The sequence below is a fragment of the Mchenga conophoros genome, linkage group LG1 (assembly GCF_057382185.1).
Source record: "Mchenga conophoros isolate Kocher_MC1m ecotype Shallow Benthic linkage group LG1, M_conophoros_male_GT1.1, whole genome shotgun sequence".
Lineage (NCBI taxonomy): Eukaryota > Metazoa > Chordata > Actinopteri > Cichliformes > Cichlidae > Mchenga > Mchenga conophoros.
The window spans coordinates 27,678,567-27,792,089 of NC_140526.1; the positions used below are offsets into that span (position 1 = coordinate 27,678,567).

Sequence of the window (113,523 nt, forward strand, 5' to 3'; positions counted from 1 at the left end):
CTTATTAGTTTAGGAGAATGGGCTCGAACAATAGTGTTGTGCAATACTCCAAATTTTGGTATCAGTCCGATATTGGCTGGATCTGGAAATTACGCCCCTGGATGAAACAAAGCATCGATCCTATCACGCCAGTATGGTCCAATACAAATACCAGCGTTGGTATTGATACCATCCATATTTGCATATTAATCAAACAATTCAACAAGCTGGAACTAGGATTGCTCCTTAGAACTTTCCCCAGTGAAAGCACTTTGTTTTTGCTTTGTCACTGTGGACCACTCTGTGTGGACCAAGAAACATACATTTCCATCATTTCTGAGATGAATCTGAAAGGATGTTAAAAACTTGTATGATATGGAGATCTGAAATATTGTTCATTTTTTCTTGACCCTGCCTTGTCTCAGACGTGAAATGGAGATGGAAACATAATTGATGCAAAAACACTTAATTACAAGCAGAAGAAATCATGAGTTAAGTCAGCAGCATTAAATATTAAAGGCTAAAGTGCTCATCAGTCATAACTGCTGAATGATCCCTAGTTGAAACTTTTTTTTACAGCGGTATTAGTGCTTTAACAGCATTTTAACATTACTGATTGATTTGTATGGATGTCATAAACAATGGTGTACTGTCTTTAATCATTTATTTATTAATTCATTTCTATTTTTTTCTATGTGCGTCTTAATTTGTAAAGTAACTGTAAACAGATTTTAAGCAGTCTGCTTTAGTGAAGTAAATCTCATTATAAGTAGAGAGAAGTCGTTACATCAGTCTGAGCACTAAAACATTAAAAACAGGACTGAATTGTCGGCCACACGGGGGTGTTGTTCGGCTCTGCCTGGATACTTTTGACGTTACAAAGTCGCACCAGGTTTGATTTAATTAGTGCCATAAATACTCTTGTGTTCTTCTCAGGCCGCACAATTGTAGCTGGCTCAGAGGTGGCAGAAAAAAAGGGGGTGGATGCAGGTGGATGCTCCAACAACCACCTAAAAACAACCTTTCAGTCAGACCACTCCCTCCGGGTCACGGTAAAGTCACTTAACAGTCTGCGTCGACAGCAGACGCCATCGCTCCTGTTGTGCGAAAAGCAAGCTTGAAACTAAAGGTGAGGTGGGAATGTTTTGGGAATTTAGCTGACGCAACCTGGCGTTTAAAACGTAAAAAGAGGGAAGAAGAAGAAGAAGAAGGAGCAGAAAAGAAGAAGCGAGTGACTGTCGTGAAGTGGGGGTTATGGGGGAGCTAAGCAGCTAGCTTCGAAGCTAACAGGGCTGTCTGCTGAGTCGTCGGAAAACAGCAGCTGAACTGCTCGGTAACCGAGTCTGAACGACTGCTAGCGAGATAAACAAGATTTGTAAATAGCCAGCGACAGCTAACCTGCTAATGTAAACACGGAAAGTGACATCCCTTTTAACCCGGGTGTTGGTTAAACTGCTAACGTCGTTTGTCGTGCAAGTGCAGCGGAATGTAATAAGTTGGTGAAGACAATTAGCGACGCGGAGTTCCGAGCATCCAGCGTAAATGGAAATACGCGGCAAGCGCAGGTTAACGGAAATTCATGAAAGTTTGAATGCTACCTATCGCACAGCTAAAGCTAAACGGCTGTCAGACGGCTAACTATTAGATGGATTAAGGGTTTTGGTGGCGAGGAGGGCGTTCCTTGATAAATTCAACAAAGCAAGACGTCAAGCAGTCGGGGTTAGTCATGGCTCATCTCGAAAACACAGGCCGCTGCCGAGTCTGTGCAGCCACACGATTGTTTAAATTCTTTGGTAGGGTTGTGGTGACTAATGAGGTTTTGTCGACGGGTGTTGGGGTTTCAGGTCCTCATTATGCTAGTTCCCCATTTGTCCAAAAACGTAACCTGCAGATAAGTTAGCCATAAATAAAGCGAGGGCCTTGCTTATGCAAACGTATTAAAGACAGATTGGGGGGAAATCCAGCTAAACTGCATTGCCTTTTAATAGGATGCACCTTCACGCTTTTTTTTGTCGTTGTTGTGCAAAATTTGCAGAAAGTTCCAATGTTTCTGCTTTTAGGCTTCATATTTATTTTGGACTGTTTTGGGGATTTCAGTGGGAGTTTTACTAATTAATCTGTTTAACAGGTTTCAGTGCTGTGTTTTGGTTTCAATGTTTTTGTCTTCTGGCCTGATTTACTGCCCTTCATTTCGGACCTGACAGGCTGCTGGCTGGCTGTACTATCTGTGACCACAGGTGCTGTAGCTAATCTCAGTGTCAATACCAGGAAGTAACTCATACTGTACAAGTTTATGCCATGAAGGCTCGACTCTGTTTTTAGGTCGGCTGGTACATCTAGAGTTCAGCTGGTGCTGAAAGTTGCGTTAAAAAAATGTAAGAGTAATACAGTTTATTTGGCTGTGCTCACTGTGCTGCTGTTGTAATGGTGTTTAATAATAAATGAGTGTCTTATAAGTGTTGCAGAGCATCTTGTTTGCTTAGAGGCTCAGCTCACAGAGCTGAATTGGCTCCTTGGTAGTATCATGTTCCTGTAACAGAGTTCACAGTCCTTAAGATAGGCACTGTGTCTTTGATACCAAGACCAGGAAGTGGCTGGGTGGTAAGTTTTTAGTGTTTACAGACACACTGTCACATGTGCTCCATCAACAAATCAGAGGTCTTGCAACACCACCCGGCACAGCATGGTTGCTTAACAGATTGAAGTTGCAGGCCCTTTAAAAGTTTGTGCTGAGAGGTGTGGACTTCATGTCCTGTCTTGTGTTTAGGTGGAATAATAGGCACTTGTGAAAGGAAGTTAACATTGAAAAGACATCTGTGGTATTACAGCAACAATATCTCTCTCTTCCCCCCCGTCAGCTTTATTTTCAAGGCAATCCACAATGGACTCGAGGTCTCGCAGGCTTCCGTTTTGTCTGTCCAGCTCAAGGTCGTCCTACATATCCAGTCCTGCGCATTCAACAGTCCCATCCTCATCGCTGGGCTCCAGTAGACTATACAGCAGGGAAACGGTGCTGAATAATGACCGCTTCCCAAGGGCGTCATCGTCTTACAAGGCAGATGTCGACAAACAGGTAGGTAGGCTGATGGCACAGCAAAAAATGGCTAATGCAGGGAATCGTACACTTTATTTTACGCCATGCACACCCCCTTCCAGACCTTTTGCTTACAATATGTACAGCCAAGTGCTAAGTTAAAGAAAGAACCTGAATTCTTGATTGCTAAGTGAGGGGTGATTACGTTATCGGTTGTATTTTGCTCTCATGGTTTGGTGCACTTAGGGAGTCAGCAGCTTTTACCCTATGAAGTACTTCTCTCTCTCTGTGTGTGTGTGTGTGTGTGTTATTATTTTATTTCTTTGAATACAGCAGTTAAATGTCACCATTTTATCCCAATTGGGTGAAATTTCAGCGGGAAAGCTGCTGGTTTAAAATTGGATACAACGATCGGTTACAACAGCAGCTGCTCCTAAAATCTGCCTCCCTACTCTCTCCTCTACTACCTGGGGCTCTAGTGAGCTGCCTTTCTAGCGTATTCCATGGCATTCAAGTCAGCTCTTTTTCTCACAGGTTCCCTTTAGTGCATGATCCAAACTATGTTTAACAGTAGTGCAACAGGAGACACTCTGGAGGTCTTTTTATAGGGTAGCCTAGATTCCTTGACACATGATGTGCGTATTTCAGTCCCAATGCTCGTCAAAGACCATCTCAAAAGAGAGTGTTACTATTGGCTCTGGCTGTGTCTAGTTTTTGTTGTTTTTTTTTTTTCTTTTTTCAAGGGACTCTTGGTGCTTTCACCCTACAAACTACCTTGTGTATGTTAATGTTATTGCTCATGAAGCGAGATAAGCAATCATTTCAGTTAACATTCACTTAAATCTGCACAAGTTCTTCTTCCAACCTAAGACACATGAACATGTTTTGTTAGCCTAAAGAAAGATTGTTAAATTTTTTTTAAAAAGGGTGTTAAAGCGGACATGAATACATTCTCATTTTCTTTTTTTGGCCTGTCACTTCAAACTACTTGAGTCATTGTCCTTCCTGTATGAGATATCTAAAGGCAGGCTGTTGACATGTAGGTCTGCTCACGTTTGTCTTCCTTTTCAGTTTAGCACTAAGTTTCTTATGTCTGATTTAGACTTCTACAGGAAATTGCATCATAACTTGCGATGTAACCAGAAACCTCTTTTAACCTTATGCCACAACCTTCCACATAGGGCTGTTCGATATAATGATATGTATCGGATGACAATATAAAAACATCTATCGTTTCATTTCACACTATCGTTTGTTTTGTGGTGTCACAAAATAAACTGTTTACGGCAATATTTTTTCACAGTTTTGATGGTCACTGTAGTGGCTATAATTTCTTAAAGATCTCTCTTTCTCTTATATTTAATATGACCACACTACAGATGGACAAGCGCCTGTTTTTAGCAACAACGATGGTAAAACCATTGCGTGTCCGCTTGTTTATTTTCCACATAAACCTTATGTGGAAAATTACATCTGGACGTCCAGATGAACAGAATCAACTTTTGGAGATTTACTTACCTGGATGATTGAGCATGCATCAAGACTCCCTTTCACAATAAAGCTCAAGATCCTGTTGAGACTCTTCAAAATAAACGGAATCACGTGAAAGAGTATGCAGAGTATTTACGGATGAGAAGCAAAAAAGAGCCGTCAGGTGCTAAAAAATAAACCTTAGACAAAAACGGTAGAACAGGCTTATCCCCGCAGCACGCCGTGTAATAAATACTCACAAAGAAAATGGCGGCCGTTACAACTTAAGTCTAAAAATTTATAGTATCATGTATCGGTTAAAACATTCGACTAAACGTAGGGTCAACACTGCCAACACAGCTAAATGGGATGGAAGGTTGTGGTGTAGAGTTAGAAGGGGTTTATGGTTTTGACATAGATTTCCCACCAATATCTAAATCAGGGATTAACCTTTAGATAAAACACATATGTATACACATGTGTATATATGTTTGTGCTGCTAGAGCACAAGTTGCGAACCACTCATCAAAACAATGCGCAGACAATGGTCTAACTAATGCTAAAGTTATTTACCTTGTCTCCTTTCAAAGAGTTCTCGTCTCCTGAGCTCGACAAGAGACTACAGTAACTCTGACAGTCGCTCCAGTAGCTGGAAGTTGCCCTCTCTGACATCGTCCAGCAGATCGCATGATTGCCAGTGGGCCGATTCCTCTCTCAGCAGCAGGAGCAAACTGGTACTGATGATGTTCTGTGCCATTTTCTAACAGCAGGCACAAAAAAGCAGCCTGGTTAAATGTATTTTCTGAAAGACTGCAAGGTAGAGGACTGGTGAATGCTATTGAAGTATTTTATTCTCTGATGTTTGCCTTCATTATTTCCAGACTGACTCTGAGGCGAGGTTTGGGATGCGCTCGGGTATGTTGAATGCCGTTGACGATGGTGACTCTAAAAGGGCCAAACTGTCAAGCACCAACAGAGGAATTTACTCAAGAATGGCCAGCAGTTCAGTTACAGGATCCACCTACTCCAGTAATGGGCTTAGCAGTGGCAGAGGTACGTTATAGCAGTTCACGGTGCTGTTTCCTCATTACCAGCTGAAAGTAATACAAAGGCTATGAAGTAAAAAAAGAACCTAGCATCATGATGGCGAATAGGAAAAACAAATGTGAAATGAAAGAAACGTTGCATTCAGGGAGAATTGATTAAATTCTACTTCCCATCAGCATTAATTTGATTTGGAACATTTGTATACCCTCTTTCTTAAAATGTATAGGAGAAAAACCAAATGACTCTCTTGATTCTTCGTGGAGCTCATGCCGATTACTCTCACGGTCATCATCGTCATCATCCTCTTCATCTTCCAATCCTTTATTGTCCAGAAGAGACCAAGAGACAAAGAATGAGCCCAGTCTCTCAGGTTTGGGAGAAAGAAGAGTTAGGACGCCTGGATTAGTTTCCTCATTATGTAGGCTTCGTTTTTCTTTCTTTTCTTTTTTTTGGATAATTTGAACACATAATACCCTGTTGACTTGGCGCCAGTCTTACACACACTACTCTTTTCTTTACCCTTGTTTCAGATCACACAGACCGGGTGACCTCCACATATGCACAGGGAGCTCGTCCTAAAGAAACTTCCTACTCTCCCTCATCGTCTTCTTCTACTCGAGAAAGCTCCCACTTGAATCACCACTTCTCCTCTTCTCACGGGACTTCTCCTCAGGTGCATAACTTCAGGAACAGAAGCGCAACCCGTTTTTCGAATGGCTCATCAACCCTCAACTCATCTCAGGAACAAACGGAAAGGCCCGAATCCTCCTCTCATACCACCACCTCTTATTCCTCCAACGCCCCCTGGTATGCCACTCCCGTGCCCAGACCAGAGCCTACGCTGCCGAGGCCGATCCCTGAAGGCGCTGAACCGGAGAGCCGTCGCTCTACACGCCGCCTTTTGTCCCGTCTCTTTTCACGACGCTCCAGCCAGGACTCTTCAAGCGGATCTTCCAGTGTTCGTTCAGTTGATGACGACAGCCCGTCAACTGGTGGGGAGTCCGTGGACAGCGATGAAGGAACCAGGATGTCTAGTGTGGACCCTGATACTGGAAGGTCAATCATGGGTAGCCTCAGGAAAAACAGAGCAGATCTCAGCTCTATCCAGGAAAGCAATTGCAGTGACTATCACAGTGGCCTGCCTCGACCACGAATGGCGTCGTGGAGAGAGCCTGGTGTCAGCAATGGAGGCGGCAGCGGCTCCTCCTGGCTTTCTTCCTCCTTCCGAGGCCGCTGTCCTCCTCTCCTCTCTCGCCTCAGAAGGCATGCCAGGGATGAAAGCACGCAGTCGACCGTGGCCTCAGAAGAAGGTTACAGACGGCCTCAGCGTTTACTGAGAAGGTGGGATGATCTTGAGCTTAAAACCTCACAGGATGATGGAGACGATGATAATGAAGAGGATGAAGAAGAGAATGAAGACGAGGAAGGAGCAGTTGGTTTAGAGGCCTTTGGTGCTGGGCGTACTTATACAATCGAGAATGAAACATTACCTGAACTCGAAGATGCCTCAGTTGAAATTTCACCACGCCGTAGAGTCAGGGTGTATGAAAACATTTCAGTTTCTGTCGGTCCTCTGGGTGGGGCTGAGAGCCAGTCTGACGACCAGAAAGAGAAGAACATTTCCAGTAGGGATCAAGAGAAGCTGCGCAAGATCAAAGAAAGGTAATGGCTTTTGATCTGTCTGCGCATGACTGATCTCACTTATTTTGTAGTGATCAGTGTCAGATCTTTAACACAGCTCTATTTTCTCAAGGTGTTTATCAGCAGCTCTGTGCTAATTAATTCACTATGTAAAACAGAAAAAATTAAGTTATACATTGTATCGAGTAGATCTGAACGCCCTATTTCCTGTTTAGACTGTTGCTGGAGGATTCTGACGAGGAAGAAGGTGATCTGTGCCGAATCTGCCAGATGGGGGAGGAATCTTCATCAAACCCTCTGATTCAGCCGTGCCGCTGTACGGGCAGTCTGCAATATGTCCACCAGGAATGCATCAAGAGGTGGCTTCTCTCCAAAATTGGCTCAGGTAATCACAGGCTTCTCATATGGGTGCAGCTTTTATGAATAAATCTGTGAAGGTTCTCAGTCATCCAGGTCATCGTAGTCAAAGGAGCTTGCAAAGAAAAGCGTCTGGACTTCTTTAAGTTGCTTGAAGACGTTTCACCTCTCATCCGAGAAGCTTCTTCAGTTCTAAGGTCAAATGGTGGAGAGTCCCAGATATAAACCTAGTGGGAGTTTCCCCCCACAGAGGGACAAAGGACCCCCTGATGATCCTCTAATCGCCTGAGCCAAGGTGTGAAACTGGGTGTGGGTCCCGATCAGCCAGAGTTTCGGGTGTGTTCATTGTGAAACCTGGCCCCACCTTATCATGCGAATTCCTGAGGTCAGATGGCCCAGGATGTGAGTGGGCGTTAAGGCGTCTGGGAAGGGATCTCAAAACTGGATTATAGATGGCAGAGAGTTGGTGTCGTAAACCCCCGCCTCTGTTCAAAGATGGTCGCTCACAGTGGACATAAATGGCTTCTTTCACTCCTCTTTCAAACCATCTGTCCTCTCTGTCCAAAATGTGAACATTGGCATCCTCGAAAGAGTGACCTTTATCCTTAAGATGCAGATGGACTGCTGAGTCTTGTCCTGTGGAGGTGGCTCTTCTGTGTTGTGCCATGCGCCTGTGAAGTGGCTGTTTGGTCTCACCAATGTAGAGGTCTGAGCATTCCTCGCTGCACTGTACAGCATACACCACATTGTTAAGTTTGTGTTTTGGCGTTTTGTCTTTCGGGTGAACCAGTTTTTGTCTGAGCGTGTTGCTGGGTCTGAAATGCACCGGGATGTCATGCTTGGAGAAAACTCTCCTGAGTTTCTCTGATACACCGGCTATCATCCCTATGTAGCCGAAACTCTGGCTGATTGGGACCCACACCCAGTTTCACACCTTGGCTCAGGCGATTAGAGGATCATCAGGGGGTCCTTTTATCCCTCTGTGGGGGGGTTTCTCTCACTAGGTTTATATCTGGGACTCTCCACCATTTGACCTTAGAACTGAAGAAGCTTCTCGGATGAGAGGTGAAACGTCTTCAAGCAACTTAAAGAAGTCCAGACGCTTTTCTTTGCAAGCTCCTTTGACTTTTATGAATAAAGTGTCTCATAATTACTACTTTCTGTCTTTTCTTTTGTTTTTTCCTTCCTGCTCAGGTGCAAACCTCGAAGGCATCACAACGTGTGAACTCTGTAAGGAGAAGCTGCGTTTGAACATCGATAACTTTGACATTCAGGAGCTGTACAGGACGCATGTGCAAGTGAGTTATTTCACCTCACTTGGAGGAAAAAAATCAGAATTTCCAAACCCAAAAGCTCTAATTAAAATGAATAAAGAAGCAGTTTTCATTTACTGTGACTGTTTTAATTAATTATGCAAATGTATTAATAACATAATCAAGGGGTTCTCTGCCCTTTTTAATTTGAGTGGATTTAAAACATGTCATTGTACCGAGTTTAAAAAAACAAACAAAAAACCCACAAAGCACAATGAGTGCTGGTGTAATTGAAGTGATTCCTCTGTTATGTTTGCTGCAGTTGGATCTGAACAAAGTTGAACTATGTTGGATTAAACACAGACAAGCAGCATTGAAGCTGCTCTTGGGTTTACCTATTTCAGTATGCTGGGAAAACGCCCTTACAAGTGTTTTTCATGCTCTGCAGTCTGAATATGACGAGTTCATCAGTAGCGGTCTCTACCTAGTGGTCCTGCTACATTTCTGTGAGCAAAGGTTCTCAGATGTCCTCGGAGCGGTCGATACAGCTGGGGTGAGAAACCGAACAAATTCACCTGTGGTGTTTATTAGCTTGAACGCTGAAAGACTCATTTATTGTCCAATTATGTTAGAGCACAGCTATAAGAAAATGCTTATGAACCTGTGAGGATTTCTGCTGTGATTTTAATCAAAGAAAACATGCTGCTGTCATCTGAGTCAGTCACAGACAAACACAAATTCATCCAGACTAATCTCACACAATGATTTTTTTAAAGCATCTGGTCCCTGATTCACAGAAGCAGTCCCAAAACAAGACTCTGCCTTCACTGTGCTTCAGTTAGGATGAGCATTTGTTGTGATGGGCCAAACGTAGTGATGCCGAGTTTAACATTTATTCCATCTGTGCGTATAACGGCTTTGGCTAGACTATGGGAGAAGCTAATTAGATGTTACTATGAACTTAAAAAAAAAAGAAGACACATAAATGTGTCTTAAGTCTTTTCCACATTTTGATAATGAATGTAATATTTGATGTGATCTTTTACATGATACCCACTCCTCAGTTATCTTTTGATGGCCATCCAGATAACCAATGAAAGTTCACAGGGTTCACAAATGTTTTCTTGAATTTGAGCAGCACATTGAGTTTGCCCATTCGCTGTGCGCAGTTGAGCAAAAACACTTGCACAATTTCAAAAATGTTGAAGCGATGAATTGTGGCTGACTTGAAATCTTGAAAAGAGACGCATCTTCCCTTTCTCACCTAGTTATTCAACCTGGTGAGAATTCTTCATGAACACATGGACAATCTTGAAAGTATGTTGCTCTTCCCTTTTGTCGCAAACAAGCTTTTGTCTGATTGTTTTTGTCTAAAGCTACCAGCTTTGTGTTGACAAATGCATGAGGGATCTTTTGTGGCTACATAATTTGACTTGATGTCTGTGGATTGCAGTTCCCCATGGAGAAAGTGACGAGGAGGTGCGAGACAACAGACCGTCCATCGAGTTTTCGGACCTGGATGACGATCTCGAAGAGGAGTACTAAATATGTGGGAAAGAATAAAAGTAGGTCAGACGATCTGCAGTTACAGGGCTTCTCATTCCAGGGGGCTCACCAGGTTTCACACAGGCTTTGACATCTGAAATGCAACAGCGGCTACAGATACCAAGTGCACAGAACATGTCTCGACTTTTCTGCAGATATGCAAACTTGGAATGAATTAGTACAAAATATTTAGGTTAATACCACTATATTTGTTTCCCTGAGAGTGCACTTTAATTCAGTTATAATTCAATTAAAATGCAAGTTTTTTTCTTTTCTCTTTTTTCAAATTGTTATACCACAAGTGCTTTAATGTTGAGATGAAAAAGCAGAAATAGAATGGGACTGTGGTAACAAGTGATATGTACTTGGTGTGATGGCGAGTGCGAGCTTTTGGGGGAAAAAATAACAATAATAATAAAAAATATTCTTTTGTGTTTTTCTCTGATTATTTTTGTTTCCCAGTTAGGAATATGTTAAAAATAGAGAAGGGGGGGGGGGCGTACAAGGCAAGGACAGTTTGTCAATGGTGTATCATAATTTCTTTGTGTATCATAATTTCTTTGTGTATGTACACATCTCGTTTAATGCTTCTAATTTTGGGAATAAAGAATAATTGCACACTTCCTTACTTTCAGTCCTCTTTACTATCAAGCATGAGAAACTTTTTTTTTTTTTTTTGGTAGCTGTGTTGCAGGTGAAGTGCAGGGACGTTGGATCCTGGCAGACTTCTAGATGAGGGTCACTTACAGCAAAGCTTCTCTGTTATCACAGCTAGTGGTAAATTGCAGCATACAACTGCACACACTGCTCGTATGGGATCACCCTTAAATGAGTGTTTTCATATCTGCCATGTTTGGGAATTTAGTGACAAATGGCAGCATGCTTTGACTTTCCAAGTGTTTTATTTTAAAAAGATCTTTTGGCCATAATTCATAACTACATGTTTAAAGCTCACTGTGACATGAGGTTCTGGCCCAACCGTTTACTTTTCTGCCTGTTTCTCATCACTATAAATTAAGAACAAAAGAGAAGACTGACCCTTAAAAAAAAAAAAAAAATCACATTTATTTATTGAATTGGATACTGAATTGGAGATATCAAAATCAGCCACACCTTGGCATTGTTGATTCTTTAGATCTTGAGGGGTGATTCAAGACTTTTCCACAGTGCTGTATTTGAAATTATTTAAATGATTTGTGGTGATGTAGGGATTTTTATCCCATACTGTTCCAGACTAATCAAGAACTGTTGGCGGAGATGACACAAGCTATAGCATTTAAAAAGATCTCTCAGATGATTGGGAAGACCGGATAATTATTTTAGAAAAGGGCACAAATCTACGTCTTTATTTGGAGGACATGTCACAAGGTATGGAGAGATCTTTGTTTTGTAGCAATGGCCATGTTTATGTTTAGTCTGCCTGATGAATGCATGAGCGATGACTGGAAGGACAGTGTATGGTTTCATGTGTTGTCTTCTTGTGATGATACGTCCCTTCCTCTGTATTTTGTGTGTTTGAAGTATAAATAAACTAATGGTAGTGGCCACAATGGTAACTGAAAAATAAAAGCCATTGAAAGCGGTGCATTTTATTGGAAGCATACCTGATTTGAGCTGATAAGTTTGAGCAGCAATGACATGAAAGTAAACAGAGCAAAAAAACCATTTGGTCTGCAGTTTGATATAAAGAGAGGTTAACAAGCCACACGGAAGCAGTTCTTCTGGCTTTTAACATTCAAAATGAGTCAGAGCATCTTTGGTTCATTCTCAGTAATAAACACATCACTTATTTACAGAGCATTTACAAGAAACAGCAGTGCAATCTCGATTGCAAACATAAAAAAAAAAAAAAACTCTTTCCAAAACTCACTGTGCTTGAATTTGGGAGCCGCTTCTCCACAAGGTATTAAAGTGCGTTCTTGGTCAGTAGTCAAGTATATAGTATAGTCAGAGCTATATTAAATATAATTAAATTAAATGAGTCTTAAGATAGGAGAGTATCCTTCAAAGCTTATCAGTAGGATTAAGATTTTTTTTTCAAATTCCTTTTTGCCCTTACACTAATAAAACCATTGTTAGACATGAATACATGTTTATAACAATCTGTTAAGTTTTGTTAAAATTAAACTAGATCATGTTTGACTGCGTTTTAAAGTTAAAAACAAAACACTAAAAAATGTTATTTTAAAGTGCAGTCAAACTAAAATACACATGTATTTTCTTAGGCCACAGTGTTAATTTGTCAAACCAATCAGCTTTCAATACAGCTGAGTTGCAGTTGGCATAAAACAAACCCCCCCCCCCCAAAAAAAGATTCAAGATCCACAGCCTTTAGTTTCCCTGTTTTGCTTGAAGACAAAAGTACAGGGGACGTGGCAGTGTTATCTGAAATACAATCCATCTAGATACAAAAACGCTTGAAAGAAAACAGGTTGTTACTGTATTTTCAGATGACCCGTGCTTTTAAAAATCATATTCATATACTGACACCCCCTCCCCTCCCACACACACACGTAAATCAAACAGTAGATTATTGGTTAAAAGCACTTTTGTGAATGTTTGAAGTCACTCATGCATCAGTGCAATTTTAGCTGTTAAGGCTGCAGGTTGCATATGTTTGTAAAGCATCTGAAAATCCCATTTTTATAATTGAAATAAAAAATTTAAAAAAGACCAAGAAGAATAAGCCCACCCATTAAAATTAAGTATACAGTGCTGCTCTTATTAAACACAATGTGAACCCAAATTAAGAAACTGATTGGGAGATATTCACAAATCTCAAACAATATTTACAACTTCACACGGAAAAAAATTGGCTTGAGAAAGATAAATAAATAATTTAAAAAAGAGGAGGGGGGAGATTACATTAAAAAAAAATCACTTGTGGCAGACATATCAATACTTCCTGAGGCTGAAAACTTGAAGCAGGCTCAGTCTGCATCAATTATACTGGTGGTGTCCATATCGTCTAAGGTCCTCTCGTAGCGGACGGTAGAAGGGAAGTGGGCTCGTTTTTTCTTGTAGATGACAAAGCCGAGGGCTAAAATGAGAGCGATGAGCGCCACGATGAAGAAGCCCAGTGCCACCGGGGAGCCTGCAGACTCTGAGGAACAAACGTTAGCACATCATCAGCCCAAGTCCAAGAGGCAGCGTGTTAGACACAAACTAAGTTCAAAAAATGTTTCAACTAAAACCTCCTGTTATTACAGGTTTTTTAGTGTGAATTAATTTTACAGCAAAATAAAATGAAGAAAAAGTGAAAAAGTCGCCGTACTTTCTGTGTTTATCATGCAAATAACAGAGGAATGCTCTCATCCTTCAGTCAGCAGCAAAACAAATTCCCACAAAGTGTTAGGGTTTGTCTCGACACCTGTTGTGATACTCACTTGCTTTCGTTTTGCAAACAACACGACTGTAGCTACTCTCGCAGGGGACCAGATTCCAGTTTCCACCATTGCCTGCCACCATGACGGCACACTGGGACCCAGACTTCTTCCCGGTTCCGGCTGTAGATGACCAGTTAGAGAAATCCAGATGGGAGCCATCCTGCGAGGATACAGGCTTACCTAAGAGGACAAACAAAAATGAAAAAAAGAATGAATTAATGTCATATTACTGTCCAGCTTTTATTTTTAAATTGCGATTCTTACCTTGAGTATCAAGATCTATGCCGAGCCACACTTGATTGGTGATGAGAGGGTGCTCAGTGATGTAGTTGGCCAGAAAATCATTTTCGTCTTTGGTTTCGATGGTTAGTAGATGAGAATCTGTCAGTAAAGAGAAGCCGCAGTTCACACAAAAAATTCAAATTTTATTTTGTATAAAAATATCAGAGAAGATAGACATGAATATTCTACCAGACAGACCCCAGGAGGACAATTTTGATTAGACTTTTGTTTTTGTTGTTGCAGTATTGATCATTAATTTAAATGTAATGCTGCCAAGGCTCACCCTGAATGGGGCATACTTTGTGTTTTAAACAGCTGTTTGTGATGTGTGTACATGTGCTTTGTTATGATTCTATATTATGTATGAACTTATGTATATTTTATTATAATGCACCGTCAAAGGCAAGTCTATATATATATATATATATATATATATATATATGCACTGGCAAAGATCTGGGATCCAACCCCCCCCCCCCCGCCTCAGGCAGGGTGCACAAAATAGGGGTATATGAAGACTCGCCTGCTCCCCTGTCTCGTAGAGCTGGGCGATAGAACGATAACGATATGTATCGCGATATAACTTTGACTCGATAGAGAAATTAAGCTATCGCGATAGACCTCGCCGCTCTTGTCCTCAAGAAAAAAAAAAAAAAAAAAAAAAAAAAAAAAAGGTCAGCCAATCCAAATTAAGTAGCGCAGAGCCGAACCAATCACAGCCGCAGCATCACGTCGCGTGACTTGTTACGTACAGCACAAGTGCCAAGCCGCACGTGTGTTTGTTTGGGAAGCAGCCAGCGGGTAATGGAGCCAGCGCGTAATGGAGGAAATGAGTGTGCCGACTAGAAAAATCAACCGAGCGTGACCGAAGAGAAAACAGATGATGGTTCCAACGCCGGAGAGATTGTCAAACGGAAGAGCCATAGAAGTTCCGTAGTGTGAAGGTATTTCGGCTATTTCAAGTCTGACAAAAAACAGAGTAGCGCGCACTGTAAATACTTGTGTCAAGCCAGCCTCCAATTCGAGACTTGCAGTCAAGCCAGCCTCCAGTTTGTTTTACGTTCCCTGTGTATTCAAAGTATTACGGGAATGGATGTGGAAACCGGATTTCAAAATAAAAGCCAACTTCGAGTGAATTAACAGATATGTTAAGAACATAATAACATATAATTTAGGCTTTTTTTTTTTTTTACAAACTCTAATGTTAGATCTATATGACACAGCCTTGTACCCTAATTGTGCCCTGTCACTATCAAGGCCATCTTATTTTGGATTTCAAAGTAAAAGCCCTGTGAATCTTCATTTTTGAACTACTCTTTCAATGACTTAATAATGCTCTTAAAAGCAAAAGTCGTATTTCCAAATACTATTTGAACTTTATATCAACACTTTCCAACCACAGTCTTTTTACAGTGATACCATATCAATATCAAGTCAGTCTGATTTTGCCTTTCATAGTAATGGCCCTTTGAAATTGTCCATAATTGACCTAACTTTCAGTGATTTCAAAATGCTCTAAAATGGAAATTTCCTGTTTCCACAGGGTAATTCCACTTTAGATCAACAGTATACAGCCCCACAGTGATACCATATCAATGTCAAGTCATTCTGATTTTGCCTTCCAAAGTAAAAGCCTTTTCAAATTGTCCACAATTGACCTAACTTTCAGTGATTTCAAAATGCTCTAAAATGGAAATTTCCTGTTTCCACAGGGTAATTCCACCTTAGATCAACAGTATACAGCCCCACAGTGATACCATATCAATATCAAGTCATTCTGATTATGCCTTCCAAAATAAATGCCCTTTCAAATTGAGCATATACGGCCTACTTTTTTGACAATTTCAAAATGTTCTTAAACAGAATTTTGCTGTTTCCACAGGATAATTTCACTTTAGTTCAACAGTATACAACCTCACGATGTTACCATATCAATATCAAGTCATTCTGATTTTGCTTTCAAAAATAAAAGCATTTTCAAACTGCCCATATCTGACTTGATCCTGGAACAATTTCAAAATGCTCTAAAATGGAAAATTCCTGTTTCCACAGGGTAATTCCACCTTAGATCAACAGTATACAGCCCCACAGTGATACCATATCAATATCAAGTCATTCTGATTATGCCTTCCAAAATAAATGCCCTTTCAAATTGAGCATATACGGCCTACTTTTTTGACGATTTCAAAATGTTCTTAAACAGAATTTTGCTGTTTCCACAGGATAATTTCACTTTAGGTCAACAGTATACAACCTCACGATGTTACCATATCAATTTCAAGTAATTCTGATTATGCCTTCCAAAATAATGGCCTGTTGAAAATGCCCATAATTTACCTAACTTTCAGTGATTTCAGAATGCTCTAAAAAGGAAGATTTCAGTTTCCACAGGGTAATTCCACTTTAGATCAACAGTATACAACCTCACGATGTTACCATGTCAATTTCAAGTCAGTCTGATTTTGCTTTTCAAAATAAAAGCTTTTTCAATTTGCCCATATATGACTTACTCTTGGAGCGAATTCAAAATGCTCTAAGATGGAAAATTGCTGTTTCCACAGCATAATTCCACTTTAGATCAATAGTATCCAACCCCACAGTGATACCATATCAATATCAAATCAGTCTGATGTTGCCTTCCAAAATAAAAGACTTTTCAAATTGCCGATATACGACCTACTCTTTTAAAGAATTCAGAACGCTCTAAAAATGAAACTTGCTCTTTCCACAGGAAAGATGTCATGGTTGGTTTGCAAGCTGTTTTGTAATTTCTTTATTTAGAATGACATCTTTCCACAGACTTAAAATATAAACGTACTATCAATTACAACCTAGTGGCAATTTCAGCTTCCTTTTACATCATCTTTATGATTCAATTCTGTCATAATCAATTGAGTCTGATTTTGCTTTTCAAAATGAAAACCCAATATGTGTTGAAACAGCAATTTTCATTTTTAAAACATTCTGAAATAATTGAAAGAGTATATCACATATGGACAAATTCGACGGGCCATTAATTTGAAAGGCGAAATCAGACCAACATGAAATTTACATGGTTTTACTGTCGGGTTGGATACTGTTGATCTAAAGTGGAATTATCCTGTGGAAACAGCATCTTTCAATTTAAGAGCATTTTGAAATCGTTAAACGAGTAGGTCGTCTACGGGCAATTTGAAAATACTTTTATTTTGGAAGGCAAAATCAGAGTGACTTGATCTTAACATCGTATCTCTGTGGGGTTGTATACTGTTGATTTAAAGTGAAATTATTCTGTGGAAACAGAAAATTTCCTTTTTAGAGCATTCCGAAATCACTGAAAGTTAGGTAAGTTATTGGCATTTTCAACAGGCCATTATTTTGGAAGGCAAAATCAGAATGACTTGAAATTGAAGTAGTACCATGGTGTGGATGTACACTTTTGATCTAACATGGATTCATCCTGTGGAAAGAGCAAGTTTCATTTTTAGAGCGTTCTGAATTCTTTAAAAGAGTAGGTCGTATATCGGCAATTTGAAAAGTCTTTTATTTTGGAAGGCAACATCAGAATGACTTGACATTGATATGGTATCACTGTGGGGCTGTATACTGTTGATCTAAAGTGGAATTACCCTGTGGAAACAGGAAATTTCCATTTTAGAGCATTTTGAAATCACTGAAAGTTAGGTCAATTATGGACAATTTGAAAAGGCTTTTATTTTTGAGAGCAAAATCAGAATGACTTGATATTGATATGGTATCACTGTGGGGCTGTATACTGTTGATCTAAAGTGGAATTACCCTGTGGAAACAGGAATGTGCCATTTTAGAGCATTTTGAAATTGTTCCAGGAGCAACTCCGATATGGGCAGTTTGAAAATGCTTTTATTTTTTAAAGCAATATCAGAATGTTTTGATATTGATATGGTAACATCGTGAGGTTGTATACTGTTGATCTGGAGTGGAATTACCCTGTGGAAACAGGAAATTTCCATTTTAAAACATTTTGAAATCACTGAAAGTTAGGTCAATTATGGACAATTTAAAAAGGCTTTTATTTTGGAAGGCATAATCAGAATGACTTGATATTGATATGGTATCACTGTGGGGCTGTATACTGTTGATCTAAGGTGGAATTACCCTGTGGAAACAAGAATTTTTCATTTTAGAGCATTTTGAATCGTTAGAAGATTAAGTCAATTATGGACAATTTCAAAGGGCCATTACTATGAAAGGCAAAATCAGACTGACTTGATATTGATATGGTATCACTGTAAAAAGACTGTGGTTGGAAAGTGTTGATATAAAGTTCAAATAGTATTTGGAAATACGACTTTTGCTTTTAAGAGCATTATTAAGTCATTGAAAGAGTAGTTCAAAAATGAAGATTCACAGGGCTTTTACTTTGAAATCCAAAATAAGATGGCCTTGATAGTGACAGGGCACAATTAGGGTACAAGGCTGTGTCATATAGATCTAACATTAGAGTTTGTAAAAAAAAAAAAAGCCTAAATTATATGTTATTATGTTCTTAACATATCTGTTAATTCACTCGAAGTTGGCTTTTATTTTGAAATCCGGTTTCCACATCCATTCCCGTAATACTTTGAATACACAGGGAACGTAAAACAAACTGGAGGCTGGCTTGACACCAGTCTGTAAATTGTGCCGAAAGCAAGTCTGGAAATACAATAAACTGGTGCATGCGTCACACTGTGCGCCACGTTATTGTTTCGGTGAAATGAATTTCTACAATACTGTTACTGTTAATTCTACTCTCTGCAGTGTTTAAATGCTTACATATATGCTTACATATGGGCGTGTACCCCACTGCTTTATAAGTGTCCACAACATGTATTTTGGTCAGAAGACATATGTTGATGTTTTCTCTGGGCTGTTAATAAACTCAACGTTTGACTGCACTTTTTCTGGGGCCTCCGTGGTTTGTGACACTGCTCTACAATGATCGATTTCGCGACATCATCTACAGTTCCCCCCCAAAATCCTCAATGTCTAAAGCTTCTTTTCCACTAATACCTTCTCAGCTCAGCTCGACTTTTTGGGTTTCTTTACACAGAAAACAACAACTCACCCATCTCCCGGCAGAGAGCCTTGGCCTGTTCCATGCTGTAGAGTCTGTAGTTGTAGAAGCTCATGTCAAAGGCGTAACAGTGATCCTCGTGCTGAACCCACTTGGACTTACCATCGACCTGAGGGCAATGATTCGTTTCTGGGCCATCTTGTAGTTTGGCTCCTGATTACAAAAACGGAGAATAGAGGATAGACAATGGTTAATGACTAACCAAAATGAACTAAATCACAGGTAGATATCCTGCTTTTACAATGTACAGTTTCACCCAAAGCCAAAAAAGATTCAAAGCTGAGTGTTTTCACTACTGTAAACCATTCAGTACTGTTGGATTATAGACAAGCTCTGTTTCATACTTAACCAAAGAAGTACCATTTTTTTCTATGAAAGTTAGTGTCTCACTTTGGCTAGAAGAGGTAATATTGGTGGTGTAACAGATGGCGCCATCGATCATAGCATTGCAGCTGGTCCTTTTCCAGTCTCCAGCAGGGTTTATATAAACACAGTTGGTTTTCGGTGTGTCTTGGGAGTCAGAGATGGTGGGATGGTAGTCAAATTTTGTTCCATCAGACCATTCATAGGCTGAGCCACTGACCTGCACACAGAAACAAAGCATTGTGGATGTCAGGATGTTATTAAGAGGTAAAAACAAATGGGTGAAGTGCAAACGAGATGAGTTTGGATCTACTATGATGAAGTGAATATTTTTGCTCAGTTTCTGGCTGCCAAAAGTTCTTACAGCATAGTTTGACAGGCCAATCCAGAGTGGGAAGCCATCCATCTTGGAAATGAGCCTCAGGTGTGCATTGTGCTCCACGTCATGGATGCTTGCCAGGTGGCCTCCAAGCTTATCACATTCGACTACAGCCTGAGACCAATTCAACTTTTGGGTAACAACCCTGTATGTTAAGTTACCATACTGCTGAAAATCCTTGGCTGACTGGTTGTATTCTTTCTTGGGTTCTTAGGGGAGAAGGATTAAACACATAAAGTGTTATTTTTAGCATCATGAATTTTTAGTCATGAGAACAGAAACAGGCAAATACTATTAAAATGTAGATGTTTACTATACCATAATCCAGCTTGCAGCTCACAATTGTCCTCTGCTTGAACACGGGGTGTAGCTCTTTCTTTGTGACGAGAATCCATGTGCCATCAGTCGTGAGACCGGCTAAGAATGGGTTTTCTAAATTAGGTCGGCCTTTCGCCCAGTTGGAATATTGCACATTTGTGCCATCATACCACCTTGTCTGGTTATCTATGGCAAAAGATAATCACTATTAGCTCTGGCACATACACAAACACAATAGGACCTACTGTCAGTGTCTGTATAGTATGTAAAACACGGGGCAAGGTAACATTAGCCTGCTGCTATCACAGGATCGGATTTTTACAATTGTTACTGATTGATAAAGAATGGTGATGTAACTGCAAAATGACCTAGAGACTCAGTAACCTTGCCGTTATATTGGAATTTAACCACAATACAACCGCTGATTCTGGTGCCCTATTGTAAAGAGTCACATTATAAATAAATCGCTCTCACTGGGGCGGACTGACTCGGATTGATTGCAGCATGTTGCTAATCTATTTGTGTGTATAAATTAGATGGCAGTTATTAAAAACCTTCACCAATATGTCTGAGAAAGAATCCAGTCGGACCAAGTTGGGCCACGATTATTTGGACACATTGCTTCTTCCTGGGCGACCTGCATAATCAACTTGCGATCAAAAATGATCTCTCAGAGAGAGTGTGGCAAGCTCAATGTGTGGGCAACCAGCTCATTGCTGCATCTGCTTGTAATCAGTCACCAAATGCAAAAAACATTTCAATCCAATGATTGGGCCACCTCCAATTTTTTCTAGTCACAAAGATGTTCCTGTTTTTTTCTTTGCCCTGGTGTGACTGACCCATTTGTCTTAGAGGAGAAAAAGAAGGGTCAATTCCCAAGAGCTTTGGTAACAAGACAACCAAAAATAAAACATCTACTAAACACAGGTACTCATACCCACCATTGTTATCCTTGAACAGTCCCAGCCATACAAACTGGACCAATGACTCAAAGGGCAGCAGCTGGCTCTTTATAAACTCGTTCTCTTGTGTATTTCGGATAGTCAGGATGTCTGCATCTGCATCTGAAACATATACACACACCATCATTAGTAACTTTAGCCATGCTGAAGAATGCCGTGTGACTAATATTATCAAATTCTTACGAAGATTTTTGCAGGTATTCTCAATACGTCCTTGGTTATAAGACTCCCATCTGGAGCCAACCAGCTGAAATGAGTAGCAGTTATTCTTCCAGGGGATCCAGTTTGGACCATTTTTTTTATGGGGGCACTTCACTAAAACATCCTTATGTGTGGGGATTTTGTGCTCTGTAAAAAAACCAAAGACAAAAAACAAATGGCGTAACGATGCCTTACAAGAAAAATAGATAAAAGCTTTGATACCACGAGATTAAAAAGCAAAGGATGATAAAGGATAATTATCGTTTCTAGAGAAATTAGGAAGAAACTGCTTTGCAGCCAAAGAAATCAGGAACAAATTATTTTTATATTAATGTCTAGAAGCTACACTATATCGCTCAAGTGTTCGCTCATCTGCCTTCACATGCATATGAATTTGAGTGACATCCCATCCTTAATCCATAGTGTTTAATATACTGTCAGCCCACACTTTGCAGCTATAACAGCTTCAGGTCTTGTGGGCTTTCCAGAACATTTTATGGGAATTTGTGACCATTATTTCCTGAGTGCATTTGTGAGTTCAGATACTGATGTTGTACAACAAGGCCTGGCTCACAGTCTCCACTCTAATTCATCCCAAAGGTGTCCTGTCACATTTAAGTTGGGATTCTGTGCATTTCAGTCAAGTTCTTCCACACCAAACTCGCTAATCTATGTTTTTTTGGACCTTGCACTGATGTGCAGCCATTACTATATCCTCACTTACTGCTTGGTTTGTGGCAGACAGCGCCTCCTAGACTGTCCAGACACTCAGTGGCTTTCCAGAAGCCATCGGTGTCCAGGTAAACGCATTGGCCACTAGTGACATCAGAAGACCAGCGACTGAACACAGTGTGACTTTGGTCAGTCCAGTGGTAGTGGTTCCCGTCCTGAGTGCAAAAGAGACGGGAAATCATTTTAAGGACTGTACAAGTGATGAGTTCAAACAGAAATCCCTTTTGGTCCACTTACGTCTTCGCTAAAGAGTCCAATCCACATGGGTGTTTTTGCACGGCTCACGTGCACGTTGAGGACGGATTGCATGTAGGTATCAGCCACGCTTGCCAGGTCCATGTCGTTTTTTTTGCACTCCTCTAAAGCCTCAAACCAGGTGAGATTTTTGACGAGCAGCAGCACGGTGTGGTTATTGACAACGAAAGGCTTCATGGGGACCTGTGGCTCCTCTAGCTTATCTGAAATGAGAAATAATACATGTCTTTTATCATCTCATGACAGGGCTGCAAGAGACCTGATTCTCTGTGCCTTTGTGACACAGAAATGTATCTGCTTTGCACTTTGTCTTTTAATGGAGAGATTGCTGTAGAGATACGAGAGGAAATTATAGGCGAGAGCGATGGGAAACGACATGCAAGGAAGGTCCACGCTTTTTTTTTTTTTTTTTGGCTCCATGGATGTCTCAGTTAATAACATTAACCCCTACACTACTATTCTAAAAAGAGCCCTACTGCAGTTTTTGCTGCTCATTTATCAGGATTTATCACATCAGGTACATCAAAGTTCACGAGTTAAGCACTCATAAAATTAAATCTCAGGATAAACATGCATGTTTTGGATGAGATTTGGATAATAAAGTGACAGGAGTAGAGATTCACCTGCATAGTGTTGGCAAACAGCCACATTTAGCATCTTTGTGCAGCTGGTGTAGTCCCAGGTACCCAGCATGTCAGACTTGCCGTTATGGAGCATGAACACGCACAAATCCAAACTCTCCAGATCCCATGGCTATCAAGAGACACAAAGCAAATAATTCATCTGAAGTTTGCATTAAAATAATTACCGTAATTGTCGGGCTATAAGCCGCTACTTTTTGCACAAGCTTTGAACCCTGCGGCTTTTAGTCAGCTGCGGCTTTTCTATGGATTGTCCAGGATTTTTGTGATATCGTAAGATGATTTGTTTTGTTTGTTCCGCTGTTGTACGGCACTACGTTGCCTGGTGGAAGGGCATGTGATCAGACACACAGTATCGGGGTTCAAGAGTGGTATGTTGGTCACATGTCCGTCCGCCAGGCAACGTAGTGCCGTACGAAGTAGTGCGAAAAACAAACTTCAAAGTAGCGCTACGCGTTCAGTGGGAGGTGTGGATGATGAGCGGCGATAAACTTGCGAAAAGCAAGTTATACCCAACTCCACCCGTGGATTCTGACAGCGTGGAAAAGTGTGAAAACATCCACGATCACCAACGGATTTCGAAGGGCTGCACTGCTGCATGATGGAGAGGAGGACACCGCCACGGCCCTTCTGAGGGTGTTCGACTCCGACACTGACAACGAGGATTTCTTTGGTTTTGAAAGTGACAACGAAGGAGGGAAGCTGAGAGTGGATGACTAAGCCATCCTGAGCCTGTTTGTATCCGACACTGGAGAAGAGGACTTTGGTGGTTTTAGTGCGCAGGAAGAAGAGAAAGATGGTGGTGAATGACTGACTTTTCTTCTTGTTAAAGCCGTGTCACTGCACCTGAGCCTAAAAGGTAGTCCGAATCTATTTTTCTGGTGTGCTGTAGGTTATTGTTATGTACCACATTTGTTACTCATTTGCAAATATGCAAATATGTACCCATAACTTGTTTTTCAAAATATTAATAAAAGGTGTGTGTCTCCAAACAGCCATCTCTTTCCTGACAATTCCCTTTGTGCACATTCTCTTACATATAAGTCAACATTGAAACACCTGCGGCTTTTAGTCAGGTGCGGCTAATGTATGTACAAAACAGGATTTTCCCCTGATTTTAGCTTGTGCGGCTAATATTCGGGCGCGCTTTGTAGTCCGGAAAATAAGGTAGTTGGAGATTTGGGTGTATTACGATAATGCAGTCATGGTTCATAACTGTACAAATACAGGCGTCTGTCAAATATGTGGCGCGCCTAAAAGAGATATCAGCTGAAGCAATTTACTTACATGAAAAGCCACGACCTTGTGCATGCCCAGAAGCAGAGGGTTAAAATTTATGTAGTTCACTGTAGAACTGTCAATCCATGAAGCTTCACTGTTCTGGATTTTCATACCAATCCATGTTTTGTCCATGTCTTTTGTGTCCATCAGGAGGGTGTTGATGAAATCTGAAACACACATTTGTTACACATATGAATTGTATAATATTTTGCACCGAGGAGTTTCACATTTACACTCTTGGGGACTTCTGTCACGCTTTTCATAAACTACAAAACTCTGTCAAACAAATATATTTCAGCTCGTCATGAGAAGCATGTTAACGTTCTCACCTTGCTCAATCTGATCGGAGATGGTGACCAAGGTTCCCTTTACTGTCTGGCATTCCTCGTTGGCACCCTTGAAGTTAAAAGGTTTTGAATTCTTCATCAGCGTGTAGCACTGCAAAAAGACACCAGCATCATAATCACTACAGCAGAAAATGCCATTAGTGCAACTCAGGCACGGGGTTACTAATCTATAAATAAAATACGCGACTGATGGCAAAAAAGCCACATTATCAGAAATAATTTTACAACCAATGTTCTATCACTCAAGCATTAAACGAAGCATTAACATTAAAACATATAATTAAAATCCTCTCTATGAAACTGCAGTAGTAAATTTGATTTGACTTTCTTCTATCAACTATCATTGCTTCCTGATTTTTAATCACTTAGGACTTGTAAAAAATGACAAGAATGTAATATGTATGTAATAAATGTGTCAGACTTTATTTCTGAAGGGGATAGATTCCTTCCCACAGGGCAGTCCTCCAGGCTGAGGCTCCAGGGGTTTTTTCTCCACTAATGTCGTGTTCACTCTTTCACACACAAACGGTAACCTCCGTGAGCACTGATCAGAGTCTGCAAGTTTAAATAGGACAGTAAAAGTGTTAGAAGTAGTGACTGTAAGGGTACCCCACAGCTCTGTGTAAGGAGAGAATAAGCAAGAAGTCACTCGTGCACTATGTATGAAACGGGTTTTCACTGTTTTTAATTGGGAAAAAAAAAAGTCAATGATTTCATTGCACTAAAAGCAATGTGATTTTTTTTTTTTAACACAATAGTTATTTAACTTTTAGCAGGTAAATATTTGATATGACTGCTCTTTGCTCCTCAGCACAATATGAGCGTAGAGGTTCTCACAACAAATTTAAAACCTTAATCATTCTCAGCCTTACACAAACTCTCTGGTGTTTACTCACCGGGAAAGACACTTTCAGGAGTGATGTAGGTGCAGTTACCCAGGGGAAATAAATGGTTATGGAAAATAGAGTTGTACCTAAACCAAACAGAATTTCAATGAAGCTCAGTATCACATTTTACCACATCTATACAAGTTCAAAAAGGTGTGTGTGAGACTGGCTTACGTCATAGGGAATATGCGTCCAGGCTGGCTCATATCAATCCACCAGCTTTGCTTGTTGGAATCCGATATCTGTTTAAAACATGCAGGTTTAAGTGTCACACAATTGAAATTGGTGGTATCAACGTCTGAGGTGACTTATATTCCTTACTGTGTTTAGTAAGTATGTATCTAAGAAGTATGATGTTGACACATATCTTTTATTAGAAGCAAGTATCACAGTTGTTACAGGTTAATAGGACTTATGCCCCCTTTTTCTCTAAATAAATAAAAAAAGTGTTGAAACTCCTGTTTAATTGTGAGTAGCTAACCGTATATTGTGCTCCATAAATGAGTCATTTTCTTTTTTGCCGTTTTAGCGCTGGAAGATTTGTCATTCATATTGTTATCCATTTACAGCTTTTCACAACCTGAATATAGTGGGAAGAATTCCTCTTGTGATCAGACTTCTTCATTGTTAGCTGCCCATTTATTATTAGTTAGATTTTTATAAATGATGATTATGAAAAATCTTAACAAAGCAAGAAACAAAAACAGAGGTTTCAAGGTTGTATTTCAGCAAATGTGATCCTTCTTTAGTTCTCTGCATAGACAATTTATGTGCAGTTGAAGCCTACTCAAGCTTGACTGGATGAAATAACTAGAATCAGGAAACTTCCAGCACTAATTTTTTCCCTGCCTGACAAAACTTGCTGATTCATACCGATATCTGCTTAAAATGAAGAAGAACTAAGTACCACCTTACTGTCTCTATAGCATTTAAGAGTGTAAGTAGCAACCAGGTGCTGGCAGAACATGGAAATACAGTTTAAGACTGCAAAGCTGCATCTGAACAAACCACAAGACATCTGGGGGAAATGACCTTTGGAGAGAAGAGCCAGAATTCACATCTGGTCAAAAACAACCACAGCACCATAAACACACCAACTGTCAAGCACGGTGGTGGAGGGCTGAATTACTTGGGCCCCTTTCTGTCAGTGAGTTGACCATGAACTCTTCTGTATACCAAAGTATTCTAGAGTTAAATGTGACTCCGCGTCTCTAACAGCCTTGTTCAGTTGGCCCAAAACGGGTCAAACAATTGGACAATGCTTCAAAGCAGAGCAGCAAATCCACAACAGAAAAGAATCAAAGTGTTGCAACGGCCCAGTCAAAGTCAGGACCTCATCCTCAACATCAATGTTAATGCGGGACCTCAAGGAGCAAAAGGAAATGAGAATGCTGCTCTTGTTATGCTTGTCTCAAATAAACAGTCCAATATTTCAAAATAAAATCAAAACTTCAATCAAACATTTCTGATGATGTTGTTTGCCACTTGTAATAGTGTGCCACTTACTGTATATATTGCATTTTGGATTTTAATAGCAGCATCGGTGCTAGTTGGAGCCGCCAGTGTGCCGTTCTCTGAATCGCAAAAGAGCCTCGCCTCCTGAAAACTGAGCGGTGGCTTATTAACAAACCAAAACTCTGCTCCATCCACAAAGATGGACGAGTCATGATGCCCATCTGAAAAACAACACAAACAACTCTAACGTTACAACACAAAAGAAGAAAAAGTTGAATAAAAAAAAAAAGTCAGACTAATGATAAATGGCCTGCATTTATATAGCGCTTTACTCAGTCCCTAAGGACCCCAAAGCGCTTTACACTACATTCAGTCATTCACCCACTGGTGACGGCAAGCTACGTTGTAGCCACAGCTGCCCTGGGGCGCACTGACAGAGGCGAGGCTGCCGGACACTGGCGCCACCGGGCCCTCTGACCTCCACCAGTAGGCAAATACGGGGTTAGTATCTTGCCCAAGGATATTTGGGATGCAGCCAGGAGGCAGCCTGGGATCGAACCACCGACCTTCTGGTTTGTGGCTGACCTGCTCTGCCACCTGAGCTACAGCCAATGATAGACGCAATCACACTGAACAAATGATGATGAGGGCATTACCGGGATTGTACCACTCTGGCGTTTTCGGTGTCACTCCTGTTGAGACATCAAACAAAGAATTCAAGTAGATTTAGTCCATCAGGTTTTTAAATTATACGGAGACATCACTGCTGTACAAATGACTCTTTCACTTTGTGGACCTTCAAATTCCTGTTAATTAGCTTAATGAGTGTTTTGAGCTCTTCCCAAACCAGTACCAGCCTTTATTTGGTGCACACACAGACTATACGTCATTGGTCACAGATATAAGCTCACCTCGGGGTATTTGGCAGACCCATTCCAGCTGCGCGTCACAATGAAAGGGTCTGGGGTAGAAAGGTATGGGAGGCAAGTCGTGCAGCAGATAGTAAAACACGTGTTTCAAGCTGTTCGTCATTGTCTGAGGACACAGATGGGTTTTGCACAAACATCACCAATAATGAACAAAAATCGGCAACACAATTCTGACATCACAGATCATGTTCACTGTCTGTTTGAGAAGAAAAAAAAAACATGCAGGAGCTGTTTGTGTCTGACAACATGAAACAACTTTTAATGCTGAGCTTTTGTAAGAGAAAGGATAGAGACTACAGATTCTGAAAAGCACACGACTGTGTAAGCCAAATGTTTCCATCTTTATTAAAAGTCTCAGTTTAGCGACCCACCTTGAATGCAGTGCAGTCCCGATCGTACGCATCGTCCTCGTAGAAATTTCTGTATGAAATATCTAGAGATACCTATTAAAGACACAAACATGATATGAAACACTCCACCAGATTTTACAAAAATTGGGGTACGTGTGTTTAGAGCTGGGATGCTCACGGGCCGGCCGTCACTCCACTGCCACGAGCGATCTGCGGGGTTTCTCCTGTTCAGGCCGATCCAGAAGTACCGATTATTACTGCAAGAAGAGGAGGACACTGTGTTACTCAACCAGCCTTCTTTCAAGTAGGAAGATAATAATTAGAATTAAACATTAAGACAGTTTGATGTTTCACGTAAGCTTTTATTTCTCCCCCCTCGCTGACTCAACTGCAACGTGCGAAATGTGAGACCGGAGATGGTATGTGTTTATTTCAATGCTCGAGCCGAGTGCGCTCAATGTTTATGTGAGCAAAGAGACAAGTTTGAACTCTTAGGTATGCTCCCACGAAGACGAAGCAGCATGTTTACAAGTCGTCTCCTCGTTAAAGCGACTAGATGTGCCGGTCTGATAAAGAAAAGGCTGCCGGTACACACCCCACCACCTCCCGTACACACTCTTTGTTTGAAGTGTGTATAAAGGTTAAAGCCATAACGAATATTGATTTGTTCATACAGGAAAGTTCCAAAGACTCCTGCCAACAATCACACTATCAGACATGAGTTTGACACATTGTACATGTTAGAAAAACAGAAAACTATAGAAGGACAGATTCTTCAGCATGACCAAGCCATTAACAATATAACTGTTATAAATACTACACCACTTTAGCATTAGTGTTTCTATTAATAGAACTTGAGCTACTACGGTTCGAGCCGTTTTCGTTGTTGTGTCGTTGGGCAAGACACTTCACCCGTTGCCTACTGGTGGTGGTCAGTGGGCCAGGTGGCGCCAGTGTCCGGCAGCCTCGCCTCTGTCAGTGCGCCCCAGGGCAGCTGTGGCTACAATGTAGCTTTCCATCACCAGTGTGTGAATGGGTGGATGACTGGTTGTGTAAAGGGGTCCTTACGGACTAGAAAAGCGCTATACAAATACAGGCCATTTACCATATGGTTAACTAGCCAGTTAATTCAAATTTATATAGCGCTAATATAGGCTCACACATTTTATAATGTAGGTAGGGTAAAGACCCTACAGTGTTTGGGCAAAACCCCAGCAATGTGAATGCTGAAGTCTCTGCCTTCCATTCTACCGTTAACTCAAGGAGCCGCAAGGGAGCCAGCAGTCTGAGAACTAAGTGCTCTATTGGGATAATCCAGTATTATGAGCTCTTTAGGAAAAGATGGGGCCTGATTATACAGATTTGCCTTTTTCCTGCAACTGGTCATACATTTTCTATGAATACAGAACAGAACTGCTTTTGAGAAGAGCCACGCTGACAGCTGTCTCTTTAATAATGACTTTACACTTGGAAATTTTCACTAACTAAGATGAGATTTACAGACAATCCGCTATTACTGGTGAGCCAGCTCTCACCGGGCTTTATCCTGCTGGTTTCAGCAGCCAGTTTTATTTATAGAGCACCAATTCACAAAAACAGTCAGCTGAAATCCTACAAAAGATCCTACAATAACACAGAGAAAATGGCAAGAATTACCGGTAGATGACAGTCTATGAGCAAGCACTTGGTGACAATGGGAAGAAACAACTCCCTTTTAACAGGAAGAAACCTCTAGTAGAACATGATTCAGGGAGATTCATGTGAGAGCTGTCAATCAGCAATCTTAACAGACACAACCCCAGAGATATCCAGAGCGAGGAATGATGCTCATTTTTCACAATTTTGAAACCTCATTTGCTCTTTTTTTTTAATAATTCAATTTGGGCAATTTTTTTTCTTTAATGTGACAAAAACAAATACATTTCTTTCTGCTGGTATACAAACAATAGTTTAGATAGTATTGTGTTCCTGTGCTTGACTTGTGACTTCCATAAATGATGTGACACTTCTTGTGACAGTGATGCATGACAGTAGTCCTTTGTTACTTATAACAGGAAACACAACTTGTGTTGATTGTGTGCCTACCTGATAGTCTCTCTCATAATGAAGTGTAGGGCTCTCATTTCATCCAAGTTTGTGAAACTGGGAAGATTGGCTCCTAGAGCCTGACAGAACCTCATGGCCTCCTCCCAGGAGCGCTTCCTGCTCAACCTTTCTTCATGAAACACCTGCCAAGGTGAAAGAAGAATTTAAGACAGCTTAGATGGTGTAGATTGTGAAAAAACTCAGTTTAGCTATAACCAAACTACATATTACTTCCTTTCAGGAGAAATGATCTTGAAGCCTTGTAAAAAGACTTCAAAATGTAAAATCAGTGCAGTGCTTTTGCCACTCCTACTTACAACCATTTTCACTTTTGCTAAAAACCAAAACCAAAACAAAAGAGCCATCTCTTATTGGTGCTGTTTAAAGAGACACACACATACACACACCTTGTAGCAGTATTTGATGTTTGGCCTGGACACCCAGCCATTAGGACACGATGCATTAAGGTTTGGTTCTGGTTCTGGGGCAGGAGGTGTAATGAGGTCTTTTCTACAGATGGTGCCGGCCCTGAAGAGAGTGCAGTTCTTCACCTCCCACTTACCCAAAGGCTTTGCAGTGGAAATTGCAACACACCCTCCTTGCCGATCTATAAAGAAAATGAAGCAAAATGAAATTCAATCTTTAAAAGTGACATTTATTACGTAGATTGTGTCTGTTACGATAACCAGTTCATTGATGTTATGACATATTGTGGTGGAGCAGTCGATTAAGTTACTTGGGTCTTCATTTGTTAAACATCTATTATAACATATATGATTATATATATAACATATATTCTCACACAAACATATAAGATACTGATAGAAGTAAAAGAAAGTTCAGCTCTGCATCTTTTCGTGTAACCAATACCACCCAATAGGGATTTATATCATTTATCTTTACAGTCACCAAAATCAAGCCAGAAGCCACAAGACCCCTGGAACAATCTGCTGTGTACAGACAAGTCCAAAGTAAAGATATCTGTCTATGATCCAAAGCACCATGTTTGGTGAAAACCAAACATAGCACATCAACAGAATGCCAACTGTGGCAAGCACGGTGGTGGAGGGGTCATGACTTGGGCTTGTTTTGCAGTCACAGGACCTGAGTAGCTAGCAATCATTGAGTCAATCGTGAACGCCTCTGCATATCAAAGTATCTAGAGTCAAATATGAGGACATCTGTCCAACAGCTAAAGCTTGTCCCAAAATAATATAATGCAGCAGGACAACAATCCAAAGCACAGAGGCAAATCTGCAACGAAATGACTGAAAAAGAAATGTTGCAATGCCCTGGTAAAATCCACACCTCAACCTGATTGAAATGCTGGGTGGGACCTTCAGACTGCTGTGTATAAACAAATGCCTGAAGCGACGCTGTCAAGAAGAATGGGCCAAAATTCCTCCTCACCAACATGGCAGACTGGTAAAGTCAAATAATAATTACTTCAAAGTGACTGCTGCTAAAAGTGGTTTGATTTTTATACCACTTCTGCATCTTGGCTTTGTTTTTGCTAAATAAATAATGGAAAAATGTAAACATCTTGGCTTGTATTTACCTCTTTTTTACCTCTTTTTAAGGAATGCTAAGAACTAGATCATTTTTTATTATGTTGACTGCATGTTAGCGAGTATTCTGAGGTGCACAGACATTTCTCTGAATAGCGTATACGGAACATATAAAAAGGGGGATGGCCATATTTACACTAGGTATGGATTTTGATTATAAAGGCCAGATTCATCAAACTTTAGGCTCACACGTCATAGCCTTCTCATTTCATGGCAGGCTCTTTGTTAATGACCAAGCTACAGGGGTATAATATATGAGTGTGTCTGGTAAATTTCACATTTCTAAAAACCTAAATGGTCGAGAAAAAAAATAAAAAAATCAGTAAATCTGAGCCTCCACAGTATAAAGAAACTACTATTAGAGGTTCACAATTAAATACAATGTGTTGTAACACTATAGTCTGCTATAACATTTTATATACAGATACTTTAGCCATTAGCCCCAAGTCTTTGTACCTGGTTCAAACACGCCCCAGTTGGTGTATGTTGCCACATCCGTCGACCCCTCTGCCCTCACCCACTTGTACTCTCTGGTGCTGTTGATGTCCTGCAACCCTATCCAAAAATACTGAGTTTCCTTGCCTGCCGTCTCTTGCAGCAGACTATTAATAAAGGCCTGCTCAAACCTGGAAAGAACAGTCAAATGTGAGTGAGTTTCTTTAACTGCAAAACCACAGAAATGTAATATAGGTCATCTTTTGGACTGATAACAAAAACCCTTTTGATTACCTGTTTCTTATGGTGACGTAGCAACGGTCCTTGAAGGACACTTGCGTCATGTTCACTTTATAACAGGAGTTTCCATGTCTCTTCCAACCCTGGTCAGTTAAAAACAGTCATATTTTGCAAGCTAGAACTACGTCTCTTTCACGATTCAAGTTATGACATGCATGCTGTTTTTTGCAACAGGATTTCTTGTCAACAGTCGCATGAGTGTTTTTCCCCCCACCATCAAGGATTACAGTTTTGTTTTCAGTTTACAAATCTATTTGCTTCTATCCGCAACAGCTGCCAATAGAGCTCGACATCTGCTTCTCAACTCCTTTATGACTCCATAGTGCCATAAAAATCATCTGACCCTTACAGTAAGCTCTCGTTATAACACCACCAAACATATGCATGGGTTCTACATCCTTCTAACATATGAAATTTAATTGCTGGTGTGGAGGCGTAGAAGTATCTCACCACACATTTAGTAGGAAATGTAAAATACTGCTGTTTGCGAGAATACTCACATCTTTCGAGCTACATCCGACCTGTGCTGCTGATTCATTGACCTCTCCTTTCCTCTGGCACATGAAGGCCAGCATCTGTGTGCAATCCTCAATCCGCCAACTATGAAACTGTGGAAAAACAGACAGCGTGCGTTTCTGTAAGACCTCAAACAGGACAAATGTAATGCTCTTGGCAGTACATACACAAATGTGCACACAAGGCTTGAGTACAGTGGATGTGTGTTACACCAACACACACAGACCTCTCCAGTGTACGAGACACAGCTGGTATCCGAAGTGGGCTGGACCGGTTGTGATGGAGCCCAGTAAGTGAAGGTGATGGGTGCTCCGTCCGTCCAGTTGAAAACGGTGGGGTTTGTGCCAACACCAACCAGACCGATCCACACATCTAAAGTCTTGCCATCTGATGAGCAGTAACACACACAAACATTTTCAATTTCAGGCTTTCTTTAAATTTGACTCGAACAGTGAAAGCATAGGCCTGGAAATCATTCTCATCAAAAATAAGGCAGTAGGGTGTAAATCACGATACTTCAGTACTAACTGTATGGCTCTATTATAAAATAAAAAAATGCATGTTGTACATAAATAGAGAAAATGAGAACATGTTAGGAAGACTCATTAATATATGAATTATAAAATTATTTATAACACAAGAGAAACTTGGACAGTTTTACCTCCGTGGAAATTAGTGCTGATCATCTCTTTGCTGTCAATAGTGTGGAAACTGGCTAACACTCCATTCTCAGCTTTACACTGTTCCTGGGCAGCGTTGAAGTTCTTTGGCTGCTCCATCAACTTGTAACAAAGTCCGTTCCACGGCACCCAGTCATCCTTACACAACGTTTCTTTATAGACAAAAGAATCTGTAGAGAGAAGTCAAGTCACACAGAGGCCTTGAGGGGATTTGGGCGTTTTAGATCAAGGCTATTTAACTTAGAGGGCTTCATATTTTGTACAACATCCACAGTGCTGTATTATCCTTAAACCATTACTTTGAAAGAAAAAAAGGAAAATATTTTGTGAGAAAAAAGTGACAGAAGAGGCTCAACCTTATTATATTATTGTATTATGTTAAGGAAGAATGTATATTCCCCAATCTGTTGGTGAATGGATGCTTGAGGTTGCTGCCAGCTGCTTAGTGAAATGCACTAAAAATGTTATGATTGCTTTGGTTGCTAGCAGATTACTGTGTTCACCCATTATTTGCATAAAAGACACCAACGTGTCTGCAAACACTCGCTGACTACTGGCTGGGCAGATGGTCATAAAGCTTCTGGGCTGAAAATGTTTACGAAGAGGGTGCTGCACCAACAACAGATCGTGATTGCCTTAGTTGCCAACAGTTGGAAGATGCCAAGTTGTCTTCAGATGCTTGCCATTAACTCTACAACACTTCCCCACTGCAACCAGCACATTTCAAAAGGTTCAGCTTTGACTTTGAAGACAAATGTTGTCCATTTCCAGTTTGCATTATACTTTTCGATGTCTGAGAAGTATTTAAAAGACTGTTTGCAGTCTGATAAGACTTCCAGACAAACGATCAGCAACCGTGGCAATCTGCTAGCAGTCAAAGCAATCACGAAAAGATCTTTGGTGCAGCGCTGTATACCTGCTGCAACCCCTGGTCAGTTGGGAAATATACATCTTTCTTTTGTATGTGGTAGTTGCCAGATAGTTGCCCTCTGTTATTGAGACCTTAGCAAGCTGACAAACTAAACTAAGAATACTTGTTAGCATTGTTATTGTAAACCTATTAGCAGGCTAACATTAGAATTCATCTCAAAAGCATTACTGCGTATCAGCACAGCTTAGCAGGGCCATTAGGATTAGCACATTATTTTTACATTCATTTGACAGAACAGTGAAGATTTAGACAGGAAAGCGATGAAAGAAAGCGGGGGAAGAAACGCAACAAAGAGCCCCAAACCAAACCCAGACTGCCGCAACAAGCCCTGCGGTATATGTGGTGAACCAAATCGGCGCTCAAATCTTTTTCTTTCTTTTTTTTTTGTAAGTATGACTCAATAGAAGTGTAACTGCTGAGCGTCAGCAGCCAGCTCACCTGTTGTTGTTGTCTCACTGGCATTGACTCTCTTCTTGCAGACGTATGGCAGCCGCCTGTTACACGCCATCGTTTCATAGTTGGTCTTGGAGTTCAGGACTCCACAGTCTGACAGAATGATGATGGAGGTGGAGGGCATTCCTGTTACATATATAACCACACAAATATCAATAAAAATAAACAGTCACTGCGAGAAGGACAAGAGATGTGGGTATCATTCAAAGTTTAGCATATCAACTGTGCTTTACATAGAAGTTCAGAGTTCTCTGATCCAGCACAATCTTGCTGATGAGAGCAATCACAAAGAGTTTATATCAATGGAAAACTAAATGACTGCAATATACTTCATGCTACATTCATGCTTGCTCTCGTTAAGAAGAAATACACATTACAAAAGCTAGCAGGCATTACTCAGTACTGTAAATGGGTCATTCAACAACATTAGCAGTCCCAGTGTCACAGTGTGTGGCACAGTGGGTTTCTTCACAACACTAGTTTCATTGTTTCTCTGACCGACACCAACGCTCCCTTTCATAGACGAGCAGAAACACAGCGTTGATGCAAGATTTGGTGTGGTGAGAGGACCAGGTGTTTGTGGCAAGTGAAACTGTGTTATTCTGGTTTTGTGGAAACAAAGCCTACAAACGAGGCTGCAAAATGAGAACATGTGCAGCACAGTTCTCAGAGAGAATGAGTAGTAAGTAACAGGTGAAAAATACATTCATATTCACTGTTACCTTGTTCCCAGCGTAACATGGAGAGAGGAGAGCCATCTGACCACTGCCATCCTTGAGAAGTATCTAATTGGTGAAGGCCGATCCACATCCTCTCCGGCATTCTGCCAAGGCCGTCCAACACTGCACAATGCAACACCACAGCACACAGGACAAGTAAATGTAATGAAGGAAATTGTAAGTCTAATGCAGTTTCAATCATCAAGTTGGAACTTTGAGCCTCCACAGCTGTTTCATTTACTCTTTAGATGCAATCTCAATTCCAAAAAGATGGCCTGAAGATCACATGCATCCAGTTGCAGGCTGATGATAATAAAGTAAGATTTTGTGAGATTTGCAAACCATTAAATTCAGTTTCTTTAATGTACATTTTACACAGTGCTCCAACTCTTTTGGAAATGGGGTTGTATAGGCGAACATTTTACAGTTCACCCTTTTGTAATCATCCACTGAAAATCCCAAAGAATGACGATTAAGAAGCAAAGGACATAAATAAAACAAATTGAGGAAATGAAAAATATGTGGCTTCTATGACATCATACTTGGAAAATTCAGAAATAAAAAAGTAAGAACAAAAATCCCAGGACTTATTTAGACTGAAAGTTTGCAGTCGTTCACAGATTCTTTTCCTTTCTGTACGTCTCTACTTGTCACACAAGGAACACTAAATAGGAGAAGCAGACTAATAAACTAATAAAAGACAAAGCGATAGAAGGAAGGAGAAAGAAACTTTAAATAAAGTCATTTAGAAATCACCACAGTACAGAAAATATTCACATTACGACAGGATTGTTTTAGAAGGATTAGTTCTGACTGACTAAAGGTAGGAAAAGTGTGTTTCTGTGTGTGTGTTTTTTATTTCCAGGTTGTGTGACTAATAGTTCAAGACCTTGAGAAGCACAGGCCTGCTCATACAGTGACGATCTGAATCATTTTTCTCATTACTTATTTATACTTCTTTTAAAATCAAAATCTCGAGCATTGCTCATGTCACCATTATTGCAATTTTTTGTTGTAAATGAGACATTTCTGTCACAAAGACAATCTGAATGTACTTATTTTTTTAAACCTTTGTGTTTTTTTAATTGTATTATGGAAGTAGCCGCAGTAATAGAAGTACTAGTAGTAAGTCAGTCTTACAGATTGTAGAATTGAGCTCATCGGGCCCAGAGAAACTAAGCAGATCTGCTCCCTGACTGCGACACGAATCCAGAGCTTCGTGCCAGGTCACCGCACCGTTGGTGACAAACTCATAGCATGAATCGCCGTCTGGACCAGTAAAAAGAGTCTGGCAGCCCTCCTCTGCAAAGTCAAAGACACAACAACAGTATCAGTATCAACAGTTTGTGTTTCATGTAGCTTCGGATATTCAATATTAACAAATAAAAGTGGATTTAAGCTTGGACACATTTATGTGCAACGAGAATGTTTAAGTCATTAATATCATGAACGTGAACTGTTATATTAATATAACAATATACAAAAAGATTATTAGGGTAACTTTTTTAAATAGGGTAAATATTTTGATGTTGATATAAGAATATATTCTTTATATATAACATGAGTCTAAAGTTATACCGCTACATGTGCTGCAGACAGTGCTAACTATTAATGGAGCTGACCCCGCCCTGTTGGTTAAACTGTGCAACGACATCATTTGGAAATGACCACACAAATTTTTTTTCTGCTTTAAATGCTCTCAAAAATAAATATGTTAGTGGCTTGGTGAATAAAGAAACAGTTAAAAAACATTAAACCATTAAAACTACAAGTAAATAAAAATACAACGTGCCAGGTTTCAGACAGCGTCCCATCTTCTTGTCTTGGTCATAGTCTGAGGAGGTGGCACACCAGGACATTCCAGGGAATTCTGCATCGGGGAGGCATCCATGATACCAGCTGTTATTGTACTTGAAGGGGAACTCACAGGGGCTGCCGGCAGAGTTCCCATCCATGGTATGGATGACTGCACCGAGAGAAGAAGTGAACAAAGTCAAAGATCTATTTCAAGCCTGTGGTAGTCGTTTCATTTCGACGACTCGTAAATCATCTCGCAGCAGCGACGGATGAGATGAAATTTGACGCCCTCCTGCAAACACCAAAGCACCTTCTTCGTACCGTAATACACACAATCAAACGTGAGCTTCCAATATAGACAGCTCATCCTACTCCTTAGATCAATTCCTGTATACTGATAAATAAATGAATGTGAAGAAGGGGAGGTTAGGCTTGTTTATAAGCCAACGTCTCCCTTCCTTCCTGCACCCCCAACAAGTCTGTGGAGAAACTGAAATCAAAGACGATGCAAAAATTGTGCTTTGTTTATTGCTTCAGTGACAGAAAGTGACAGAAAAGAAACAAAGTCCCAAGAAAGGAGTTTTGATTCAGTTAAATGCGAAAAGTAGCATGTAAGTGCATCTTCAGCTCAGTCTGCATCATCATTGTGATTGAATTTAATATTCATGCTCTCTGCACTCAAACTAATTTTCCTGTATTGCCACAAAAAGGATCTGAACACATAATACAGTTTTTCTCAAATGTTAAAACACAAAAGCCAATCCTGTAACCCAAATGACCAGTAGTCTAAACACATTTACTAAATGTAGCCACCATATTCCAGTACCATAAACACATGTCACATGAAGACACAATTCACAAAACACAACCCTCTGTACTCATAAATCTAAACACATTTTTCCTTGCTAAAACACATGTTGCAAAACAACTCTGCTCATATCCTCAAATGAAAGCCCATGTGATGCAAAATGCTTGCCACAGTCACCAATCTTTGAACACAGGGAACACACCTGGCGTCATTCACTACACACAATGACTCAAAATTGAAGACACTTGTTGCTAATGCTGTACCCACATGTAAAAGCAAGTTCAGAGTGCACAGTATGCTGAAGATTCCAAACAAACACAATGGATGAAGGCAGAGTCAGGGGAAGAGGAATTTGATGCAGAGGAGGGAGATAAGATAAGATAAGATAACCTTTATTAGTCCCACACGTGGGAAATTTGTTTTGAGAAGAGCTGGCCCTGGAAGAAGAGGAGCAGGCCAATGAGGAAGAGGAGTTCAAATGAGAGGAGGAAGAGGAGCGACCAACGAGGAAGAGGAGAAGGCCAACATGGGAGAGGAGAAGGTCCAGGAGGGAGAGCAAGACAACCTCGCACCATCATTACGGACGAGATGCGAGCAACAGCTCAGCGACATGATGCCGCACAGTGATTGTGGTGTGTGTGTGGTGTGAATAACGTAAATAAAAAAACTTCACACCCTGTTCATGTTTTCAAGATTACTGTTGTGTGCAATAGATTCTGTTTTTGCATTGAGTTGTGTTACAGTAGTGTACGTACATGCAGGATTTCCTATAGATTTATACTACTCATATGAAACTCACAAATCTAAATGCCTAATCCTCTGCAGAGATCTACGACGATCCGTTACTGTATAGTTTCTAAAAATATGCATTGGCAGTTATGGAACAAAGAACCTTCTCACAAATTGAGCATTGTGTTTTCAATTGTTTTGCTGTAGTGTGTAATGCTGTGTATAGTGTTTACAGTTTTGACAGCTTCGAGCTGCTCTCTTGGTGTGGGAGTTTGAGTTTTGCAGTGGGAAGGTGTGGTTGTGTTTATGTAGCTTTAGAGAAGGGTGTTGTGTTTGGACATTGGGGGACCTGGTGGTAACGTTTGTGAAATGTGTTTTAGCATTTGAGAAAAACCGTAATGGGCCATTTGAAGAAGAACTTCTCTCTAAATGTTACTGCAGACATGAAAAATGACAATAAACAAGATGCTCTTCTGTTTCAAATACGTGGATCAGACGTGGCAGTCGATCAGGTCTGGTTGGTATTGCATCATGTACTTCTAGAGCACCTCCTAAGCTTCAGTGTCCTTAATCAAGAGCTTAAACTGTTTTAATAACACACAGTTATTTAAAATGTTATGGCCAAACATTCGGTCACTACCTGAATATTTCTTTAACCTTGCAGTGTTCGGTGGAATGTGTATCAAAACAGGAATGAACGCAGAAAAGAAAGTAAAAGTCTGCGTTACGGAGCCTTTGCACCTTGCAGACATGCTGCAGACGATTGCACGACCACAACGACAAACAAAAGAAACGGAACAGGCAGACTCTACGTTTTCAGAGCAAGTTTAACACCTGGAATTTGACACCCTGTGTTGTTGCCCAGCGCAAAGAAGCAATAACTGAGAGGCCTGACAACAATTAAGCTGACAGGGCGTGTTTAAAAGGGAGCAGAATTTATATGGTCAGGTGACACAAGAGCCAGAGGTGTAATGTGTTACAAGCCTGGACTGTCTTCACATTTAGTTCAAGAAGTGAACACAACAGAAGCACAAGCTGACTTTAACTAATTTCTTGACAAATTAGTTCCTGAAGCACTATTCAGAAAAAAGAAAGAAAGAAAAGAAAACAGCCAGTCCATGTAAGCAATTCTGTCTCTTAGATAAGAGAAAGGAATCCACACTTACCGCGGTATGGCCTCTGGCAGATGTTGTCTTGGGATTCTCCTCTTACCCAAGTGTCATTAGTTTCCCGACTGAGCGCTACTTTGCCGTTGTTGACCGCCAGGCCCATCTGATAAACAGTATAAACAACTCCATCCAAACAGCTCCACCATAGCAGGATGTTGGAGCCACAGTCGAACATAGTCAACATCTTGGAATTGACGTCCAGCGCCATGCAGAGCGATGTTCCCACATGGAAGAGCCGTTGACCTGAACCCCACTTCCACTGTTGGGACTTGCTGTTTGAGTTGCAGGTGGCGAGGCTCAGGTTTGCTGAACCCCATGCACTCAGGCATTTCCCTGTGCTCTGGTGCTGAATGGTGAAAGCATCCTCATCTGTGATGACAGGACAGAAAACACAAGTTTAAAGGGGACTTATTACGCTTAGCTTTGCACTTTTAATCCCCAGACGGTGCTAGAGTAGCTTGGCATGAGCCACAGTTCAAAAATAATCATCATTTATCTTCCTCTGAGTTCATTCCACTTCTCAAGCAATCCATTTCAACGCCCCCTCAACTCCCTTTAAGGCAGCCTTGCTCTGATTGGCTGCCCCTCATCGCTACTGTGTTCCCACACTGTCACCAGTTCTCAGACATAATTAAAGTGAAGATGTTTGCAGCTCTTTATCCTCATTTTTGAACTTAATTCTAGAGTAGCTTTGCATGACTCAGCACAAAATAAAACCTGAAGCCTCTCTAAGCCAACTTTATTCTGATTGGCTGACACTTGTAAAAAAAAAAAAGGTCCGGAAAGCACCTTTAACGAGTTGGATTCCATTCCTTGCATGGAAGTTAACTTATATGTTCACTGTGTCTCACTAAATTTTAACAGCTGTGACAAAAACTTTATTATTTATTCATTTATTTAATCGGGACGTCCCTCGAGATTAACATCTCTTTTTCAAAGGAGACCAAGCCTTTGAACCAGTCTGAAGCGTGACACTTTAGCTCACAGGTTTTAATTGCACACAGGCAGACCTCACCGTTTCAAACTTTGACCTTGTTTCCATGATTAATGTGGGCACGCACCACTTAGAGATCTGAGACTGACACATAAAAAAATGCTATTTAAAAAAATATATATATGCAGTGTAAATGCATACCAATACAGCTCTATTAGAGTGAAACTACTCGTTTAAATGAATACATAATAAATATATATACACAAATATCCCCGCACCGAGAATTATTCATTTGACTTCATAAAAGAGTTTCATATTTATGCTGAGAGAGGGGAACTATAAAAGAGGACAGTAGGCGGGGACAAGGTGATCTGGGTAAATGTTTACAGGCTGAAGCTAAAGAACAACTGAGCAGGAATACTATCAGAGTACAGTTTCGACTTGGTGTCACGGCAGTAATATGCCGATATTTTGGCTCTACGGAGCTGCTCGGGAGGGAGGGAAGGATGAGTTAGCGATTTCTTTGACCTGTCAGACATAACACTGGGGGGCAAGAAAACAACAAAAAACAAAACGAGCAAACAAAGTAAAAATAATAATAATAAACAAGCATTCATCTAGATAAGCAAACGCCGAGTTTGTATCTCAATCCAAAATCTTGTCAGTTAAAAGTGTTTCGCATCCTAAAAATTAGGTTCGCGCTTTTATGGGAGAAGTTTTTGCTCATTTGCGCCAAGTGAGGAATGAAGACGCGACTTTAATGAGAGTGTGGCAAGTGAACAGAAATGAAAGCAAAGTGTCGGATCTACTCACCTAAACCTGCAGCTGGTGAACCAGTTCCCCAGTGAACAGCTGCCTCCAACAATATCAACAAACAAAGACAAAGAGGCGCTCTGGATAGACTCGGCATGGTCACGACCGAGTCTTTCTGTTATAATCATAAAGCCTCCTCTGAGCGTGGCGCACTTAGTTTAGGCCGGTTGATAACTGAGCTCCAAAGCGAAAGTGATCGCCGACGCCACCCAGTTCTCCCAGTTGAAAGTCTTGTCATCCACTGAGTCCAAGTCAATTTAGCAACAAACTTCCGCTTAACGAATAAAACAACAGCAACGAGAAACCTTTCAGAGGGAGCGTTATGAAATAAACAGCTGCTACGCACGATGGATCAGACTAGCAGACACTACAGGCGCATGCAGAAGGACTCTAATAGAAGTCAAAATTATATATTAAATCTATATGTAAAACCACATCCACATAAAATAAAATATTACAGCTCAGGCCCGTGTTTATGCAATAATTATGCAATTTACATAAATATAAAAAGGGGTATTTCCAACATGGTAAGAAATGAAACCAACTCCATTATAAAGCGAAACCCCAAGTCAAATTTGAATTTTATTTTATTTTTTTTTACCAAAATCAGTATTATCAGATACAATTAAAAAAATATTAGAACACATTTACATTTAAAAACATATCAAATTACGAGTTTAAAAATGATATTAGGCTATCCCATTTGAGAAACTTTAAATAAAAAATAAAAATAGGACAAAGGAGTAAAACATGTTCCAGAATTATGTTAGAAATTTAAATACTTAGCCAAAAATCGGATATTTTTAAATTACGGTGTTGTAAAAAAAAAAAAAAAAACCTAAAGAAAAAAGTTGACGTAGTCAACCGTTAAATTTTAATTTGGAAGGTGGTGACGTTCTTCTTCCGGTTTCGCCCTCAAGTACCGTGAACTTTCTGGTTATTTTCTGGCGTCTTCCTTTCACATACCCTGCCCAGAAAGGTATTTCGCACCCACTCGGTTGTTTCCCTGAATAATCGGGCTTTCGGGTGTTTTTTCATCTACTATGAAAGTCCCGTGACAGCTAACAGCTGATCACCTGTCCTTTCATTTCTGTTTATTCTCTATTATTTCACCAGCTTCGTTACCGATAATTACTGCACACACACCGAGACGTTTGTGCGTTTTACAGAGATCAACAAAACACCGGGTGATTATTAAATTATTACTTAAAGGGCACCATGTCAGGAAAAAAGTTTGCCCTCAGGACAGTGAAGAAATTTATCAAGAAATTGTTTCAGGGTGAGATCATAAAACATAACAGATAACATTCAAGGGAAACCGATAGGCACGAATGGTTTCCTTTGATAATAAAAAAGGACAATGACCTTTATGGCCCTACATCATTACTATATCAATAACATTATTCCCCAGGCAGTCTGTAAGGACTCTGATCTCTGTCCCTCACGTCAATCTAAGTTTTTAGATTTCTTTCTGGTAAAAATAGTAATGCCCAAAAGACAAAACATAGTTAAATACGAGATGCACAACCTCACTGTGGTTTCTGCTGGCATCTTTTAAGTTGGCCGTCTAAGAGGAAGTGTGGGTTTAAGGTGATGAAGCAAAGAAAATAACACCAGGCAAATTGAAAGTACAGTAAGTAATAATGAAACTAACAGAAACCATTCAACCAAATTCGATTTATTAAAACACAAATAAAACTGTGCAAAACATATATCCCTCTGTGTTCTTTTCGTCAGCAGCCAGAACCAAGCAAATCCATTCAGTCCCAGTACTTATTTGGTCATGACCAACATACAGCACGTACACATGAGAGAATAAAAAATGACAAAATAAGTAATACTGACAAAATACTGTACCATGCATACAGACCCATCAACAGAAGTCTGAATGAACAAAGCATCATTGTAAAGAATATTTTATCATGAATCGTACTCATGCTTGACAATGAAAGTGACTTTTTGCCCTGAAAAGAAGCCCAAGAGCATGTCTTAAATTATTCTCCTTAACACTGTTTACAAATCATAACAGAATAAATCCCGGATGACATCAAACGGAACCTCTTCAAACAAGTCCAAAGCTCTTTAGCGTCCCTTCTTGGTCTGTGTGATCTCTTAGTCCGTGGCCTTCAAGTGTCTTTGCAAGTGTTTGGTGACCTAAATGGTGCGAGTAAATGAAAACTAGAGACGCGCTCGAAACTGCTTGCCGTCATCATCTCACCACTGTCCTGAGGAGTCAGCATCACAGTTTTACAGTGCAGCGCGGCATCCGTAGCTGACGGTGACAAGGTGACGGAGCACGGGAGGACAGCAGAGGCTTCGAGGAAGAAACAAGTCAACGCGTGCTACTCTCCCGAGGGAGGCTCCAGGTCTGCGATGAGAACGTTTCCATCTGACTCCGTAGCCTGCGAGTCCGTTTGCCTGAAATAAGCGCTGCCGAGCGTGGGGAGCCGCTGGAAACGTCCGGAGCTCCTCTTGTACAGAAACCACATTACCCCTGCCAGCAGGATAAAGATTAGCAACGCTGCCAGCACAGCAGCGGGGATGACACCGTGATGCAAACCTGAAACGCACAACAGCAGCTCTTATGTAGTCGTGCTCTAAATTTAATGTGTGAACCTCTTATTAAATAGCATGCAAAGGGCTTAAACACTGCAGCAGGAATCGCGGTCAGCATGTTTAGCCACATATTTGAGCTTCCAGCTGAACGCGGCCCTGCAACATGAAACAGCGTCCTCACACATATCAAACCTACGGAAAAACATTCAATGTTTTTAAGTTATTTAGCTTGAAATGCACTTTACCATTCAGCGGTTTCACTTCCACCTCAGTATTTCCATCTGGAAAAGAAATGCACAACCGTTTTGAACTCATCAGGTGAGAATATGCAGCAAAGATCAATAAATAGGAAAAGTTTATGCTTTCAAATGTTATGTTACGGTGCAGCAACAATTATCAAAAGAATCAATATGAACATTTGATTTATTTTAGGTCTCAATAATGATTTCTAACCATTTCTATAGAGCTAAATATATAAAACAAACAGACAAACAAAGAAACCTGTGAATCCACCACAATGAACCAGTAAATACAAGTCAGGAGGGATTTAAGCTTTTATGTTGTTTAGTCCATGGTATGACCTCAACATCCAAATGCTGCTGCAGAAATTGAGAGTCATCAGACCAAGCAACATTTTTCCTATTTTCTAACGTCTAATTTTGGTGAACCTGCGCAAACTGTAGCCTGACAGGGGTGGCACCTGGTGTGGTCTTCTGCTGCTGTAACCCTTTGTTGTGTATTCAGAGATGTGCTTGTAACCTGTGGTTATTTGACTTACTGTTGCCTTTTTATAAGTTTGAACAAGTCTGACTACCCTTCTCTGACCTCTGACATCGACAGAGTTTTTCAGTAAGCAAGAGTCTGTTAGTCTCATAAGAAAGGACTTGGGCCCACTATCAGCTAATGTACATCCCCATGTAAAAGATCTTGGTTTCATTTTCGATTCTACCCTCAAGCTGGACAAACAAATAAACTCAGTTGTTTGTGGCATTTTTTTCCAACTCAGGAGCATTTCTAAACTCAAAAATATCATCTAAAGATCTGGAAACCGTTATCCATGCCTTCATATCATCACGTCTTGACTACTGTAACTCTCTCTATTTAGGCATCTGTCACTCAAGCCTGTTCCGCCTGTGTATATGTATACATGTATTTTATGTTCACGTATGTGTGCTTGTGTGTGTATGTGTACACTTTTGTATATGCATGTGCATATGTACACATACATGTATATTTCTACAAACAAGTATATATAAGAGTCTGCCTGTGTGTGTATATATGGATGTGTTACAATGTTTTTTATCTTATCTATTTTTATTTGATTATATTGTCTCTCTGTTCACTTTCACTTTGGCCGACACTTGATGTCCTTTAAATGTGCTATATAAATAAAGCTGACATGACTTGACAAACCATTTTTGCAGAAACCTGCTGCTTGCTATTTGCTCTTTTTAGGGTCATACTCGCTAAAGCCCAGATCCCAGTAGTTAGTCAGCAGTTTCTGAATTACTCAGATTACTCCATCACCATCACCATCAACCATGACACGTTTGAAGTCACTTAAGTCATCTTTCTTCCTCATTCTGATTCTCAGTTTTGAACTTCAGCACGTCTACTTTCCTATATGTATCAAGTTGCTGCCATGTGACTTTCTAATAAGATATTTAAATTCATATATTAATGAATTAAGTGGGCAGTGAGTGTAATGCTCACAGTTTCTACACATGCCTCCTGTGGTAGTGTTCTTTAGGAGCCACAAATTTAGTTTCCAGGCTGTTTATCTGTTTAGAATGAGCACAACCTTCTGCATAGGGTTATAGCACTTTTAACTATCCTGCCTTCCCTGTTTTGAAGTTTGACTTGTCCACGTTGAGAGCATTAAAATGAGCTGCAAACACAGATGAGCATGGATGGATGGATTTCCAAGAGAAAGCAAAATACTTCACCAAATAGTTGCTTGCTTGATTTGTGTTCAGAAGGAGCTGTTTGGCTGCTCTACTGTTTTCACCCAAAACACTGAAAACTGGCTGTCAGTTGGAAAGCCAAAACACTGAGCTGAAAGACGTAGAAATAATATTTAGAGTTTGATTCAAATCTTCCTCCAGCAGAGTGAACAAGGAGTTTACTTTTATGTCTTGTATCTAATCTTCTCTGTACTCCACTTTTGTTATAATGTCAGTTCTTTTATTTTCTTTGTGACTTAGGTGCAGATTTTGGGAGCCTCTGATTCACGTTACCTGAGATGATTTTGCAGATGAAGCCAAGCCGCTCTGTGCACGGTGTAAAGTGCCAAGTACCATCAACTACCCTAGTAGTGACACAGGAATCCTCAGTCAGCAGCTTGGGGTTTGGACCTTTGTGGGGCCAGTTGGTGTACTCCATTGGTGAACCATCTACCCAGGCCATAGAGTCAGCTAAAAGCAGATTCCTCACTTTAATGACACGACATTGTGTTTATCTGATGGTACAGAAAAGCGACTGACTCTTACTGTCAACATTGAAGTGCATCCCCAACCATAAGGTCTGGGGAAGGAGCCTCGATGACCAGAGCTGCTCCATGATGAAACGGTTCTCTGTCTCATCCTCAATGGTCAGGACATCGGAGGTGTTGACTAGTGGGTGACAAAAACAGAAACATGACACACTCACGATAATTAGTGTTGCAAAGGAATGCGAATATGACGAAAATATTTATTTGCTTTCTTACTAAAAGGCAGACGTTTGAATTTAACCTTCATTTTTCAATGCAATATATGAGCAGATACGCTGAGAATGCTAGCCTGACTTAAAAGAGATAGAAGATAGGAAGCAGGGTGAAACAACAACTTGGCTCTGTCCTGTTATAACTGTGAAGTTGGCAGGCGAGAAGAGACGTCTTAAGGAAAAAATCAAAGAAAATATCAGACAAATAACCCGCCGCAAAAAACAAAACAAAACACAGCTTAACTTTACACTTTACTTTTTATTGCTGTGGGTGGATGTTATCTTTGCAGAGAGACAGGCTCGTTGTTTCATCCTGCTTCTGAACTTCTTGCCAAGTTCAGCTAAGCTTCATTAATCTAGGTGCTGCATGTGGTCCTACAGTGCTGTGAAAAAGTATCTCCCCCTTTTCTGATTTCGAGATTTTTTGTCAAACTCGGATGTTTCAGATAAACAAGCACATTTTAATATTAGAGAAAGATAACCCGAGTAAACACAAAATGCAGTTTTAAAATGATGGCTTCAGTTATTAAGGGAAAAAAGCTCTTCAGATCTATTTGTCCCTATTTGAAAAAGTAGTTCCTCTCCTTGGTGAATCATGAATGAACTGGGATTAACCACACTTAATTTCACTAGCCACACCCAGGCCTGATTATTGGCAGACCTGTTGAATCAAGAAATCACTTAAATAGAACTTGTCTGACAAAGTAAAGCAGGTTAAAGAAACTCAAAAAGCAACACGTCATGTCACAGTCTGAAAAAACAGCTGAGAAATAAGATAATTTACAGCTATCGGTCTGGAAACATTAACAGATAGCAGCTGCGTTGGTAGTGACTGTAAGTCATATCCGACGAATAGCTTACCTTTATTCCTGCAGTGCTCTCTTGACTTCTCAAAACTACGTTTCTCCGCCACGGACTCAAAGCTGTAACAACCATGTCCAAATTTCACCCATGTGGAGGGACACGCCATCACATTCGCGGTTAACGGTTTATTGCCTGCGAGGGACAGCAGGAGAAGGCAGGAAATGGGTATTTTCACACATTCCGCTGTGAACTACAGAAACCAAAAGCTGAATAGATGCAATGTCGGGTGCACGGATTTTCACTGAAGTAGCACCGACTTGGCTTGGAGGGACTTTGGGGAACATGGCACAGGGCTCCTGGCAGCAGTGTTTCACAGTCAGCTCGCCGCCAGCCTCCATTCACGTCCATGTACACGCACTCGCCGGTCTCAAAGTCGTCATCGTCGTCGGCTGCGTCCCAGTGCGTGTACACTGTGTCGCTGCCATCCGACCACTGATAATTGATGCCGCTCTGTAAGGAAGCACAGTCACAAAGTGTCAGTCATGACTTAACTTTAAATAAGAAGCAACCAAAATGTTCCTGCAATCAGTGCTGACGCTCGCGTGGATAAACTGTCATTAGCGCTGGCTTTCTACCAGTGTGTCAGGTGTATTTCTTCAGCCCAACACACATTTTATTCTATATTTTACTGCATAAAACCATCTGTTGTGTTATATATTTAAAAATAAAAAAACTTTATTTAAGGAGATATATGTTTCTGAGGAAGCATCTAGCTACCGGTCAATGTATTACTGACTAAAATTTGCTAATTGAATTTAATTCAATTTCTTTATACAACACCAAATCACAACAACAGGCGCTTGAAGGCGCTTTATACTGTAAGGCAGACCCTACAATAAAAATGAGTAGCTGGCTTATCTTTAACATGAGTAATAAAATACATATAATAGAGGAAATCGGCTCCTCACACACACTGTGTTCATTTGTCTCGACGCTCACGATATTTTACAGTGGCTAGGAAGACTGACGGGAAAACACGTGCCCACGAGATCTCTACATGGGCAACACGCCAACAGAAGTCTCACTAAGGAATAAGACAGTGATATTAACTAGAGTGACGTCCTCTAGTAAACGATAATCAAATGCTTTTGCTTCAACTCCGCTAAATCCCACACACCCAGAAACGTCTAAATATCACTTCCCTTTGTCAGCAGAAGTCCACAGCCTCACCTATCAGGAGTCACAAATCAGATCCCATGACACTGAAACAGGTCCCTTTAATCTGATTGTTCAGACTGTTAGAAAGTAGGAAGTTGGCACACAATGCTATCTCAACTGTGTGACAGCAGTACACTATATATACACCAAGGAGGATATATTTTTTTGGTTGTGTTTACATGTGTGAGGCTCATTCTGGTTGTAAACATAACGGTTTGAAAAGTTTTTAATGCATTCTGCTAAAAGGTATGTAGTGTGGGTTCATGTTAAGAAGCTATTAAAGGTTGGCTTCCATCCACCGAAGTCTTCAAGGCCAACTTAATGATTTATTTAAAACTCACAAAAAGCCTTATAAGTGTGTTGTGTGTAACATATAGAAAGTAGTGCATAAAGATTTAAAATGTCATGTCACACTTGACCTCTGACCTCTCTTTGAGATCAACAGATCAACAGCTTTATGGAGCTATTTAAGACTGTTTCTTACTGCCAATGTTTGTACCGACAACATAGAGGCATACAGAGAATAATGTATGGGGATTCTAAGTATCACGTTTTAGTTTTCCTTCAAATATCATGTCATATTTGATGTCTGATATCACTTTTGCATTTCATGTCTGCCTTTCTTTCAAGCAGATCCCAAGATGCTTTATTTTTTCTGGACTACAAAGATCTTAAAGTACATTTAAAAGGAGCAAGGAAAACAAGGTGAATATATATATGTACAAAAACAAATACTGTTTACTTAAAAGCAAATACTGTCCACTGAGTGAGCTGCCTTGGGAAAGGTTTGCACTCTGAGTGCTTCGTCTGGTGTAATGTCTTCGGTTTATTGCTTATTATTCTGTTAGTGTGCAGCAATAAGGATGTGCTGTCGTTTTGTGTCATCATATGTGGTTGTGCTTTGAGGTTAATACTGATTGTTTCGTTCAGTATTTCATTCTCACTGTTGCTTTCACAACTTGCAACATTTTCATCTGCATGCTTAATGATCTGTAACCTTTTAGTCTTGTCCAAAGAAGTGGACTTTTCTGCAAAAAAACAAAGTGTGCAAGGACAAAGTGAGCTTTGCTGGAAAAGATAATAACATTTAAAAAAAAACCCCACCAAAAAACAACAAATGTAAGTTAATTGAAGTTAAATCTTTGAAGTTTTCCTTCTTAATAACAATTAAATTGAATGCGTTAAATCTGAAGACAGGAGCTTGGTAGAAATGCTTTTTAACAAAAAATGTACTGCATAACTCTGAACTCTTCACACTGAGGTTTTGCAGACACGTGACCACTAACCATGTGGCGCTAACTTGATGTGTGATGTGTGTAGGATCACGTGAAGATGGCCCCAGTCATACAGGCCTAGAGACTGCTGTGTGACAATCTAGTTGCTAGGGAAAAATGTGTATTCCCCAAACAGCTGACAAAAACCTCCTGGTGATTGTGATTTAGCCTTTAGGCTAACCAGGCACACATAACCAAGAAAGCCGTTTAGGTATCGGAAGCAGTCTGTGTATGTCCAAAAAGAATTTGTTTAAAGATACACACAGTAATATCTCACACAAACACACTACAGAGGTACAGTGGGGCAAAAAAGTATTTAGTCAGCCACCGATTGTGCAAGTTCCCCCACTTAAAATGATGACAGAGGTCAGTAATTTGCACCAGAGGTACACTTCAACTGTGAGAGACAGAATGTGAAAAAAAAATCCATGAATCCACATGGTAGGATTTGTAAAGAATTTATTCGTAAATTAGGGTGGAAAATAAGTATTTGGTCACCTCAAACAATGAAAATCTCTGGCTCTCACAGACCTGTAACGTCTTCTGTAAGAAGCTTTTCTGTCCCCCACTCGTTACCTGTATGAATGGCACCTGTTTGAACTCATCATCTGTATAAAAGACACCTGTCCACAGCCTCAAACAGTCAGACTCCAAACTCCGCCATGGCCAAGACCAAAGAGCTTTCGAAGGACACCAGGAAAAGTATTGTAGACCTGCACCAGACTGGGAAGAGTGAATCTACAATAGGCAAGCAGCTTGGTGTGAAAAAATCAACTGTGGGAGCAATCATTAGAAAATGGAAGACATACAAGACCACTGATAATCTCCCTCGATCTGGGGCTCCACGCAAGATCTCATCCCGTGGGGTCAAAATGATCATGAGAACGGTGAGCAAAGATCCCAGAACCACACGGGGGGACCTGGTGAATGACCTGCAGAGAGCTGGGACCAAAGTAACAAAGGTCACCATCAGTAACACACTACAACGGCAGGGAATCAAATCCCGCAGTGCCAGACGTGTTCCGCTGCTGAAGCCAGTGCATGTCCAGGCCCGTCTGAAGTTTGCCAGAGAGCACATGGATGATACAGCAGAGGATTGGGAGAATGTCATGTGGTCAGATGAAACCAAAGTAGAACTTTTTGGTATAAACTCAACTCGTCGTGTTTGGAGGAAGAAGAATACTGAGTTGCATCCCAAGAACACCATACCTACTGTGAAGCATGGGGGTGGAAACATCATGCTATGGGGCTGTTTTTCTGCCAAGGGGACAGGACGACTGATCCGTGTTAAGGACAGAATGAATGGGGCCATGTATCGTGAGATTTTGAGCCAAAACCTCCTTCCATCAGTGAGAACTTTGAAGATGAAACGAGGCTGGGTCTTCCAACATGACAATGATCCAAAACACACCGCCCGGGCAACAAAGGAGTGGCTCCGTAAGAAGCATTTGAAAGTCCTGGAGTGGCCTAGCCAGTCTCCAGACCTCAACCCCATAGAAAATCTGTGGCGGAGTTGAAAGTCCGTGTTGCTCGGCCCCAAAACATCACTGCTCTCGAGAAGATCTGCATGGAGGAATGGGCCAAAATACCAGCTACTGTGTGTGCAAACCTGGTAAAGACCCATAGTAAACGTTTGACCTCTGTTATTGCCAACAAAGGTTATGTTACAAAGTATTGAGTTGTATTTTTGTTATTGACCAAATACTTATTTTCCACCCTGATTTACGAATAAATTCTTTACAAATCCTACCATGTGGATTCATGGATTTTTTTTTCACATTCTGTCTCTCACAGTTGAAGTGTACCTCTGGTGCAAATTACTGACCTCTGTCATCATTTTAGGTGGGGGAACTTGCACAATCAGTGGCTGACTAAATACTTTTTTGCCCCACTGTATACAGTACATAACAGATAAGAGGATAGAAGGTACATACGTCTACACTGTACAGTCCAATCCAGTGCGGCGCTCCCAATCTATTGACAAGGAAAGTAAGGAAAGCCTGGTGGTAGGCATCTGTAACGCTCACAAGGTCAGAATCATGGCCTTTGCACTTATTCATCGCGTCGTACCAGCTCAGGTTGCCAGTCACAACCTTGTAGTTGCGGTTCCTGTACTCAATAATTTCTGGGAGAAGGTGGTGATACGAGTGGGTGGGGCGTTTGGATGGATCTGTGACAAGAAAGCAGGGAGGAGTGTGGGGAGAACTCAAGGTTCAGCATGATGGATTAGTTCATACACAGCTAATGGATCGCTAATTAGCTTTGCCATCCATCCATCCATCCATCCATCCATCCATCCATCCATCCATCCAAACCTTCAGAGCAAAAAACCAAAAACCAAAGATAGAGAACCTGAGGGAGCCTTACCTTGAGGTTTCTGACATACAAAGCCATACCCGCTCTCGCTGCACTTCTCGTCGTACCACTTCCCCGTCAGGTGGAAGTTGTGGTTGTTGGACAGGACAGTACACAGAGGCTCATCAGTATATCCTTGGAGCCACGTGTCTTCCTGAGAACATAAAGAACCACTACTAAAGAACTACTGACAATAGCACATTTATTAGCATGTGTCACCTCTGTTCACGACAAGCTCGTTTCAGGAACAATGAATCACTACCTCCCAGTTGACTGCCCCAGAATCACCTGATTTTCTTTAATACGATAACTTTAGTATATTTAATAAAGTCAAACAAAATTTTAGACTTAAACTATGAAAATGTCACGACTTGAGCCCAAAAACTGCAATCAAATCAACTTTATTCATACTCCAAGTGTCTAAAGCCAAAGTAATGAGATGAACGAATACATTTTGCACAGCTTTAATGAATTATTCTTTTTTTTGTATTCTTCTTCTGGCTGCTCCCTTTAGGGCTGCCATCATCTCACTCTTTCCCCTCATCCTCCTCTATCAGACCAGCAGTCTACACGTCTTCTTTCACTACATCTATTACTCTTCTCTGTGGTTTTCCTCCTTTCCTAATTGGCTGGCAGCTCCATATTCAACATCCTTTCTCCGCTATCCTTCCTCTGCACATGCCCAAATCATCTGTGCCTTCCTTCAAATCTCTGCACTGGAAGGGCCAGTTTTACAGCAGTGGGAGGTGCTATTTCTCCTTATCTAATATAAAATGACTGTAACTTGGATGTACTAAGCTCTCACAGGACAAAAAGCAAGGTACTTCCTACATATTCACACAGTCACAAGCTCATATATTAAGAATATGCTAGCAGTTCTAGCAGTTAATAAAGTGAACTTCAGGTATTTTCTACAGCTTACATTGAGAGGGTTCTTTGGTTCTACTGGAGACCAGTTGGTGTAGCTGACTGGCCTCCCATTGGTCCATTTCATGGTGTCCTCATCTCTCAACCCAATCCACACACCTACAGCGCTTCCCTGGAGAAACATGGTGATGAAGGCTACAGAAATGATGACATGACAGGAAAAAAAGTGGAAATAAAGCTGTTTGTCTTCTCAGGCAGTGATTGTGCAGCGAATCATTGACGCATGGTTGTGCAGTTCACTAAGACTCTACCTTGTTCAATCTCATCTTCTATGGCAACTAGCGAGCCTTGAAAAGAAGAGCAGATGGACTGGGCATCTTTCCAACTCTTTCCCTCTTTTGGACTGGTAGGGAGGTGAAGCAGGAGACACTGCCAACACACACAACCACACACACAAAACATGAATGCAAATCCCAGATCACTGACAGGACTGTTGTTTGGAGTGTGCACGACTCAAAGATACAGAAGTCAAAGCATGTAGGAGGGAGGAGGTAATGCAACCACAATGTTACTGGTTAACAAAAAGGGAAAGTTTCAGCAACAAGAGCTCTGCTTCTTGATTCAATTTGAGAGAAATCTGGTCGCGTTACACGAGGAAATGACAGCGTCTCTGTTGTATTTTGAAAGCAGTTAAGGTTTCTCTGACTAAGGAGTTCAAGCCCCATTAACTATGAACCAAAAGGTTGAGTCTCTTTGTTATTATCGTGTTTCTCTCCCTTCTAGTACTGTGCAAAAGTCTTAAGCCTCTCTCACCTCTCATTTTTTTGGAGTTTTCGAGGAAAGTAGGAAATAATTGCAGCAATTTTTTAAATGCATAAACATACATGGAATTATAGCATATAAGGCAAAAAAAAATAAGAAAGGCAACAATTAGATACTTTCCAAATGGCATTAGATGTTGGATCAAACTCCAACGCTACTTTTCTGCCTTCATAATTGCATTAATTTTGACAACATTCCCAACATCCCTGTCTGAAATCCAGTCCAGTCTCCACCGTGTTTTACAGATGCCACCAGATGTTACAGATGTTGTACCTCTCCTGATCTTCTGTGTAAACACTGAAATTTGGATTCACTTCATCAGTCCAGTTCTTGTGTAATCTGGCATACCTCAGCCTTTTCTCCATGTTTCCCTTCCTTAGGAATGGCTTCTTGACAGCCACCCTTCCACTGATAACATTTCTGCTGAAGCTTCAGTGAAAAGTAGATGGATGAACTGAAGGGTCAGATGCATCTCTCAGATCCTGTGTCAAGTCTTTACCAGAATTTTTCCTATTGCATTTATTTCAAAATAATCGTTTCGATGATGCCAAAAAATCCACAATTTAAACAATCATTCATCATCGATTGATATGGCTTCATGTGAGCATGTGCTGGTTCTTGTGAGGTTGATGCAGCTCGAGTGCTGTCAGGGTGGGGGGTGGGGGGAAGCTGCTCTTTAAAAACACAACAGTCCAGAAACAGTGAATGGAAACACAAACATCCTACTTTAAACCCAAATGCAGCTGGGAATTTAGAGGAAGCACAGACGGTAAAATGAGCCACTTTTGCGCAGTTTGCTCTTCGTAATAATAATGTGGTAGCAGTGTCGAGTAGTGTGCAATACACAGATTGTCAACAGATGCAAACATTTTATTTCCTACACACCTAACACAGTTTATTAATAAGATATACTGTACATATTACTTAACAGTGAACAGTTACAGATTGCTGAGGTGACTGAACTGGCAGATTGCCCGGTTCCTCTGTGATTAGGGCGGTGACAGCAGGTTTGCTTTGAGAGGCAGTAACTGCCAAAGCAGATGATTTACTGAAAAGAGCGACTATTATTTCCTGCCTTTCATGTTCGCTGTAGCGGTTTTTACTCGGTGTTCGAAGGTGTTTAGGCTACTTGTGGGAAATACTTGCACACATTTGGTTTTGGTATCCCTGCCAGCATCTGTGAGCTCTTCTAGTAAACGAAATGCATTTGTAGAGAAGTGGCTAAAGTGCAGCTGCAGGTTTTTGGGAAGTTATCTTGCAAGTATTCACCTTCTCATCTTTGTGAAAAGGGGAAAGCTGTGAAAGGCCATGGGTGTCAAACATTAGGCCCGGGGGTCAGAATCGGCCAATACTCCAACCCAACCCACTGGACATCTTTGGGAAATGTGAAGGAGGGAAAAGACTTTGGACATTTAACTGTATTTTCATAAATCTATATTTGAATATAATCTATCCACAATAGATATTTCTGGGGGTTTTTTTTACAATGTGTCCACAGTACAATAAATAAATAAAATAGAAAAGTTTTGTGAATTAACAAAAACTTCCAGCTTTATAATAACAGAAGAGTCTGGGCAATGAGCTACCAGAAGTTTTTTCTGTAATTTTAAATATTTATTTTAAGAATTGAAGCCCTGACAGTCATGCTGACAGATTGCTTTGGTTGCTTTTTTAAACATGTGGTTAAACTGTTGAAATTGCACTTCTTTTTCTTATACTGACCTATTGCAGGGATTAAATATGTAGCTAGTTATTTATACTGACAGAAAGGGGATTTTTACTGGTCCGGCCCACTTAAGATCATAGCCCGCTGTGTGTGGTCCCTCATATAAATGGCTCTGATATCCTCGCATTAGGCAATCGCTGTGTGCAAGTTTGATTCAGTCCTGACCAGCATGAGGAGCAGCAATTGACTGTGGCATAAATTCATCTGGTGGGATAAACTAAAAATTACAATGTTGCACGTGAAGATATAATGTATTTTAGGTATGACACTGCACAAAAGTATTATAGATATATATCTAAAATTTTAGTTGCTGACAACAGCATTAATAAAAGCGCACATATGCACACATTATGAGCTGCTGCTATTAAAGATATGCCAACTTAACAAGCTTAGAGAGCTGCAGTGTCCTTGCACGAATCACCAGATTAGGAGAGTTACCACAGACTAATGCAAATGTCTCATTATCTGTATTTGAATATATGCGTGCATGTGTGTGAACAAGTGTTTATAAGGAGCTTGGAAAGAAAAGCGTCTGGACTTCTTTAAGTTGCTTGAAGACGTTTCACCTCTCATCTGAGAAGCTTCTTCATTTCTAAGAGTCAAAGGGTGGAGAGTCCCAGATTTCAGCCAGGGTTTCGGGTGAGCTCATTGTGAAACCTGGCCCCACCCTATCATGTGATTTCCTGAGGTCAGATGGCCCAGGGTGTGAGTGGGTGTTAAGGCGTCTGGGAAGGGATCTCAAAACTGGATTATAGATGGCAGAGAGTTGGTGTCGTAAACCCCCGCCTCTGTTCAAAGATGGTCGCTCACAGTGGACATAGATGGCTTCTTTCACTCCTCTTTCAAACCATCTGTCCTCTCTGTCCAAAATGTGAACACTGGCATCCTCGAAAGAGTGACCTTTGTCCTTTAGATGCAGATGAACTGCTGAGTCTTGTCCTGTGGAGGTGGCTCTTCTATGTTGTGCCATGCGCTTGTGAAGTGGCTGTTTGGTCTCTCCAATGTAGAGGTCTGGGCATTCCTCGCTGCACTGTACAGCATACACCACATTGTTAAGTTTATGTTTTGGAGTTTTGTATTTTGGGTGAACCAGTTTTTGTCTGAGCGTGTTGCTAACGCCCACTCACGCCCTGGGCAATCTGACCTCAGGAAATCACATGATAGTGTGGGGCCAGGTTTCACAATGAGCTCACCCGACACCATGGCTGATTGTGACCCACACCCGTTTTCACACCTTGGCTCATGTGATTAGGTAGAGGATCATCAGGGGATCCTTTGTCCCTCTTTGGGGGGTCACTCCCACTGGGTTTAAATCTGGGACTCTCCACCATTTGACTCTTAGACCTGAAGAAGCTTCTCAGATGAGAAGGGAAACGTCTTCAAGCAACTTAAAGAAGTCCAGACGCTTTTCTTTCCAAGCTCCTTAGACTACGATGACCTGGATGACTGAGAACCTTCACAGACAACAAGCGTTTATCTGAACCTTGTGTCCAAAGTATAGCCATTTCTCCGGGCATCGTCCAATGTAGTGCGGTTCCCGGGGGGTCTCCACCACAGATACAGTTTCTCTCTTGCACACGTATCCATGGAGATCACTGCATCTGCTCAGTGCCCACTTCCCTGCAACGTGCAGAGCAGATCTCAGCGCTGGCATAGGGTAATACACGCAAACGAGGGCGAGCGTTTCCATGTGCACGCGCTTACCTGACGAAGAAGACATGGTGACACACGCCCTTCTTCTCCGAAGATCATCGCCAACAGCCACTTCATCAAATTTCTGAAAGTCTACTGTAGTCTTGTCACTCCACCTGCAAATGAATACATGAAAAAAAAATTGTTAATGAGGATTGTTACACGCCTGAGTGCTCTCACCTTAATAACCCCATTTTTCATTGGCACTAACCTCCACCTCATTACCTGTGACTGACAGGGTTTCACTGCTGCTGTTTTCATACTTAATATAATTGGCTTTAAAGCTAACATTAACAACTGCTGGCCAATATGTAAATGCAGTCATGCTCATACAAGTGAACTGGAGTAGATTTGCCCATTACAAACTGTGCTGTGAGCCACCGTACCTCAAACGCCTGAAGCTGCAGCTGTGAGCCTCGATATCGGTCATGTTTCCATGTAAATGTTGGACAAATTGTAACCCAAAATTAGAAAAAGAAAATGCAGTATTGAGGTACGAACGCAGTGATTTTCTCCACGTCAAAACATCAACTTAAAGAGATGATGTTGTTACTGATGGAAACGTGTTCTTTATGTTACTGTCTCCTCATGAGACCACACAGATGATTTCACTGCAGCTATTCTAGTCACTTTATGTAAGTGACTAGAAGTAGTTTAAGTAGAGACTTAAGTGATGGACAGTGAAGATTAGCTTTAAATTTTATTCACAATTCTAATTTATTAATGTTTGAAATATTTTGCAATTTTGTGACTTTTTCCAACTTCTGTTTAAGTTTTTTTATTTTAAAAAAATGAGCTTTTTTCTGTTTTTTCCACTGTCTTTCACCCACTTTATGTCCCTCCCCCCACTTTAAAGGCCAGTTGTTTATGCTGCTTTTCCTTAGTCATGTAAGGCCCATTTCACCAAATCTGCAATAGTTTGCAGCGTGAGTTCATTTCCTCTTGCTCGCTTTTACAAGTTTCACAAACTGAAACAGAACACCACACCTTTACGCACAGGCCTTCGAAAGACCTGCATTTTATAAATCACGTCTGACATTCATAAAATAACATCAGCATTTTTTCACTCACAGTAACAGAAACGGGATACAAGCTCCAAAAAAAAATCCCCACACACCTGACCTCCTGTCCAGGCGGACCAATGGACAGGCCAATCCACCACTCAGTCGGGCCCAGCGAGAGCTGAAGAGACACAGTAAACAGAAAATAAATGACAAAGAAAACTTGCGAGCCATCCTTCACCAGGCCGGAAGATTGGCTTTTCAGAGCTCCTGACATGAGGGGCCTTTCAGGCACCCTGCTTAGTCTGTTCTTGGCCTCTTTCACTGCCTTGTTTTGTTCTCATTATCCTCTCACAAGCCTCGACGCCACAAGAGACTTCTTTAGTCCGATCCAAAAGGCTTTTTGGGAGCGCTCGAGCATTAAAGGGTCCACATATGAGGCGCATTTTAGCTTGTCTCTATGCGTCTGTAAACACTCGAGTCAGGAAATCCATTGTGTTCATGCTTGTACAATCAGTGTGTGCGTAAACTGTTTGAAGAATGGATGTAGTGGCCCATTCAATGGAGACAAACCTCTGTGATTAAGCGCATTCATTTGGCTTGTTTGTCTGGATCTCTGAAAACAAGAAAATGCCTCAAAAGGTCCTGATTTCACTGAAATCACTGCAATTAGGAAGTAGGATTACTCAGCTGGACCATTAATCCTAAGAGAATTAATAGTGTTTAACATTAGAAATCATTGAAAACACATCTTAAAGAAATATAAACCACTTTGCTCTGAGTTTCATTCATTTCTGTTTTCTTAAATTACATTTCAACTGTTTAAAAAAATCTAGCCCTGGAGCCTCCTTGTAGATTCATCCAAAGTCAAGAGAGTGCTAGAGATGCTAGGAGCATGGTGAACGGTAGCTGTGAAATACCACATCGCTGATCTAAATATGGACAATCAGCATTCTCCATTAAGGCCTGCCATCTGTGAAATAAAGTAACACCAGTCACAAATATTACATCTTTCACAGTTCAGGTCAAAGGTTAGTGCTAAAAGCACATTTAGAGCTGCAGCCATTTTAATTAATTATACTAAAGCATCATAATCATCAAAATAAAATAAAAATGTATTTCCTTTTTTTGTATTTCCTAACAGTTTTGCTTTTTTGTTTCTCTGCAGCTAATGTGTATTTATTGTAGCTTTACAATATTAATGTATTGTGGATTTATTTAACTGAATACTTTCAATTTTATCTGGTTACTGTGGCTATAAAAGCCCAACAAAGTTTGGAAGTCAACAATAGCGACACAGTCTGTCTGTCTTTCATGTTCTGTAGTGGGGATATGTTAGACCTGCAACTTCAATAAATAAAATTTAATAACAATAATTAAAAAATAACAACAACAGCTGATGCCACTTTGTTAAAAAAAATTGTCAAATTAAAATTATCTGATGCAAAATGTATACTGAGGGTCAGGTGTGATGCAGGGGCAAAAAACAATTTAATACAATCAACTTTTTAGCCCATTCGAGCTTCATCAGGAGTATTAAAATGATCAAAATACATTTTTTATATATATTTACTGTATTTATGTATGTATTCAATAAATTATTGAATAATTTTCCATTTGATTACATTTAAATTAAATTATTAAAGTGGTAGGAATTAGAATATAATAAAGAAGAAATTGTGTAATATTTTAACTAATTGCATCAAATACTATTATAATACAATTAATGTTAGAAACAAATGCTAATAAATAAAATGCTAACAAGTAATCTGGAAATAAATTCTGTTACCACCTCAAAGTGATTATAAAAACTGATTTCTGTGGAATCTCATTATTTTGTCCCGTCTTTCTCCCCGAGCCTGCGATGGCCCCGCCCCTCCCTGAGCCTGGTTCTGTCTGAGTGAGTTTTTCCTTCCCACTGTCACCCAGTGCTTGCTCATAGGGGGTCATTTGATGATCTTTATTATTGTCGGGTCTTTATCTTGCAATATGTTTTTGTGATTTTTGCTAGATAAACAAAAGTGAATTGAATTGAATTTAACAGGTTGTGAATTTAAAGATTTAAAGTAGAATCCATGTCTATGAGCAGCGGCAGTAACAGACCCGCCGCAAGCGTTCCTTGACAAAGTTGAGCTCCTCTTTGGAGTGAATGGACAGCAGATAGGCTCCCATCATCTGACATGCCAGAGAGACAGCTTGCCAGTCAAAGGGCTGCTTGGCCAGCAGGTACTCAGCTCCACGGTAAAACACCCAGGGCTCGCTCTCTGTGGCCGAGGACAAGCACAGAAACAGGACACAAATTCACGTAATAAGATAGGACTACATATAGACAAACTCCTGGCTATGACACAAATATAGAAAAAGTGGCTCTGGCTTAGCCTGCTACCAGAGCTGGATTTTATGCTCATTAAATGGTCGGTTAGCACTTTCTCTCAAAACTTTTTTTTTAATCTAGCAGGTCACATGATAATGATGTAGTCGTACCCAGCAGCAGACTGTAGACACACAAAGGAAACCCTCTATGAAGTTCCCAAATGTTGAAACTAAAGACAATCTTTACTTACGCTCAGTGTACCAGTAGGGTTTGTTCAGTTTATCACCTGCAATGTAAAACAGAGTTTGGTAAATGATGCAGTCCTGATGTGTGTATAAGCAGCATGTGTGTGTAGATAGTGCAGGTGAATGTGTTTGTGCGTGTTTACCTCTGGAAAGCTTACAGATCCACTCATGTTTGGAGTCGCACAGCTGCGGCATGAACGTGTTGGTCAGGTCACTGTACGCAGCACAGTCCCTCCTGTCATCCTCCTCGCTCTTATCATCAATGAACGACATCACCACCTGCACAAAGACAAATCTGTAACACTCCACGGAGCGTTGATGGGTCACCAGGACACTCCGTGAATGTCTCTGTGTACTCACAGGAGAACCATCAGACCACTCCCAAGCTCCGGCATATTCAGGGTCTCTCTTGTTTAAACCCACCCAGAACCGACGAACCTCTGTTCTGAAAAAAGAGAAGCACAGTACAAACACAGCCACAGATAAACGGGTCTTCTAACCTTTTAGGACTCGGATATTCGGCAATGATTTTCCTCCCATCACCCCTTGGAAGACTGTCTAGCCTTTGTGAGGAGAAACAGTTTCCCTTGTTTTATATTTTGGATTTAGCTGTAGATTTAATCTCATCATTTCCATCTTATTTGGATTGTGCAGTTTGTTGCCACAGAGCCAGGCAGTTCTCCTAGAAGTGAAAGATCCTCCGTCTACAAATGATCTTCAATTAAAATCCTCAAAACCCATCAAAGTCTTTGCTGTGCAAAACAAAACTGTATATATACATCAAAATAGATAAGTGCTACAGGGTTTACTATTCAAAGTCTCGTCTTTCTGAGATTTACCCACAAGTGATGGATCAGTGTGAGAGATGTCATGCCAGCCCATGTGACCTAGGTCACATGTTCTTTCTGTCCCCAAGACTCCATGGCTTCTGGAGTCAGTTATTCTTTCCAAGGCTCTTGGGACCCAAATCTGCACGGACCCTTTTCTAGCTGTTTTTGGGCTTCCAGTCAACACTGGTCTAACCGACCCTACACACTTCAAAATATTAGCCTTTACATCACTTTTGGCTAGACGTTGCATCTTACTCCTTTGGAAATCTTCAAAGGAAACCTTCAGTTTCCTTTTGGTTTAGAGATGTGATGTCATTTTTTAAATTGCAAAAGATAGGCCTTGTGGCGAAGGGCAAATACAGAGAATTTTATCGTATCTGGGGCCCCTTCGTAAACTATTGCAAGTAATTAAACGTTCTACCAGCTGATTAATATCTTAGTTTTTGTTTTGTTTTGTTTGTTTTTCTCAATTTTATATAAGCGTGTGTGTGTGTGTGTGTGTGTGTGTGTGTGTGTGTGTGTGTGTGTGTGTGTGTGTGTGTGTGTATTATTGTATCTGTTCATGTAAGAAAAACTAACAAATATGTGAGGGGAACATTTATATACATCAATAAAAACATTTATATAAAATAGATAAGTATGTTTTTTGTAATGATCAGATTGACAGCTGTGTGCTATTTTAAACTGAGATTGTAAAATGGACTTGAATGTGTTAATTTCTTTTTGGTTTCATCCTCTGCAGTCATACAAAATAAACCTTGATTCGTTTTTTTCCCAAGACCTAGAAATGAAGTCATAGCCCACCCCCTTAGCAACACTGCATTGGCTGACCATTTGTTTCATGTTTATATTTCCGAGCTGCTGCCACAAAACAAACATGAGAACCTGATGACTGTTTTTCCGTTTACATGTAAAAATAGACAAATGTATGACTTCAGGGCTTCAAAGTCCTGGCCTGCTCTGATCTACATGAGAAACTCATTTTACAACTTGTGTCTGCACATTTTTTAAGCTTAATGTAAAACATATTTTTAAGAAAACATGAACCAAAAAAAAAGTCAAAGTGACCCCAAAGACATCCTGAGATTAATTATCTCTAATTTGAGTGACGTCTTTCTTACGTGAATCTGAGAAATATGCGTCAGAGAGTTAAATCAGTCTTATCTGGAAATGAAGACGCCCTGATGTAACTTCAGAATCTGCGGTCACCTTGTCCTTGTTCTTGATATCGAGATTGCTGCGTTAAATAACTTTTCAAATCTAAGTCTCCTACACACAACTAAAAAACTAACACCATAAAAAAGGTGGACATCTGCTCTCCAAAACCAAATAATTAAACTCTATATTCACTCCTCCAAGCACATAAAACAAAATCATCTCGTCCCATAACATTCCTGTACTGATGAGTACCAACCCTTCAAACATGGTACTGAGGAGCTGTTTAACAAACACCTGCTCCTCATAGTGTTGGAAACTGGCCAGCTGAGCCCCGAGGGCCTGACAGAAGAAGTCTGCTTCCACCCAGGAGCGCTTCATCAGGACTTTCTCACTGTGGAACACCTGGAAGAGCAACACTTGGAGTCAGCTGAGGGTTACAGGGTCCAAAGAACAGAAATGTATCCCATTATGTGCTCGTTGCTCGGAAACATGCTGATAGCTGGGGTACAATTTGGCAGTGGGGTGTTATGTCTAAAAATAATGGTTTATTCCATCCCGCTTTTGATTTGTAGCGCTGCGTCAGTTTTATAGTAAGATGTGCTGCATTTTAACTATTTTTTCAGCTATTCCACACCTTTTTCTATAAACAAGAAAGAGAGGAAACATATCAAAACATCAATCCTATTAGCAATCATGATGTATGGCGGGGATAGACAAGTGGTTTACACATCTGCCTAACTTCCTAAAGGTTCCAGTTTGAGACCGGGGTGGGGGGGACACTGATCCTGCTGTGAATTGCTTCAGAAGGGCAGCGTGGTGTAAACATGTGTTAAATCAAATATGCCGCGATCCCTCGTTTATAAGGGAACAGCTCAAAGAAGATGTTCATAGAAGGCAGGCAACAGCAAAATTATAGCCATCCGGGGGATGGGTTTTCAATAAAACCAGTGTGGGAGTGCAGTACTGATCAAACAAACACACACTGAGATGCATTTTCAGAGCTGGGATAGTAAGCTGATCGACTCATTAGTCAAGCGACAGACAGTTAATAAGCTCTAGACCCTAAAATGTCTTTTAGGATCTGTCTATTGTATTGAAGTAAATATCTTGCAGCTGTAAACTGGAGTAAACAGATACTATAGGAGACGTTTTAACTGATAATGAAAATAACTATTAAATGTAGAGCTGGTTGAAATTGGAAATCAGGAAAATAAATTGCCTGTCAGTGTGAATGTGTGAGACCCCAGGTAGCCCTGCCTGTTGCATAGTGCATGATGGGATAGGACACCGTCCCCAGTGATCCTTAGCGTGATAAACAAAACAAAAAAGCAAATATCCACATCAGATAGAGTGCATGGTGATTTGTTTAGTGTTATAAAAAAATAGGAGGATAATCTAACCTTAAAGCAGTGGAGCAGCCCAGAGTTTGATTCCCACCCTGGGGGGCACGGGGCGTAGGCATCAATGTGATGCTCTGGCAGCTGAACATCATGGTAGCTCCTGATGTTCTGCTTACACACAGCCAAGGCCTTGTGAACCTTGCAGTCTTTCACCTCCCAGCGGCCCAGAGCAGGTCCTCCTGACATAGCGACACAGCCACCGGTGCTGACTAGTGAAAGCAGAAGATGTAGGAGTATTAAAAAAAAGAGTGAAAAAGTTTACGAATCCGATTGTATTACTAATGTCAAATTAAAAAACAAACATTTCCAAACACTGGGCTACCTGGCTGGTGCTTATTCCAGTTTGTGAAGGTGAGAGGCAGAGAGGAGCCGTTATGATGAAGCCATCTGTACTCTCCCTTCCTCCCCTGGTCTTGGTCCCTGAGACCAATCCAGTAATACATGCTACTTTTGGCCCCACTTTCACTCAGCAGACTGTTGACAAATGCCTGCTCAAACCTGCCAGCAGGTGGAGCAAGAGAGGAGAAAAGTAAGAAGAATGGCAAAATGTGAGTAAAAACTTAAAATGACAAATTCAAAAATGAATTGATAAATCACCTGTTTTCCACAGTGAGAAGAGAACCCTTGCAGTAATACCCCATCAGGGCATCTTCGTAGCTCTGTTCTTGACCTGTCACCATGTAACAGGAATGGCCGTGCTTCTTCCAGCCCTAAAACCACCCCCACAAAAACACCCGTTATCAGGCTCTCTCTCACTGCTTAACTCCAAAATAAGAAAAATCGGATTTATAGGTTAGACAGGTTTTGCCTTTCGTCATCATTGTTCACATTTCAGCACTCCTGTTCAATAAACTATCTAAAGCTCTGTTCTAGGATGCCCTCTGGACCCAGTGGAGGTGGTGAGTGACAGGAGAATGGCGGCTAAGCTGTCATCCCTGTTGGACAACGTCTCCCACCCCATGCAGCAGACTGTGACAGCACTGAGCAGCTCCTTCAGTGGGAGACTGCGGCACCCACGGTGTGGGACGGAGAGATTTCGCAGGTCTTTCCTCCCCACTGCTGTCAGACTCCACAACAAAGACTTTAACTGAACAAACACACACATCCACACATGTGCAATAACACTAAGTGCAATAATCTTTTCTGGCATCGTTGTATTTTTACTCAGATGTATATAGCATTCGTATTCTATTTTTATCTTATTGTATATTTTTATTCTATTTTATTCTACTGTATATAGTATTTTATTTTATTCTATTCTGTACAGCTGTGTACTGTATTTATTCTTATTGTATTCTAATTTTTGCGTCATAACTTTTGCACTGTCCACTTCCTGCTGTGACAAAACAAATTTCCCACGTGTGGGACTAATAAAGGTTATCTTATCTTATCTTATCTTATCTTATCTTATCTTAAAGAGCAGCGATAGAGGTAAATATGCATGGTGCTTCTATTTACAGATTGTCGGGTTTTGCCTCATGTGCTTTGCTCTACAGCTTTCCATCTATTACTCGCTGAAATGTCCCTGGTGCCGTAACAGGTTAGATTAATGAGGCTGAACAATCATCCCCTCATGCCACTGATTCGAATCCAGGTTTAGCCAGAAGCTTAACAGGAGCTGACATTTTGGTTGTTGCCTACAGCTGTTTGTAGGAGTCTTTTCCCCCATCTTTATTAAATCGAGGCAGCTCTTATAAAGCAACGGGATTTTCTGAGACAGAAAGCTGAAAGGTATATTTAAGCACATGGCACAGCAGCTATTATTTACTTATAGTGAATAATGATCCCTGACGTGTAGACACGAGTGGTCAGGACCTCAGTACAGACTGCAACAGAATATGGCTTTCTATACTTTTCTGTTATGGTAATGTAAGTAAAAGTATGACAGTTTCACACATATAGTCCCGTTCCACTTTATTAGACAAACCTCCTCAACTGCTCATTAATGCAAAACTCTAAATGCAACTCAGTGTATTTAGTCCTGTGGACATGGTCACAATGACCTGCAGAATTCAAACTGAGCAACACAGTAGAGAGAAAAGGTGATTTAAGTGACTTTAAACGTGGCATGGTTGTTTGTGCCAGATGGGCTGGTTTGAGTATTTCAGAAACTGCTGATCTGCTGGGTTTTTTCCCACACAACCATTTCCATGGTTTACATAGAACGGTCCAGAAAAAAAGAGAAAATATCCAGCGAGCAGCAGTTTTCTGGGAGAAAATGCTTTGTTGATGTTAGAGGTCAGATGAGAATTCCCAGGCTGCTTTGAGCTGGTAAGAAAGCAAAAGTAACTCAAACAAACGCTCGTTACAACCAAAGTATGCAGAAGACCATCTCTGTACTTGCTACACATCATAGAAAGTTGAAACAGATGGGCTACAGCAGCAGAAGACCACACTCGAAGCCGCTACTGTTAACCAAAAAAAGAAAAATTAGGTTTTCCAAAACACAAGACTGGAAAAAACGTTGCAGTTATTGTTTTGGTGCTTGGAACTGATCTTTGGTTTTACCGCAGAGGCTGTAATCTCTAATTATCATGCTCGATCGGTTGCTGTAGTTACATATACGGTTATTACACACGGACAATACATTCAGGGTTTAGAAAAAAAATGAAGATTTTATTAACAGATCAGTCAGCACAGGCAGAATTTGAGATGCTTCTTCTGTGAAAACATCATTTCAGCCAAATAGTGCTACAGTTACTATTTTCTCTATAATCTCCAAAAATTAAGCTTGTGCACACAAATGAAGGCGTTTTACAAACTAAATCATTTAAAAGTGAACAACTGAAATGTGTCTGTAGCCTTCGAGGAACTGAAAGGTGGCACTGATCACTCAGAGATAGATAGGGTGACTGACTAATTTCAAAACCGATATAGATATTTGGTGACATAAGAAGACAATATGTCAGCCGATATCTTTTTCTTTCAGACACATGAAACATAAATAGATTTTCCTACCATTTGTTATGTGTTGCTATTTATGAGTCCTTGCTAAGATAAGACGACAGAGCAGTTTAAAAATAATCTAGTTTAATTGTTACAAGTTGTAGATTAGTTGTTTATGCTTTGCCTGACTCTGCTCTCATCAATCATCAGAATCACAATATTTTATTAATCCCTAATGAAATTATGTGGTTACAGTCACACAGATGAAATATATATGATTGACATTTTACTCTAACCTGTAAAACTTGTGATTTGCTATTTTACTGTAGAGCGTGTGCAAAAGGATGTAACTATTGCACTCTGTAGTGTGGATTAGATGGGCAGGATTGATTTCCTGTGTTGTTCTTTGGTCGTTTGGGTCATTTCAGTCTTTCACTGAATGTTCTCCTGTGACTGGCCAGCACGTCATGGAGAAGGTGGGAGGCATTATCCAGCATTGTCCTTATCTTGGACAACATCCGGATCTCCAACACCACCTTAAGGGAGTCTAGCTCCGTCCCCACAAGATTACTGGCCTTGTAGATAAGTTTATCGAGTCTGTTGGCATTTGCAACCCTCAACCTGCTGGCCCAGCATGCACCAGCATAGAGGACAGCACTGACCACAACTGACTTGTAAAAAATCCTGAGCATTGTCAGACAGATGTTAAAAGACCTCAGCCGCCTCCGAAAATAGAGACGACTCTGGCCCTTCCAGTAGAGCGCAGTGGTGTTTTTAACCCAGTCCAGTTTATTATCTATGTGTAATCTGAGGTATTTATAGTCCTCTACAATGTCCACATCGACCCCTGGATTGAAACAGGGGTCAAGGGTTTCCTGGTCCGCCTGAAGTCCACAATCAATTCTTTGGTCCAACACGCAGACTGCTTCTTTTAGCAATATAGTGTAACTAATACTGGCTGATAAATAAGTCAAACGATATGTCTTTATCATTCTGTATAATACGATAATTTTTAATTCTACAACTGTAGAACTTAATTCTACATACCATAATAGACCCATTTCTGTAATATACTTACATATCTATATTATTGCTAATATATTGTAATATATCTATATCATGGCTAAAGCACTTCTGGATGGATGCAGACTGCATTTCGTTGCCCTGTACCTGTGCATGTGCAATGACAATAAAGTTGAATTCTATTCTATTCTATTTATTAAAGCACTCAACAATCATATTTCTGCCTTATAAAAATCGCACTTAAGCCAGTTATGTTAAATAAAATATCCTTTTGACATAACTGCTAAAACTCACCTGTTACATCTGTTCTAACATGATAATACTGTAATAATATGCATATCAGCAAGAATACACGCCTGTGCGTGTGCGTGTGTGTGTAATGTGGTGAGCATGCTTGGACAAGAGGTGAGAAAACCCCCACATCCCCCCCCGTCGCTCCTGTTTCCTGTCTAGTTTGTTTTGATTCTTTAAATATTGTCAGAAAAATTCACAGACTACTCGAGCATGTCCACTGATACTGTGTCATCGGGGTAATTTCTGGCCTCCTGTTTCAGGGCATGAAGCACCCTGATGACTCAGGAGTCTGATATACCTTTGAACACAGTCAAGGAGCAACATGCATGCCAGACAACACGTCAGAGGTTGAATGAGTCAGCTAATTGTGCATTTGAAGGAGCAGAATGCCCAGAAATTGAACCACAGCAGACATGTGGCACTTTCTAACACAAGTCCTGATCTCTGTGGAGCTATTTTAATGCTACACAGCACACAATATGCCTGAAAAACTAGAAATAAGTTGTTTTTTTAGTGTCAAGTTTCTCATCAGAATGAAAAAAATCTAAATACTTAAATATTACATATTAATATTAATTTTTACAATGTTCACTATATAGCTATTTTTTTCTGTAAAAAAGCAATACTTTCATGTTTGAAAGTAAAGACAAGTACCATAATGATTCAGTTCTAACCCCAAGTCTTGTAGATGTTTCTTTTGATTTCTCAGCTTTGCCCTGCTGCGAGTAAATGTTTATCGGAGGTCGTTTTAGTGTCATGCCGTCATATAATGTGACAAAGTTTAAAGCTCACATATTGCCAAAAGATGACTTCTTATATCTTGCTCAAAGAAATCGCACATTTGAACTTGTGTGTGTTTGGGGGTATTCTTGTTTCCCTACCTCAGGACAGCCCTCATCCCAGGTTCCGTGGTGCTGAACGCCATTCTGGCTCTCTCTTCTGCACACAGCAGCCAGTCGCTCGTCACATGACGCTAGCAGCCAGTTGCCACTCTGTGAAAGATGTGTTCAAAGATGATGCGTTCCGTGATGAATGCATTCAAACATTATAAAGTGATTAACCCTGACATAATTAGATGGTTAATTTATTAGCTAATTGACAGAGAATAAATTGGCGGCTATTTCTGTAGCTTATTAATCACGAGTCCATTAAAACCTGCTTTAATGGAGTCTGATGGAAATGCATTCAGCTACTGAAAAATGAGATTGGCACTTTTCCTGGTAATAGATTAGGGTGAAATATCCTTTGTTCAACTGTTGGTAATAATAAAAGGCTAGAAGTGGGCATATTTAACATTTCATTTAATTAGATGTTTGTTTGTTTTTTAAACGGGCAGCTTAATCAGAAATGTAAATACTGCAGCGTTCTTACACCAACACAGGGTTTCCCACCTTCCTGTCCACTTTGGTACACAGTGTTCCATCCGTCAGGTTATGAAGAGGGTGATACTGGTGCCAGAGAGTGAGAGTTACTGGTGAGCCATCAGACCACTCTACAGCTGGCAATAACGCCTGTTTCCAAAGTCCAATCCACACCTCTGTACTCCCCCCAGAATCTGTCAAATATGAGGACACACACACACACGCCGCAGAATTTAGCATTTAGGGTGGATAACAAACACAGCACGAAATATCTGGATTGCATAACACTCCTTACAGTTAGCCAGGAGGTTGACCAGCATTTCCACCTCAGACAAGGAGTGGATGCTGGTGAGATTTGCCCCGTAAGAATGACATTCCTGAGAAGACTCCTCCCAGCTTCCCGCTTCTGCTTCTGGCAGCACTCGGTAGCAAAAACCATTGTGAGGCCACCAGCCATCCGCACACTCGGTATCGATATACTGCCAGTTCTCTGCAAAGGGAGAGGAGACATAAGCCAGACCAGAATATTCAGAGCTGCAGACATTATTTTTGGTCTAGCTGCCAACAGCGCAACACAGAGGAAGGCCAAAGGTTCGGCCCCCAGGTGCAGTGCAGCTGCCCAGTCACGTTCTAAGGGCATATTCACACTGGACGCAGCTGCCTTGTACTGAGCTCGAGCACGACTGTTTCCTGTCCACATTCCTCCCCTGGCTTGCACTCTCACTGCCCTATACTTTTTTTTAATTTCTTACTTAAAAAAGCAGTATTTACAGATGCAGCTATGGCTGTGGAAACATCTGAGATCCATGTCGGGGCATGGATAGAGTCATGTGCCAGAGTCCAGCTGAACTGCAGCTGGTCTTACCCTCACAACTCAAACAAACTGGATTTTGGGGGTTCAGATATGTGAGGGCACAGCACAGCACAGATACCTCCAAGGATGCAGAGAGGTCTCCAATATGTTTGTGTCTCCTGCGCGTTAACATGTTCTCACCTAGTGGCTCAGCTCCACGCGTGTCGTTAGGTGTCTTCTTGCAGATGTAAGGCAGAGCAGATTCACAGGATAGACTCTGCCAGTGACCCTCGAATCCTGAGTACACCCCACACTGTTTATTGTCCTGTAGCGGGCTGGCTGGGAGATCTGACGGGCACAAATGGTAAAAAAGCTTTGTTGGCTTTATTTCCTCATCAGTTACACAAGTTAAAGTTTTGCAGCTAGACATATTTAAACATTAAAGTGTTAAGATGGAGGGATGTTTAAGTCCTGACAGAGCTGTCGATGTACATCAGATGAAAAGGCTATTTTAGATGAAACTTCTATAACATAGGTTTTATAAAATAAGTCTTTTATGCTTTATTTTCATGATAAAATGACTTCTTTTTTGCCTTTGTTGGAGAGGCATTTCTAATATTCTCATTAGTGAAAATGTGGGGTACTTTTTAAATTTCCCTCTCACTTGGTCCTGGATAAACCAGTAGTCAGTACCTGTGGTGAAATTCACCAGTGACAGAGGGGCTCCGTCAGACCACCCCCATCCATGCCCATCCTTAATGTGGTTCAGCCCGGTCCACACCATCGCCCCAACGCTCGCCATTCGATCTACCACAAGATGCAAACACAGAAAAGTGTTGTAGTAGTTCTTAAAATACACTTCGGACATAACTGAATATACACTCATGGGACACTTTTTTAGGTACACCGGTTTAGCTGCTTGTTAATGCAAATATCTAATCAGCCAATCACATGGCAGCGACTCAATGCATGTAGACGTGCACATGGATAATTAAATGGGGAAGAAAGGTAGTTTAACGAGAATGTATGGATGAAAATGCCTTTGTGATTCCACAGGTCAGCAGAGAATGATAAGACTGCTTTGAGCTCATAGGAAGGCAAGAGTAACGCAGGTAACTGCAACAAAGGTATGCAGAAGAGCATCTCTGAATGCACAACACTACAGCAGCAGAAGACCACGCTGGGTGGCACTCATCCTAGATAAAAACAGTTTTAGTGTCTTTTTTAACATGTGCGGTACCTCTGATATACTTGTGCTCTGCCAGGCTGGTGATGCTGAGCAAATTTCCACCTTGGGCCTGGCAGGTAGACAGCGCCTGACTCCAGGTTTGGATAGTGTACAGGTTGAACTGGTAACATGCGCGCAACTCCTGGTTTGACTCCCAGAAGTGCTCACAACCGGAAACTATGAAAAAACAGACAAATGAAAACTGATAAGCACAAAGGTAAAGTGACGAAGATAACATGAGCACGCAGCAACAACGGCCTGTGATGACTTGTCTTCCTTTCTTGCACTGGTGCGTCTGTGTGTCTGGTTTACCTTGCACTGGACAGAAACCCCATCTTTCGCCTTTATCGTAGCGAGAGGTGGCTGAGCACCACAGAAGGTGGTCCTCACGCCCCTCAGTAGTACACTCAGAGTACCATTGGTTGTTGTATTTAAAAGGAAAGGCACAAGGCATTCCATGTGCATTCCCCAACAAAGTGTGGATATCTGTAAACAAAACATGCCAAGTTTCACTTGATGTCAGAAATATCTTGTGCAGACAAGGCACACAGGAAGTTTTGGGTTGTTTACCTTCATATGGATATGAGCAGGGACCCTCTCTGGGAGTGTTGTACCTCTTCCACTGATGGTAAATGTTTTTCTTTACCGCCACTAAACCTCGAACCACAGTCACCCTCCACTGGGACGCTCCATACAGCGTGTTTCCGCTGCAGCGCCACCACAGCACGGGGAGGGACACATCGCACTCGAACATCCCGAGGGGCTGCGTCGAGTCGGAAATGTTGAGGCCCAGGCACGCGCTGGTGCCCAGATTGAAGAGACGATGCTGGGAGACCCACTTCCACAGCATGCGGCGCGTCGGACGCTCGCAGTCCTCCAGCACTAGTTTCGAGCGATTTGCTGAGATGCACTGCTTCAGCGGCTCACTCTCCAGGATAAACAGACCTTTCTCTGGTAGGAAGTGATTGAAAACGGGGCAATGTGGGGCAATTCATGTGAACGTGTGCCGTAAACAACAGGGAATGCATTCAGCTTCAGAGATCAAAAAGTAAAGTACAAAGACATGCTTTTCCGCATTTCCATATCTGACGGAGCAATATTCAAGCTCGAGGAAGGCCTTGTGTTTAGAAACAAATCATGGTCTTTTGTAACTGGATACTCAAACAAAGAGAGAGGATGATTCCAAGCAGCGGAGATGAAAAGAGTGTGAATGAATCATCTCTTCCTGCATCTTGCTAGTTTGTACAGACAAAGAAAATCAGCATTATATGTTACCGGATCTAAAACAAATAACTAAAATTGTTCGGTGAGAATTTACATGGCTCAATTGGTTTAAAAAAAAAGATGCTGGTGTGCACATCCATCACCAAAAGGGCATTTTCAGTGTCCAGATATTCTTCCTCTGCGTTTTTAATGTGCACACTGTATTTGATTGCATTCTGGACGAGAACATGGGCTGATCTGAACAAAAGTAAACAAACTGTGGTTGCTGCTCATAACTTTCCTTACAGTTCAGTAAGTTGCAGATATTTATGACTAACTCGTCGTTTAAACATGCCCAGATCTTCACCTTTAAGAAGCTGGATATGCCAATATGATGCAAAGCTCTCTAAAACGCGGGGATGTAAGATGGCGAAAGATGGAGAAAATCAGCAGTCTCACACATGCAAAGGTGAATGTTTGACATTTTCCCAGAATAACCCAACTGCTTATCACTCGAATGACTCACTGGCCTATTGTGCTCATAATAAACAGACTGCATGCTCACATGCACACACACACACACACACACACACGGGGGAGAATTGAGAAAAAAAACAGCAAGAAATGTGAGCCTGGTGCAGCTGTGGGGTTCAAACTGTGGTCCACAGACCTCTATTCAGACCTGAGGAGAGTTTAGGTGAGTCTTTAGATCACCCCCTCCATACACAATTCCCTGATGTTAAACAACATCTTCATGAAATATGAAAAAAGGGAACTACTACATGCGTTATGCGTCCCATCATGTAGGCAATTAAACTTCTACTAAGGGACCAGCTGGTAACTTACTGTAAAACTCCAGGAGCTGTTTTTTCTCCAGGACTTCATCGTCCTCGTCTTCAGTGACACACACACAGCCTTTCGCCAACAACACAGTCACGCAAATAATCGCCAGAACAGGCGCGGAGTCCACGCAGCGGTACAACTGGATGAACATTTCGACAGCGGGATGCAGCGTTGGAGAGCCAATGTCCGCACATTCCGAAGATCAGAGGCGCAGGGGGTGTTTGGGGGGTTTCTTTTTTTCCCTTCTTCTTTCTTTCTTTCCTCCCCTCGTACAAAAACTTCCTCCGTCGAGTCTGGTTTTTCAGCGGGGAAACAGCGACGTCACGTCTGACGGAGGAGCCGCTGCTGTCCGGCCTGAAAGCTGCATTCCTGCCGCTCAGGACTGTTTTCGCTGGGGCAGAGCCACAAGTCTGTATTTAGACTTGACCGAAGAAAAAAACAGACAGAGGGCAGACAGACAGTTTGTCTGTAAGCTGTGTAAAGTACATGACTGTGAACAGACTGCTCTCAGGTAAACTACACACAGCAAACTGTAGCCTACAGCTGTGTCATGTCTGGGACAGGCACTCAGATATCAACAAGTACTCTGGAGTTAGGCTATGCTAAGAAAATCTATCTTTCATATTGCCTCTGTTATGTATATTTAGAGTTAACAAAAGACTTTGTATGCTTGTCACAATGTGTAATGCCTCCAACACATATAACACGTAAAAAAACAAAAAACAAAATTAAGCGTACAGGTTTTGGTGTGACCTGTAAAGGTACACAACTTTGGAATAGCTAAAAACAACAGCACTTGCGCTAAAATATGTCTTATACTGCACCTTGTATGGCAAGGATCTCTCAAAAGTTTTAACAACTCTCTATGTGAAGTTTATGGTATTATTTTTTTTGTGCCACTCTCTGGATGTATTGGATTAGTGTTATTTTTATGATAGGATTCCTCTGGCAATTTTAGGATATTGAGTCATTTATGTTGGGATTCACGTATATCTTATTTGCGCTGAATCCTCCTCTGTTCCAGCCCCGTTCCCCATTCCCTCATCCCTATGAAACCTCCTCCTTTATACTAAGTTAAAGGTTGTGTGTGAAAGGAATTTCCCATCTGTGGGGATAAATAAAGCACCCTAGCTTATTGCAATTTCAGTCAGATTTGCAAACAAGTAATCAAACTGACACACATTGAATAAAGGGCCTTAGTATCCAGGGCAAGTTGCCTTGTTAAAAAATGGAAACCCTGAGCACTGTGTGATCCCACTGTAAGCAAAATAAATTTTAAATTTTGTTTCTTGCAGGTAAATCAAATCAGTCTGCTCACTCTTTGTGAGAACTGTGTTGTAACCTGCAATTAAAACCCAAATTGCAGAGGAGTCATTTCAAAAATGCCAAATCCAACTTTAATTATGTGCCACATACCATTAAAAAAAAAACCTCAGAACAACAGTTATTAAAATTAAAGGCTCAGCCTTGTTTTACAGTAAAACAATCGACACATTATTACCAAAAAAACATCTCTTACACCTGTATATTTATACATTTTCATTCAGTAGTAGATCACTTGTAGTGTAGACTTCTCCTTTACCAAGTTGCAAGTTGCAGTACACGTAGGGCCATGCAATAGAAATGTCCAGTGTTTGACAGTACAGTGCACTTCTACAGCAGCAAATTCATCTCGCAGTGTTTGTCTGTTCACAGTGTTGTCTACTGTGCTAGGACATCTCTGAATTAACACAGGGATTCGTACAAAAACTATTCTCTGTCTCATACACACACAAAGTCACACACTTAAGTGCACTCAGACGCATCCAGTTCGTCATCAGTAGTGATTCATTGTGATAGTCTTTTCTTTCTGTGCATTTTTATAAGTTACATTTCTGTATGTAGATGTTGAGCTCCTGAACAGAGGGTTGGTCCCCTGAAAGAAAACAAAGAAAGAACACAATGACGTTTAGATTTTTACAGATGCCACAGAAAGACCAAAACCAACAACACACTAGTCCTGTAAACCTTCCAAACTGCCTGAAGCTCATTTGGCCCAAATCAGAAATCTCAGTGAGCTTGTTTAATGTTAAAGTTAATGATAGCACAGTTTAAAAAAAGACTGAACAAGTATGGAAGGGTTGCAGTAGAAGCCTCTTTTTCTCTCTAAAAAGAACACGGCAGCACAGTTTAGGTTTGCAAAGTTGCATGTGAACAAACCACACGATTTCTGGAACAATGTCCTGTGGACAGATGAGACCAAAGTGCAGATGTTTGGCTGTAATGCACGGCACCACATTTGGAAAAAACAACAACACAGAATATCAGCACAAACACCTCATACCAACTGTCAAACAATGTGGTGGAGGGGTGATGATTTGGTCTCGGTTTGCAGTCGCAGGACCGGGGCACCTTGCAGTCATTGGGTCCACCATGAACTCTTCTGTATACCAAAGTGTTCTAGAGTCAGATGTGATGCCATCTCTCTGACAGCTAAAGTTTCAGAGAGATGGCCCAAGTAGATCAGTAAATCTACAACAGAATGGCTGAAACCAAAGTCCAGACCTCGACCTGCCTGAAATGCTGTTACAGTAACTTTTCAATTCTATTCTATTCTATTTTATTTATATAGTGCGAAATCACAACACCAGTCACCTCAAGGTGCTTTATATTGTAAAGTAGACCCTACAATACAACACAGAAAACCCCAACAATCACACGATACCCTATGAGCAAGGCGACAATGGAAAGGATAAACTCCCTTTTAACAGGAAGAAACCTCCAGCAGAACCAGGCTCAGGGAGGGGCGGCCCCAACCTGCCGCGACCGGTTGGGGTGAAGGGAGGAAGATAAGACAAAAGACATGCTGTGGAAGAGAGCCGGAGATTAATAATAACTAATGATTAAACCCAGAGACGTGTATAAACACATAGAGAGTGGAAAAGGTGACTGTGCATTAATGAATACCTATAAGCCCCAATGACCTGAAGCACAGTTGTAAAAAACAGTGGGCAAAAATTCCACCGCAACAATCTTAGAGACTGATAAAGTCACACAGAATTTTTTTCTCTATTTGTTGCTGCCAAAGGTGTTTCTACAAGCTACCGAGTCACGGGATGTATGTCAGTGAATATTAGTGGGAACAGTTTAGTTATGAGAGACACCTCGCCATCAGACTTTGTCCACCCTTTTGAATATCTAATGAATGTCTAATACATTATTTTGCTTTTTAATTATTCATCTGAGCCCAACAAAAAGATATTAGAAAGAATAAAAGCGAAGTCATCCACGGTCTTACCGACTGCCAGTTTGCCTTTGCCCTCTCAGCCTCAAACTTGGCCACCTCCTTTTGGTCATGGACTGACACCAACACCTTCCACACACCCAGCAGGATCAGGCCGATACAGACGACAGAAAGGGAGACCCCGAGAAGAATCATGGGGATGTTGGGTGGCTCTGGACATCCTGAGACAGGACATGAGAGCGAGATGAGACTTGCACCGGGAGTATCTTTCACTTTAGTCGTCTACGTTGGTGTCAAGCTTACCGTACATCTGCAGATCATAGGCAGTGGTGTCCGTCTCACCTTCCACCACTTTAAATGACGCCCAGCACTCATTCTTCATCATAAACGTGCACGACATAGAAGGACTCTTGTCATAATCTGTGAGGAAATGTGAACATACATATCCATAAGGTAAGGCTATCATCTTCCCTTTGACATTGTGCTGAGAATGTCAGATGATATACTCTGCTCTGTTGTGCTGTCAGTGTGACTTCATTATCTAAGACTAGAATCTGGTGTGTGTGGACCGAACCATTGTGTTTCACATCTGAAGCTTGAAAATCTTCTGTGATAATCAGATATGCCTCTCAGCTTGCACAAGTACAGCGGCTTTAAAATCAACTCCTCTACAAAGGAAGACCAGGTTCTTTGGCTATTCACAGGCACCATAATAGCTTTGCCTGTACAACAAGGTAAATAATATGTTCCCCATTGTTCCACACTGCCCAAAAGGACATGGATGGCGTTGTGTTAGAGAGGGGGGGTGCAGACTTCACAGAGACACCCGAGTCAATGGAGGTCAGCATTCCTCCAAAGCAGCGACCCTGGCTGAAACTTAGCAGGCCTCTGTGTTGATAGCACCACCATGAATAAGAACCCTTGCAGGACAGGGAGGCAAAAACTTGATGTTATTTGATTTTAATATATTTTGCTTGGTTTTAAGGAGTTGCTACATTTTAGCACATTTAAAAAAAGCTATTTTAAATATTTTGCTCCTGGCCATTCTTCAAAATATGTCATATATGTTTTGAAGGTTTTCTTTCATTAATTACTATTTACCCACTAAGGGGCGTTAACCTGCATAGACTTAAAACCTGCATGAGATCCAGTATCTCTTGGTGGCAGTTAAAAACCAGCTTTATTTGATTGATTTAAATCAATACCAGTAACTAAGGATTGTTAACATGCATAGACTTGAAACATTCGTTGACAGTTGCAAGCAGGTCCTGTTTTGCAAATTCTTCCTTGTGAACATCATACAAGAGAGTCTGATATACAGATTTAGGTGTCAAATTGCCGTTTACCCCACAGCGAGTTTGTGAACATGAATTGCAAAAAGTAACCAAACAGAAGTGAAAAAGCAATTTCTCTCAACAGTCAACAGGCTGTCCTTCTAGCTGTGGATTCACACAGTTTTCATACCGTCGCTTGCAGTGTATTGTACTATCAGGCCAGAGAGACCTGTGGATTTAAAGGTGTCACAGGACTCAAACAAATGAAGGTCAAGGTCAAATGCTTAGTCAACCTAGGTACTCATATCCCCCAAGGCCTAGTATATTGTTGTGAAGTTTGAAGATGATCCATAAAAAATTGTGGGTGATAGTTTTTACTGATTTTCACATTTTGAGTGACCTTGACCCGATTTTCAACAAAATGAAATCAGTTCAAGCTGTTACTGGCATCTACAATCACAAAAAAATATTTGAAAATGATATCTTGAAAACTGTGGACACTAGGCTGCTTACATCCTCCTTCTCTTTGGGGGAGAGAATAATTGTTTTGTGTTACTGAACCAGGAATACCTGGAAGGCCTAAATACCAGCTAGCTCTTTCTGATGTAACACCCTGAAAAGGCAGGACTGGGTTTTTTAGCCACACCACCTGCTCAACTTGCCAGATTAGTCTCACTGTGACTTTGTCCTTTTGTCTGAAATGCAAGTCAAACTGTTTGGTCATCATTTTTGACTCAGTGGAGGAGTGATCTAAAAATAACAGTAGTCTTGAAAACCTTTGCGGGGCTTTCCAACAAGATAACATTGAATAAGGAAGGGCCGAACTTAAAGCAGATATGGTTTTATGATTTTTATAGCCAGAGTTAGAAAATGTATCGATTGCACCTTGTAGAGCAACATTACTAGAGACAAATGGGAAGGTTTGTATGTGGTGATTTAGTGATTTACCCCATTAGGTAAGTAAGTTTAGTTTAGGTTACGGTTAGAGTTCAGTGAGTTAGACTAAGAAGCTGAATGAAAGTAAAGTAACAACAGGTAAGTTAGGGAATCCTTTACCTCCTGTTGTATTGATGGAAATTGTAGTAGCGCTGCACCTTTGATCACATGACTCAGCATCATCCTGATCTTGAAGATGGCACTCTACACAGGTCCTAGTGTTGAAATGAGCAGGAAAACGAAAGGTTAAGATGATGCAGCAAGCATTTCTTGAGGCTTCAATCACTGACATGGGGCGAAAGGAGAAATCACAGTCGTGGTCACTTATCAGCTTTTTTCCCAAGGCTTCTCTCACTCTCTATCACGGGTTCCCCCCCTCCACAGTAAGAGTAGTATCAAATGGTCCTGGCCCTGACAGCTGCTTTACAATGAAGAAAGGAAATCTCTCAATGCTGTGTTGGGGACATTAGTATCTTTTGAAGTTACATGGAAGGTGTAGACACATGTGAACAACAGGACCAGAACCTGATATGCCTGAACTCCAAAGAGCAGACAGATCACGCGGCGCAAGGAGACGATATCTTGTATCTCTGAGGTAAAGAAATACCAATCACCGAGGTGACGCTGACAAAATACTCGACATTACACCCTCGTTCGGCTGAAAGAAGCGATGGAATGAGTGCGCTCTCACCTTGCAGATGTACAGGAGCTTCCACAGGTTGGACACTTCTCACACTTGTCCCCAGATGCTCCGGGTACAGTGCAGACACAGTGGCCACATACACATTTCCCCCTGCCGCTGCAAAGTGAGCCATCCTTAGATGTGCACGCCTCCATGCTGGTGCTGCAGTTACAGTACTGCCCTTTCCATCCGTGTTCACAAACACACTCTCCGCAGTCGCACACTCCATGGCCTACAAACAAGAAATCTTCATTTATAATAAAAGGCTTTCCACAAAAACACATGAATAAGTCAGAAGCATTCGCATGAAGTTACTCACCTCCGCAGAGCTCCCCACGGAAGAGAACACAGGAGTAATTGTCACACTCGCAGTAGGGACCGTAGATGCGCCCAAAACTGGATGCATGACACACACACTGTCCACAGTAGCACTGCCCCTGACCACTGCATATTTCAGACTGATTGTTTGCGAGGCAGTTGCTCAACAAAGTGCTCTCCTCATTGCATTCGCACTGCGCTCCCAGGAAGCCCGGCTGACATATGCACACGCCGCACTGGAAAACCCCCTGGCCTTCAGTGCACTGGCTGCTGTCTGACTTTGGAGGCTCACAGTCACAGGAACAAAGGGACTGCACTTCTATCTCCAAACTGTCCTGAAGGCCTACAGGTCTGAGGGAAAAGTGCCGAACTCCTGACAGGCATCCCAGAAGCTCCACAGACACATTGAACACTACCTGAGGAGCAAAAACAAGGAGGGCATCAAAATAAGATCAAACTAAGAACAGACTGCAAATATTCTGCCTGCGAAAAGTCAGCGCTATTAATCCCCACAGCAACGCCATTGATAATTGGGGGCTTTTTCATCTGTTTTAGACAGCACAGCTAAGAGAGAGAGGAAAAACTTCGGATTTGAACCAGCTAAACAAGATCATTAAGCCCTGATGTTGGTGAAAGTAAGTAAACTAGTTCCTCCGTTCTTCTTCTTCTTTCAGCTGCTTCCTTTAGGGGTCGCCACAGCAGATCACCTATCTCCATTTCACGTATCTGTAGCATCGCCCTCTGTTACACCAACCTTCTGCATGTCCTCCTTCACTACATCCATGAATCTTCTGTCATCTTCCTATGTTCCTCCATCTTTAACTTTGTCCAATATATCCACCATCCCTCCTCTGCACATGCCCCCGGAGGAAGCCACCCGAGGGATTGATGAAGTCTTATCTAATCTAAGTTCTTATCCTGTCCTAGCGTGTTTTATGCATTTGTGTTTTGACAGACAAACTGGTTGATTTTTTTTCTCTCTCAGAAATATTGTCTGATCTATCAGTTACAAGTGCTAAAGCCTCAAATTCACCAGGTCTCCCTCTAATCAACATTAGTCTCTGACAAAAAACAACTTAAAAATTTCCAGATTTACACAACACATTCCTATCTGACCCAATCCAAACAATTCTTCAGGTACAACTAAGGCATGAATGTTGACGAGGCAGAGTGCACGTTGTGTTATTTTTCACCTGTCAGTCTGTGTATAGATTTTTTTTTTACATACTTTTACAAGTTTATAAAGCACTGCAGGTCTTGCAAAGTTCTCTGCATACACTAAAATTAAGCTTTTACTGTTGTAGTGAAAGACCGAACACAGTTAGAAAGACCTAACACTCTTGAGCTGTTAGGACTGTCTGTGTGTTAGAATAGTCTTTTGTCCCTTCCATTATTTAGTTTCACAGGCGTAACAACAACAGAACAAACACAGCATCCCATTCTCTCTCTGACACACGCTCCAAGTGCAAAAAAATAGCATACAATAATAATCGATACTCTTAATAGTATAATTCCAGCGTTTTGATCAGCACCATGGACAACATCCGGGGTCAGATGTCATGGGAATGAACGCTAACACTATTTTCTTCAGCTAAGCTCCCACAAACTCAAAACAGATTTAGCCTTGTTTCAGTTCGTGAGGAAAAATGTACACTGCATAAAAGCTAGGCTTTGATTCACAAGACAGAACCATGGGCATAGTGGAACTCCTATAGTATGTCCACTTCATCATAACACCATGATTATGAGCTTCCAGTATACTTTAGAGGAGAGGGCCCTCCTGCCTTCAGGACCCAGGGATGATGCCCTCCTGATGCCTTGTGAGAATTAATGCCTTTGTTTAGTTTCCTTTAAGCTTTCAACTTTTGTTCACATTTAATCTTAAATATCTACATTTTTTATGTTATGTTTGGTGTTTCACTAGAATTGTTAATAACTGTTCTTGTCTGATGAGATAGTTTAATGAAAGGCACTTCAAAAAATTTTAAAAAATGAAGCAATTTGTAACAACAGCAACTCACCGTCTCTCCTGGTTTGATGTTGGAGCAGCGTTTTAGATCAGGGAGGATAGTTCCATTAGGGCAAACGGTTGTGAAAGACATGTGCAGCTCCTTCGTGGCTCCAAGGACCTCTAGTTCAATCTCTGAGCGAAGTTCCTGGAAAACAGATTATGTGTATTGTGAGCCATATGAGAACACAATGGGCAGCACACCTCAGTACTGATCAGGTTTCTCCTTCAAAAAAATCAAAAAAAAAAAAAAAAGCAAAACTAAGTTAACTAAAATCAAATCAGATTTTCCTTTTGTTCAGTCAAGATGAAGTGGGATTTCCAGCGCTGTCAGATGAATTATACTTTTCACCCTGCATTGACCTGACCTGACACCTCATGTCTAATTCTTTTTTGGGGGGGTGAGTCAGCATCCCAGGTGCGCTGCACTGTATAAAGCACCTGAAGAAAGTGTGACAGCTAACCTCAGCTTGAGAAAATAGTGTGCTTGACTGACTAATGAACTCTGTAACGGCCCGTCTGACTGCTAACAGAGGGCATATTGTGTGCTTCCTGGCTTTAGTGTTGGTAAGGAAGAAGAAAACCGGAGCACTTATGGGATACACCCAGCTGAGGATGGATTAAGTAGATAAAACGCATCTAAAGAGACTTCGCTGTTACTCATCAGAATTACAGGTGAGTGCAAGTACTCAGAGCGTTCCAGTTAAGCACCACATCTACAATCACTGTGATGACAGGGACTCTGCTAGTGCGGCAGAGACTAAATGTGGGTTTAAATGACGCAACCGATGAAGTAATTAGAGGACTGCACAACTACCAGTCATCGCCGCCAAGGGGGATTTACAAAACGACGCACGGTGGATGAGATGGGCGGAACGAAAACGACCAAGAGTGAGGAAAAAAGAGGCAGTGTGCGGGAGAGGGAGGGGAAGTTTAGAGCAAATCAGATTTGGAGGGGGCGAGGAGATGAAACGGTTGGGACAAGCAGAAACATGCTGGCCAACATGCTGATGCAGAGTGTTGGGAGGTAGAGGGGAAAATGTGATAGAAGAAAGAATAAAAGAAGGAAAAGAAATAATAACAAAGGGGTGGAGAAAATAAAAATAGTAACATACCAGTTTGCTATAGATACATTTTCGTGCCTGCACCATTAAATATTACTTGATTTTAAAAAAAAATTGTCTTATGACTTTTACACACACACACACACACACACACACACACACACACACACACACAAAGCCACACATCCACTCTGCCAGCACATCCTGATTATCAGGCCCTTTTATTTACTTTGTATGCTGTTACAATCAGTTCCAGGATGTTCCGCGAGTCTTTCGCCACGACTCCAACAGTGGCACCAGGTATGAGCTCTGCATAGTTCTAAGAGACACAGAAAACAAAACAAAAAAAACAGATAAACAGTAATGTCACTGTTACAAATACGGGAAGCTCATCACCACACATCTTCCCTAAAAGAACAGTACGAAAAGGAGTGTGGAAGAGAAACGGGGCCAGTTGTAACAAGTTGAATGCAACTCAGAAGATAAATATGCTAACCTCACAAACACTTGTGTTATTCAGCTCTCTAGTTTGATCTCTTCTAACAGGGAAAAAAACTAGGGAGCTGTTACCATGTAGTTGTCTTTCTGGTCTTCTGTCACTGCAAATATCAGCAAGATGTTGTTGTCCACCAGCTTATCAATCAGCTGACCAAGAGTTGGATATTCCTGAAAAAAAAAGGTTACATTTCTAAGAGGTTTCAGGTGATTATTTACCATGAGTTACCACAGTGTTAGAGGAGAAAGCCAAATAATAATGAAAAATAATAATCCTAGATGAATCAAATGATAAAATCAGGTTTTACATGCACTGTGGACTTTGAGTATTCATTGTTGGCATCCAGGTGACACTGCCCGTCATTGGGAATCACAATACCGGCCAGCCTGCTGTCCATCCCGAAGTGTGAGTTGCCATCGCTGACAAACACCAGCAAACGCATGGAGTCGTTCCTCCAGCCGATCTTGTCCTAGCAGGAGACACACAGCTGCTCTGAAAAAAACAGTTGGCGAGGTGGCGTCACAAACGAACGGCCGGCATCTTTGGAACCTTGAAATGGGAAATGTTACCCCACAAACGGCTGCTTGCATGATGGCGTCGAAACCACACTCCGTGTCGTCAATGTTTGCAGATATATGCTGCACGGCGATTATCTCGTTGAACTTGCTGGTGTTGCTCGTCAGAGACAAGACGTGCTTGTAGCCAAACGTCGGTAAGCAGGTGTTGTCTATACGGCTGTAATGTAACAAGACATTAAAAGCGAGCGTTAGAAGAGTAAGAGTGTCAGATTTACAAGATCAGAGCATTTTAAAAAAACAAAAAGAAACAAACTTCTACTCATGTTTAGATTTTTATTTTAATGTAAACCTGCACGGGTTGGCCAGTTCTTCTTCTGTGATCTTGATGAAGGGCAACAAGGGTTTCTCCACAAAAGAGCCAAAGCCCATTCGAAATTTACTCGTGAGCTTCGCCATTTCTTTTGACAAAGTAGAGCCCAAGTCTTTGATCATCTTCAGATCGTCGATCATGGATGCTGACAGGTCCATCAGGTAGTACATGTCCACAGGATAGTCCTCTTTGTGTTGAACCTTCACCTGGAAGGTCACCTCACTGCCTGTGCGAGAAACAAAATCAGGCCACGTTTTATCTCTCTGAACTCAAAAAACTGCTTCAGAAGACAAATCGTCACTTCAGAAGATGTCCGACTGCATACCAGGTCGGAGCTTGAGGGACATTTTTTGAGGGAATATCTGTGTGCTATTAGTGCTGCCCATCTTCTTCCCAAGTGGCTGATCCTGGAGGATCTGGTGTTTGGAAACAGGGAACTGCAGCAGGTCCCTGGCACATCCCTTTTCCAGTAAGACATCCAGTGTGTCACATCTTTGTGTGACTGAAAACCAGTCTGTGAAATTCTGACAAACAAAGGGGAACATGTGACAAGTAGCAACCTCAGTTTGCAGGCTGTTTTACAGCAGGCCATAAAGATTATTACTTTGTCATCAGCGTCATCATGTAAATCAAACATGAGAAGATATTTTGCAAAAAATCACTTCACTTTAAATGTGACTGTCTTCTCGTATAGCTGCTCACCTCCTGTGTGCACCAGGCGCACTGGGGGCTGAGTTGCAGACAGTCGTCACAAGTCACAGCACTGCCGGCTGAACACAAACCTGCTGCACAGCACATAAACAGGTAAGGGTTGTCAGCACAGACCAGAGTCCAACACTAGAAAAAGTCTGCATTTATGGTGTCATTTTTTATTTACTTATTGATATGATTATTTTAATCTGTGTGTTTATTCTAATCCTTAGTAGTAGTAAATGTGTAGTCCAGTGTAGTAAATGTAACATAATTCTTGGTTTCAAATTTTAATACCTTCTCACAATAAAACATCCCAACCACTCTTCAGTGCCAAGACAGCATTGTTGACTTGCTCTTGAGTGACTACTACTTTGCAAATGAGCTTTTAAAAAGAAAGCCAGGACTTCAGCTTACCCTCCACGGCGTTGATCCAGTACCGGAGAATCAGGCTCAGCAGTAGAAGCCCCATGAGTCCGTGAGGTTACTGGTTGATAAGAAACACAAGGTGAATGTTTCAGGTTATTTCATAGCGCGTTAACAGGAGTGAAGCCTATCCAGCGTCATGGCTCCTCTCTTCAGCCAAACGTAGGCTACAATAAGAGAGGAGTTTGCTTTCCACCACCTGGATAGAGGAGGAGGAGGAGGTGAGGGGCTGCCTCTACCTGCCCTGCCTTTTTAAGTCAACTTCCGTCCAGGTGAGAACGCGAGGCGGGCGCGAGGAGAAAACAAACCGCAAGCAAACCGCTAGCTGATGTCTCCCCTTCTTATTTAGCTGTTCGTTAATGAATCAGGTTTGTTCCCACCGTCTGTGTCTGTGTATTAGTAAGGAATAAGATAGGAAATAGGAATTCTTAGTTAAAAGTAACGTGAAGCCAAAAATAAACGGCATTGCAAATAAATTAATAGGTAAATAAAAATATTAAAAAGGCCTATTTTTCTCCTAGAAATAATTAGCTTATTATTTCAAGCTAAATGCGTACTTCCCCTTTAATATCAGGAGGTAAAATCTTACAGTATATCACAGATTCAGGCGTGACAAATGTGTAATTGAATGTCTTTTCTACTTTAAAAAAAAAAAATATGTATATAAAGTAGGTAAAATTAGCTCCACCTTGCATCAGCTACAGTGTTTCTGTAGTATGAATGGCCTTTAAAAAATAGTCGTGTTTGTGTTATGTAAGTGTGAGTGACTTTCTTGTTAAGGCTAGATTGCTTGTAAATTTGAAACTGAAGTAAAAGTACAACATTCTGTTCTAATGAAGCATTAAATGTGGCTTAATCCTTCATATTAAGCTATGCCATTTTGTTATGAGCTAATGATAGCAAACTAGTGTTGCTTTTGAATGTACTCTCTTTCTCTCTGTTAGGCCATCCCCTTGAAGTCTCTGTGCTTTTAAAAATGTTGTTGTTCTCTGTGAGGCCCTGGCGGCGCACCTTGTCACTCTGGATTTGAAATATGAGATTGTTTATACCCTCATTACAATGCTGCTACAGTGTAATAGGCTAGAATTAAGCTACAGTCAAATGGGATCGCTGAAATTGTGTGTGGAGAGGAATAATAAAGTGCAGACAGGGCACGCCATGAGCAAATAAATCCTTCAAAACTCTATTCTGTGGGCTCTATAACAGAAGTTATGTTAATATTTAACACAGCGACTCAGAGAACATGAGTCAGTGTCACTGTCTCACAAGAATTTTCCAGCTTGACGATTAACTCACGATGAAAACCAGGCCTATCGCAAGATATGAAATATGATCAGTGTGTGTGTGTGTGTGTGTGTAATAGAAGGGGAGGAGGGGTGTGGCTGAGTAGGTGTTGAACTATTGACAGCTGCAGTGCAGATATCCCCGCATGTCCTAAGTTAGAGGAATCTCACAATTCAGCACCACACCCCTTCTGAATCTGTGAGACCCATCTGCCACCCCGAGTTAAACCCCACCTCCACTCCTCTTACAGCAAACCCTCTCACCCCTTAATGCCTCTTCTCCTTTTGTCTTTCATTGGCTCTCTTCTCCCAAGTTCTTTGTGTTGTGATCCATATTTTCCAGTAGCCTCTGCCATTTAATTCATGCCTCCTTCAGCTTAATTCTTCCCTTGTCTCACACTTCACTCCTCTCCTCTGAATTCCTCAACATGATGCAGTCCAACACCACTTTTGTAGCCTGTCATGTCCTGCTGTTTGTCCTGTGTGAGAGGTGTACTGCAGCATCACTGCCTCTGCACCTCACCTCGCTGTCTCATGTCTCAAAATGACTTTAAAACCTGTAGCCCTTCACTAGCATTTCAGAGATATTCAGGCTTTTTAAACCCAGTGGGACTCTTTAAACCACAAAGTAGCATTCTCAATGAGTATCAGGCCAATCAATATTTACAAATTCAGAGATCTCGTTCCCCTATCTCTCTTCTCTCAGCATTATACGCAAGTGTAATGCTGCAGTGAGCCGACTCACCTTCAAGGCTGTCCTCTGATAACATGCTGTCCCGTCTCAGTCTTTCTTCCTTGACATCAAGTGAAAAATGGAGAGAAGTGGAGAAGCATCAGCCCAGCACATTCAGTCCTATTGTATCCCAGCAATTGGCAGAGTAACAGTAAACCTATTGTAACGGCGCCCTTTATGAAGCATGGCGCTAGGATGACCCTGCTGCCCGTGCTCCTTGGCTCATGTGTGTGTGCGCGCTCGTGTGAGTGTGTGTGTCTGGAAGTTTGTAAGTATGTGTGCATGTATGCATTCTGGGGTCGTGTGTGGGTGTTTGTACAAGCTCTAGCTTGCATGTGTGTGTGTGTGTGTGAGTGTATCTGTGTGTATGTGTAGGGGGAGGCCGCAACGACAATGAGTGACGGTAACAACTGCTGGCTGTGAGACCTCCAGATCCAGCTTCTTTATTAAGAGTCGATCTGACTGATGTGCTAGTGTTGCACTCTAGAGGCTAAACCCTTTATGAACTGGATCACAACACTTCTGACTCAAAGACCTTGTGATTAGTCAGGATTCTGCGTGTGTGCTTGTGTGTGTGTGTTTTGCTACAATTACTTCCTGCAGTGAGGAGGAGGAGGACGCGAGTGTCTAAGAGAAGGAGTGTCAGAGCGTAATACAGCCTCCTTCTTGCAGTGGTATGGTAGGAATGCAGGTGTACATGGATATGTTAGTGAGAAAAATAATAACTGTAAGTTATTACTGTTAAGACAACACCAAAGGATTCTTTTCTTTGAGCCTCATTTCTGATCTAAAGAGTCTACAAACAAATGCACTTGAGCTGAATGCTAATCATCACCATATTACTAAATTTCACAGAATGCCATGTAATGTGAGGCTAAAAAGAGGCTAAAAAGTCAACCTCATCAGGGGGTTCAGCAAATATAAATACAAAAAATATAAAAACGTCTGAGCATAGGATAAGCTGCGGTTTGCGTCGAGATTAAGAAGGGATCAGGTCACAGGAGTGGTTGTTCCTAATTATGATCCATTCCAGAAGTCTGAATCGCTGTTGGTCTTGAAGTCTGCTTACTGACAAAACAATACCCATTGTCTGCCAAACAAAACTGATGTGAGGTGGTCAAGCCGAGGAGCTGTGCTGACATGTACATCAACAGTGTTTCTTTCTCTTGACAGTAGTCTGATTCACTGTGGAAAAAACTGAAACATAAAGTGGAGATTATTCTTTTGATATTTAACTGGATGGTACATCAGTGTGAATGTCCTTAGGTTGAATACCCATTCAATCCACAACTCACAGAAGGAAAGCTTTGGAGTTCCAGCTTTTCCCCCGTAATAAATGAAATCACTATTTAAAAACTGTATTTAGATTTTACTCTGGTTATTTTTGTCTGATATTATTATTTTTGTTTGATGATATACAAAATGTATGTAGGGTGACAAATATGCAACAGAACAAGAAATCAGGAAGGAGCACATAGTGTTTCACAGAATTGTACATGTTATTTTTTTGCTGGACCATTGTTTGATTTGAATGAAAAAGAAGAGAATACATACATATATATAAACTACCAGTCAAAAGTTTGGACACACCTTCTCATTTAATGGTTTTTCTTTGCTTTCATGACTATTTACATTGTAGATTCTCACTCAAGGCATCCAAACTATGAATCAGCACATATGGAATTATGTAGCAAACAAAGTGTGAAATAACTCAAAACATGTTTTATATGTTAGAGTTTCAAAATAGAAACCCTTTGCTTTGATTAGTGCTTTGCACACTCTTGGCATTCTCTCGATGAGCTCCATGAGGTAGTCACCTGAAATGATTTTCCAACAGTCTTGAAGGAGTTTCCAGAGATGCTGAGCACTTGTTGGCTGTTTTGCATTTCATTCTGCGGTCCATCTCATTCAAAACCATCTTGACTGGGTTTAAGTCAGGTGACTGTGGACTGTGAACCATGCACATAGAGACCATCCGTTCACCTTTTCTGCGTCACACAAAGACACGGCAGATAGAACGAAAGATCTTTAGACCAAAGTACAGTTTTCCACTGGTTTAATGTCCATTCCTTGTGTTTCTTGGCCCAAACAAATCTCTTCTGCTTGCTGCTTTCCCTTAGTAATGGTTTCTTAGCAGCTATTTGACCATAACTGCCTGATTCGCACAGTCTCCTCTGAACAGTTGATCTAGAAATGTCTCTGCTACTGGAACTCTGTGTGGCATTTATCTGGGCTCTAATCTGAGGTGCTGTTAACTTGAGATTTTGGAGGTTGGGGACTCAGATGATTTTATCTTTGGCAGCAGAGGGGACTTTTGGTCTTACTTTCCTGGGGCGGTCCTCATGTGAACCAGTTTCGTCATTGGGCTTGATGGTTTTTGCAACTGCATTTGGGGACACATTTAAAGTTGTAGCAATTTTCCAGACTAATTGACTTTCAGTTCTACAAAGTATTGATGGACTGTCGTTTGTCTTTACTTTGCTGATTGGTTCTTGCCATAATATGAATTCTAACAGTTGTCAAATAGGGCTGTCAGCTGTGTACCAACCTGACTTCTGCACAACACAACTGATGGTCCCAACCCCATTATGAAGGCCAAAGGTTTGCATCATTGTCAACAAAACAAAGGGAATATAAAATATGAAAGTTTTTTGTTTGCTATATAATTCCATAATCTTGCTTCATATACAGTATGTGATGTCTTCAGTAAGTATCTACAATGTAGAAAGTAGTAAAAACATACATATGTATATGTATACATATATGTATATATGCAAACCTGTCAGAAGGTGCTTCTGGCTATACTTTTAATGGCTAAGTATTGTGACTCAGCATGGGGAAATGTATAAACATGACTTGCATAACAGGAACTAGGAATGAGAAATGATAACAAATGTTCCCTTCAATGCTTTGTTTATAATAGCATTTGACGTTTGTGACACTTCTGAAAAATGTTGTTGACTACATTTGGAAAACCGCAATTCATCATAAGTCCAAATTTTCTACTTTAGGTTTGGTTTCAGCTGTGAAACAATAAAGGCGTTATTTATTTAAGACAATGATTACTCCTCTGACTATTATTAGTTCTTTATAATATTAATATTTTAACTATTCATAAACAAAATAAAGTTTGGCTCAGATGTGGAAGTATATTTTAAATATAAACTATTTTAAGAATTGAGCTCAGCTGATGTTTAGGCAAAGCAGCAGAACAATCCATCATAAAAAATTTTTTGAAAGTATTCAGACTGAACAACAACAACATATTAATATAGTTTCCCTATTAAAATAACTTATGATGAAGAAAAATGTTGCTTGTGTCTGTTCTATATATTGTTTTACTGATGCCTGAAGCATCATTTTATTGTTTTACTTGGTCATGGTCGAGCAAGTTTTTCTTAATGCTTTTATCAGTAACTGAAACTAACGATGAAGCCAACATGATAATCCAGAGCCCGCACCTCGTATAAACTTAACAATTATGTATATATATCAGAATTTTATTGTTAATAACTAAAAGATAATAATAATAATTTTTGTTCTACCCTCAAATAGTCGCCGTTAGCTAGCTTCTGCTAGCTTCTTGGTCCTGGAATGGATTTCTTTTTGTTTTTGATGCGACTTTAAAACTGATAAGATCTGTTGATCTTATCTGGGCTGTACCAGTGAAACTCATTTTTCTCAGTGTAAAGATGTTTAACTACACATTTCATCCCATTTGAGAAAAAGTAGTGCAGTTTTAACAGTTAAGTAAATGTATTAAATAAAGGAATTTGTCACCACAAATAAATAAATGTATACAATTATATAGAATTAATTACCGGTATATATAAAGTTCTGGTGGCTCACTAGCCAGACTAATTGACAGAAAATGCCACCTGTGTTTTTATTGTTACTATTTATCTATTACTAATTACTTTTTTTTGAATGGCAATGGGGAAGGTCTTTATCAGCAAGAGAAAATATAAAACTCAAAAAGATATAACAAATATATGATCTCCTACACATTTTCCAACACTCTCTAGTGGTCTGGATTGGAGTCTTTACCAGGCTTATTCAGCCTGATTGCATCTCACTTTTTGGATACATGCGTATTTCACTAAATGCATGAAAACAAGTACTGTAGGAGTCCTCTCTGTGTCTATGCCCCAACTCTGACCTTGGTCTTTCCCAAGGGATCAGTGCCATGTGTCCTCTCAGCTGTGGAGAACGAGAGAGAGGGATTTGTCTTGTATGTGACGTTCAAAGGTCTGATTCCCTTACAATAAGCATTTGATTGACATGAGAGTGTGCATGAACTACATGTATGTATGTATATATGTATATATATTCCTGGTGTGGGGGTCGGAGAGGTGTGGGGATGATGGCTAATCTTGCACCCCGAGTGCTTTTGATCCCTTCAACTAGTAAGAGATGCGCGCATGGTGCCTTTATGTCCCTGGGATCAGCTGTGCTATGTCAGAGCTTAAGAAGGGAGATCCGGCACATGAGTGAGACTACAAAGCCTGTGTGCCCGAAATAGTGCAGGAAAGGGCTGGGGTGCGAGCACACATGTCGCACTTGTTGCTAATTTGATCCAGTATAAGTTGCATAGATAAGAGCAGACTTACAACAGTCCTTCAGAAATGATCTCTGGATTCAAATATGCTGGGCAGCTTTGGCTCTCAGCACCCTCTGCTGGCAGATAATTGGTACGGCCTCCACTCAAGGGTTTGAGTCCAGTTTACACCAGGGATGTCAAACTCATTTTACATCAAGAGCCACATACAACGTAGTTAAAGACATTTAACTACACATTTAATCTCTGAGATATCTTTATGTAGTAAGAAGTGCAATCTCAACAGCACGTCTCAGTTTTTCTACATGATAAATGTGTAAAACTAGAGGAAATGGTTCTGGTAGCTCACTTTTATAAAACGGAAAAGTTTTTGCTGATTGATAAAGTATTTCCTTTTTTTCTTTAAGCTAAATTTCTATAGTATAAAATGAAGAACAAGTACTTTTCTGTCATTTAATTCTTTATCTATTACTTAACTACATTTAGCTGTGTGGTATGATGGCTGCGGGGAAGCTATTTATCAGCAAGAAAAGCTATAAAACCTATAAAAATACAGATAAAACTCCAGAATTTATGCCCTCCAACTTTTTTTTCCCCAAAGCCATCCAAGTTTTTCCCAGGCTGATTCTGGTCCCAAGGCATTATATTGTACCAATTTATATTTATTATGATAATCTATTTACTTATCAAGCACAGTGCTCGTCAGTAACTCAAATGTGGCAATTAAGGAATCCTTGTGAGTGTAACATACCTAAAAAGTCCAGTTAGCTAGCCCCAAAGTACAGTACAGTACAGAGACATGAACTAATGCATATAGTCTGTCAGTCAATTAAATTAAAGAGATCGGAGTCACGTCTGAAAAAGAAAAGAGCATTTTATTCAGCACTGGTTTTGTTCCAAGGAAAGAGCAAGGGGAAACTTGAGTATCAGCAGAAGGTGGTAGGTGAAAGCAATGATTTTTTTTCTCTCTTTTTTTTCCATTTTTCCATTTTTTTTTTCCAGCAACAAATGTTCAGTAAGGGAAAGTACACTCAGGTAAGGCCTGGCTGTATTTTTCTACGTTGAGCATTTAATGCTTACTATTGATTGTGGGCAGATGGACGGTGACCATACATCTTTTACCATTTCTCTTGTCTCAGAGTGGTGTAGAGGTAATACATCGTAAATGTCAAGAAGAAAAGCTAAGAACACAATAAAACTGTTCACTTTTGGCCCTGAACGTATATAATTTACACATCGCATTCTTAAGAAACACATCAGCTGTGTGATTTCACCATCCATCTAATATTAATGAAATACCGCAGTTTTTATTTTATTTTTTAAGTATTCCATCCATGATTGTTGCATATATTTTGTTTTGCACAAGGCAAGGCAAGATTTGGGTTTTTTCCCCACTCACCCAAATAGTTTGAGATCTACATTGTTAAATGGAGAGTAACCAAAATCGTAATATTAATTTTGAAGAGGGAAAATAGAAGTCAGAGGCAGAAGAATGCAGCAAATTCCTGTTGCCTGCATTTCATATGTTTCAAGCACACACTAAGCCATCTACTTTACAGAGAAGCCGGCATTTGTCTTGCTTTCGAAAAGGGGGAGCATCGCACCTGAAAAGCACTCGTAATGTCTAGAAAAAGAAAACCCGGAACAGAAGCAATGACAAATACGGATGGAAAATAAAAAATAAAGCACAATGTTGCCTTTTTGAAGATCAGAAAGTGTAATGCTGCATGTGGGAGAAAAATGTTAGAAGTCCTGTTTAGCCAGCTCCTGAGCGTGGCTTCTGTTCCCCTTTTGTCCACCCTGGTGAAAAGGGGCTTTACCTGCAAACCCCACCACCCCAGCGGACGCTAGCAGAACCATGAGGTAGATTACGGGTCAAAGTGACCACAAGAGAAACAAAAACCCTCCCAAAAACGATGCCGCCTGGGTGAGATACATGCAATTTCATAAAAGTACAGCTCTCGTTTCAAATCATGTCATGAATTTGTTGTCGTTTTGTTTATTTATTTATTTATTTTTGTAAAAAAGGAAAGAAGAATATAAGGATTTCCCTTGCTCTGAGTTTGTCACCGTTCTCATTTCTCAGTATTGCCGCGGGACTCTCGTTTTCTTTATTGCTACCAGACGACTAGATAGCACAACGCTCAATGGAAAGCCTCGTGATTCCACACACACCGTTTTGCTCAGTCTGATAAGAAATGTGACACCTGATCAAGTTTTGATGAAACAAGGTTGGAGAATGTTCGATATCACGTAAGGAAGGCACCTTTTCCAATAGTAAATTCCTAATGAAATGGTCACTCGTATCAACTGTCGAGTGCAGTTTTCTGAGCTGTGGCAAAGTCGAAAACCAAAGTGAAGTTATTTTAAAACTTCAAAATTCTGTGCAAACGAGGTCTGCAAGGGTTTTGTCCATATACCACAAATAAAGGAACTATCAAATCATAGAAACCTTGATGGGATAAGGAGGGAGGGAGTGATATCTCCATCTCATGCATTTATTACCACATCGTACTTGAATGGGGAAGGTGAGGGTGAATGGGCACAGGTGGGGATGGAGGGAGGTACGGGGGTCATCTGGCAAGTGTTTGAGAATCCTTGAAAAAGAGGAAAACAAGAACAGTATTTTGTATTTTTTTTTTATCAAAATAAATCTTGGTTTTTCTTTCTTTTCTTTTTTTTCTCCTTTTCCCCCACTTTGACTCGCTGGCTGCTTGAGTCTGTTTACACTGTCCTCATTTTCAACTACAAATGTTGGGGCTGTGCAAAAAAAAAAAAAAAAGTTCATGTTTCTGGTCCAATCAGCAGACAGAGACTGTTATTCCTGTGATGTCATCAGCAACTTCCCACCTGCCAACTGGCTCACAAAACAGGAATGTGGCCTGAAAGACAAAGAAAGCAGAAACAGGGATATAAAACTTGATTTTTTTACTAAACAGGGGCCACAAAAATACACTCAACTGCTACAGGTCAGCTGCTCCTTAACGCAAATATCTACCGTATTTTCCGCACTATAAGGCACACTTAAAATCCTTTAATTTTCGCAAAAATCGACAGTGCACCTTATAATCCGGTGCGCCTTATGTATGAATTCTGGTTGTGCTTACTGACCTCGAACCAATTTTATGTGGTACACGGTGCTCAAAAATCTGTCAAAAAATGTTTTAGTACGACCTTGGTAAGCTACGAAGCTGCACCGGATTGTCAGAGCATTACGGCTCCCGTAGTCAGGAGCCTTGCGGAGTAATCTGGGTCCAAAACTCCGTTCGCTTCGAGTTAAAAACCCTCTAAATTCTATCATCTTTAATAACATGATCAGCGTTTCTGCTTTACCGGGTGTAACAATTAAGTTTAATATCCAGGCATCCATAAAACCAGAATTTATTAAATTTAATGGAGTTAGAAATTAGCAGGAAGTTAGCTCGCTAGTTTCTACCTAAACATGATATAGCATGTTCTGACTGAGAGATTGCTGAAAGAATTAAAACGTACAGCTCTGCTATCACTTCCAACATAAATGAAGACAGAAAACTAAACAGCAGTGACTTTTGCAGGGTTACTGAAGTTGGGCTAGCTGGTATACAATGATGTGCTACGTGATCGATAGCAACACAGCTATGTTAGCATAACATTAGCACAGTGAAGCTGGAGGATGAATGCTAACTTTTTCCACTCTATAAAAGTTAACGTGAGGGTTCCCGATGGTTAGGGACAAATGCAATCGCATTGCAGGTTGCTGTAAATGGACCAAACTTCAGTCAGGAGAACAACTGAGATAATCCATCCACAATAAGAGGTTAGTCATTAATATACTGCAACAACATGAGAATAGAGCAGCTGTGAGTGAATTCAACATTAATGAATCAGTGGTACGGAAGTGGAGGAAGCAAGAAGAATGATTTGAGTAAAGTTTGACTTATCTGATTTTGTTTCGCTTAATGCGCTTTATAATCCAGTGTGCCTTATTAATGAAAACAGACCCGTTCATCAACAGTGCGCCTTATGGTCCGAAAAATACGGTAATTGGCCAATAACATAAATAAATTGACTGTACTCAAATGCAATCCGCAGTCAACTTATTTCCATGTGAATATGACAAAAGTGAAGAAACTGGCTGTGATGCTATCATGTTAATATGGAACCAAAAACTCAGAGGGATGTTTCCAGCAACCTGTTGAATCTGTGCCGCAAAGACTCAAGGCTGCTCTGAAGACACAAGGGGGTCCAACCTGGTACAGGCAAGGTATAACTAATGAAGTGGCCGGTGTATATCTATAAACACACTTGAGATTTGAACAACAATCCTGAACATCCGGGTGCAATTAATCACTACAGAAGTCTCGTCGTTCAGGGTGGCCCATTGCTAGCTAAACCATAGGGTCGCACAAACACAACAGTCAAAGGTTAAATGGAGCATAGCAGACATAACAATCACAACCGACTAAATTAACGATTTGAACTCAGACATATACATTCCCACGAGTCTGTAATCTACATTTTCAGTATGTTTTTGATCTTGTGGCAAATAAGTCAGTAGGGCTTGACTCAACATGCCTTTGCTCAGGTTTTATGTGTGCACTCAGGCAGCCGAGTGAGGCCCAACTCTTAACTTAATAAAAGAGACAACTGTAACAGAGTAGCATATATAAACATTTACAGTACTTTGCATTCGCACAAAGGTTTCTCCTCAAAAGTTTTGTATCATTACAGAAATTCGTCCCGGGGCTTTATTAGGATGTCCACTTGACTGTTATGTGTCAGTGAAGCTGCTGAAGTAAACACTCATGTTGTTGAGATTTACGTTGGGAAACCAAAGCATACCTGCATCTACTTGCTGAGTTGACTGTAAGGGGACGAGTTGTTGGAGGAATCCACTTGCTGCGGCGTGCCATTTTCCTGAAAAGCAAAACATCAGCATCTCTCATTTAGAATCTGATAATAACCATCCTCGCTGTGTGTGCATTGAGATAATTGATAGCTTTAGAGGACAAGCACCTCAAAAACAATCCAGGCCCTTTTGAAGGACAGACCACTGGACTGGCTGTTGCAATTTTGTTTAAGCGGTTTATTGTTTTAAGACGTACGACACCGTTAAGGCAGAAGCTGAACATTTTAAATGAAAAGTTGAATATGATAAAGATAGAATAAACCTACCGGTGCTGCCTGCATGGCGGGATACTGAGGCATGTAAGCTCCCTGGACACCTGGGTTTGCTGGAATATACTGAAAGATAAGAAAAAAATGGAAATAATTTAATAGTATATTACCTATGGATATGCATGAAAGACAGTTAGGCAACTCAACTTTATGTGCACAGCATTTTCAGGATGACAACGTTGATCCACAGGAGAATGTCAAAGTTTGGTTGACAAAAAACCTCCTGTAACTGTAGCAGTTAGAAGCTCGTGTTATGTTCTTATAACTGCATCTGGGGACATGCAGATGCAGTTATAAGAACCAAAAACATCTGTCACGTATGAATGAATTTAACTTCCTTAAAGTGCAAAAAAAAAAAAGAAAAAAAAAAAGTGTCTTCTGGCTCAGGCTCAATAATAAAAGTGTGCCAAAGGCCCTTTTTAAAAAAATTAACATGACCTTATTTGCAATAATGACACACACACACCACACACACTCACAAGGTGCAATTGCCAGCTATACTACAGCTGGTAATAACCAAAAATAAAGATTTCATCTTGCCAATTCACAGATATCTGTGCACAGTGTTGCAATCATAATCATAATTGCCTCTAGTGTGCTGTTTAATGGTAGCACAGATTTCATTTGATTAGTGCTGTGTGTGTGTGTGCATGAGAGATGGAAGATATCCCAGAATTCCACTCACCGCTCCAGTGTTTCCCAATGACAGCTGGCCCATCTGCTGAGTCATCATGGCTGTTGGGTGCAGTGACATGGAGGGATCCACAGAGGGCGACATCACAGAGGCCTGAAAACACAAAGTGGCTCAGTTTTGTGGCACACGTCACATCAGTCAAGTCATTTAGATAAAAACAGCAACACCACACAGGAAAGGCAGTGATTGGTACAAAAATAACAAGTGTTACTCTCTGACATATATACGGGTCAGCACAGGCCAGCGAGCTGGGGAAAAGGACAGGCTTTCGAAACACATCCGTAACACTAACTGTGACGGTGTAGTAGTTTCAGGTCGAAAGAAAACACTGCACATTCAGAACATTGTCTTCTATGCTAGTAAATTATGCAGAAGGTGTGGTGTTGCCAGCTCTAGCCAGTTTTCAGATGGAGTATTGCTTTAAACATGATGCCCTCAGGGAACGGACCATTTCCTAACAAAAAAAAAAAAAAAAATGGGGGAGGGGGCAGATCAGCAGAGACACTTGTTCCACTGGAAACCATCTGTTGGAAGAGTCAAAGAGTCACAAGACTGTCTCTGCTTCAGGCATTTCCTGCTGGATCCAGAAAGCGGGAGAAGGGGGGGGGGAGGGCAGTGGCTGGAAGCCTCTTTAGTTGTTCCATTTCTCTTTCATACGCAGTCCAACACACACTTAAAGCATGCAGCGGCTATTTCCCAGAACTTGTCTCAGCCTCTGGCCTTCTCATGTGTTTGGGGAAGTTTTGTAGCTGGACTTGTCTGCATCAGCAGAACAGGGGGAATAAAGTGACACTGTGAGCGGCTATGAGCTCAGAAGTTTAGCTGCAGTGGCACCACACACCCATTTCCTGTGCACAGAACACGACGCAGTTTATAAAGCCGTGGCTGCAGCTGCCTTACCGGGTGTTGCATGATGTATGGTTGATGTGCCACCCAAGAATGACTCTGCACCTAATGACGAGAGAGGCAGAATGAGAGACAGATGCAAAGAAAGAGGATGAAAGCAGCAAAACGTGTCGCCCATTTACAAATGCAAAACAATTTATCTCATCTCCACCTCAGTAGTTTTATTTGTGGACTGTATAAGAATAGCTCTGCACAATTTACAGTTCAAAAGTAATGGATCATTTGAACCTTTGGCCATTTAAGAATTAATATATATGACAAAGAAACTAGGATGCATACTAGGATAGAAATTGAATGATTCTAACAGTCTGAATCACAAGCCACAGGCGAATCAGCATAAACGCCATCTATCATCATAAAGACAGCACACTCCTGCTCAGACATAAGAGCCCCAGTAATATCCAAAGCCATCATCTTTTTAAGTAAAAGCCTGGTTGCTTCTCTTGCGTGGCACTAAGCACACCAGTGGCTTCATAACTCCAGTTCTGCCTTCAGTACTGAGCCTAATCATCTCCATTAAGGAGTTCATATGCCTTACTAACAGCCTGGGTGAGGTCCACCCTACTTCTGCTCAACTGGTCTTTTCCCGAAAACCCTTTTTTACAGTTTTTTATAAGCTTAAGCTGATTTGTTGCTGTAATCAGCTGCCTTCCTCGTTTAACTGTAAATGTAAGCCTGTTAGATGTTAAACAGTTATCATTTAAATTTGGTATGGGCAATATACAGGAAAGCTCTGGCAGTAGAAGATCATAGTGTTGCAAATGTAAAGGCATTGCTTTCTTGGAAACAGGTTAAGAATCTATTGGAGTTCGTGATTAACTCCTCACGTGATCCGAGTATCTACTACACAGCTCTTAAAACTCTGAAGTGAATTTATCTGCGACCATCTGGCAGACGGCTGGTGAAAAAAAATAAACTCAAATCAAAACTTAAATTTATCCCTCCTGTGCAAGTGACAGACCTTTTCAGTGGTTTGAGGTATTTTCCACACAGAATGTCATTCATTAAAACTCTTTGGCAACAGGAAGGAAGACGTGAGAATTCAGAGAAACCTTGACTCAGAGATGATGACTGTGCCTGCTCAAATGATGAGTTTGTTCCAGCGAACTCCTAAGCTTACTGTCAGATAACACGAGCTCTGTTCACACATTAAAAAAAATGCAAAACCACATGGAGCTTCCAACGTCTGAGGCAGCCCAGGAAAATTACATTCATCCATCTATCTTAACTGATTTAGGATGTGGGGGTTGGAGGGGTGGAGCCTATCCCGGCAAGCATTGAGCAAGAGGTGGGGTACACAGTGACTAGGCTGCCAGTGTAAGTTGCATATACAAGCAAAAGGATCCACCAGCCCACACACTGTAACCTCAAATGTGGAATACAGAGGAGCGGACAAGTATCGAGAAAGCGGTTCAGCTCTTAGAAAGGGTTTTCTTGGCCCATTAAAGGGATATTGTGCAGTACCTGGTAAGCAGAGACTGGAGACATGTAGGGAGCCATTGTGGGCTGCACAGTCATTATCCTGTTGGTGACTGGATAAGGAGAAGCATAGTACCTAGGAAACAAGACAGTATTTTACAACAAAGCTTGGGAATTATGAGGCTAGTAAAGTGTAAAATGAGGGCATGAACTGTTATAACCAGAGTGCAACTTACCCGTTCTGTATAGCTGCTGAGGAGGGGTCATAAGTGAGAGTCATTGCCCCCTAAATGACAAAACCATCAAAAAGGTAGAATTACATAACTGAATTATTAGTTCTTACTACTTTAGCGTAACAGTAAAACACCATGAAACCATAATTGGTGAAATTACCTTTTCATTTCAACGGTATGGCTCAACAGACCCATACAATATTCTTGATAGACTTGTTAGAAGAAGATTGATTCTCAGTAATAAAAACGAGGTGGCATACATGCAAGATAGATGACATTACGTACTAATCTGAGATCCGCTGTCTGTCCGTTGGGAACAAATCCGCCATGAGCATGTTTCTTCCTTTGACTGTCAGCAAACTTACACAGCAAGGGCTGAGAGGGTGCTGGGGAGGAGGGATGTGGAAAAAAAACAAAAACAAAAACCCTGACATGTTAACAATCACTCAATTATTAATCACCGCCTCTGCGGTTTTCATCTGTGGGAAAGTATCCAGAAAGGGGAAACTCTTCCCTACCCAGAGCTCCAGAAGCTGTCTTGATAAACTTCCCATTGAAGTGGGAGATGACTGCATTGCACTGCTCTGTTGTGTCCATCCTGATGGAGGAAAGGATGAAACAACAACAAAGACCCATCATCAAGTGACACAGAGATCATCTAAAGTGCAATCTTCTTTAACGCAGTGATGCTGGCATGACTGGAATAACTCGGATTCTCATTTTTGTGACCATTTACATTCTGTAGGGTTTATAGCCAACAACCGGCATAGATATGTGAAGTGAAACAGGAGGCAGTATAGGGTTATATGTCCAGTTATCGATGACTGCTTTGGGTTTTGCACTGTAACGCCAGATTCTGGAGGAACACAGACAACACAAACACAGCCTGTATGCTTCGTGTTTGCTGTTACTGACAGCAGTGTTATGCAAAAGCATGTCTTACACAGACAATGAGCCAAAACTGACTCTATTTAATAAGTCTGAGGGCAGAACACAGGCTTGTTTGCTCTACATTGCAATACAATGGTACCTCAAGTGAGCTATTGTATTACACAATTTCAAAAGCAAACGGTAACAGTAACTAATGCACTGTTAATTCTATGTCTAATAAAGGAAGGCAGGTTACAGATTGCTGTGCTAGGACAGGAGCTGCACAGTGCCACTGCTACTTCATAACACAATTTATCATCATAGGTTTGCTGAAGGTTTATGTTGCACCTCCTTTAATACCGATCAAACAGGAAAAAAAAAAGAAAAGAATGTTCTTTCTGTGAGTCTCTTGTGACAGACCTGGCAAAGCCCACACCTCGGCTGTTGCCGCTGTAGTCTCGTAGGATCCGCGTGGAGACGACCTGACCAAAGGGCTGCAGCATGTTCTCCAGCTCTTTCTCATCCACAGACAGAGGCAAGTTGGAAATGTACAGATTTGTGGGGTCCTGTTCCTGCTGCTGCTCGTGTTGAAGGAGACAGAAAAGAAGAAATGCACTGAATGCTTTAGCATCATGTCACGATAAAATGAAATCAACACTCACAAAGGCTGTGTTGTGCCATTTCTCTACTGACAAATGAATGCATGACACAAAAAAAATAAATTCTCTGCATGAAACTTGCCTGGGCGCAGATCAGCTAAAGTGTGGTTAATGGCTAGAGGAACATTTGGTTAAACAAGCTCTCCTGCACACACAGACACACACACACACAGTGTTACACACTTCATCTGCACTGTGCAGCAGCTCAGCGCCTCCACAGTCTTCCCTAGAAACAGCAGGAGAGCGGCGTAGCCTAGCTACCGCAACACACAAACTGCGTTCAGCCATGTTTGCTCCAAACAAAGCAGCTACATGCAGGTCTCCAGTGAGCCACCGCACACCAGTGAATTCTAACCCGTGAATTCAATCACACGCAGCATGCATGTGAAAGGGAAAGGACTGGAAGACATTAGCCCACTATGAGAGAAATCACAGATATTATGCAAAAATATCCTTGTGTGCTTTACTTTCAATTGGCCACAGAGGCTCGAGAATGCCTCAACGCTTAAAGTGCTGCTATAACAGAGCACTGCTGCAGATATCACTATGTATAAATAGCAACTGCAAATACCCAATAGCAGTAAAGTTCCTGGTAAAATTCTGTATAGTGTATAAAGGAGAGTGGGTAATGTGTTGCACTGACAGGTTATTTGGCAGAGAGAGATGTGACATCTGGTTTCTACAGTGAAAGTAAATGGGGTCACGGGAAGAACAGCTTGTCAGCTGAGGTCATGTGACCGGTCTAATGTCATTCCCCAACACACAGTGGACACAAGCGTGCACGCATTAAAAAACAAAGGAAGAAAAAAAGCACAACCCCAAAGAGATGTTCGCAAGCATAACAAATATGCACAGACATGCACATGTGCATGTACCAAACTCACCTTGGCCATCTGGGCCTGTATGCCGCTGGTTTTCAGAGCATGGACTGCTTTTAAAGCAGCCGCTGGGCTGTCAAAGTCCACAAAGCCGTAACCTGGAGTTTGCAGAATAGTATTTACATCAGCAGTCAGTAAGTGATAACATCACTTACTGAGATATATATATATATAAAAATTGCTTATTCTCGTAAATATAACAACATATTTTATACGTGAAAGACTCATAAAAGAAATCTTGTAATTGAGATGTGTGGGAAATCTTTTAAAGGAATTGCTTTGGGAAGTCTGCTTATTCATTTCCTTCCCCAGAGTTAGACCAGAAGCTCGATAACACTAAGATCCTTGAGCGGGTAAGCTCGGCTAAGAATAAACACTAAAAACTATACTTGGCTTTGTTGAAAGATAAAAAGATAACCGTCTACCAGGACCTCTTCAGAATGAGCAGGATATAATTAATGCATTGTATCCTGTTTATCTGGGCAAAACCTTTGGTTTTCAGCCACCTTTCTGTAGTATTGAAATCAAAATGCTGTACTATTCCTTTAAACCGGTATCTATGTCTCACCCACATTCTATGCATGCCTTTTCACCATTTTCTAGTACATTCCAACAGTGTGAAAAAGATCTGTAAAAATGCAGTACAGTATGTTCTGCATTTTAAAATGAAGAAAGTTTTTCCGTATTTTTTTAAACAGTGCATCGAATCTTACCATCTGCTTTCTTATTATACAGCCAGCCATTATGCACTGTTTTCCATTTATTTCCATAAAGTGTAAAAATCTGTTAAATCTATTTGCGGAGACTCGGTGAAACCTCTGTGATACTTATCACACTTCTGTCTTCATAGTGTTAAAATGCAATGAAGATTTTACCAATCAATCTACACTTTCACCTGTGAAGCAAACCAACAGCACACGTTGTGTGACAAAATTATAAACCGGGCGTATTCACAGTTGGCTTTCAGGTCACCTGATTTATAGGTGTGGAAATTCAACAGTGTTCACGTGTTAGGTGGCTCTCTGTACTTAATTTAAAGTTGAACTGCTAGTATATTTTGGCAGCTAGAACTTATTGATCTCACTGACCTTTACACTTGTTGGTTGTCTTGTCCAGGATTGCCTTTGCAGACTGAATCTTTCCATACCTGTGTGCACAAAAGATGTAGACTACCGTTAAAGACAACGATGAATCAACAGCTGAGACTGTTCTCATTGTGTATTATTTAAGATTTCCAGATCCAGATTTCTCTGGATTTGTTTCCAGAGAAATCTCTACATGGAGAGCCTTCATTCAACTTGACAGTGAGGTTAAAGAAAAGAACAGTTCACAGGACGATTAAACCACACAATGTGTAACTGGTTTCAGTTTACATGTTTCAGGCTTTGCTTTATCTCTGACTTTCCACTCAAGTTGAACTCTGACACAAACTGTGAGCTTCTCTACCCGCACACCATACACACTGAATGCCTAGCTTACATCACCATTCAGACCTTGTTGCTATGAAAAGCACTTTCATTTCTGCTTTGTGCTGCCAAACACCACTGGGAACACGAACAAAACACAAGCAAACATGACACAAACAGCTGCTGTTGCTGCTGCGGGTTACATGAGTGGACGTCCTTTTCCATTTGCTTGTGAATCAGAAGGAAAAAGATTGGACAAAACAGCACTAATTATGGCAACCCACCACATTAACCACTTAGACTGGCATCTGTACTATCAGCACATACAAGGCATTCTCACCAGTTGAATGAGAGTTTTGCAATCTGCTTTGCATACCAAAGATGAGCTGTGACTTTTCTATATGTTTCTTTATGGTGGTTGGCACCTTTTATGTGGACACTACGGTTAAACCAGCATGGTTTTTGCATGTCTGCATTGATTTTTTGGCATCAAACAGCAAACAGGCTTTTATTTTTAAGAGTGTAATATTTTACTTTAATTCCAGTAACTATTAAACCACTTATGCTATTTATTTAGCATATTCAGGAAAGGTCTCTTCTTATTGTGTAGGAAACCAGTTATACACAAAATAATAACAAGAAATCATAACTCACCTCTTTATATTGCATTCACACTTAAAATTATGCAATAACAGGCAGACTGCTAGGCTTTACTTAAACTAATTACTATCCAACGTTTTAAGAAGTGTGCTGAATATATGGTGAATGAAATATTCCTGTCACCAAGCACTGAGTAGCAAGAATCCAATCATCCTGTCCAAATATGGTCACCTCTGGCTTCAAAAACTGAAGATTGTAAAAGCCGTAATATCAAAGCAGGAGTCCACACAACACAGGTGGTGTTTGATGGCTAACGCTATCTGTTAATCTGCTTAGCTTACTACAATGTGATGAATTGAAAATAAATATATATTCTGCCCAAAAGAACAAAATATGTCTCATGTCCACTCTTAAATTCTTACTAATTAGATTTAAAAACCTTAAATGTAACAATTTCATGCTGTGCTGGTACAGATGGTAGCTTTCTATTTTCTGTCCTCTGTCCTAAGACAAGCTGACCCTGACCATAGAAAGTATTGAGATTTTGCAGCCATGAGATACCAACTTATCTGCCATTTTTGGACGCGTGACAATCATGCTGACAATTTAAAGTTAAGTGAATAAAACCCCAGATACACAGGCCTAAAGACCAGTCTGCGACCATCTGACAACCATCCATTTCTTGGGAAAAATGGATTCCCTGACCGATAGGCAAAACCTTTGTTGTGATGGTTTTTGGTTGCTAGCAGAATGCTGCAGTCGCCTGTAGTCTGCATGAACCCAGCTAGCTTGTCTACCAACACTGGCCAACTATTCTAAAAATGGCAGTAGAACTGTGAAAAATGCGCCTTTTAAAATGTCTTAGCTAGACGAACATTATTCTTTTCCAGTTTGTGCAGCACTTTTTCAGGGTTTACTACTTGGCTAGTAGGTAATAAGAGTGTTTGCAGACAAGCTACTGCTAGTGACCAAAGCAATTGCTAAAGGGTTTTTCTTGTAGTACAAGAAAGCAACTACTTACGAAATGGTTGGGGAATATAATTTTTTTCCCTTTTGATGTCCAATAAAGAGGACAGCTCTTGAACAATGGAGCTAGCTTCTAGTGGTGAAAAGTGAATCTAAGGTGGAATTACTTTGGATTGTCTTTAACAGCCAGCAGGGGACGACTCTTGTGGTTCCAAAATAAATTTGGGCTGGATAGAAACCCCTGGACTGGGACCTCGGTTTACATGTTCCTGATACATTTATGGTCACAATTGCTAGTTTCTGATTACACTGAACAAAAGATCAAATTAATGCTGCAAATTTAAACAGCAGGACGATCATGGCGAAAACACTCATGGGTCAATAGCAGGACTTCAGTAACCTGTGGATCAGTGATTCCCAGTGTGTGGGGCTTATCAACCTGGTGAACCACTGAAGTGCTGCTCGTGTACCATAACAAATCCCTTACATAAAAAAATTAAGAAATAATTTTCAATTTTGTGAGTTATTTTAGCGCAAACTACTTATATTTTGCCTTTTCTGGGCCATTATCTGAGCCTGAATTTGTCATATATTCTTTCAATTAAAATGTATTTTTAAAAAATTGCTGTCCTTTTTTAGAGCTACTATTCAACCCCTTTCATTTGCAAAGTACAATAAGTGACAAAACATTCGTTTGCACAGCCATACGCGTATATGAGCACGAACTCACTGGTGACAGAGTTTGATCAGGTCCAGGTCTGTCGTGGCAGGAGGCAGGCCACGGATGTAAAGGTTAGTTTTGCTGAGCTGCTCCAGGCCTGTGCTGCTGCTGCTGTTGCTGCTGGGACTGGACGGAGTCATGGGGTAGGACTGCACACAGGAAACACACTGTTAGGAAATGTACGGGAGCTGGATAATCTAATTTAAACTCAGGTCAAGCGTGATCACAAGAACATTTCATCAGTGTGACAAACACACAGGGAAAACGCTGTCTGCACTAGTCCATGCAGTACTCGTCTAACATCAATAAGCACTGCTCGCTAAAGAGCTGCATTTCAGTTGGTTTTCTACAGCGAGACACACCTGAGACCACAACAGGTCCGGTGGTAGCAGAAGAAGGACTCAAGAATTGGCCAACTTTGAGCTGCTTTTAGGTTATTTGCTTGTATGCCACTCACATTCATTTTAAAGAATAAGGCATGCTAAACATTTGGTGAGTTTGCAGTGATGCCGATCACAGAAAACTCAACAAATATTAACAAATGTTACTAATTAACTACCCAGTTGTGCATAGAGGTACCTAAAATTAAGCAGTCAAACAAATTAAATTATTTAAAGGGACAGGAGCCTAAAAGCAGCTTTCCTACATCTTGAATATGTTCTTATAATAATTTTGTACATTTCCATATTTCCATCAATCCATGCGTGTTCTTAACTCGCTTATCTGACTTAGGGTCACAGAGGAACTCCTTGAATTCTCTACCTTTTCTTAAACTGAGCAAAAGGTTTGCCCTTTAACCCCTTAGCTGTAAAAAGACAAATTTCCTGTGCATTCTTTTGCATTCTTATAGGTGGGCCTTTGGGTCTGACATCAGACAGACACTTCCATTTTTTTTCTTACTTGCACACCAAACCACACCACTGCCCTGCAAAGCATTTCCTTCCCTTTACTCATTCATTAAAATCCCCCCACCAGCCACCGCAACCCTCTCCAGTTCAGATCAAAGACAAAGCGTGGCAAAATAACACCATCTGTCCATAACCGAAATACAATCCACATTTTAGGAGCCAAAACTGTGCACATGGGCCAAACAAGGCCAACTATGGCTAAATGTTCATAGCAGGTATTATTCTTTCACATGTGAAGACCTGATTCCTGCCACAGGAACATCTGTTAGGTCTCTTATGTGTTCAAGTAGAGGCCTTACACTTTTGTTGGTGTGCAATTACAAAGCTTAACTTAAAGCTAAAAAAAAAAAAGCCCATCAAAGCTTCTCCATTAGAGGGCAGCTATGGTATATTTTACTCGCAGGGCCCTCTTATAGCTGATTAAACACCTACACTGAAGACTCATTCTTCCCCTGAAGGGATTCATAGGAGATCGGATTCACATCCCCGTCCTCAAAGTAACGTGCAGTACCTTCCGATGAATATATATTACAAGAAAATTGAACCCTCGCTCCACCTTATCTGAAGCAGGGTTCACATTTCCGTCAGCGGCAGAGGTTAAACACCCGCCGCCTCTCTCCTTCCATCTTCCATCTTCAGATGGAAAAGCACAGGGGCACGGCCTTCATTCAGACCAGCCTTTTCTCTTCACCTGAGAGGTCAAAAAGAAGAATGCAGGCAGGCAGGCTGCATAGTTCAGCCAGCACACTGACATTCATCCCAGCTCTCTCTCTCTCCCTCTCTGGATCCAACCAGAATGCATTAACCTATAAAATGGACTACAACCGTCATGCACATTGACCAGAGTTGGCCAGCAAGGTTATACGGACGTAATAATTAAAGTATCGGTTGTACAGCTACAGATCGGCTCGGATTTTATCTTTATTTTATTTAATATCTTCATCTTATTAGGTTTCCCCTTTTGACAAGTGCTGAGAGCAGATGATCTGTTTTCCAAACGGGGTTTAATTATTACCAGAATGTGGCGTGAACGCATGTAAATCCTGAAATGGCTTTCCAATGTCATGTGCTATTATTCACCCCATTTTCTCCCCTCAAAGTGTGATTTTAAAAAAAAAAAGTAGGAAGAAAGGGGGAAAACCCAATGTGTGTATGTGTGTGTCTTTGGCCTACCTGCTTACGATTGGCTGTCTTCGGCGGGTTGCCCGTGTTTGCAAAGATCATCCTGGAGGTTATAGATGGATTTTACTTCCTCCCCCCCAGAAAAAAGGGAAAAAAATCGCACCGATGAGAGCCACTATAGAGACGAAATCCGAGCGGGGTTCGGGAGCCTATCAAATACCCAGTCGCTTTATAACATCCGCATCATGAACGGCTGCTGGACACTTTAAAAAAGAACCCTCGGTCCCGCATAGGTACACTGTTACATCTATACAGTCAGATGCACACCAGGCGATGGACCAGCCCTCCGGTCCGGTTCATTGATCTACGACGTCCTGCTGCAGACCGCTCGGCAGTCCCACCTACTACAGACTAAACCATCTCCGCCTCTGCAGGGTGTTTGACATCAAATAAACTGCGTTGCCGCCACCTAAAAACTCGCAGCGGACGCTTGCTTATTGCGATAAACGGACGTGTGGTGTCTGAGGCTCGGTCGAAATTCAGACACAAAGCGGGTTTGGGTTTGATTTTGGGAAGCACAATCAGTTTGGGCTCAACCCTCGCCGCCTTTCATGTTGTCGTCGTCCGCACATACCAAGCATTCTTCACCCCCACCTCCTGAAACCACACACACAGAGTTGTACACACACACACACCCTCTTCCTCTTTGTACCCTCCCCCCCGCCTCCCCCCGACACACACACCCCGTCCAACATAGGCTAGTACATGTCACAGAAGTCAGGATGCAGTGATATATAAGCAGTCGCCACCGGCCCCGAGACGAGGTCACAGTTTCCCTGTAAACCGCACAATGTGGGACGGAGGCAAGAACACAGAGCAAATATTGAATTCAAAACACACAAAAACATGCTATTGATGTTTTCTGGAAGGCTTCGTGTACTTCATATCACATAATTATGAGTCAGAAGAAGAAATACTTTTTTTTAATTTAATGGCTTTACAAGATTGATGAGTTCATGGACCCTTCGTAAAAGTGCGTTTTAACACTAACCACTTCACTGAATGATGGGAAAACAGGAATTGTACCTTTCTAGATTCTCATCAGCGGCTTCACTGTGTATTGAAGACTTTATTTAAAGACCAAGCGCTTTAAAAGTCCCGTCCCCCGTCTCCTACCTTTAAGGGCGATAATTTTATTCTAAAAACAACCAAACAAAACCAAACTATCTGTACAAAAATCTGAAATTTTGAGTAAAGAAATCTTTTATTTATTGGACAAATAAACTTCAGATCCACACAGCAAAACATTGGTCAATTTACAGTCATGGTAGCCTAGTTTGACATAAATAGTAAGTACAGTACCGCAAAATGACTACATTTACCACAGTGCATTGCCTTAATTGTGAAAGAAAACGAGTCCACAGCAGTGTGCAGGTCATCAGAATCTTTTCAGGACTAAGTTTGAGTTTTTCACCTGTGCAAACGATGCAGGAGATTTCAGTGTAGAAAAGAAACAAGCTGCTACAGAAAAGGAATAAATAATAATAATAATAATAATAATAATTAATAAACACATAAAAAACCGGTATGATGCTCTTTTTTGGGGGGGGGGGGTTCTAAAGAAGGAAACTGCTATATTTTCAGCATCGTTATTATTATTATTATTAATATTATTATTATTATTATTATTATTATTATTATTATTATTATTATTATTATGAAGGGATAATAGGAAAATGATGGCATACAAACCTGGGCCCAAGCTGAACCATTACCAAGAGGTTTTCACACATGTAAAAAGGAGGAAATGGTATCAGAGACCACACACGTGTAGATGTGTGTTGTGGATTTGTTGGTTCTAACTTTTAGAGCACCCATTTTACCTTTTTTACTTTGATCTAACTACACTCATTTTGCATTCACATACAAATGTTTAAAGGCTCAAAGCAGTGCCTTCCTCTAGTAGTCATCCTGCTGCAAGTCCTGCTGGAGATTTATAAAGCAGCTCTAAATCCAAATCCCATCAGGGTGCAGGGAAGCTCTTAAAGCATCAAATTTCTCTTCCTTATTTCCTCTGCTGGTAGGATTAAGGTTTCATGCTGGTTTTGAGTTACAAGCCACTTCTGATGTGACTTGAAAAGTCCAATGATTCCTATCTGAACAGTCAGCTGCACCATTTGTTTTCATAAATGTGTTTGTACACTTGTTTTTATGAAGTTAGGCCATGTTTGATTAATAAATCCAATACATCCAATGTGCTGGTGACAGATGAGGTTTCACAAAAGATTCAAATGTAGATGAGTCAAATCTCTGTATTTTTTCATTCTACTTTTTTTTTTAATTATTTCTTTTAAAAGCTCTTCTTTATAAATAATTAAAATATCCAGTAGGTCGATTGTTCCATAGAATTTAGTTTTAGTTTTCTGAATAATTCCTCCAGATGTTTTAAGAATTGCTTCTCTCATCATTTTTGGTAGAATAATGACTGTATGTATTAAAACTATAACAAAAAATAAGCCAGCAGAAAGCCCTGAAACAATGTACTTTTGAGGCAAAGTTAATAATGTACGCCCTACTAATTTAGCCCTGGATCCCAAAGGTCAGAGAAACCCATCATAAGGAAGCACATCCTGGTTAAGACTGCTGAGTGTATTGAACTGTGTTGATGTAGCGGGGGGTTCTGAGGGTTTGAAGAGGGAGGGGCTGAGGAATGTAGATGATTATCTGCTCTGTCCACATCCACCAAAGAATAAGGGAATTTGAAATACCCCCTTGGCGCCATCAGCGTGGCAGCTGACGCATCTAGCATCGCAGTGTATCTAGTAACGGTGCTGGGTGAGATCATACGAGTTGTTCTGTAGAACTGGCTCCTGTCTGGCTAGAATACAGGAAACAAACAGAAAAGCTTTTTCACAACTCCAGTAATGGTGTGGTTTGGCTCAGCGTTTGTGGCTCCTTTGGGAGCAATGAAATGCTTGATTGCTGAAAAAGGAGAAACCATGAAAACATCACAGCAGTCTTCAGCCTTTATATAAAAATACTATTTACTTTATACACTTCTGTTTTCCATAGAAATGATACTGATGTGAGGGCTAGAGGTGGCAACTGGTTAGATTCATTACATTTAGAAAATACATAAAAAGGATTTGTTTGACCGCACTCACTGGATTGATCAACACTTAGAACAATGGGAACATCCAAGGATCTCAGTGAAGATCTAAGAAAGAGAATTCTAGAGTTACACAAGTTGGGGAGGTCTCTTGGGCCATTTGTAAACAGCTGCAGATTCCAGGATCATCAGTAATTTGGATGTGTCGCCACTTTGGCAAGTTCTGGAAAAAGAAACTTTCGCCCTCAGATGAGAGTAAATAGGTTAGGATGTTCAGAAACCAAGGCTCACGCCTTCTATTAACTGAAAACTGCTGGAAAACCAGCATCACTGTCCACAGCGAAGCTAGTTTTACATGGCCATGGGCTGAGAGAGAGAGAGAAGCCCCTGCTCCAAAAAATCTAAAGCAAGCAAAACGCCTTTTAGTCAGATGAGCTAAAGACTAAGCTATTTGGTCACAGTGGCAAGAGGTATGTAGGTACTGAGGAGTGAAGGTGAGGCTTTCAAACTAAAAAAATTGGACTGACTGTCAAGCATGGTGGTTGTAGCGTCATACTCTGGGGCTGTTTTGCTGTCAGTGGTAAATTGCACG

General features: G+C 40.9%; 5 protein-coding genes across 13 annotated transcripts; 1 reads left to right on the plus strand and 4 right to left on the minus strand.

Moving 5' to 3' along the window:
* The first annotated feature begins 906 nt into the window (after positions 1-906).
* On the plus strand, positions 907-10,949 carry marchf7 (membrane-associated ring finger (C3HC4) 7). 5 transcript variants are annotated; one of them, XM_085272565.1, is made up of 11 exons: positions 909-1,108; positions 2,838-3,052; positions 5,074-5,217; positions 5,365-5,536; positions 5,757-5,948; positions 6,061-7,192; positions 7,387-7,556; positions 8,723-8,826; positions 9,230-9,334; positions 10,050-10,098; positions 10,235-10,949. In XM_085272565.1, exons 2-11 carry the CDS (start codon positions 2,861-2,863, stop codon positions 10,324-10,326), a joined length of 2,352 nt encoding a protein of 783 aa, XP_085128691.1. In that variant the 5' UTR covers positions 909-1,108; positions 2,838-2,860; the 3' UTR covers positions 10,327-10,949. The 5 variants fall into 5 exon arrangements, with proteins under 5 accessions (XP_085128669.1, XP_085128691.1, XP_085128686.1 ...); XM_085272543.1 differs by lacking the exon at positions 10,050-10,098 and having other exon boundaries at positions 907-1,108; XM_085272560.1 differs by lacking the exons at positions 909-1,108; positions 10,050-10,098 and adding an exon at positions 1,123-1,312.
* A 930-nt stretch (positions 10,950-11,879) lies between these two features.
* ly75 (lymphocyte antigen 75) lies at positions 11,880-42,415 on the minus strand. The gene is made up of 35 exons (XM_085272537.1): positions 42,109-42,415; positions 40,359-40,730; positions 37,651-37,824; positions 36,999-37,160; positions 35,862-35,981; positions 35,125-35,265; positions 33,737-33,925; positions 33,302-33,462; positions 33,060-33,167; positions 32,554-32,642; positions 32,281-32,450; positions 30,664-30,863; positions 30,257-30,399; positions 28,350-28,428; positions 28,193-28,264; positions 27,804-27,927; positions 27,549-27,584; positions 26,944-27,113; positions 25,612-25,679; positions 25,447-25,523; positions 24,972-25,105; positions 24,533-24,641; positions 24,210-24,370; positions 22,905-23,034; positions 22,264-22,484; positions 22,019-22,181; positions 21,277-21,441; positions 21,073-21,195; positions 20,132-20,317; positions 19,799-20,022; positions 19,462-19,654; positions 19,063-19,224; positions 13,977-14,093; positions 13,713-13,892; positions 11,880-13,429 (listed from the first exon to the last, which is right to left on the minus strand). Exons 1-35 carry the CDS (start codon positions 42,203-42,205, stop codon positions 13,257-13,259), a joined length of 5,193 nt encoding a protein of 1,730 aa, XP_085128663.1. The 5' UTR covers positions 42,206-42,415; the 3' UTR covers positions 11,880-13,256.
* A 1,355-nt stretch (positions 42,416-43,770) lies between these two features.
* pla2r1 (phospholipase A2 receptor 1) lies at positions 43,771-75,596 on the minus strand. Of its 4 annotated transcripts, XM_085272582.1 has the most exons (30): positions 74,708-75,589; positions 73,229-73,609; positions 72,971-73,144; positions 72,671-72,835; positions 72,124-72,237; positions 71,632-71,778; positions 70,933-71,127; positions 70,668-70,831; positions 70,158-70,268; positions 65,671-65,783; positions 65,396-65,571; positions 65,074-65,282; positions 63,930-64,075; positions 62,046-62,130; positions 61,829-61,964; positions 61,691-61,726; positions 61,230-61,390; positions 59,243-59,307; positions 58,138-58,241; positions 57,917-58,053; positions 54,197-54,314; positions 53,941-54,080; positions 53,031-53,172; positions 52,598-52,833; positions 48,489-48,681; positions 48,229-48,363; positions 47,154-47,276; positions 46,902-47,078; positions 44,910-44,945; positions 43,771-44,668 (listed from the first exon to the last, which is right to left on the minus strand). In XM_085272582.1, the coding sequence occupies exons 1-30, from the start codon at positions 74,853-74,855 to the stop codon at positions 44,451-44,453; spliced, it is 4,485 nt and encodes a 1,494-aa protein (XP_085128708.1). In that variant the 5' UTR covers positions 74,856-75,589; the 3' UTR covers positions 43,771-44,450. The 4 variants fall into 4 exon arrangements, with proteins under 4 accessions (XP_085128708.1, XP_085128698.1, XP_085128713.1 ...); XM_085272572.1 differs by having other exon boundaries at positions 72,671-73,144; positions 74,708-75,590; XM_085272587.1 differs by lacking the exons at positions 72,971-73,144; positions 73,229-73,609 and having other exon boundaries at positions 74,708-75,586.
* A 479-nt stretch (positions 75,597-76,075) lies between these two features.
* itgb6 (integrin, beta 6) lies at positions 76,076-88,975 on the minus strand. Of its 2 annotated transcripts, none has more exons than XM_085272605.1 (16): positions 88,738-88,975; positions 86,701-86,770; positions 86,296-86,375; positions 85,919-86,117; positions 85,573-85,819; positions 85,275-85,440; positions 85,013-85,174; positions 84,780-84,875; positions 84,439-84,528; positions 83,159-83,293; positions 81,139-81,553; positions 80,829-81,051; positions 80,258-80,352; positions 78,231-78,347; positions 77,982-78,148; positions 76,076-76,619 (listed from the first exon to the last, which is right to left on the minus strand). In XM_085272605.1, exons 2-16 carry the CDS (start codon positions 86,753-86,755, stop codon positions 76,521-76,523), a joined length of 2,346 nt encoding a protein of 781 aa, XP_085128731.1. In that variant the 5' UTR covers positions 86,756-86,770; positions 88,738-88,975; the 3' UTR covers positions 76,076-76,520. The 2 variants fall into 2 exon arrangements, with proteins under 2 accessions (XP_085128731.1, XP_085128726.1); XM_085272600.1 differs by having other exon boundaries at positions 86,296-86,378.
* A 5,164-nt stretch (positions 88,976-94,139) lies between these two features.
* Positions 94,140-110,464, minus strand: rbms1a (RNA binding motif, single stranded interacting protein 1a). The gene is made up of 14 exons (XM_085272614.1): positions 109,874-110,464; positions 107,802-107,941; positions 105,188-105,246; positions 104,106-104,197; positions 102,983-103,140; positions 102,211-102,290; positions 101,978-102,078; positions 101,696-101,745; positions 101,505-101,595; positions 100,035-100,085; positions 99,126-99,227; positions 98,438-98,506; positions 98,105-98,179; positions 94,140-96,165 (listed from the first exon to the last, which is right to left on the minus strand). The coding sequence occupies exons 1-13, from the start codon at positions 109,922-109,924 to the stop codon at positions 98,111-98,113; spliced, it is 1,113 nt and encodes a 370-aa protein (XP_085128740.1). The 5' UTR covers positions 109,925-110,464; the 3' UTR covers positions 94,140-96,165; positions 98,105-98,110.
* Between the last annotated feature and the right edge of the window lie 3,059 nt (positions 110,465-113,523).

Bases quoted from the DNA above. Each gene is read 5' to 3' on its own strand.
- ly75 (XM_085272537.1), bottom strand. From the start codon at position 42,205: ATGCCGAGTCTATCCAGAGCGCCTCTTTGTCTTTGTTTGTTGATATTG. The intron at 23,035-24,209 runs GTAAGTAAATTG...GTCTCTTGATAG, and splicing joins ACAAGGTCGTGGCTTTTCAT to CCATGGGATCTGGAGAGTTT. The intron at 20,318-21,072 runs GTGGGTATGAGT...CTTTTGCCATAG, and splicing joins ACTGTTCAAGGATAACAATG to ATAACCAGACAAGGTGGTAT.
- rbms1a (XM_085272614.1), bottom strand. From the start codon at position 109,924: ATGATCTTTGCAAACACGGGCAACCCGCCGAAGACAGCCAATCGTAAG. The intron at 98,507-99,125 runs GTGAGTGGAATT...CTTATCTTTCAG, and splicing joins CATTGGGAAACACTGGAGCG to TATATTCCAGCAAACCCAGG. The intron at 98,180-98,437 runs GTAGGTTTATTC...TTTGCTTTTCAG, and splicing joins CCGCCATGCAGGCAGCACCG to GAAAATGGCACGCCGCAGCA.
- marchf7 (XM_085272543.1), top strand. From the start codon at position 2,861: ATGGACTCGAGGTCTCGCAGGCTTCCGTTTTGTCTGTCCAGCTCAAGG. The intron at 3,053-5,073 runs GTAGGTAGGCTG...CTCCTTTCAAAG, and splicing joins AGGCAGATGTCGACAAACAG to AGTTCTCGTCTCCTGAGCTC. The intron at 5,218-5,364 runs GTACTGATGATG...CATTATTTCCAG, and splicing joins TCAGCAGCAGGAGCAAACTG to ACTGACTCTGAGGCGAGGTT.
- pla2r1 (XM_085272572.1), bottom strand. From the start codon at position 74,855: ATGTTCATCCAGTTGTACCGCTGCGTGGACTCCGCGCCTGTTCTGGCG. The intron at 72,238-72,670 runs GTACCGCACATG...ATCTTGTGGTAG, and splicing joins AGAGCACAAGTATATCAGAG to ATCGAATGGCGAGCGTTGGG. The intron at 47,079-47,153 runs GTAAGAGTCAGT...ATCTGCTTTTAG, and splicing joins GATGCACTTCAATGTTGACA to CTGACTCTATGGCCTGGGTA.
- itgb6 (XM_085272600.1), bottom strand. From the start codon at position 86,755: ATGGGGCTTCTACTGCTGAGCCTGATTCTCCGGTACTGGATCAACGCC. The intron at 85,820-85,918 runs GTATGCAGTCGG...TTTCTCGCACAG, and splicing joins GTCCCTCAAGCTCCGACCTG to GCAGTGAGGTGACCTTCCAG. The intron at 83,294-84,438 runs GTAAATAAAAGG...TCTGTTTTCCAG, and splicing joins TGATTGTAACAGCATACAAA to GAACTTCGCTCAGAGATTGA.